Here is a 142,730-nt window from a genome sequence, read left to right as displayed (position 1 = left end):
GGGGTGCAAAACTGTATGGAGGGCCGGGTAGGGAAGGTTGTGCCTCCCCAAACAGCCTGGCCCCTGCCCCCAATCCGCCCCCTTCAACTTCCCACCCCCCTAAAAGCCCCTGACCCATCCAACCCCCCTGCTCCTTGTCCCCTGACCGCCCCCTTCCAGGACCCCTGCCCCTAACAACCCCCCGGGACCCCACCTCCATCTACCCCCCCTGTTCCCCGTCCCCTGACTGCCCCCCCCCAACCTCTGCCCTATCCAACAGCCCCCTGCTCCCCATCCCCTGACCGCCCCCCCCGAACCTCCACCCCAACCCCTGACTGCCCCCCGGGACTCCCTGCCCCTTATCCAACCCCCCGGCCCTGGCCCCCTTACCATGCCACTCAGAGCAGCATGTCTGGCCACCGCACCGCCCGGCTGGAGCCAGACACTCTGCCCTGCATGAGTGCACAGCCCCGCCACCCAGAGTGCTGCCCGCACGCCGGCGTGACTACGGGGGAGGGGGGACAGCAGGGGAAGGGGCCGGGGGCTAGCCTCCTGGGCCAGGAGCTCAGGCATGACGGTCCCGTGGGCCGCATGTGGCCTGTGGGCCGTAGTTTGTCCACCTCTGGGTTAGGTGCATATTAATAAGGCTGTGAGTCTGTCACAGAAGTCACAGATTCTGTGACTTTCCAGGACCTCCCTGACTTCTGCAGCGGCCAGCGCAGTAGACCCCAGGGCCGCAGGACCCCCCTCTGCCCCCCCCCCACAGAGCACCTAAGTTTTAGTCAGGGATATTTCTATAGTACAAAATTGCCTGTGACCTGTCCATGACGTTTACTAAAAATTGGCATGACTAAATCCTAGCCTTACATATTATATACAGAACTGACCACCATACGCCTGTACCCTATCTACAGGCACAGAGTCACATAGTGAGAGAGAGAGATGCTGAGCAAGGGAAATACAGGTACAATGTGAGTTGTTTGATCCTTTATAAGTAGCAAAAACTGTCAGTTTCAGCTTCCTTTCCATACAGAGAAACCAAAACATTTTCACCAGTGACACAGTAAAAAAATAAGTCAAAGCTCCTACCTGTCTCAGATCAGCGACACTGTATTTATGGGGTGATTCCAAGAGATAGTCCCGATAACCCAGTCTTCAAACAAACACAAAACAAGAAGTGTCAGACATGTTTTACCAGGGCCGTAACAGACTTCGAGACGGACATGAAACAGATGACGTCGACTCTGAAGAAAACTACTGCAAATCTGCCTTCACTAGTATTGATCACAGATTTTGTTCCCATTACCTCTACATTAAAAACGGTTTGAGAGATGGTCAGAGAGTACTTTTATTATATAATTTTACCGAGCTATTTCCTCTCAGGAGATTGCTTTGGTTCAGGATGGTATTTTCTTATCATGATTTCCTTCCCCACATCTCTTAACACATGGGCCCAGAAACTGATGTATAACAACTCTTAACAGCAGATGGAAACAGAAAAACCACAAAGCCCTTCCAGCACCACTCTACCACAGAGCAAGCTGGCTCAGAGAGCTCTGCTCAAAACTTGCTGAGTCACAAGAACAAAAGCTACAAGAACTTCCCATTAAATTCCAAAAGGAGAAGTCAGAGGACAACAGTCCCAAGGACCCCAGCACAAACCAGGGGGATTTCTGGGTGAGTGGGAATTGGAGAAACTCAGTTAACCGGTGAGAAATGACCATTCTCGGATATCCAACAGCCTGGGACCTCCCGACCTGCCATAGCTGTGATCAGGAGCGGCCTTGCTCTTGACGCCGCTAGGCAGAACTGGGAGGAGGGCTATTGGCATAGCACTCAGTGAGGGTCCCTTTCCTTTGGAGCAGTCTGCTCCCAGTGAGTCAGCATGGCTCCCATCTATTGTCCTTTGGGATCACTGGAAAGCCCATCGCTTTGGGTTGGCATTGGCAAAGGCTTGAGGGAGTGTTGCAAGTCACAACCATCCAAAAGTCATGGTTCAGGCTGCTTAAAATCATCAGCTTGGTTTAAAAATCAGGAGATTAAAAAAAAATAATTTGGGATCTTTTTAATTTGCCTTCTAGTTCAAGTGTTTCAGGGTCACGTTTTCCAGCTTTTCTCCTCCACCAAGTGGGCTAGAAACTTTAAACAATAAAGCTGAGATACTCATGTAATCTCAGGATTCCAAGGGCCGGGGCTTTAAGGAAAATGCCAACTCTGATGAGATGTGATCAGATTGCCAGAGGTGACAAACACCAAGGGTGGGTCTGCTGTCTAGCAGGAAAGTGCACAGAGGGCTTCTAAGCTGCACTGGTCTCAGGACTGGGGAACAGATGGGGTGTGTGGAGGGGAGGGGAGGGGAGGGAAGGTGCCGCTCTGTTTCATTTTTACTTTGCATCTCCTGCCAAGTAGCTTCAGCTGTTCTCTGCTTCTACAGATTCAACTCGTCCTCTCCACGTGAGCATAAAGGTTTTTGTTCACCCATTTCAGACTGAGTAAGGGTTGATTGCGGATTTGATTCAGGCATTTTTTAAATGTACGGTCAAGGGTGCCCAGAGCTTTGGATGGGGGCTGAGTTTGCATACGACACAAACCCTATATGGCAGGCCCCATCTCCAGGACAGCCACAGGGGGAGTACGAAGAAGCAAAAGCTGGTAGAGAACAATGCACAGGGCCCTATCTAATGTAGGCAGGAGCACCGGGTAAGCCAAGGTGTTAAAGGTATGTATGGACCCACAGCTTTCTGTCTCATTCAGTTCAAGAAGGGAGGTGATTTCTGGCACACTGTTTTGATGAAATGGGCCTGGCTGGGAGGCGGAGAGTGGCTAGCAGGACAATGGCTAGCATTTACCAGCACTTCATGCTTTTCAAGGACTATAAAGGCATTAGAAAATCCTCCTGAACTCCCATGATGTGGGTAAATATCATCTCCATTTTATAAGGGAATAAGGGAGAGGATAAGTGACTTGCTCAAATCACACAGTCAGGCAGGTGGTAGAGTCAGGATTAAAACCCAGCAGGTTCTAGCTCCCATGAGTTCCTTTAGTTCAGTCTCCTCCAGAGAGTTACTGAGCTCCAGAACTAGAAAGACCCTCTCCTTGGACCCAGGGCTGGATCGTTAGGTGCTATGGACTATCTAACACCTCATGTCCTTTGCAGATCAACCTGAAGATCTGCACTGAAGGTGCTGGCAATTTGGGGTTCAGGATTGATCGCTGCCTTGCCATAAGGTTAGGATGCTGGGGAATTCTTAGAGAGGGTCCTCACCGTTTGCTCAGCTCCTTCAGGGCCCCACTGCGACACATTATAAGGTAATCACCAAGTAGTTTCAGCTGTTCTCTGCTTCTACAGATTCGACTCATCCTCTCCACGTGAGCATAAAGGCTTTCATTCACCAATTTCAGATTGATTAAAGGTTGAATGCGGATTTGATTCAGAAATTTTAAAGCTTGTCGAGAAACCTAAAATATAGAAAAAACAAGCATTGATAGGGGCTCAATTCAAAGCACACTGAAATCTACGAAAGGGTTCCCAGTTACTCCAGTGAGTGTCAGATTACTGCCTATCTGCAAAGGAGGTTTAAAAGGAAAACATAGAGGAGGAAGAAACAGTCAGTGACTGGGCACCAAAAGTGCTGATTCATAGATTTTAAGGCCAGAAGGGACCATAAGATTGTTGCACCTTCCACATAACACAGGCCAGAGAATTTCATCATGACTCAAGTACATCTTGCAGAAAGTCATCCAGTCTTGATCTGAAGACTCCAAAAGATGGAGAATCCACCACTCCTGTAGCAGCTTGTTCCAAAGGTTAATCACCCTCCCTGTTAAAAAATGTGTCTTATTTCTAATTTGAATTTATCTGTCTTGAATTTCCCGCCATTGGTTCTTGTTCTGCCTTTCCATGCTACACTGAAGAGCCTTTCAGTGCTTGGTATTTTCTCCCTGTGAAGATACTTTACACAGTGTAATAAATTCATCTCTGATCTTTTTGAAAATTAAACAGACGGAGCTCCCCAAGTGTTGTACTGTGAGGCATTTTGTCCAGCCCTCAAATTATTTTTGCAGTTTTTTTCTGCACCCTCTTCAATTTTTCAACATCCTTTTTCAAGCATGGATGCCAAAACTGCACACAATATTCCAGTACTGGTCTCACCAATGCCACCTTTTGCTTCTACTCACTACTGCCCCGTTTTTACCTCCCAGGATTATATCAGCCTTTCTGCGGAGCAGGGGGATGTTTAAAGAATTGGGTATCCCCTGCCTGGACCATCCATAGACTTACTGCTCTTTTAGTCAAGTCCCAGTTGTGGATAAGGCGCGATGGAATCACAGACTCGTCGTCCTGATGGCAGCTGTCACAGTAATAGAGGCCAGAGAATGCACAAAGTTTGGGTTTCACAAAACTGAGTCCGATCTGTCTGGAGCAACCTGAAAAGAAGAGAGATTGAACAGCGAGAGAGTAACAAACACTCATTCCCCCATTCACTTCTGAAGATGGGTCCAAACAGCACAGACCCTGGGAAGTTTGGCTGTGTATGGAACCACACGTTGCAGAGCACATCTCTAATTATTACAGGGCAGCACAGTGGTTCAGGGCTAAAGAAAGATCAGGAGAAAATGAGAAGATGAAACCAGAAAAAGTAACAAAGGAAAATCCCGCAGAGGGAGATTTAAAGAGGGAGCATCCAGAAATAGTGACAATTGATTTGCGAAAGGAAGAGTGCACTTCCCAGTGGATGAGATTTTTTTCTGCTCTATAGTGGGGCAGTTCACACAGTGGGTTATGTATATCCTGTCCAGAAGATGGAGAGAGGAAATCGAAGTTCTATGAGGTTCTCCCCAAAGTTTTCCAGCTGACCAAAGCAGTTACAGAAAAAACAAAAATGTGGAAAACTAAACTAAATAAAAACAAATAGTGAGCAGCAAGACCATGAGGAAAATGACTGACTCCAGCTACTGAGGCATGCACATGTAATAAGACTACAACTGGAAAGAGAGAGAGGGGGCAGAGTCTCAGGCTATGTCTACAGAGAGCATCTCCTACCAGCAAAGCACTCTCCACACCAGCACTTTTTGTCAGTAAAACTTTTGTCGGTCAGGGGTGTCTTTTTTCACACCCTTGACCAACAAAAGTTTTACTGATGAAAGTGCAGTATACACATAGCCTTAGTCTGGCATGACCAGCTAGGGACAAAGTAAAATCTGCTTAGAGAGAAAACTGTTCTCTGGGAAGCTCTGGGGGAAAGCAGACAGGCCACGAGCTCCCAAGGACCTCTCTACTTGAGGTGTGGGCCCCCAATTCGTACTGTTTGCCTTTGCAGCCAGCTCTTCAGCCAGCAGGGGATGGTGTGGGAGAGAGAGGCCCACCAGTCAGGTGTCTCCAGTGTCATCTCTTCCCCCTCCCACACCTTCTCGATACAGGCCTAAGAAGCAATCTAACAGGAGTGCCCTGGCATTGTCTTCGCAGGAATCAATGGAGGCTGACATATTAAACAGAATCCATTCAATTTGTATCCAACCAAGTAGCTGCCTGCCGCTGGGCTGGAACATTCTGATGGAGAATGAACCAGATCAGGTGAGGGTGAAACAGTATTAAGGGTCTTGCATCCGATGCAGTGAGCTGTAGCTCACGAAAGCTCATGCTCAAATAAATTGGTTAGTCTCTAAGGTGCCACAAGTATGCTTTTTCTTTTTACTGTTGAAAATGTGACTTATTTCCATGGACGTGACCAGCTAGTAAAGCGGACACACAGTCTCCTCTGTGGCTAGATAAAAAAAATGTCCAGGCTCAGCCAGGGATGTAGAAACACTTAAAAGGAGCAGATGGAAACCAAATAAACTGGATTCTTGGACCTCGCTTTCCCCTGTGGGTTCATTCTGGTGAGACCTTTGGCAATGATTTCTTCTTGCTAGTCACATCCCACTGTAAGTGGCTTGTGTGTCAAATGGGGAACAGCTCACTCTCACTAGGGTCAGTGAACATGGGAGCAGAACCTGACTGAGCAGGCTGCTGTGTACAGCTCTCAGCAGGTGGAGAGAAGAGTGTATTGCAAGAAGAGCAAGAGCCATGGACTGTATGTGCAGAGTCTCATGCTACAGTTGGCTGGGAGCCAGGGTCTCTCTCTAAACTCCTATCCTTCTCTTCCCACCTGTGGTAGTACAAATGGGCTACAAGCTGCTCCTGACAGAGAGAAAGTGGCATACAGAAAAGAGAAGCCCCGATGGAAAATCTAGATTCCAAATCAGGCCAGTTTAAAGGGTTATAAAATGAGTGAAGAGAGAGGAAAGCAAAGCTCAGACAGAGGCTGATCTACCTGTCAGGGACAGGAAGTTGGGCTGGCATTGCAAAAGACACAGTCTGCGGCTTCCATCTATCAGGAGCAGAATACCCATTATTAGGACAGAAGGAACCGAAGTTTCAGAAATGAGTAGACACACCCGAGACAGTTAGAGACTGAGTGGGAAAGATATAAAACGGGAGTTAAAAGAAAGTTCTGAAAAACATGTAGGGCACAGGAAACATTATAGGAGTGACAGAGAAGTCTGAAGGGGATTTTTCAAGTTTAATCAACTTACCATATTAAAGAAAGAGCAAATGCAGCTTTATGTAGAAATCAATGATCGTTATCCTATTAAATCAAAATGACCTTGTATATTAGAAGGTATTTGTTGTTTGTGGTTAAATGAATATTTTACTTAAGAAGGTTGTCACACTTGTAATATAAAACTGTTAAAGTGAAATTATTTGTCACTGGAATATTGATCTTTTAGAACATGCACTTATTCCTCATGATTTGCCCATGTTTATCCCACAGGTTGTAGCCATGACTTTCAGCTGTGATGCCCCATTAACACAGTCCTCGCCTTTCCGGCAGAGGCTGAAGCAAGTGAGCAAATCAGAGCCAACATGTACCTACCTGCACATATGAAGCTCTGGGAGTCCAGTCCTTTCTCCATGGGGATGGCCACCAGATATTGTAAGAAAAAGCCATTTTCCTTTACAGTGTTTTTCAAGATTGCCTGAGAATTCCCATCCAAATTGCCACCAAGTGTCAGGGCTTCCTCTGCAGTTTCAAGATATGAGGTTAATACTCTACGAACAAGCCCCCTCCATGCTGCGGCGGCATCAGCACTCTCAGCTTGCAGCTTCAAGATGGCTTTAGAGGTTATCACCTTGAAAAACGCAGGCCCACCAAGACTCGTGTCGGGAAGAATGTCTTGGATTGTCTCTATTCCATAGCTGTTGCTTAATGTTTTTTCATCGTTCTTTACTTTAAAGCATTTTAAAGCTTCTAATGACAAGGAAAAAATAAAAGGAGCCCAAGCTTTATCTACATCCATATAAAGAACCGATTCTTTAATGGCATCTAATTCTGGTGCAAGAGAAGACGTCCAATCACAGGCATTTCCAGCTCTGTTGTACTGGAGCAAAGCAGCTGAGTCACCGAGCAACACTCCAATTGTGTGTCCTTCAAGGTCGTCTTCTGGACAGTCAAGCGTCTCCCATTCCTCCTCTTGCTGAGGCCGACACTTGCATCGAGCCTCGTGTATCCTGTCTAGCCAGTCCTCAGCTTCATCTCGGGAAGGCGCTCGTAAGCACAGTTTCTTACCAGAGAACACCAGCTCAAACCGGCCGTCACTGTGAACCAGCCCCTGCGACTCGCATCGCAGCAGAGAGTAATTCTCACTGTAAATCCGCTCTTCGTGGTCCAGGAAGAGGCGGAACTCCAGCGGGGATAACTCACAGAAGAACTCTTTCCAGAGGCCCATTGCTCCCCTCCTCTCCAGATTGCCCAGCTTCAGGAGGCCTCGGAATGGATTGGAAAGACCTTTGAGAGGACAAGGCATTTCCATGAAACCCAGAAGAATATGACAGACAAAGCAGAGAAAAGCTAATAAACAATTCACAGCAGCATGCAAATAAACCGCATAAAAAATATTGAATAGACACAGCTGAATCGGTTTGATAATGGCCTGATTTTCCATTGCCGTGCGCCTTGCATTGACACCAGTGCAAAACGAGTGTGTACAAACTCTCCAATGAGAATTGTAACTCTGTCTGCACTTTGCATTGGTGTCAGTGAATACACACCTGAGCCATGGAGGAGAAAGGCATCCTTAGGGCTTTTCTACACTAGAGAAATTTTCTAAATATTTCCCATCACTGTTAATGTGGGCTCAGCAACACTGGGAGCCTAAACATAGCTGCCACTACTGGCCCCGTTGTTATTAACAGTGTCACCTAAACCTGCTCAGAATTGGTCTGATCAGAATAACGTTGTGTAAACCACTTCTTTCACAATGAGGATTTGCCAGGTAGTTTCTAGAAAGAACAAACTGACTTCCAGCTCTCCACAGTGTATAGGCACCTACAGCAGAAAGGGAGGCTAAAAAAGGGCATCAACTCTTCATTGGGATGACTTTTCATCCCATTTCCCAACTGATCCATTCTTGGTTGGAATGCACATACCGATCTGCCTGCGATGAACAACATGGAAGCCCTTTTGTTCTTGGTCAGGGGATGGCTTGGGCTTCCCAGTCTTTGAAGAGGATAAGAGGGGTCGCTCCAAACCGAGTGCACTGATCAGTTCTGCGGACTGGCCTTCTCTGGCCCCCTCAAGAGAGGACCCATAAGAATCAGTTAGGCCTTTACTGCTCCCTTCTGGAGAAGGCCTGTAGAAATCGTCTTCTGATATCCAGCTCCTTCTTTTCTATTTAAAAAAAGAACTGAAATATTATTGAACTTAGGCCAGGATCCTGTAAACATATCCACGCTTAACTTGACACAGGAGCGGAACCATTAACTGCAGTGGGTCTGCTCACATCTATAAAATGAAGCAGGTACATAAATGCATAAAGGTCAGGGTTTAACTGCCTACAAAATCAAGAATATTTACCTTTTAATGAGTTACAAATGTTTGTAAGCTGCACTAACAGCTCTCTGTATCTAATTACTGGTCAGTTAGTCAGTCCTACCCCAGTGCACGGCCATGACAAGTTCTCTCTCTCTCCTTGGTCAATACAGTTAACTGAACAAGATTCGTCACCAGGAGGTCAGAGTAGGAAGTTTTCGGCACCCTCCGAAACACCCCAAGGGATCCACCATTTAGCCCACCATGATCAAAGAAACCTAATTTTGTAGCTGCCATTTCCACCATCACAAAGCACTTAATGAGACACCATCTACAGCTGGCCATTGCTGCTTCTAAATGAGCAACACTAGGCAACCTTTCCCCCCACCCCATTCCCTGAGTGCTGCGCTGCAGAGCTCTTAGAAGAGGTGTTTGCATTAAGTTTGCATCCAAGCTGAGCTGCTTCTACATACTTGCTCCTCAGTTGAGCTACTTTTCTCGTCTTGTACTTTAGCTTAATCACGTTGACCATTTCTAGTTGACCTTGTCTTCTCACAACTGCAAGACCAAATACTGCCCTCAGTTAAACCCACGCAGCACAAGTGGCTTTTTGAAGTACAAAAAAATTACACAGATTCCTAGATTCCAAGGCCAAAAGGGACCACTGGATCCTCTAATCTGACCTCCTGCATAACACAGGCTGTAGGATTCCCCAACATAATTTCTGTTTGAACTAGACCAGATCTTTAAAAAAAAGAGATAAGAACATAAGAAGAACAGAAGAACAGCCCCACCGAGTCAGACCAATAGTCCATCTAGCCCAGTGTCCTGTCTTCTGACAGTGGCCAATGCCAGGTGCTCCATAGGGAATGAACAGAATAGGGAATCATCAAGTGATCTATCCCCTGTCGCCCATTCCCAGCTCCCGGCAAAGAGAGGCTAGGGACACCATCCCTGCCCATCCTGGCTAACAGCCATTGATGGACCTATCCTCCATGAACTTATTTAGTTCTTTTTTGAACCCTGTTATAGTCTTGGCCTTCAGAACATCCTCTGGGAAGGAGTTCCACAGGTTGACTGTGCGTTGTTTGAAAAAATAATTCCTACATGCAATCTTGATATAAAAATTCCCAGTGAGGGAGAATCCACCATAACCTTTGGTAAATTCTTCCAATGATTAACCCACCCTGTTCAACATTTACATCTTATTTCCAGTCTGAATTTGTCCAGTTCTCCTTTATCTTCTATTTTGTGGATGCCCTCAAACTGTAGTAGATTAGAGAAGGACAATTTTCATTAACAGAAGCCATGTTTGTTTGTCCCTGTCCTATCATGTTAATCTAGGCATTTGAAAATTCTATTTGTAATCACTGAAAAGCCCAGGATCACTGTTAGCACGTTTTTTAAAGAGGCAGGTAGTTTATTTGCTGCCTTCCAGTATTGTAGGTAAATCTGAGATGCACATTTTGGTCAGCAGCTCTGCTCGCAAGTTCCTTCAGAACTCAAGACTCTACTATGTGGTCCTAGTAATGTGCTGCTCTTTAATTGACTAATTTGTTCCAGCACCTCCTATTGTAATGCCTCTGGCAAAGAGGACTTTTGTTACTGTTAAAAGTGCATGAGAAGGAAAAGGACTCAGCCAAAAAGGGAACGAAAGAGCATGCCCTGCTAGTCTGATGTCTGGTCTTCTGAATCTTTATATGAAGTAATAAAACAATATTTTGGGGGGAAAAAGATATACATATTGTTTTCTCATTAACTTTGAACCCATCCTGAAGCAAATTTCTATCAGTATTGTGAAGTGACACCTACCTCTCTTGGAGTTCTGCAAGTAGGTACAGGCACCCTAGAACAATAACCCCAGACACCTGATCCAGACTAGTTTAAGCCTATTCCCTTAGATTAGGCACTTCTCCATTTCATACACAGACTCTTCAGTTCATGATAAGAAATACTGATTATCTCTGAGTTGTTCAACTGGGTGATATCTTCCACCAATTCCTTAGTCACACTTTAACAGCTGTTCTAATGTAATGAGCACTGCTAAATTGTTCCATCTAATTTTCAAGTATTCTTATAATTTGACCATGAGCTAAATCTTACTCACTTATTTCTTTGGGAAAAAAAACTGTCCCTTCTGTTTGGTAAAGGGACAAACCCCAAACACAAGGCAGCCAGCCCCAAGATACACAATGAACAGGAAGATTATGTTTACTCTAGAATCAGGAATGACTCATGCAGGACAGTAACAGGTATTTAAGCATGATGGACTTTCCTGTTGATATCCAGAAGTTACGAATAGATCAATCAAACTACAGCCAAGAGGCGGGATAGGTAATATGGTCACTGGGCATTTTAAGGAGTAGATATCAACAAGAGAAATTGTTTAGGATGGTTTAAGGATATATGGTAAAAGCATTAAGATATAATGATGAGTCATAAGATGGAATTAAGCAAAGCACAATTTAGCCTGAATATCAGGTAACATTTCCAAGCAGTGAAATCTAGCTGATTATTCCAGTAAGCCAACAGAAGTAGTGGGACCCCTTCACTCGAGACATTTAAACTAGACTGAGCATGGGAGAGAACTATCCTGCACTGGCCTCGGTGACCAGATGTTTGATGTTGCATGTAGCAACACCAAGCAGATCGTTTCCACTGGAAAGCGGGGATCTATTTCTGCAGCCAATCGTTCCTTGGCTTTCTCCCTTAGGACCAAAAATCAAGAGAAACTCTCTTTCACTTACCATTGTGGAATGCCAATTCTCAGACTGTTCTTTCAAATTGGAAAGAGAGTCTAGGGCTAGATTTTCAGCAGGACTCAGCAGCTTCCATTGAGAAGAATAGGGAAGTCCATCCCCTTTCACCAAGAACAATGGAAGCTACTGTTTGAGGAGCCTTTTGGAAAATCCAGCCACCCTTTCATGTAGGTGCTTAATGCGTGCTGGGCTCTTACCTGGCTGCCTAGCTCTGACAGCTTTTGGTGATGCATTTGCCAGGTAATTTAATTCGTTCTGATTTCTCCAAAGCCCAGTGCAGCAGTGTGCCTTTCAGCTACAGCAAAGTACGTACGGAGCAAGGAATATTTTTCACTACAGCTCTGTAGTGAACCTGTGCATATGCACCATGTGGCAGTATTCTTGATTAGTACCAGAGTGACAAAGAGACCAAAACACACTGCGTGTCGGGCTTAACTTAAAACGAACAGCAACCTAGAAGTCTCTATTGCCTTCTACACAACATTCTCTTTACGCTTCCTAACCACTTCCCCGACTTGATTAGCGGCGAAGATCTAAGAACATGGAAAAACAATTGTTAACACCTACTGGACAAGCTGTTGCTGGTGAAAGAAAGAATTCTGTCACTGGGCTGAGATCCTCTTGGCTTTTCTTATCACCATTTATCTCACTGGTTCCATCTTTATCCTCTGGTTTAATAATGTAAAGCTGTTGGGACGAATCTTTGTCTGCTGCACCATTGTGTGTTATGATTGGCTGAGACAACAACTGGATTCCCGTAACATGTGAAGGAGGATCTGGTATCTTGCTGGCCTTAGCTAGATCTTCCGCATGGATGGACTGTGGGTTATCGGTGTCAGGAAGCGGTGCAGAACAAAGAGTGCTCTCCGCTGTTACGTTTAAATGCAGGTGAGAGGCTCTGGAGACGGCAGGAGGAAGTGCGGGCTGCAATGGGGCAGGTGCCAATAGATTAGGACGGAGCGGTTCTTCGGTAGGTTCAGAGACTTGCTGTGCTTGTCTGAATTCAGACAATACCCTTAAAACAAAGTTTAGGCAAATAAAAAATAAGTGAATAGACAGAACAAAGTCTGCTACAAGACATCATTGGTTCCCAGAGGTCATGTGATTATAAAAATAAGTCCCCTGAGGGTTTCAGCCCCTGAAGTACTGTAAGCCTGAAATGATCTATCCCATGCCATTTGTCTAGGTTCTAATAAATCCACTATACTTGTTTCATAGATTCTAAGGCCAGAAGGGACCATCGTGATCATCTACTTGGATCTCCTGCTCAGCACAGGCCCCAGGACTTCCCTTACCTTCTGTTTGAACTAGAGCATGTATTTTAGAAAAGCAACCAATCCGGATTTAAAAGTTGCTAGTGATGGATGACCAGAGCTCCTGGAAGGCTGAAGCAGAGCTACTAAATCACAGATCTGGGGACAGATATCAGCTACCAGACCACTGGGGTGGATGAAGTGGTGGAGCCAGGACATCAAATCTTCAAGCTGTCCATCCTCCACGACCTCAGAAACCTGGAGTCCCAAGCAGCAGCAGAAATGCTGCCATTGCACCAATCAAACTACGTTTCCCCCTAACATTACTTGACTTTCCTCTTTAGAAGGCTCTGTGCAACCCAACGGTGACACATCTCAGCATCTTGGCTGTCTACGTGTGCCAATTACGATAAACTGCTTGTGTATTAGCCCTGCACGTACATGTTAGAATTTACTGGAGATGAGGCATGATGTACCGCTTCTGTGTCAAGCTTGAGGACTGGAAAAAGGGGTTTTCTGTACAATCACGTAATGGCCGCTCCAAGTCAAAGTGAGAGAGCTCCTCATTCACTCACGGGCATCACCACATTTATAAGAAAAATAAATGCTCAGGTAAAAATAATCTGCTTTCTAGAACACAGTGTTCAAAGCCAGCCCAGCTAAAGAGCTGGGGTGCTTCCTTTGAACTATTCATATCCTGAATATACTTGGGAGTTTGTGTTTAAGCCACCCCGAGTCATGCTATTTATTGTAGGTCCCCCAGAAGAGAGCTTTGCACATGTATTAGGATTACATATTGCAATTTTGCATGACTACTTTGCTCATTAAACATGTGCCTAGCTATGGTTTGTGTGTCGAATTTCCAACAAAAGTAAGTATTCATAGCTGTAATAAGCAATTAGCAGCAGCACTCTGGTCAGTCAAGAGACTGTTTCATGCTCCTTTGTTCTCAATTTTGATCTCAATATAACCTCAAACCAAATATCTTTCCATCATTAACCTAATCAAATCAAAATGGGTTCTCATAATCTCAAGAAATGAAAAGTTTTTTTGGAATCTAAAATTGGGTGATGTTCAATGTTGTTAATGAGGGCGATACATGAGGCAGAATCGAATCAAACTATGGTCTGCTGTAGTTATGCTGGCTTTCTAGGGCTGATAGCAGTTAAAGGTTGCCTTTCCTCAGTAATCTAAACATAGCTGACAAGACAATAGCCACAGTGTGACTTTTCTGACCACAGCCCCATTTTAAAACCAAACTCAACAAGAGTGTGTTTGCCAAGACAAAAACAACATCCCAAAGCTTAGACTGCTTAGTTCTAGGTGAGAATGCCCTTTAAATTTTTTATGGTGATAGTGAAAACATTTGCGATCCAACTGTTTCTTATTTTGTCTCTGTCCTGACATGCAAGGGGTTCTACATAGCTAAATGAAAAGAAGGATTCAAACAAACAAACTGCTTACAGGCTGCAAACACTGCAGCTCCTCCACGTTATTGGAGAAATCAGAAATATGTTTTCCTCATAAAGCGTCAAAATAGCTGCATGAACATTTGGGAGATGTTACATCTCTGGACTCCTACTGGAGGAGACAAGGGTACCAGCCAGGAGTCAATCACCCAGCAGGAGTGTTCTGAAAGACAGTTAACTAGACCTCATGCCTAACCAGGCTGGCCTACATCCTCAAAAGTATTTAGGCAACTATCTTCCATAGATTTCAGTTGATATGGGCTGCAGTCACTTTACTTGGCAGGAAGACTCCAGCCAAGCCTTGTAACCATGCTTTCCTTTTGCCTTTCCACAACCCATGAGGGAAAAGATGGTTTGGGGAGAGGCATGTGAAAGGGAGAATGATAGATTTTCTGCTTCTGAGAGAGAGGATGAAATGCAGGGGTAAAGAGGAGGGTTAAGAAACCCTTAGCAAAGAGCATTCTCAGATACTTACTCTTGCAGAGATCTGTCTAAATCCTCTGCGTTTGCTGTCCCTAAATCAGAGTCACACGACAGGGGTTCCTCACACCTATCAGGACTTCTAGTGCAGCTGGCCTGCAGGAGGCCATCAGAGCCAAGGCTGGAGGACAGCTGGGATGAACCCATAGTGTTAAGGCTTAGCATGGAGCACGTACGTTTACTTTTGTCCTCATTTTTGCTGAGGGCCAATGTGCTGGGTTGAACTTCAATATCATCAGATCCCGAAGAACGTGAGACCAAACCCAGGGACTCCTTTCTCTGGGATTCAGAACTGGAGGATGTTAGATGCTCCAGAAGCTCCGAAACAGGACAAAGACCAGACAGGGACAAGGGAGTTACAGTCCATTCATTTAAAACTGCTGATTTATAGGATAATTCGAAGGTCAGGGAAGTTAACCCCTGCAAGAAGCTAAGCAGAAATTCACATTCCTCTGCATCCAGAAGCAGGGCTGATGTCTGATAATACTCAGGCAGCCTGGACTTCTCTTGAAGCAGTAACTTCAAATAACACTCCATGAGGCCATCGTTCAAGGCAAGCCTTAACCAGGCACGGCAGCGCCCCACGTCCGTGCTGATAAAACTTAACTGTTCCAGCTCTAAAATGATGTTTCTAGGGGGGGAAAGAACAAAACATGTTAACATGCACTGTGAGAGCAGTTTGGGGGGCAGGGTGGGGCAGATGCATTTCCCAAAGCACAGAGGGTCAGGAGATGCAGCACAGCAGGGAGGAGGGAGGCAGCCCCAGGATGGGGCAGAAGCTGAGATAGACATGCACGGAAGAGAACCTTAACTCTTGCATTTCCTAGTATTCCGTCATTTGACCTGCACAGTGAGACATCGCATTCCTAGCCATTGACTGCATCTCATGTCTCTTTCTAAAATGATAAAAAATAGAGCTTGTTGGAAGTTTTCAGTCAAAACTGTTTTTCTACGGAAAACAGGGGCTGCAATGATTTCTGGTTTTGCACAAAAAGCATCTGTTTTCTGTGGGAAAAACTGATTTGCATCAAAAGCCCAAACTCTTGAAAACCAAAATATTTTGATTTGGAAATGCTGTCACAGTACCTCTATGGCAGTGGTTCTCAACCAGGGGTCCGGGTAGGGCCGCCATCAGGATTTATGGGGCCCTATGCAGTATTATTAAACTGGTGCCCCCATGCCTGATGGCAGCCCGGGCTCGCATGTGTATTTTAGATAAAGGTGGTCTTTTGAAGGATTTATTTAAAAAACTATATGTCTGAAAATCCAAGCATTTAAGGCTAAAGTTGAATACTCAGACTGTGCATCTAGAAATCTGTGCAAGGATTTTTTAGAGATGTGATTTTATAATCTTCAGCAACACATTAATGACATATTTTTAAAGCAAATTTTAAACTAAGGTCCTGTAGACTAACATGTTCTGAGTAAATATTACAGTATTTCACAACTGTTTTTGTTAGGAAATTCAGAAACTGCAGTACTTGTGGCACCTTAGAGACTAACCAATTTATTTGAGCATAAGCTTTCGTGAGCTACAGCTCACTTCATCCAGGTTTTCTCACCCTCCACCCCCCCACACAAATTCACTCTCCTGCTGGTGATAGCCCATCCGGAGAGTGAATTTGTGTGGGGGGGTGGAGGGTGAGAAAACCTGGATTTGTGCTGGAAATGGCCCACCTGATGATCACTTTAGATAAGCTATTACCAGCAGGACAGTGGGGTGGGAGGAGGTATCTTTTCATATTCTCTGTGTATAAATAAAGTCTGCTGCAGTACTCCTTTTCTTTTTGCGAATACAGACTAACACGGCTGTTACTCTGAAACCTGTCAGAAACTGCAGTATATACCTGGGGGTTGGCAAATGCCAGTTAAATGGCTTCATTACCACTTGAATGGCTCTTTAACAGTTTCAGTGTTATGCTAATAGGTCTGGCAAGCTTGAAGGCTTTTTCACTTTTAAGTACTAGATCCCCTCCTGCCGAAGATTCACCAGGCTGCAGAACAGGGATAGGAAGAGGCAGAGGGGTGGACACTAAGACCCAGGGGTGCCCCAAATTTTCGGTTGCCCTATGCAGCCGCATATGCTGCATATGCCTAAGGACGGCCCTGGATACACGGCCCCCTGGGGGGCTGCGAGCAGATTTCAGGGGGTCCGCCAAGCACAGCTGGCATTAGACTCCTTACGGCCCAGGCAGATAGCCAAAATCCAGCTGCGCAGGACTGCAGCCCGGGGCCCCAAGTCCTACCACCTGGGGTTGAAGACAAAGCCTGATCAACTTAGCTTCGAGGGGCCCCCTAACGTGTGGGGTCCCGGGCAACTGCCCTCCTTGCTACCCCCTAACACCAGCCCTGGCTTTTATATGCAGAAAAACAGCTGTTGTGGGATAGCTGGGCCGTGGAATTTTTATAGCGGGTTGTGGGGGGGAGGAGGGAGAGCCCTCATAAAGAAAAAGATTGAGAACCCCTGCTCTATGGGATGGGTTCCCTGGCTGGACTACATCTTCCATAAGGCACTGCCACTCCTCTGCAAGAATGGGGGAGGAGCTCCCATCCTTGCTGCTCTTTTGTCTGGAGAGCATTTTCTGTTGTCCCGACTGGATATTCACAATGGCCAACAGGCAAACTTAATTATCTGACAGGAATTAAAAAGTAAAATTTGCAGAATACTGTGAAATGCAGCAAAACTTGCTGAGATACAAAACTAGCTGGCTCCACGACTGGTTCTTTTCCAAAGGTGAAGGCATTTCTTGGACTAGGTACAAGGTGTTTTCAATGACAAGCTCCTTCATGCACATTGTTCCACCAGCAACTCCTATGCATGCCCAGCGCCTTCTCTGGGCAGGGAAAGATACAGGGAAGCTGCAAAGTGGCAGAGCTGCTTTCCTCCCCTCACTGGTTAATCAAAACCAACAGATTTCAAATATTTCCCCCCAAAATCTAATGTTGACACTAGTGCTTGGTCCCAGCTCTCATTTCAGTTGGTGACACTGAAGCCATATTAAAAGTCATGGCAAAAGAGTTTGGGTCTTTTTGTTCATTTTTAAAAACAAAGGCAGAAATGCTCAAAGGCATAAAAATGTCTCCCAGAGCGTGTGAAAAGTGGATGTCTTTGACTCTTTCATAACTCACAAACAGCTAAGGGAATCTGGAGGAAACCTTCCAAAAACATATGCTTTTGGGCTAAGACACAGTATTGAAAGATTCTGTCCAGAAGGTAAATGTTTCAAAAAAACTCATTAGCATACGAAAATAGCAAATAAGAACAGCTAGCTCTTATCTAGTGCTTTTCATCAGGAGATCTCAAAGCACTTTATGGAGGAAAATCAGTACCATTATACCCATTTTACAGATGGGAAAACTGAGGCACAGAAAGGGGGATGCGCCCTGACCAAGGTTACCAAGCAGGGAATGGAATCCAGGCCTCCTGAGTCCCTTCCCAGGCCACAACAATTTTACAACCTTAACTACAGGGTTCACTACATTGCAATAAGAAAAGGAGTACTTGTGGCACCTTAGAGACTAACCAATTTATTTGAGCATAAGCTTTCGTGAGCTACAGCTCACTTCATCGGATGCATGCCGTGGAAACTGCAGCAGACTTTATTTATACACAGAGAATATGAAAAGATACCTCCTCCCACCCCACTGTCCTGCTGGTAATAGCTTATCTAAAGTGATCATCAGGTGGGCCATTTCCAGCACAAATCCAGGTTTTCTCACCCTCCACCCCCCCACACAAATTCACTCTCCTGCTGGTGATAGCCCATCCAAAGTGACAACTCTTTACACAATGTGCATGATAATTAAGTTGGGCCATTTCCTGCACAAATCCAGGTTCTCTCACCCCCTCACCCCCCTCCCAAAAACCACACACACAAACTCACTATCCTGCTGGTAATAGCTCATCCAAAGTGACCATTCTCCCTACAATGTGCATAATTAAGGTGGGCCATTTCCAGCACAAATCCAGGTTTTCTCACATCCCCCCCACCCCCATACACACACAAACTCACTCTCCTGCTGGTAATAGCTCATCCAAACTGACCACTCTCCAAGTTTAAATCCAAGTTAAACCAGAACATCTGGGGGGGGGGGTAGGAAAAAACAAGAGGAAATAGGCTACCTTGCATAATGACTTAGCCACTCCCAGTCTCTATTTAAGCCTAAATTAATAGTATCCAATTTGCAAATGAATTCCAATTCAGCAGTTTCTCGCTGGAGTCTGGATTTGAAGTTTTTTTGTTTTAAGATAGCGACCTTCATGTCTGTGATTGCGTGACCAGAGAGATTGAAGTGTTCTCCGACTGGTTTATGAATGTTATAATTCTTGACATCTGATTTGTGTCCATTTATTCTTTTACGTAGAGACTGTCCAGTTTGACCAATGTACATGGCAGAGGGGCATTGCTGGCACATGATGGCATATATCACATTGGTGGATGTGCAGGTATACGAGCCTCTGATAGTGTGGCTGATGTTATTAGGCCCTGTGATGGTGTCCCCTGAATAGACATGTGGAATGAATTATAACATTCATAAACCAGTCAGAGAACACTTCAATCTCTCTGGTCACGCAATCACAGACATGAAGGTCGCTATCTTAAAACAAAAAAACTTCAAATCCAGACTCCAGCGAGAAACTGCTGAATTGGAATTCATTTGCAAATTGGATACTATTAATTTAGGCTTAAATAGAGACTGGGAGTGGCTAAGTCATTATGCAAGGTAGCCTATTTCCTCTTGTTTTTTCCTACCCCCCCTCCCCCAGATGTTCTGGTTTAACTTGGATTTAAACTTGGAGAGTGGTCAGTTTGGATGAGCTATTACCAGCAGGAGAGTGAGTTTGTGTGTGTATGGGGGTGGGGGGGATGTGAGAAAACCTGGATTTGTGCTGGAAATGGCCCACCTTAATTATGCACATTGTAGGGAGAATGGTCACTTTGGATGAGCTATTACCAGCAGGATAGTGAGTTTGTGTGTGTGGTTTTTGGGAGGGGGGTGAGGGGGTGAGAGAACCTGGATTTGTGCAGGAAATGGCCCAACTTAATTATCATGCACATTGTGTAAAGAGTTGTCACTTTGGATGGGCTATCACCAGCAGGAGAGTGAGTTTGTGTGTGTGGTTTTTGGGAGGGGGGTGAGGGGGTGAGAGAACCTGGATTTGTGCAGGAAATGGCCCAACTTAATTATCATGCACATTGTGTAAAGAGTTGTCACTTTGGATGGGCTATCACCAGCAGGAGAGTGAATTTGTGTGGGGGGGTGGAGGGTGAGAAAACCTGGATTTGTGCTGGAAATGGCCCACCTGATGATCACTTTAGATAAGCTATTACCAGCAGGACAGTGGGGTGGGAGGAGGTATCTTTTCATATTCTCTGTGTATAAATAAAGTCTGCTGCAGTTTCCACGGCATGCATCCGATGAAGTGAGCTGTAGCTCACGAAAGCTTATGCTCAAATAAATTGGTTAGTCTCTAAGGTTCCACAAGTCCTCCTGTTCTTTTTGCGAATACAGACTAACACGGCTGTTACTCTGAAACCTTACATTGCAATAAACTCCCTAGAAATACAGTGGCCAACTTTCTCAGTAGACTGTCTTATATGCTTCCCACATGTGCTCGGAAACTGCAAGTAGCACACCCTGGCGCTTTCCCTATTTAGCGGTGCTTCTTGAATAGAGCAACAGAGGACAGTGGATCCTCATTTGGGTGCAATTTGAGATACTGATTTTGATCTATAAAGTCCCAGTAAACATGCTGGCTTCTAGTTATCTGCTGGCCCATCTACTCTACGACAACAATGGGGTCAAGGAGCCTGCTTACCATAGGATGTCCCTTGACCTGGTTACAACACAGTTCCAACTTGCAGTACTGTAGATGAAACCTTAACCAGGGCTAGCCTGAGGGAAAATGCCGCCCTAGGCGAACTTGTATCTCGGTGCCCTGCCCACATGGGTGTGGTGCCCCCCATTGCTCCTGGCCCCTGCACCTCCCTCCTGTGCCCATGTGGGGAAACTGACCTGGACGCACAGAGCAGCTGGCATTGCTGCTCACTCCCCACCCCCAAACGCTGCTCCTCCCTACCTCCTAAGGGGCTGTGAGGGGGGGGGGGAGCAAGAAGTGGTGTCAGGGGTCACTGCATCCAGGTCACTGGCAGAGGAACTTGGTCGGGGGGTGGCAGCGACCTCCTGCCAAGCGCTCCGTGCATCCAGGTCACTTTCCCCACCTGGACTGCGTAAGGGGAGGACAGGAGAGCAGAGCCCAGCTGGGGAAAGTGACCTGGATGCACGGAGCGCTTGGCAGGAGGTCGCCGCCACCCCCCGACCAAGTTCCTCTGCCAGTAGGAAGCAGGGAGAGATCTGGACCACCCCCTCTTCCCCCACGCAGTGCTCCCCTGCCAGCCAGGAGCAGTTTCTGACTCTCCACTAGCAGCATGCTCCTCTGTGCTGACTTGGGCTCAGATTTCAGGGCTATTAAATTAGAGTGCAGATGTTTGGGCTCAGGCTGGAGCCAGGACTTTGAGACCCCACGTGGGTGAGTTTCTCAGAGCCAGGGCTCCTGCCCGAATGTCCACACTGCAATTTTCAGCTCTGCAGCCCGAGTCAACTGACGTGGGCTTTGAGTCTTACGTTTTTTTATCGCAGTGTAGAGGTACCCTTAGGGGCCACTTGCTTCCCTATGACCCATCCCAACAACTGGGATGCGCTAAGTGATTAAGATCTGGGAGCTGAGGAAAGGGTATGGTCACAAGGGGTCCCTTTACTCTGGCACTTGCTTCCCTAATTGGTCCCACACAACCCAAATCTGCTGATCTTCCAGACCCCTTCCATGGTCTGTGTTCCCTCAAGCTCCTGGCAGAAGGGGTGAAGTATTCTGAGAGAAGGTGGGATGAGGAGGAGTTAGTTCTTCTGAGTTGGCCATGTTTCTATTGACTGCTCCATGAACTGTGTGGCTTTTAACCTATGTAAATGTACCAAGGAATGCAACAGGCTGTAAGTGACTGTAAGATGGAAGCTCCTCACCTGTGCGTGATGGTTTTCAGCAAGCCCCAGAAGACAGGCTGGGGAAGAGGTGCACGGCCACATGGTTTTTTCACTTTTCCTCCAGCGTCTGTTTTTATGTACTTCGCCTTCAGTCCATGCACAAACACAGCCTCTAGTGCACAGCACAGGGCATTAGCATCGTCAGTGTCACTGGTTACAACGGCATCAGAGGTCACATACTGTTTCTGCAGTCCCTTGATGGAACTCACCAACTGCTTTTTGATCAACTAAAGGACAAAGCATGCGGATTTGTGTTATAAGAACAGCTCGCTTTGAAAAGGATCCAACTAAATCATCCCAGCCAGGGCTTTGTCAAGCCGGGCCTTAAAAACCTCTAAGGAAGGAGATTCCACCACCTCCCTAGATAACCCATTCCAGTGCTTCACCACCCTCCTAGTGAAATACTGTTTCCTAATATCCAACCTAAACCTCCCCCACTGCAACTTGAGACCATTACTCCTTGTCCTGTCCTCTTCTACCACTGAGAACAGCCGAGCTCCATCCTGTTTGGAACCCCCCTTCAGGTAGCTGAAGGCTGCTGTCAAATCCCCCCTCACTCTTCTCTTCTGCAAACTAAATAAGCCCAGTTCCCTCAGCCTCGCCTCATAAGTCATGTGCCCCAGCCCCCTAATCATTTTTGTCACCCTCCGCTGGTCTCTTTCCAATTTGTCCACATCCTTCCTTTCTGTAGTGGGGGGCCCAAAACTGGAACAATACTCCAGATCCACCATGGCCTCTGCCATAAACATACAGCTAAGGGTAGCATAAAATCCCTCCTTTACCTGTAAAGGGTTAAGAAGCTCAGATAACCTGGGGGCACTTGACCAAAAGGACCAATAAGGGGAGAAGATACTTTCAAATATGTGGGGGGAAGGGTTTTGCTTTGGCTCTTTGTGTGTGTTCTCTCAGGAGACAAAGAGAGAGACCAAGCAAGTAATCTAGCTCCTACTGAATGATACATCTAAATTTACAGAAATAGTAAGTAATAGCAAGGAAATGCGTTAGAGTATCTTTTGTTTTAGCTTATGAGTTTTCCCTGTGCTAAAAGGGAGGTTTATCCCTGTTTTTTGTAACTTTAAAGTTTTGCCTAGAGGGGAATCCTCTGTGTTTTGAATCTGATTACCCTGTAAAGTTACCTTCCATCCTGATTTTACAGAGGTGCTTCTTTTATTTTGTTTTTATAATAAAACTGTTGTTAAGAACCTGATTGGCTTTTAGGGTCCTAAAAAAACCAGGGGTCTGGTTTGCGCTCACCTTGTTTACCTATCTGGTTGGTAGATTATTCTCAAGTCTCCCCAGGAAAGGGGGTGAAGGGCTTGGGGGGATATTTTAGGGAAACAGGAACTCCAAGTGGTCCTTCTCCTGAATCTTTGTCTAACTCACTTGGTGGTGACAGCAGTACCCATCCAAGGACAAGGAAGGATTTGTGCCTCGGGGAAGATTTTAACATAAGCTGGTAAAAATAAGCTTAGGGGGTCTTTCATGCGGGTCCCTACATCTGTACCCTAGAGTTCAGAGTGGGGAGGGAACCCTTGACAGCCTCATCAGTGCCAAATAGAGAGGAATAATTATTTCCCTCGATCTGCTGGCAATGCTCCTACTAATGCAGCCCAATATGCCGTTAGCCTTCTTGGCAACAAGGACACACTGTTGACTCATATCCAGCTTCTCATCCACTGTAATCCCCAGGTCCTTTTCTGCAGAACTGCTGCTTAGCCGCTCGGTCCCCAGCCTGTAGCGGTGCATGGGATTCTTTTGTCCTAAGTGCAGGACTCTGCACTTGTCCTTGTTGAACCTCATCAGATTTCTTTTGGCCCAATTCTCCAATTTGTCTAGGTCCCTCTGTCCATGATTACAGACAGATTTCAGACCAAATTTCAGGTGGAAGGTTTATTTTAGGAAAATACATGGGGTTCAAATAAGGCTTAAAATGGCTCCAACTGTTTAGAGCGGGCTGCCTGAGATTTGGTGATAGTTGGGAGAAGCAGTTCCTAATTTTCTTTATTTGTTCATCTGGTTTGTGGTGTTTTGCTCCTCAAGGTCTTTAGCCAGGATCTTCAGCAGTGATTAGTGATTCGGGTGCCTGATTTCTAAAAAGGGCAGAATATCCAGCCTCTGCAAATCTGACCCCTTCCTGGGGTCTCAAGTAGTGCACCTGAAAATTGAGGCATCCTAAAATCACTAGTCATTTTTGAAAGTCTTGACCTTAGTCTTTATGTTCGGGTGAATTATTTTTCCAAGACTTCCACAGCCCATTTTACTCCACTTACAGGGCCAAGATCCCAGATGTATTTATTTGGCGGTCAAAGTTTACTACAAGAATTCAGCCTAGCTAAAGACAGCGTTTCCTGAGGCATTTAGTGTGGGGTGATTTGGGGGACAATGGCCAGGCAGGTGGGGAGCTGAGACCTCTGCTTATTGTACTTGCTTCTTGTACTGTTACCTTGTCCAACCTCTTGCCCCACATGCCCCTCCCCGCATTTGCCTATCTCATCCTTCTGTCACATCTTGTAAGTACCTATCTCGTGAGCTCTTTGGGGTACGGACTGTCATTTCACTGCCTGCACAACCCCCAGAACAAGGAACCCTAGTCCTTGATTGGCACCTTGGGCGTTACTGTCATAAAATAATACATATTTTATACACACATTCTATATGTCTAATTCTGTTCTAGGACTAAATTAAGCACAAAACTGTAATCCTTAAGTTTGTAGCTAATTTACTGAAATGTTCTTTCTAAATATGTACAGATTCCAAAAGGATGTGTAAAGAAAAATACACCAGCTACTAACATTTCTGTAATAAAGTTCCTTGGGACCAATCTTAATACTTTACATCACATCTTCTCCGCACTGTATAGAGCCTTTCAATCTGAGAGCCTGACTGCATTAGAGCTTTCAGTTGTGATACAGCTCAAGTTAACCAATTGCCAATTCACTGGTGTTAACTGACATCCTTGGGCATGCTAGTTTAGATGCTCCATGACACAAATCTCTGTCATTGGGAACAATGTTTGTACACTGCTGAGAGGCTAGACTAGGGCAGCTATACATAGCAATGCCAGGATCCCCTCCTAGTGGAAACCGTTCATATCAGCAAAAAAACCAAACAAACAAACAAACCAAAAATGTCGCTGGTACAGTTTATACTGATTTGCTGAGCAACATAAGCTTTTTGTCTGTGTCTAGAGCAGGGCTTTTGCCTGTACTGAAACGTCATTAAAAAAAAGACTCTCACCGCTAATCTGCATTGTTGTACTGGCAAAAGTTTCTAGCGTGGAGCTGGCCTAGCTCTTACAGCCGTGTTACTAATCTCCAGTTACCTGTCAGTCAGTCAACGTGAGTTACATCATAATCAAAAACTCTCATCAGACGGGCCCTGAGAGAATCAGCTGGACTCACTCACCTGTATAACTACCTTGGGGTCAGGTCCATTTTCAGTTGTGTGACTGGAATGCATTTCAACTCCTGCTGCCACCTAACTCTGATCACATGACACCTGTAGGAAGACAAAGGGGGAAGATTTTAACTTATAAGTGAACATGCTGCCATGCAACACGGATTCAGCAGGATGTGCAGATCACATTCATAGTCTGTTTGAAAGTCTTCACAGCCAGATCACTGCTCCCAATCAGGTCAGGAATGACCTTGACATTGTTAGATTTACCAAATGCGCTCTGCACGCATTCACGCAATTTCAAACAGAATTTGGAACACGCTGACTGATGAGAGTCCCTATACTCTCCCCTGGGATGATGTAAATATTCCCCATGCACTTACCACCCAGGCACAAACCTGCAGTAGTAGATGGGCTGACGGTCGGGCTCAGGTTCTATCAGAACAGGGAAGCAGGCTGTAGAGCTAAGGACCTGCCATGTCTCAAAGGGGCAAATCTAGGAATTTACTTTACAGTCTCCTGCTCCTTTGTGTTCTTTTCTTGTAGTGCCTTGCACAACGAGAGCCACAGCCATGGACAAGGACTCTAGGCATTACTGCAACACAGATCATTAATAGCAATGTTAATAAAAGAGCCCCAACTAGTCTATTCTGCTCTGAGGGTGCAGGCAGAAGGAAGTAGGAGAAGTTTTATATTCTGTGTAAAAGGAGCCCCAAGTACAGAAAGATACCCTCAGGGAGGCATAGACTTCTGCTTTGAGATCATCGGCCCTCATAGAATCATAGAATATCAGGGTTGGAAGGGACCCCAGAAGGTCATCTAGTCCAACCCCCTGCTCAAAGCAGGACCAATTCCCAGTCAAATCATCCCAGCCAGGGCTTTGTCAAGCCTGACCTTAAAAACCTCTAAGGAAGGAGATTCTACCACCTCCCTAGGTAACGCATTCCAGTGTTTCACCACCCTCTTAGTGAAAAAGTTTTTCCTAATATCCAATCTAAACCTCCCCCACTGCAACTTGAGACCATTACTCCTCGTTCTGTCATCTGCTACCATTGAGAACAGTCTAGAGCCATCCTCTTTGGAACCCCCTTTCAGGTAGTTGAAAGCAGCTATCAAATCCCCCCTCATTCTTCTCTTCTGCAGGCTAAACAATCCCAGCTCCCTCAGCCTCTCCTCATAACTCATGTGTTCCAGTCCCCTAATCATTTTTGTTGCCCTGATGGACCCAAAGCCTGAACACACACTTGAATCCTGGTAAAAGCAGCTCCAGGGAAAAGGCGGCTCTCCAAGAGCATGGAGTAGTCTGGGTTCACATCGAAGAACACTTCACACCCAGGTCTGCTACTGAAATTTCAACTTGCTGCACCTGAGTGCCACGCAAACCAGGAGACTGGCGGCCCAACTTGTTGCAGAGTGCACAGGGCCTCGGGTATACACAGCAGCAAACACAAGCAATAGCTGGTGATCCTGCCAACATATAAAGATGACAATCTCAGCCACTGCGGAGGTGAGGACTTGGCAGTGCCAACGTGTAAGCACCCCTGTCCCCCTGCGGATGTACTCGCTTGTGCAGCCCACGCTGAAGACCACTGCCTCATTTCTACTTTCAGTGATCTGACGAGGTTACAGCTAGCGTGCGTCTGCCTATCCACGCTGCAAATCACACTGCAGCCGCAGTGTAGATGGGTACGCTTTGAGTGAAACTGACCAAAGTTCAAACAGAGAGTTTGCACCATGCACCAGGACAACCTGCCACTACGGAGGCAGCCACTTCAGTTTGGATCTGCACAAGCCAACAGAAAACTCTGCACCAGGAAACTCTAGCCTGATTCCCAGCTGGTCAGAACTTCAGAAAAGAAAACTCGTGGTCTCCACTGAAGCCTTGTCACAAGGTTTCTTAAACTCTTTGCACTGCAATAAAAAATGCTGAGTGTGGTGACCACAAGTGGTGCTTTAACCTCTGCCCCATACGGTTAATTTGTTGGTTATTTCTGACCTGTGAGGAGAAGCACATGGAGACAAAGCCTAGAGGACAGTAACAATAGCAGAGGCCTGGAGATACCGGTCACTGTTATAGACACTGCGCTAGAGAAGATTCAATCAGGGTCTGAGCCCCGCAGTGCTAGGCCCTGCTCACTGACACTTTCCCTGTCCCAACATGTGAACATGCCACTGGGCCACCAGCTGCACAACGGTCTCCCCCCTTGCAGGGACTAATGCCACCAGCCACAAATTCAAAGTGAGAGAGGTGATGTAACCCTACCTTACAATCGTCAACCCCAAAATCCAGTGTATGGCCACTATGTGAGTGCAGACTGGAGGCAATCTGGAGTAATCCTAGGCTTTCATGGCACCCATAAACTCCTGGGTTAACCCAGAAGACCTATATCAACTGCATGGACCTTGAAGTCACCCATTACAATAAGCCTGGGCTATTTCCACACAAGCCAGATGGCACTTCTGCCAACACTGATGGAAATCAGAGATACAGTCAAGTGGCTTATACAGCACAATTATTTCCAGTTTAACCCCATCTCAAGGTTGCTACTTCCCATGACAGTATCATGATTCACACTGCTGTTTTTCTTAAGGTCTGGCTCCTGGAATCACATGAGAATCAACTTAAAAAACAAAACATTTCTCGTTCTTAAAGTAGCAGAGAAAAGTTGGAGACATGTACGCTAAAGGCACAAAAACAGAAGGCAAGTAAAAAGAACTCAAAATGTATTATTTTTGAATCTCATTGATTGGAAGGGCCAGACTCAGGATTTCTGAATGCTTGTGCTTGGCAATGCTTCTCCTGGACAAACTCAAGCGAATCAACTGTTGGAACAGAGCACCTCCTACATGCAAACAGCCCGACTAAGCCACTTACCAGACTTCCCTCGGGTCATGCTAAACCTGGTATCCATCTTGAAAAAGCTCTGCTAATACAGACCAAGCCAGCCAGGTCATTACACAGGCAAATACAGGGCCTTGCCCATGATTAAACCACTGAGAGTGTATGGAAGTGAAGGCAGCTATGAAAAAACCCACATCTATAAAATGGAAGTAAGGGGAAGTTAATATTAATGAAAGTATTTTTGAAGAATGATTAGCAGGGTCCGTCCCATGCAGGTCAGCGCCATCCAAGCAGAGAGGGAGAAAATTCACGTAGTCCCATTTGTGAGGCTTTAAAAAAGCTTAGAGCAACTCCACTGCAGCGTGAAACACCAGAGGCCAGATTCTGAACTGAGCCCAGTACTGAGCAGCTCCCATTGCTCTCAGTGGGAGCTGTTGGATGCTGAGCACTGGGAAAATCTGCTCACAAAGGCCTTTCAGCCTCCCAGAGCAGCCCCTGCCCCATTCCCCAGTATGGGACACTGATACCCACATCCTCAGAAGTATTCAGCCACCTAACGCCCATTGAAATCAATTGAGAGTTAGTTACCTACAGTAAATGTCTTTTATGGATCTGAGCCTCAGGGCTTAACTCTCCCCTCCCCCCAACCGAGGAGCTTCTCCATCCCATTCAGTTGAGAGTTACCCAGGGCCTCCCACCTTCTTTTGTTTTAATAACTGTCATTTGAATGGACTTTTCGAAACACTCAGATTGGCAAAGGTCTGAAATTTCTGACAGACAGCAGCTCCGTCAGTCTCACGAGTGCCAGGCTAATGCTGTATGTCAGCTCTTGGTAAGAAACAGCAGGGCCCCCCTGCCCATTCAGAGGGCATCTGGTTACAAAACTGAGTCATTCTTCAAAAATACAAACCCTCCCCTCACCATCTTCCCACACGGCGATACACTGAATAAGGGACACATCTATGGAAATTCTGCCAGGTTCATTTGCTGTTCAAGGTAAGTAGTTCAGAGGGGCTCTACGTTCTCATAATGAATTCAGGGAAGTCCTATGATCTGTCTTACTCAGACAAGTGGACAAGATGATCACAGCGGTCCCTTTTGGCCTTATCATCTATGAATAATGATGGACTCTGTAGACAAATCGGATCACCTCAATACTCCAAACCAAACTAGGCTGCTGCTACAGCTTTGTCCTCCCGACACAAACAACGGGACATGTGCCAGATCAGCAATGCAGATGCACAGGTTCATTCTGTAGAACTCCTCAAACAAACACAGAGAAACCATTTAAAAAAACACGGGCAACAGCCCTTTGCAAGGCAGTATGGAAAACAACTAAAACCATACAGAATTGATTCAGTTCATTCCCTGGAAATCCACAACTATGACTTTGGATCTGATTTAAAAGAATAAGATTCAAAAGGGGGGAGGGATAGCTCAGTGGTTTGAGCATTGGCCTGCTAAACCCAGAGTTGTGAGTTCAATCCTTGAGGGGGCCATATAGGGATCTGGGGCAAAAATTGGGGATTGGTCCTGCTTTGAGCAGGGGGTTGGACAAGATGACCTCCTGAGGTCCCTTCCAACCCTGAGATTCTATGAATGGACGAACTACAGGGGCACCCAAACTTAACAAATCTGTACAGGAAATTGGCACGTGGTTTCCTTGTTAACACACAAACACTGCTCAGGCAGAGCACAACAACTAGGAACACATAAGGAAAGTAGAATTAAGATCAGCCCGATGGAGTCATCTTACCTTAGGATGCGGAGATTGCTATTAAGGGAGACAAAGAAGCCACGTACACATTGATTAAGCAAGCCAAATGGGTTTCCAATTCTAAAGTATGGGCATATCTTACCACGTATATCCTTCAGAAATTAATTACTTGTTAAAAACAATAGTATCAAAAAGGAGGCCAGACTCTTCCCAGCAGATTTCCTTCCTGGAGACGGGCTCCTGGAAGCACTCACACGGACTGGCTTCCCTGTTTTAAACCTCACTGATGACAAGTAGCTGCTCACACGGTTCAGATGGAAATAACAGACAACAACAGCGTTACCTAGTGACTCAAAGCCTGGAAACAGAGCCAGTCATTTTCCAAGCATGAGCACCTTGGAAGTTATCCTCCACCCAGAGAAAATTAAGGAGCTCGCACACCAGCCAGACCAAACAGCTCTTTCCAGATGTCAATGCAGCCCTCTTCTCCGCCCACAGTACGACAAGGAATAAGCAGTTGTCAGTACCATCACCAGGAAAAGCTTTTCCATCAAAACCAGAATGACATCCACCTCCAAATCCTACCTCCAGCACAGATTTCTGTACCCCCAAAAGGTCAGAGATTCATGAAGCCCACTAGGGACTTGATATTGCCAACCTATTTCAGTGCTCAGGTACTGTACTACAAGGATGGGTGGTGGCATACAACGATCTGCTAAACAGCAGCACAGTGTTGGGAATCAACGTTCTGGGAGAGGGAGCACTGACTAATGGTTACAGCAGTAGTTACAGAGAGGACAGACAAGCATGTAGATACACGAGTGTGAATATTCTGGCCTATGCAGATGATCTGGTCCTGATTGCAGACAACCCCGAGAGTCTCCAACAAATGCTTGACATCACCAGCCAGGCTGCCAACTAGATGGGACTCCGCTTCAGTGCCAGGAAGTGTGCAACCTTGCATATCAATGGCAGTAGAAGGGATCTGGTCCAGGCTATGTCTTTTCAGATCCAGAGTGAACCCATGATCTTCCTCGAGGACAGGCAAGTGTACCAACATCTCGGCAAGCCGGTGGGTTTCTGCGTCCAACAGACACCTGAGGATACCATCATGGTGATCCTAAGAGAGGTGGCCAGGATCAACTCTTCCCTACTGACACTGTGGCAGAAGATCAACGCCTTGAACACCTTCCTGATCCCCTGTATCTCACTTGTCCTGAGGGGATCTGCCATGGCGAAGGTACCTCTGAACAAGGCAGACAACACCACTTTCAGCTGGTGAAGAAGTGGCTGTTTCTTCCCCAAACACCAGCAATGAACTGGTGTACATCTTGCACAGGCAAGGTGGTGCCAACATCCCTCAAATGGGTGATCTGTGCGACGTTGCCGTGATCATTCACGCCTTCCGACATGCCTGGTTGCTACGGTGAGGAACATCGTGGAGAGTGCTCTGCAGGATGCCATCAAGAAGTGAATCACCAGGACCCTCTCCAACCAAGATGTCACCACCTACCTGAGCAGCTCGCTGGAAGGTGAATTTGGAAGAGACAGAGGAGACTGCTTCTCTCTGAACTTGTCCCCGCAATGCTACATGACAACTGGAGAAGTGTATCGGCTGCCACTGGACATGGTACAAGGAATGCCAGGAGCTGGGAGTCCTGGTGCCCAGGTAAAGAATACAGATCACACTATCATCACTCCAACAGCTAGAACCATGCTAGAGAGGACCCTGAAGGATGCCATCCGCTGCCAATACATGGAAAACATGAAACGGAAACCGGATCAGGGCAAGGCATTCAAGGTGATGTGCAAGTGTGATGCCAGCAACCACTTCGTCCCTGAGGGCAGCTTCACCCGATTTGCTGACTGGAGGTTCATCCGCAGGGCCCAGCTCAACTGCGTCCTGCTGAATGGAGCCGTCTGCCACAGGAACTGGGACAAGCGATGCAGGAAGTGCGGCTATGCCAACGAGACGCTACCCCACATCCTGTGCAGCTGCAAGCCTCATGCGAGAGTCTGGCAGCTGCGACACAACACCATCCAAGATCTCCTGGCCAGAGCCATTCCGCCACCCATGGGGAAGGTTGCCGTGAAGTCCGCCGCACCCGGAACCGACAGCCAGCTGCGACTGGACATCATCCCCAAGGAGGACCGGAAGAAGATCATCATGATGGACATCACAGTGCTGTTTGAGAACAGGACCCCAGCCTTCCACAATGCCCGAGCTCAAAAGGTTGAGAAATATGCCCATCTGGCCAAAACCTTGAGAGCTAAGGGTTCCAGGTCCAGACACATGCACTGATCGTCGGGGCCTTAGGCACATGGGACCCCAGTAACGAGTGAGTGCTGAGAAAATGTGGAATTGGTCAATGCTACACTTGGCTGATGCAGTAACTCATGGTGTCAGACGCAATCAGGTGGTCGAGGGACATCTACATAGAACACATCACTGTACATCAGCAATACCAGGAGGGATGAGCTGGAGGCCAATGAGAAGCGCAGTCAGGAAAGCAACTGAAATACTTTCCTCATGGATTGTATTTTCTAAATGGACGACCTACCTAATTCTCAATTACTAGGGACAATCTCCTCTCAATCAAATCTCTGTACAACTTTTCATGAGTGATGTACCCGAGTACTCGGATTCTAAGATCTAAACTGTATAGTTAAATCTATTCACCTAAATTTGGGTTATTGCTGATTATGTACTCTGTGTACCATATGACAGGTTTCAGAGTAGCAGCTGTGTTAGTCTGTATCTGCAAAAAGAAAAGGATGTATCATATGACTTTTAAAAACAAACTCTGTGGCTAATCTAAGCACTATACCCAGATGTACAGACACTCTGTCCCCAACCTATGTATTATATATATTTTTTAACATTAGCTTTAATAAAATGTTTAAATTTGTTCTTATCAGTACCTGTGGCTTATCAGTTGAGACTTGGGTCTGCCACAATTGGCAGACCTGAGCTCTATTCCCAGCTGTGCCAGAAGTGCAAACCCACTTCTAAGGCCCGGTCTACACTACGAGGTTAGGTTGAATTTAGCCGCGTTAGGTTGATTTTATAAGGAATGTGTCTACACAACCAACCCTGCTCCGACGACCTAAAGGGCTCTTAAAATCGATGGCTATACTCCTCCCCGATGAGGGGGGATTCCACTAAAATTGACCTTCCTGGGTCAAATTTGGGGTACTGTAGACGCAGCGCTGTGCAATTCGATGGTGTTGGTCTCCGGGAGCTATCCCAGAGTGCTCCAATGTGACCGCTCTGGACAGCACTTTCAACTCCGATGCACTAGCCAGGTACACAGGAAAAGCCCCGGGAACTTCTGAATTTCATTTAATAGAATCATAGAATATCAGGGTTGGAAGGGACCTCAGGAGGTCATCTAGTCCAACCCCCTGCTCAAAGCAGGACCAATCCCCAATTAAATCATCCCAGCCAGGGCTTTGTCAAGCCTGACCTTAAAAACTTCTAAGGAAGGAGATTCCACCACCTCCCTAGGTAACGCATTCCCGTGTTTCACCTGTTTGGTCAGCGTGGTGAGCTCAGCAGAACACCATGCAGTCCCAGAATCGCACATGAGCTCCAGCGTAGAGCGAACGGGAGACACTGGATCTGACTGCTGTATGGGGAGAAGAATCTCTGCAGGCAGATCTCTGATCCCGCAGAAGAAATGCTGATATATATATGCCAAAATCGCACAGGGCATGGTGGACAGAGGCTATACCAGGGACACAAAGCAGTGCCGTGTGAAAATTAAGGCGCTCAGGCAAGCCTACCAAAAGACAAAGGAGGCAAACAGTCGCTCTGAGTCAGAGCCCCAGACATACCGCTTCTATGATCAGCTTCTATGATCACCTGCATGCCATTCTAGGGGGGGACCCTACCACTACCCCACCACTGTCTGTGGACACCTGCAAGGTGGCAGCCTCAGGCAACACGGAGGAAGATTTTGTGGATGAGGAAGAGGAGGAGAATGCGCAGCAGGCAAGCGGAGAATCTGTTCTCCCTGGCTGCCAGGACCTTTTCATCATTCTGGAGCCAATACCCTCCCAGGGCATATTGTTCCCAGACCCTGAAGGCGGAGAAGGCACCTCTGGTGAGTGCACATTTGTAACTACACTACAGAGGTTAAAAGCAATTGTGTTTAATGTTTGATTTGCCCTGAACAATTGGGATGCATTCGCGGCCAGTACCACTACTGGAAAAGTCGGTTAACACGTCTGGGGATGGAGCGGGAATCCTCCAGGGACATCTCCATGAAGCTCTCCTGGAGGTACTCTGAAAGCCTTTGCAGAAGATTTCTGGGGAGGGCTGCTTTATTTCATCCTCCACGGTAGGACACTTTATCACGCTAAGTCAGTAGCAAGTAGTCTGGAATCACTGCAGCACAAAGCATGGCAGCGAATGGTCCTGGGTTATGGTCACATTCATGCAACATTCGGTCTTTATCTTTCTGTGTCAGCCTCAGGAGAGTGATCTCATTCATCACCTGGTTGAAATAGGGGAATTTTTGTAAGGGAACAGTAATTCCCTCTGTTTGGTGATCCCCAGTGCATTATTAGACCCCGGTCATGCTGGGCTCTTTGCGCTTGGCTAACAGGGATCACCCTGGAGAATAGCCATACGGGGAGCGGGGGCGGGGTGCCCTGCACATCCACTCCAAAACCGCAGCCCCTCCTTTTAAACGGCAAACCCAGCTGGCATTGGTTGCTATGGGAAAGGAGAACACTGCAGTATGAAACCATTCCCACATGTTATGAACGCGGAAAAAGCCAACCTCGTGTACCCTTTGGCTTACCACGGCTGCCTGAAAATCGAATTCTGTTGCCCAGCCATGTGCGATGCAAAGCCAAAATGAGACCTTGTACCTAAAACACATGTGCTGTCTGCTGTGAATTGCTTAATTCACTGTGAAAGAGTCTCCCTTTTGTTCTCAGAAATGTATCTTCTTAAATTCTACTCTCCCCTTTCCCCCCCTGCAGCTGCAAATGTTTCTATGCTCCCCCTATCAACTCCATCCCTGAGGTTATCGCAGATTAGAAGGAGAAAAAAAAGTACTCATGATGACATGTTTTCAGAGCTCATGCAGTCCTCCCACACTGATCCCAGCTGAACGCATGGAGGCATTTGGTGGCAGAGGCCAGGGAGGCATACAGTGAGCATGATTGGAACATGCAGGAGGAGATGCTGAGGCTAATGGGGGAGCAAATGGACATGATGAGGCATCTGGTGGAGCTTCAGGAAAGGCAACTAGAGTTCAGACCCCCACTGCATCCATTGTGTAACCGCCTGCCCTCCTCGCCAAGTTCCATATCCCCCTCACCCAGACGCCCAAGAATGAGGGGGGGGAGGCTCGAGTTACCCAGCCACTCCACTCCAAGGGATGGCCCAAGCAACAGAAGGTTGTCATTTAAACAGCTTTGATTTGTAGTGTGGCTACAATAAGCACTGTGGCCTTGTCCTTCCCTCCTCTCCCACTCCACCCAGGCTACCTTTTACTAGTCAGCATTGTCAGTGATCTGAAGTTCTTTTTAATAAACAAAGAATGAATGGATTCAGAACAATAGGGACTTTATTTTCCGTGCCAGCTGTGGTCGAAGTGCGGGAGGGGGATTGGCTTACTGGGAAGTACATTCACCAAAGGGGGCAGCTTTGTATCAACACACAACTGTCACACCGTAGCCTGGTCAGTCATAAAATTGTTTTTCAAAGCCTCTCTGATGTGCAGCACGCCTCTGTGTGCTCTTTTAATTGCCCTGGTGTCTGGCTGTTCAAAATTGGCTGCCAGGTGATTTGCCTCAACCTCCCACCCCACCATAAATGTCTCCCCCTTACTCTCACAGATATTCTGGAGCACACAGCAAGCAGCAATAACAATGGTCTAACCTACTCAGCAAATAGCGCCAGCGCCCCTTTAAATGCCCAAAGGCACATTCTACCACCATTCTGCACTTGCTCAGCCTATAGTTGAACTGCTCCTTACTGCTGTCCAGGCTGCCTGTGTATGGTTTTATGAGCCATGGGAGCAAGGGGTAGGCTGGATCCACAAGGATAACTACTGGCATTTCAACATCCCCAACGGTAATTTTCTGGTCTGGGAAGAAAGTGCCTTCTTGCAGCTTTTCGAACAGCCCAGAGTTCCGAAAGATGTGAGTGTCATGCACCTTTCCCGACCATCCCATGTTGGTGTCAGTGAAACAGCCTTTGTGATACACCAATACTTGCAACACCATTGAGATGTATCCCTTGCGGTTTAGGGTTAGGGTTTATGTACTGTTTGGCAAGGTGATCCGGTGCCAAGATAGGACTGTGCAATCCATCTATCGCCCCACCACAGTTAGGGAACCCCATTGTAGCAAAGCCATCCACTATGACCTGCACATTTCCAAGAGTCACTACCCTTGTTAGCAGAAGGTTATTGATTGCCTTTGCTACTTGGACCACAGCAGCCCCCATGGAAGATTTACCCACTCCGAATTGATTCCTGACTGACCGGTAGCAGTCAGGCGTTGAAAGCTTCCACAGGGCTATCGCCACTTGCTTCTCAACGGTCAGGGCAGGTCTCATCTTGGTATTCCTGCACTTCAGGGCAGGGGGAAACCAACTCACAAAGTTCCATGAAAGTGGCCTTACGCATGCGAAAGTTTCGCAGCCACTGGGAATCATCCCATATCGGCAACACTATGAGGTCCCACCAGTCTGTGCTTGTTTGCTGGGCCCAGAATTGGTGTTCCACTGTATCAACATGCTCCAGCGCCACCACGATATCCCAATTGCCACATCCCGTGCTTTCAGGAACATCTGTGTCCTTGTCCCCCTCACAATCTTCCTCGTGCTGGCAGCTCCTAGCCAGGCTCTGTATATACTGCAGGATAATGTGCAAGGTGTTTACAACGCTCATAAAAATAGCACGCAGCTGAGCGGGCTCCATGCTTGCCGTGCTATGGCATCTGCACGGATAACCCAGGAAACAAGGCGTGAAATGATTGTTTGCCGTTGCTTTCAAGGGGGGAGGGTGGGGAGACCGACAACATGTACCCAAAACCACCCGCGACAATGTTTTTGCCCCATCAGGCATTGAGAGCTTAACCCAGAATTCCAATGGGCAGTGGGGACTGTAGGATACCTACCCACAGTGCACCACTCCGTGAGTCGATGCTAGCCCCGGTATTGAGGACGCACTCTACCGACCTAATGCGCTTAATGGGGACACACACGATTGACTGTATAAAACTGGTTGCTAAAGATTGACTTCTACAAAATCGACCTAATTTCATAGTGTAAACATGCCCTAACTTATTTATAGAATTTGTAAGTGACACTTGCCTGCCTCCTATAGCTGGGAGTACAAGACTTCCCTCAATAGCAGAGGTTTTGAAGTGCACAGAAATATCAACACTGGTCAGAGAAAGAAGCAAAACTCTAACTCATGGCCTCCTGGCTCCCAGCATAGCCTTGGCTAAAAGGTATTGTGAGGGAAGTCTCTCTCTCCCGCCCCCGCCCCCCCCATCTCTCTGAGCAATCCTGAGGTACAACACTGAGGGTTACAGGACAGTCCTTTCAATTCACAGGCTGACCCACCAAAAATGGAAGGGGGGGAAAGCCATAGCATGAGAAAGCACACCCTGGGACAGCTCCGAAGTTAGTGACTGAACATGAGCTGAGTGACCGATGCTTGCACCATACCTCTGAGGTCAATTTGACCACCACAGGCCAGAAAACACAGACTGCACTTGACCGACAAGCATGGTGGTGAACGAAGAATCTCTTCCAGCTGCTAATGAAACCAGCATTTTCAGCTTAAAATGCTGCAGTCACAGCTGCACCCCAAGTCAGGGAGCCCACCTACTTGCACAAATGCTCAATGCACTCCATACGCTCCTCATTCAGGACAGCACAGTGAAGCACACAAAAGGCAGGACATGCAGAGTTGACGATGAATGCTCAACAGTGCCTTTAATTATGTGATCACATAACCATATCTCTCAAATGCAGCAAAAGGAGAGTTTTCACCTGCATACACACGTAACAGGTAATTAGCAAGTGCTGGAGATAAGGGGAAGTTCTGTGGCCTGTATTATACAGGAGCTCAGACTAGACAATGACGGTGGTTCCTTCTGACCTTGGAACTTACGCACCTATGAACTCAGAGCTCCTGTGTTCTTAGGCCTTGTCTACACTGGCAAGTTTCTGCACAGTAAAGCAGCTTTCTGGGGTGTAACTCCTGAGGTGTGAAGAAACTCCTCAGCTGCAAAAAACCCACCTGCGCTGCATTGCCAGGGTAAACACATCAATTGCTTTCAGCGCTGTAATTGGCCTCCGGAAGCGTCCCATAATCCCGCAAGTGGCCGCTCTGCTCATTGTTTTGAACTCGGCTGTCCTGGAGACATGCGCCTCTCCCCTTTCAAAGCTCCCTTTCTGACAGCCCTTGCACGCTGTGCCGGTCTGCTCTGGGACACAAAGCAAACCATTATTGTGGAATGATCCTGCCGGTGAACACAGCGGCAGGTGTGTGTGTGTGTTACAAGACAGCATGCTGACACACTCTCTGTTCCCCAAAACACAGTGTCTCTCCCCCCACATACACACACACACTCCCTGTCACACACTCTCGCCCCTCCTCTTCAGTTGAAAAGCGGCTGGCAAGGCACTGGAATGCCCATGGAACAATGGGACTGGGAAACCTGCATCATGTGATGCTGTGCCTGCCCCATGAGGCATTGCAACCCCTTCCCAAAGCACCCTGTGGCCACTTGCACCGTGGGGTAGCTACCCCAGTGCGCTGCTCTCTGGGCCATTGCAAGAGCTGCTAATCTGGATGCGCTCTGCCATCACAAGGAGCAGAGTGTGCACACACAACAGCGCTTTAATAAAAGTGGTGTAACTTGTTGCACAAAAAATTTGCAGTGTAGACATACCCTTACTGTGACACTGTGGAGCCAACACAAGAATTTGATATGAAGAGATCAGATAAAGTTGGAAAATTCCATAGTGTTTCAATGAAGTTTTGCTCTGTCTGGAGAGTGAGGTGGAGTTGTAGACAAAAATACATTGTGCAACCCACAGCTATTGGGATGGGGATTTTCTTCTATGATGTGACATGTTATCTAACATCCTAGAGAAGTTCAAACTGGATTATCTGACACTACTAAGTGATCACAGAATTTAAGAGTGCGCTGTAAAGCACACAGCACAAGGAGACAGTTAGGGTTGATAGTTTAATCCTATCTCTGCATTTCCTGGCTTGCATATGAAATTACTCAGCTTTGCCATGGCAAACACTATTTTAAGCACGGAATTTTCTCGTTTAAAAAATTAGCAGTACAGATAAACAAAGGAAGTTACAAAAATATTGAGTGTATGTGTATGTTGGGTCCATGTCTGGGGCATGGTGGAGTGCATGGAGAATGTTTGACTGAGACGCTCTGTAGTGCATGTACGCACCCGCGTCTGGTCCATATCTAGGATTTGGCCTCTGAAGTTGGTGTAACGTGCCTCGGAGGGAGGGTCTAGCTGAGATGTCACTAGAGTACGTACAGGTTTGCCTGTGTGTGCAGTCTGTACCCTCTGCCTCTTGCACATTACCCAATCTCTCCGAGCCTGCATACTGCAGTGACAAGGACTTACGAGAGATGGAGAAACAAAGCGTAACTCAGAAAATGGAGCCCACATTAGGTACATTCAATCCCACCTCTGCTCTCTGTCTCTGCACATCATTACTGTATGAGCTAAGTCTTCACAAGAAATTCACAGAGCCTAAATCACTGAGCCAGCTTCACCCTCTCCAAATAAAACACACCCATTCCAAGGTGCCTGAGTGAAACAGGAAGCCTGCCAGCAAGCACCGTCTACATACTTGTGCCAGCTCTCCTCGAGCTAGTGTGCTAAAACAGTAGCGTAGCTGGAGTCGCACAGACAGCGCCCAGGAGGCTCAGGCAGGTGTGGACTCAGCACGCTGCTACCCACTATTTTTAGCACACTAGCTCGATGAGAGCTGGGAATCACACCCCTAGCTCCAAGTTCTGACTCAGCCTCAGAGTGAACTCAGACAAGGTGAAACTTTACCTGTGCGGAAATGGAATGACTCGTCCAATCTGCTGGGATCCATTTCAGTGACACTGCACCCTGCTCCCGTCACTTCCAGGTACTAATCCCCTTGGAATGCAGTAGTGTCACCTGGCAGGTGAGCATTCCTGCGTTCCAAGGGGATGATCTCCTTTTCCTCTTCCTCTGTCCAGCCACAACAAAAGAATGGGAGCAAGGGCCATGACTGAAATCTGATGTTGCAGCCTGACCCATGGAAAACGGGTGGCCTGGATCTCTCTGCCAGCCTGGGGAAGTGAAGTGTGTACGTGAAGGGAATGCCACTGCGGCTTCTTAACCAGAGAGTAAAGAGTGCAGTCTGCTCCACCAGACCAGGGGCACTCATCTTCACTCCCTGGGGACTTCCAGAACAGCAGCAATCCCACCGTGATTCTCCTGCTGACCCAAGTTCCCTGGAGAATGCAGAAGCAACCTCAGAGTCTCCCTGCAGCACTCAGTGGGTTGGGAGGGGGCAGGATTAAAGACCAGGACCACCAAAAAGGTTGGAGGATCCAGTTACTGGCACACTCCACTTAAAGGGCCCTCACATTCATGAGCACTTATGCAGGCAACTACCCCACTGAAGCACTAATCCAGGTGAGCAGGGGTCTCAGTGAGGCCCACAATTCACTATAATCCAATTCTTCTGCAGGAAGAGAATTTCATGAACCCCACCTCTGTGCCCCTTCAGGTCCACCCTAGAAAGATTCCCCTTCAAGACTGTTCCCTGGGAGCGGCAGCATCTCTGAGCCAGTGAGCAATATGATTTGCAGTCAGAACAGAGCTGTGTAGGGACACGGAGAACTACAGGCTACTCAATCATGTGCTATGTTCTTTGGGGAGCATGCACCCTGCACCTTAAACTGTGATGCAGAAGCTCCAGCTGAAAGATGGGTGAAGCAGAAAATAGAGCACAAGGTGTGGTCACTTTTGAAACAATCTGTGATCTCATGTCAAAGGAGCAGCAAGAAACACCATATGAAGGTGGCAGGCCACACTCCACTGAATGCACCAATAGCAAAGAGTGAAGAAAAAGTCCAATTAGCTGTGCCAGACTCCTGCTCTTGGGAGGGTTGGGGAGAGCGCAGAGTCAAACCTAATGCAGCTGCCAAGTGGGGTAGGAAGCAACTCCTGGCAGAGAACCTGACTCTTCTCCTGCTCCACCCACTCACACGGCAGGGTGCTGCATGGCCTACTGACATCCCCTAGCTACCTCAGCTCCAACTGGCGACGGCACCCCACGCAAAACACCACTGTACAGATTTTCAGAATGGTGCTGCCCCACTGAAGCCCTAGGGAAATCTGTCACCTCCCTGCAAAGGAAATTTACTCCTCTCCTGAGATGCTGCCTGACCTGCTCAGCACTTCTCTTAGCATCAGCTTTCAAACCCAAAGGGACAGCTGCAGCTGGGGATGGAAGACCCCCAATACTATCTTCAATCAAACACCATTTCAAAGTCCTGTTATAGCGACAAGAGAGGACTTACTATGGCTTGGGGTGGTGCGGAGGGAGCAGGGTAAGGGGAGAGGAATCAGCAGCCTAGAGGAGAAGTCAACACCAAGAGAAGCTGACCCTATCACTCAGACTTTCATCTCGTGGCTTTGTCCTGAGGACAAAGTTCACGGTTAGCACAAGGTTTGTAACTTGATAACTCCAGTTTGTTAATAAGATGCTACTTGTGAAAAGAAAATACTGCATTCTCATTCAGCCATTGGGAGATGCTGCAAAGTACTCCATAAAAGAGGTGGAGATGTGATTCCAATACCAAGAGTCTATGATCTGGAATAAAATATAAAATCCCTTGATAATGAAGTTTGCGCACAACAAAAAGATTGGTCAGGTGGTGAACAACAACACAGACAAGTTACAGACAGAGCAATCTGCATCACTGGGCAAGCCAGATGCAATCAAACAACATGTGTTTTAATATGGCCAAATGCAAGGTCATACACTTAGGAACAAAAAGTGTAACTTACAGGATGGGGGCTGGATCTTGGAAGGCAGTGACTCTGTAAAGGAATTAGAGATCATTGTATTTAACAAAGAACACGAGGTCCAAATGCAATGCTGTGCCAAAAAGGGCGAACAGTGTATAAACAGAGGATTACTGAGCATGAGGAGGGTGGTGATTTTACATCTGTATACAGCACTGCTGAGACCACTACAGAAATATTGCACCCTATTCTGATTTTTAAAAGGATGCTGAAAAAATGAAGACACTTCAGAGAAGCTTTTAGACACAACAAATCGTGTATCTTAGCAGGGGGTTAGATGGCCCTTGAGGACCCTTCTAACCCTATGGTTCTAGGATTTTAAGAACCACAAGAACGATTTGAGGTTTGGAAAACTTTAAAAACAACAACAACGAGAGACTCGGGATGCTCAGAGCTCGTCTACACTTAGCCTGGTCTACACTACACAGTTAGGTGCACGTAAGGCAGCTTACATTGATCTACCACTGTAAGCATTTACACTAAACTGCAGCTCCCACCAATGTAACTTGCCCACGACACTGATTTAACTCCACCTCTGCGAGAGGCGTAGTGCTCAAGTCAATGTAGTTAGGTCACCGCAGTGTAGAAACTGCATGGCTTACATTAAGAAAGGAGGACTTGTGGCACCTTAGAGACTAACCAATTTATTTGAGCATGAGCTTTCGTGAGCTACAGCTCACTTCATCGGATGCATTCAGTGGAAAATTCAAAAGATGTTTTTATACACACAGAACATGAAAAAATGGGTGTTTATCACTTCAAAAGGTTTTCTCTCCCCCCACCCCACTCTCCTGCTGGTAATAGGTTTATTACTATAAAGAAAACCTTTTGAAGTGATAAACACCCATTTTTTCATGGTCTGTGTGTATAAAAAATCCTCACTGCATTTTCCACTGAATGCATCCGATGAAGTGAGCTGTAGCTCACAAAAGCTTATGCTCAAATAAATTGGTTAGTCTCTAAGGTGCCACAAGTCCTCCTGTTCTTTTTGCGAATACAGACTAACACGGCTGCTCCTCTGAAACCTGGCTTACATTGACTGCCTTTCAGACGCCCTCCCACAATGCCCAACACCGACACTTAAAGCGGTGCAAGCGCTCCTGGTGAGGACACGCACCACTGCTACAAGGACCGTGGCGCCAACCTGCAAAAGCAGTTTAATTACGGCAGCGGCTGTACACTGACGTAACTTAGCTCAACTACGTTTTGTAGCGTAGACTTGCCTTACAGCACTTCGGCTACGTCTATGCTGCACACCTTACAGCAGCACCCCCAAGAAGGGGCCGTAGCTTTGTCAGCAGGAGAGCGTCTTCCTACCGACAATGCACTGTCCACACCGATGCTTTTCGTCAGCAAAACTTCTGATGGTCGGGGTGTGTTTTTTCGTACCCGACCGAGAAAAGTTTTACCGATGAAAGTGCAGTGTAGACAAAGCCTTAGTGAAGACGCTGCCGGCACCTCCTATCAGTGTAGGTACCCCACCCCCCGCCCCCCAAGGTGGTAGCTATGTGGACACAGCACTGTCTATGCCAGGGTTAGATTGGCATAACCACGTCACTCCCGAGTGTGGCTATACCGACATAAGTTTGTCATGCAGACAAGGGCTAAGTCTATTTAGCTGATTGAAGAGAAGGTGAAGAGGTGACTTGATCACAGCTATAAGTACCACATGGGGAGCTTTCTGATGCCGGTAGGTTCTCTAACAAAGTCACAAGCTCTAGTGGTCAGTAGTTAAGAGATAGAAAAACATTTTTTAACAGTGAGGGTAACTAACCATTTGAACAGATTACTGAGATATGAGGCAGATTCTCCATCACTTGGAGTCATTAAATCAAGGTTGGGTGTTTTTCTAAAAGATATGCTCTAGTAATCAGGTTTGAAGCAGCGGATGAATTTCTAAGACCTGGATCACGCATCTGCAAACCACACAGGGAGAGAAGGGACATGGAGCGGAATTCAGGGACAAGAGAGGAGAGGAGCGAGGAGAGAGCGGAGAGCCAACAGTAGTTGGAGGAAAGGAGCTGGGGGAGGTTCGAAAGCTGATGTCAGTGGCACCCAGAGGACAAACCTGGGTATCGGTGGCATTCAGGACAGTTACTCTAATCAAGACCATCAACAAGCTTAAGCTGCTAGTTTTCAGGGCAGGGACGATGTTGCCTCTGTGTCTGGGCAGCACCTAGCTCAGCGGGACCGGGATGCTTAGCGGGACCACGGGGCATTACTGCAATAAAAGTAATGCACAACAGCAGGTGGGCCCAACTGACCAAGTTTACAGGAGGGAGATACCAGCTCCAGGCAAACCAAACACAACAAAGGAATCCGCCTGGCGCTCTCTGCCAGCTGCGCCCGGAAAGCCCTGGGACTGGACACAAGGGCACTAGGTGGCCGGTGGGGTTGGGGTTCAGAGGGATTGGCGGGTGCGCTCTTAAGCAGCGATTCTCCCTTCCCGCAGCGGGACCCCCACACCCGCCACCCTCTCACTGAGAGCCAGGCAGCGCCGCCTCTCGTGGGGCACGCCGGGAAGTTCTTGAGGCTTCTTGCCCCCCGGGCAGCGCAAAGTGTCCTTCCAAAACGGAGCAGCTGAGACGGAGTTAATGCGGAAGCAAAGACGAACCCAGGGTTCCCAGGCAGCCCCGCTCCCCGCAGCACGGGGGGGGGGCGGGGGGGCCGAGCCCGGCTCCCCGCAGCACGGAGGGGCGTGGGGGGGTCCGAGCCCGGCTCCCCGCAGCACGGGGGGGCGTGGGGGGGTCCGAGCCCGGCTCCCCGCAGCACGGGGGGGCGTGGGGGGTCCGAGCCCGGCTCCCCGCAGCACGGGGGGGCGTGGGGGGGTCCGAAACCCCGCTCCCCGCAGCACGGGGGGGGGCGTGGGGGGGTCCGAGCCCCGCTCCCCGCAGCACGGGGGGGGGCGTGGGGGGGTCCGAGCCCCGCTCCCCGCAGCACGGGGGGGGGGCGTGGGGGGGTCCGAGCCCCGCTCCCCGCAGCACGGGGGGGGCGTGGGGGGGTCCGAGCCCCGCTCCCCGCAGCACGGGGGGGGCGTGGGGGGGTCCGAGCCCCGCTCCCCGCAGCACGGGGGGGGCGTGGGGGGGTCCGAGCCCCGCTCCCCGCAGCACGGGGGGGGCGTGGGGGGGTCCGAGCCCCGCACCCGCAGCACGGGGGGGGCGTGGGGGGGTCCGAGCCCCGCACCCGCAGCACGGGGGGGGGCGTGGGGGGGTCCGAGCCCCGCACCCGCAGCACGGGGGGGAGTGGGGGGGTCCGAGCCCCGCACCCTCAGCACGGGGGGGGCCGTGGGGGGGTCCGAGCCCCGCTCCCCGCAGCACGGGGGGGGAGTGGGGGGGTCCGAGCCCCGCTCCCCGCAGCACGGGGGGGGAGTGGGGGGGTCCGAGCCCCGCTCCCCGCAGCACGGGGGGGAAGTGGGGGGGTCCGAGCCCCGCTCCCCGCAGCACGGGGGGGGGTATGGGGGGTCCGAGCCCCGCACCCTCAGCACGGGGGGGGCCGTGGGGGGTCCGAGCCCCGCACCCGCAGCACGGGGGGGGCCGTGGGGGGTCCGAGCCCCGCACCCGCAGCACGGGGGGGGCGTGGGGGGGTCCGAGCCCCGCTCCCCGCAGCACGGGGGGGGCCGTGGGGGGTCCGAGCCCCGCACCCGCAGCACGGGGGGGGGAGTGGGGGTGTCCGAGCCCCGCACCCGCAGCACGGGGGGGGCGCGGGGGGGTCCGAGCCCCGCTCCCCGCAGCACGGGGGGGGGAGTGGGGGGGTCCGAGCCCCGCACCCGCAGCACGGGGGGGCGTGGGGGGGTCCGAGCCCCGCACCCGCAGCACGGGGGGGGCGTGGGGGGGTCCGAGCCCCGCACCCGCAGCACGGGGGGGGAGTGGGGGGGTCCGAGCCCCGCACCCGCAGCACGGGGGGGGCGCGGGGGGGTCCAGCCCTGCCTCCCGCGGGCGGCCCCAGGAGACCCGGCGGGGGCCGGGCCGGGGGGCGGCGGGGGCGGGGCACGCGGGGCGGGGGGCGGGGCCAGCCGGGGGCGGCGGGGGGCGGCGAGGGAGGGGGCGCGCGGGGGCTCTGGGGCGGGGCGGGCGCGCGCTCACCTGCTCCGCGGCCCCGAGGCTCCGGCTGGGAACCCGGAAGCGCAGGCGCCGCCGAGCGCGCGCCCCCCCCGCCCGCGTGACCCGCGACGACCGAGGGGCGGGGCCAGGGGCGGGGGAGACACGCCCCGGGGGGCGGAGTCGGAGTCGGAGTCTCGCTTCTGCAGCCGGGAAACGGGCGGAGGACGCCGGGGGGGGGCGGGTCGGTGGAAATTGGTGCTGCCCCCCCCGCCCCTCCCCCTCAGGCTCGGGGCTGGGGGGGGGTTGGGGTGCAGGAGGAGGTGAGGGGGGCGGGCTCCGGGAGGGAGTTTGGGTGCGGGGGGCCGGCTGGGGGGGGTTGGGGTACAGGAGGAGGTGAGGGGGGCCGGCTGGGGGGGGTTGGGGTACAGGAGGAGGTGAGGGGGGCGGGCTGGGGGGGGTTGGGGTACAGGAGGAGGTGAGGGGGGCCGGCTGGGGGGGTTGGGGTACAGGAGGAGGTGAGTGGGGGGGGTTGGGGTACAGGAGGCGGTGAGGGGGGCGGGCTCCGGGAGGGAGTTTGGGTGCGGGGGGCGGGCTCGGGGCTGGGGGGGGGTTGGGGTGCAGGAGGAGGTGAGGGGGCGGGCTCAGGGCTGGGGGGGGTTGGGGTGCAGGAGGAGGTGAGGGGGTGGGCTCGGGGCTGGGGGGGGTTGGGGTGCAGGAGGAGGTGAGGGGGTGGGCTCGGGGCTGGGGGGGGTTGGGGTGCAGGAGGAGGTGAGGGGGGCAGGCTCGGGGCTGGGGGGGGTTGGGGTACAGGAGGAGGTGAGGGGGCGGGCTCGGGGCTGGGGGGGTTGGGGTACAGGAGGAGGTGAGGGGGCGGGCTCGGGGCTGGGGGGGGGTTGGGGTGCAGGAGGAGGTGAGGGGGTGGGCTCGGGGCTGGGGGGGGGTTGGGGTGCAGGAGGAGGTGAGGGGGGCGGGCTCGGGGCTGGGGGGGGGTTGGGGTGCAGGAGGAGGTGAGGGGTGTGGCACGTACCTCGAGCGGCTCCCGAAAGCGACCCGCATGCCCCTCTGGCAGTGTGTGTGAGGCGGGATCTCCGCACGCCACTGCCCACAGAGACCGGCCAGGCTGCTCCCCTTGGCCGCCGTTCCCGTGCCAGAGTTGGCATTCGGGGCAGGGGCAGTGCGCGGAGGCGGGATAGGGGGGTGGCACCGAGTGGAGTGAGGGCGGGTGGAGTGAGGGCCAGCGGTGGTGGCAGGGCCAGGGATGCTCTGGGGGAGGCAAGTGGGCGCAGAAGGTGGGGCTGGGGGAGAGACCCAGCCCCGAGCATTGGCCTCTGACATAGAAAGGACGACACAAAATGTTAAATTACTTTGAAAAATCAGAGGAGGTGACTTAAGTGGGAATTCCAGTCCTGGAGGCACTCAAAACTAGTGGCACTAACAATGGGGTGGTGATCAAATGGGGCTTTTCCATCTATATTATTATGTAGTAAATTGCCATTTTGCAGTCCCCTTTATTGTGGTGGTTCAAACAGTGGACAGACCCAGTGTCACTGCTCGTCCCTGAAGCTATTCGTATGTGTGACGTCGACATGCCCAGGCAGGTATGGTCCTGTGCGTGACCAGCCATCTGCTCAGTATTTCACCAAAGGGGGCCACCGTAGCTCTGTCAAAAACAAAGAACCAACGGATTGTCGTGGTTATTGGGAAAGGTTTTGATGGTAAATAGTTTAAGAAATATGTAAAATATAGAATATTAGGTTTCAAAACTGTTTAAGTGAGAACTTATCACCAAAGACCAGGTGCGGTCTTGGCTAACTCAGTCAACGCTGAGAAGAATGGACATCCATGGAGCCAGCCATGTTTGTTGTCTGAACCAGGTGTAGGCTTGAGGATTTACAAAGACAAAAGAACCCCAAGAAAAGTCTCCGAAACGGGGACCTCTGGCTGGGTAAGAGACAGTGGTCTGTAATTGTATAAGAGATGAAGAAAGAACGCAGATTATTATCTGTTACTGAGGAGAAACTCTGCCAGTGGCAGTCTCTCACGAAAGGTAGATGCCAGCATTTAGACTGAACTAGGACTGACCATTGGGTGAGAGACCTTATAAGACAGGAAAGTAACTTTTTAATAATTATAGGCTATAGATTGTGTGTTATGTTCTGCTTTCACCTGTAACTGTGTGTTTCCACACCCTTACATTTGCTTTTATTTGAATCTCAACCCCAGACTGTAAAATAAACTTCAGGTTTTTTCTGTAGATGTGTCTACGGGCTTTGTGCTAAGGAGTGTTAAAGTGAGGTGAAACCAGTGAGCTGGGGTGCACTGCTTCCACGGAGCCAGTGGATGGGTGAACATTGTGGGTATCCAGTAGCTAAGGGACTGGGCAATCGAGTGTAGCAAAATGGTATGTGTAGCCAGGATTGGGAGAGGGTGGGGCTTGCGTTTCCAGCAGCCGGTAGTTGGGGAGGGTCTCCCCTCGGGAGTAGGGACCAGGCTTACTCCTGCTGTGAGCTGCTGGTGGTGATACACCCTGGACACCTCGGGTAACCCCCAAAAGTGTCACCGTATAGTTTTGTGGTATGCAATAAAACCTAGAGATGGCACCTGTCGGTCACTCACCTTGTTTCCCCCCCCCCCCCCCGGCTGATTGCTCCATTCGCCTTGAATGTTACAGGGTTGGGACTCCATTCAGCCCTGGTCACGGTGCATCCCAGAACATCTGCCTGGAACATCTCCATGCAGTGACACATGGTGCCCATAAACCCTGCTTCATGGGCAGGCCTCGGAGTTAGCCAATGCAGTGCCCAAAGGGCATGAGCCTGGCCAGGGAGCCAGCGTGGCCAGGATGTGATTTAGCATATCCCCTGCGAGAGCTACTTTAAAGCTGCCCTTCCAAGGTTGAGCCCCTGCAAACTATGATCAGGGGACTGGAACACATGACTTATGAGGAGCGGCTGAGGGAGCTGGGATTGTTTAGTCTGCAGAAGAGAAGAGTGAGGGGGGATTTGATAGCTGCTTTCAACTACCTGAAAGGGGGTTCCAAAGAATCATAGACTATCAGGGTTGGAAGGGACCTCAGGAGGTCATCTAGTCCAACCCCCTGCTCAAAGCAGGACCAATCCTCAACTAAAACATCCCACCCAAGCCTTTGTCAAGCCTGACCTTAAAAACCTCTAAGGAAGGAGATTCTACCACCTCCCTAGGTAACGCATTTCAGTGTTTCACTACCCTCCTAGTGAAAAAGTTTTTCCTAATATCCAACCTAAACCTCCCCCACTGCAACTTGAGACCATTGCTCCTTGTTCTGTCATCTGCCACCACTGAGAACAGCCAAGCTCCATCCTCTTTGGAACCCCCCTTCAGGTAGTTGAAGGTTACAATCAAATCTCCCCTCACTCTTCTCTTCTGCAGACTAAAGAAGCCCAGTTCCCTCAGCCTGTCCTCATAAGTCATGTGCCCCAGACTCCTAATCATTTTTGTTGCCCTTCGCTGGACTCTCCAATTTATCCACATCCTTCTTGTAGTGTGGGGCCCAAAATTGGACACAGTACTCCAAATGAGGCCTCACCAATGTCGAATAGAGGGGAACGATCACAGGACGATCACGTCCCTCGATCTGCTAGAGGATTGATCTAGGCTGCTCTCAGTGGTAGCAGATGACAGAACAAGGAGTAATGGTCTCAAGTTGCAGTGGGGGAGGTTTAGATTGGATATTAGGAAAAACTTTTTCACTAGGAGGGTGGTGAAGCACTGGAATGCGTTACCTAGGGAGGTGGTGGAATCTCCTTCCTTTGAGGTTTTTAAGGTCAGGCTTGACAAAGCCCTGGCTGGGATGATTTAGTTGGGGATTGGCCCTGCTTTGAGCAGGGGGTTGGACTAGATTCCCAACTTTATCACAGGCTCCTTGTGTTACGTTGGGGAAATCATTTAATGTCTTGAGCCCTAGCTCTCCCTCTGTACCAAGGATGAGAAATTTCAGAGTAGCAGCCGTTAGTCTGTATTCGCAAAAAGAAAAGGAGGACTTGTGGTACCTTAGAGACTAACCAATTTATTTGAGCATGAGCTTTCGTGAGCTACAGCATCCGATGAAGTGAGCTGTAGCTCACGAAAGCTTATCCTCAAATAAATTGGTGAGTCTCTAAAGTGCCACAAGTCCTCCTTTTCTTTTTAAGGATGAGAAAGTTACCTTTCCGCCCTTGGGACAAGCAATCCATTAATGCTTGTGAGGCACTCTGGCACTATAGTGCTACTATGCATCAGTAGAGAGCCAACAGCCAGGCTCAGGGAGTTTTATAGGATCATAGAAAGAAAAGGAGGACCTAAGGTGCCACAAGTCCTCCTTTTTCTTTTTGCGAATACAGACTAACACGGCTGCTACTCTGAAACCTGTTATAGGATCATAGTTTCTAAATTACCCTTTGTGTTTCCTCAAAACACCTATTTTGACCAGGCCTCCAACAATCTCTGCTTGGCTAGACCTCTCTTCTTGTGAATGACTGATTTCAAGCCAGTGCAGCCTCTCAAACCTTTCAGTCATCACTCATGGATTAATGGACCTGCTCTCTCTCTAGCTGGCTAAGGGAATCAAGGCCGGTGCTCAACTTGATGGCATTTCTCTGTCTGTTTGGACATAATACAGTCAGGTTTGAACAGAGCATAGGATCAACTCCAATATTTCACGGTATCAGTGGGCAGAACCCTATTCCTTTTGGTGACCATTAGAGAACAGCAGAGGGAAAGGAGGGACACTTGGGGCCCCTGGCAGCGGGTTAGCAGACCCATTGCCTTTAGCCAGGGCTGTAATTGACTACAGATCAAAGAACTGGTTGATGACAGCCATTAACACCTTCCAGCATAACCGAGCCCCCCATGTCAGTTCTGCCCGTTGTCTCAGTAGGGTTAAAAGTGGTGACACCTTAAATAATGTATCTCCCAGGCAGGAAGAAAAGAAATAATAATCGTGAGGGAGAAGTGGGGAATGGAAAGGCCTGGCATTGGGTGGTGGGGGAGGGGAGAAAGGGAGACCCTGGTAGGGAGAATGGGGGAGCACACAAAGTCTTTGGCATGGGGGAGAGAAGGGGTGACCCTGGTAGGGGGGCACACAGAACCCCTGGCATAGGGGGAATGGGGCAGTACACAGAGCTCTGGCATGGAGGAAGAGAATGCCGGACGTGGTATGGGGAAAAGTGGGGAATGGGGGACACATAGGTTATGTCTACACAGGGAAGAAAAATCTGCGGCTGGCCCATGTCAGCCGACTCGGGCTCACGGGGCTGCTTCATTGCTGTGTATACTTTGCTCAGGTTGGAGCCCAAGCTCTGGGACCCTCCCAGCTCGCAGGGTTAGCACTAAGTCCACACTTGTTCTGTGAAAAAGTATGCATTTTAATCATCAGTTCTGAAGGCGACAGAGAGGATGGCTTCCCGTTTTATCTATGTCACACAGAGCAACATTATAACTTTATACAGTACTCTTGATATACAGTAGTATTCACAAAAATACAAGTTAGTAGCTTTCTTTGCTGGACGACCACTCATATTGTCTTCTAAATAGAAAAAGACAAACATGGAAAGATTTAAAAAGTTTCTGTCTAGCTACAGGAAAAGCTGGATTTTCATTTAATGCACAGCAATATTTTCTTCCTTCTGTTACCTAAGTATCAGAGTAAGATGCAGGGCTGCCACTACGGGAGACTAGAAACTGTTCAGCTCCCCTCTTCCAGTGCTGCCACTTCATCAGTACGTGCTACTGATGCAAAATGCAGCACTGCTCCTGCCCCTGAGCTCAGCTTGAGGAGCTCTCTCTACGCAGGATAAAAGCTCTGGAAGGGTCTGATTCAAAGTCCAATGAGCTTTGGACCAGGACCTAAGGCCTTGATCCAGCAAAGTTGTGGGCTAAGGCCCAGATCCTCAAGGTATTAGGCACCTGACTCTCCTGGGAGTTAGGCTTGTTGGGAACACTGGGGCATGGCCACTAGGTAACTCGAGGGGATGGAAGACCACAAGTGTCGATGAAGCCCCCTCGCACTAGGCCCCAGTGTCCTTGCCCCCCCCCCCCCTCCTGCCTGGAGGCACTCGCAGCAGCTCTGTGTGCTAGGCCCAAGTGTCCTTGGCCCCCCCGCCTGGAGGCACACACAGCAGTTATGCTGAGAATCTGCAACAGTATGTTGCAGAGTCAGACTGCCTGAAACTAAGCAAGGCCAAACAGGGGAGATATGGAAGAACAATGCTGAATAAAGCAGCTTTATGTATAGCTTAACAAATGATACAGATAATCAGGGAACTAGCTGGGAACTGGATTGGCTGGCTATATGGATACTTGGGGCAGCTTGCTATTGGATAAGTATGCTGGGAAAAAGGATGTATAAAAGCCTGTGTAACTTCCTGCTCTGTTGTGCAGGATTTGAGATTTTATTCTCCCTGTACCTTTTTGCAGCTGCAAATAAACTTTTCTGCTTCTCCACCCCGTTGTGATTATTGGGTGTAGCACACCGGGTAACGAACCACTCAAGCTGTTGTTCAGCCTCTCGGCACTGGGTGCCGGCAACAGGCTCCTAAATATCTTTGAGGGCTTGGGCCTTAGTCTCACTGACTTCAGCAACTGTGTAAGGGCTTTGCTGGATCAGAGCTACAGCTCAAGTTGTGTACCCCACTGAGAGTAAAAGAGAGATCTTGCAGGCCTCGGCCCTAGCCAGCCGAAAGCAGGCGTAACTGAACAACTGCTCATATGCATCTAGCATCTCGGTGGCTTGTTCTCATTCTTCTAGAGGACCCTAGACAGTCCCACGAAAACCCTTATCTGATTACTAAGATGTGGAGATGGAAGCTGAGCACCATGGCAACAAGCCAGTTGTAATGACAACCTTTAGATGAAAATGGGTTGTCCTCTGAAAGGGACTAAAGCCCCTGTGCTCTGCCCCCACTCACATGAGCAGAGGGGAGGAGCAGCAGCAGCTCAGCATCATGCTCTTCCCTTCTCTCTGATCTCAGGGATGCCTCTGGTCCCAGCACGTGGGGCTGGTGAGGAGCGTGAAGGGTCGGCCCGAGGAGATAGCAGTTCTCTGTCGTGTTCTCTCTTCAAGCCCATGGGGGCTCTGGATCACATGTGGAGAGGGGCACTGCAATATGGCTTTGAGGATGGGCAAAGGCAACTGTCCTATGGAGCTGTCCCAAGATGGCCACTCTCCCAGTGCATCATGGGACATCTTCAGGGATGATCTGATGGCAAGTGAGCAAAGGGGAAGTCCCAGAGCCTCCTAGTCCCTGCATGGGTGGGGGATGGTGTGGCTCCAAAGCAGGAGCTCAAGGGGAAATGCAGTGATAACTCTAGGCATTGCTAATATTCCCTGATTTACCTTACATCAGCCCTGTTGAAAATTTCTTCTTCATCCGAAGAGTCTCTGTCATATAATTTCTGGGCCATGGATTTTTTACGTATAGAATCCAGTGGGAGATACATGTCTCTAAGCCAAAGCGGTTTCTCCATACTTGAAGTCTCTGATACACCAGGGACCTGGAAGACAGCAGAGACATTTATACTGTGCTGTAGTGTCAATTACTGGCACATTTGGTAAGTACAATTATCTGGCACATTGAAACTTCTGTCTGTGCTTACCTGATGGATCGCTTCAGAAGAGATTTTGCTCTTTCTTTCTTGGGAGAGTTTCTGAAACGACCTTTTAAAAAAAGAACATCACGTAAAGCAAGTTAGTGACTCCTCCTAAATCTCGCTCCCCATGCGCTGCTACCCTGCTCCAGCTGACATGGCACAGTGAGCAGTGGGTTTGGAAGCCAGCCAATAGCCACTCAAACTGTTGTGACGCTTTTGGACTTAACGGATTGGAAATAAAGGGGCTGCAAGGGAGATGGAAAGCCTCCAAGCATTTTTGTCCCTGAAGAATTCCCTCTTTTTAGTACTTTTACAAACAAGGTTCACCATGGTGCAGCTACAGATGGCCTCAGGTAGCCCTTTCCTGCCAGTACGAAAACATCCACTCTCTTACTGGTAACATTTCATCCTGAATCTACAAGATAAACAACCAAAGCACAGCACAAAGACAGGCCACAACAGCAACCCGCCTCGTGCCCACGCAGGGGAGCAAGGTGGCATGGGGCACCCCCGTACGCTGTGTGGGCCTCCATCGTGCAGGAGGAGAGACAGCCTTGTCAGGCAATGCTTTCTCCCCTGTGTAAGTGGGACTGATGTCACTGGCATTACTGGGGCAATGCAGCAGAGAAGCAAGGCTCAGCTTGTCCGAGAAGGCCCTTGCGCATGCAAGTGAGCCCCTTGTGCAGTGACCTGCTAACGTGGGACTCCCGGGCCGTCAGCTTTGGATGTGACCCAGTGTCTGTTCCCATGGCAGTGTGTAGCCGCCTCATACGGTATTTAGTAATTGTGAGTATTATCGCAGTGCCTGGGACCCCAGCTGTGACCAGGGCTTGTGATAAATGAAGGGGTGGGAGATAGCTCCCTTTTATGGACACCCAGCCAGCCAGTTAGCTCTAAAATCCCTGTTAGTAGCTATTTTCTACTTGCTTTACTTGTAAAGGGTTAAAAAAGCAGCTAGGAAGGGACTGGGCACCTGACCAAAAGAGCCAATGGGAGGGCTAGAACTTTTTAAAATTGGGAAAAAGCTTTCCTTTTGTCTGTTGTTCTCCGGAGAGAGGAGACACAGAACAGCAATGCTGTAAGAAGCTTTAAACCAGGTATGAAAAATCATCAGATCATACCTAGGAATTACTTACCTGAATCCTAGATATGTAAGTAGATCAGGGAAGATCTAGGAAGATGCGATTAGGTTTATCTCTTTTATTTCTTTATGGCTTGTGGACTCCTCTGTGCTAACCCCCAAATGCTTTTGTTTTGCTTGTAACCATTAAGCTGAATCTCAAGAAAACCATTCTTGATGCTTAATTATTATATTTGCTCTTTTAAAATCTAGCACTAGCCTAAGTTCCAAATGTATTTTCTTTCTTTTTGTTTTTAATAAAATTTACCTTTTTTAAGAGCAGGATTGGGTTTTTGTGTCCTGAGAGGTTTGTGCATGTTGTTTAATTAGCTGGTGACAACAGCTGATTTCCTTTGTTTTCTTTCTCTGCTCTTCCCCGCAGAGGGTGGTGGTGAAAGGACTTGAGGGTACCCCACAGAGAGGAATTCCCAAGTGCGCCTTCCTGGGTCCTAAGGGTTTTTTTTTTTTTTTTGCACTTGGGTGGTGGCAGCATCAACCCATCCAAGCTCAGAGAGAAGCTGTAACCTTGGGAGTTTAATACAAGCCTGGAGTGGCCAGTATTAATTGTTAGAATCCTTGCAGACCCTCTCCTTCTGCACTCGAAGTGCTAGTGGGGGAATCAGCCCTGACAGGACCCCGCTGCACTGGGCTCTGCACACACACAGCGTAAGAGACGGCCCAGCACAGAAGAGCCAGCCATTGGAACAGGCACATGCCACGAGCTGGGGAGAAGGCTAGATGCCAAGCAGTGCGACCAGTGGCATGAGTGGCAAATGGCAAGGTAGGGCCACCAGTAACTTTAAATAAAGGTTTGGGTTGGTTGTGCGGGGAGGGGATGAGCTCACAGAGAGACGAAGGGCAGGGAGAAGGCAGGGAGGATGAAGATGATGTGAGGGAGGGGGGTGGCAATAGGACTTCTTGCAGTTCCCTGCAGAGGGCGATTCACCACGAGGAAGATCAGCAGCCCCGAGCCCCTTTTCCCCCCTTGTAGTGAAATGGTTACCCCTTTGTTGGGGTTGGGAGGCAGGTGAAAAGGAGGGCAGAGAAATGGAGGGAAACTGAGGTGGGGAAAAAAGTGGGAGTAAGAAGGTGGGGGCAGATAGAAAGGTCAGGGGAAGTAGAAATGGCGGGGCCAAGAATGGGTGGCAGGGAGCAGGAGGGCAGAAATGGGGAGCACAGAGTTGGAGGGGGAGATGGGGAAACTTGAAGATGGTTCAGCTCTCGGGGTGAGAGACAGAGATCAGATGCCTTGGCGTCGGGAGTTGGGGCACGTAGGAGGGAGAGAGCGAGAAGATGGGTCCCCGTGCCACTCCTGGGGAAGCAGGCCTGCCATCTAGCCCGCAGGCCACAGAATGGAAAACGCATGGTCCCGCCCCCGGGGCAGTGCAAAGCAGCAGATGAGTCCACGCCTGTGTGCTTTTCATAGGGCTCAGCTAGGCAGCTCTGACTTGTGAACATGGGACACAAGGCTCAGAACCCTCAGCCAGGGCCGGCTCTAGGTTTTTTGCCACCCCAAGCTCCGAGAGTGCAACTGTTCAAGCAAAAAAAAAAAAGGATGGCTGGAATTGTGCCGTCCCAAGCACGTGCTTGCTTTGTTGGTGCCTAGAGTCGGTCCTGCCCTCAGCTTGCCCGCAGTGCCCCAGACAGAAGCATTGCTAGGATTGAGTGGATGCAATGGGCAAGAGTAGAATCCTCCACGGATGCCTGAGGAAGAGAGTCAGAGGTGCTACAGGCCTGCTGTGCCCGTGTGACCCCAGTTATGTCCAACACAGGGCACAAGCAGCAAGCAGACAGGCTCAGAAAATCCCTTCTTCGAAGCCCCCTAGATTTCAGTGCTGCACAGCAAACGGGAGCAACGTCTCCTAGAGCCCCTGCAATGAATGACGCTGAAACAATCAAGTCGATCAACCCAACCTTCCTTTCATGCTGCTCTGGAGGAGGAGCGTGAGTGGATGACTTCAGCTAGTACACTGCAGCAGGGGAAGCCTGGGGCTCTGAGCACTGATGCGCTGGTAAGGGGCATCCACAAATATCCTGTCTTCTCCCCAGTGGCAAACCCTGAGCCCTAGGAGTGTGTGCAAGGGGAGGGGCAAGGAAATCTGCTCATTTATTTAAATTAAAACGCTCCCATGACTTGATATGGAGGTGGTACCACTGGGCATCATATCATGAGGGCATTTGCAGGAAAGACTTATTTTTTTCTGAATAAATATGGTAAATACTAACTGCACAGAGCTAATGAATCACAATATGCATGTGAGCAACACTGGGGTCCCGGGCAAACTGCTGCATTAGTATTGGCTAGTAGGGCCTGGGAAGAGACAGTGGTGATACATTGTTACAGCAAATAGCATAGCTGTCACATGCGATTAATAATTACTGTGGAGAAGAGCAGCTTGCAAGCTGCTGGTGAGAGGTTTGCAGATGTCTAAGTTTATTAGTCAGCAGCTGGGATCTCTCTCTCTTTGGAGTGTCTTCTCTGTGTTTGCTAAAAGTGAAGCATTGTTTTTTAAATATCCAAGTGGGTGCCTTGTGATTCTCCAACATGCAATATTTGAAAGGTTTGGAACAGTCTAAGATTAGGCATTGTCTAAACGAGAGAAAACAGCTGTCTGTGTTACACAACACTGGCAGGGGAAAAGAGAACAATTACCATATTGACTGTGGTTTGTTATCATGTGTTGATTGAGAAGATGCTGCGGATCTTTGGGAACAAATCTGCTTAAGAAGAAAAAAAAATGACTCTTAAACAACAGCTGCCAGGCATTTTCTCCCTGTATGCTGCATACAAGAAACACCAAGATACTGGTTATTAAATAGGAGCTAAACAAAAATTTTCTATCTAAACGATTTTTCACTGGGAAATTGTTCTTCGACTAAACAAAATGTTTCACTAAAAGTGTTTGCTGCAGAAAAGTTAGATTTTTTCATTGAAAAACCCAAAACTGAAATATTTTTATTTGAAAATGCTGCCACACTTCCTTGTGATAGTTTTAGTTAGGTTGCCTCATGTCCCTATTCTTCTCAATGGACTGGTCTCCCTAGCTGAACTACATGTCCCATGATGCACCACGGCCAGCAACTCACATGATGCACCATGTCCTCATTCCAAGAGGAGAGATCAGAGTGCATCATGGGAAATATAGTCCAACCAGGAGTCGAGTCTATAGAGGAGAATGAAAACAAGAGGGAGGAGCCACTACCATCTAGAGCTGGTCACTTTGGTGAAATATTCTTTCATTAAAGCTGAAACCTATCGTTTCCATGAAATATCTGCCTGAAAATTTTTTGGCTTGAGCGAGACAGACAAGTCCTTTCTCAACCTGATTTGAAGTAAGAACAGAATTTGAACCCCTGTCTAGACCAGTTCTCTAGCCACCAGGAAAGAGAGAGAGAGACAGACGCTCTTGGCTTTGTTCTATCACCGGACACTTTACTGATATATCTAAGCAACAATGTGATGACATCAGGACACTGCTTGTGATCCTGTGCCCGGATCCTGCAGTCTTCACACAGGTAAAGCTGCCATTGACTTCAATGGACAGTTATTCCTGCCATTTTCTTGGAGGGACCCGCCTGTCCCAATGATGGGTGCAATGCTACTGTTGCTGTAATTTGCACTCTGGTAGTGCCTAGCTGCCCCGCAGCCCTGTTGTGCTGGGCACTGTCCAAACAGTAGATACCAGCAAGACAGTCTCGGGCCCAAATGAAAGTGTCAAGAGGTGATGGTTGGACACAACACATGGAAGGGCGGATGTGAGATAATGAATGGTGGGAGTTCTGCCTGAGTAGGGACTGCAGGGTTGAGCCCCCTTTGCAACCATTACCACGGTGCCCTCTTTCAGCTCCTCCCTGAGCACTCCTGAACTAAGACCCTGCGTGTGGGTAGTGTGGAAGAAGTGGGTGGGCTTATTAAATATTTCCCTCCCAAGGGAGGAGTAGGCTATAGCTGTGCTCTTTATGCAACAAAAATAATGCGCGAAACCACACCGGCATGGCTGGTCTAGTCCCAGATACCCCAGTGACCGAGGACCCAAAGCGCACGCTGCATGTGGGAGGTGCGTTTGCAGCACGTGCAGATATACCTGAGCTAGCGATGATTTAGTGAGATCAACGTGATCTGGCTGGATCAAAGCTCGCTTGAGTAACAAGAGCTGTACAGCCATGGCAGCATGAGCCCTCAAAACATCCCAGCTAGATCTAAGCCAGCTGGGGTGTCTGCCAGGGCTGCAGCCAGAGGTGCTAACTCCGTGAGTGCTCCAGGGCTCAAGCACCCCTGGAAGAAAAATAGGGGTGCTCAGCACCCACCAGCCACCGCTGTTCAGCGGGGCTGTGGATCAGCTGTTCAGTGGGACCATTGACCAGCTCTTCAGCCCCACCAATCAGCTGTTAGGTGGCTGGCAGGAGGTGTTTGGGGGGAGGGCGGGGGCAGGAAGAGATGGAGTGGGGACAGGGCCTCGGGGAAGGAGCAGAGCCGGGGCAGGAAGAGGCAGAGTGAGGGCAGGGCCTCGGGGAGGGGGCAGGAAGAGACGGAGTGAGGGCAGGGCCTCGGGGAGGGGGCAGAGCGGGGGCAGGAAGAGGCAGAGTGCGGGCAGGGCCTCGGGGAGGGGGCAGGGCGGGGGCAGGAAGAGGCAGAGTGCGGGCAGGGCCTTGGGGAGGGGGCAGAGTTCGGGTCAGCGCCTGTGGCTGCAGCCACATCTCCTGACTGCTGCACAGAGAGACCCGAGCAGGTAAGGCATAAGTACCGACATATGGCTGCTCTGGCTGGTTCTGGGCAGTTTCTAAACCACGGAGGGCTCATACAGTGTTCGAAGGGATACTGCCAATCTCCTACACAGTGCTGCAAGGACGACTGGAACAATGGCTATGCAAAAAATTGATTTTTTTTTGGCTTACCTCGATGAGACAAATCACTGCAATGATAATCATTATGACCACTGTCACCGAAATCGCCAGCAGCAGCTTGTTGCCGTAGCTGTACTGGGGAGGCTCTGGGGATAACTATGTAACAGAAAGACATTCAAACAGAATGGGAATGATAGTTACTTCTGAGTTTTCTATTGCTCATTTCCAGTGTATCGTGTGATGCTTACCTCCTCTGAATCTTTCTTGCTGGCTTTCCTCTGGTGGGCGCTTTTGTTGGGCACGTTCCCGTTTTCCCAGAGGTACGTTCGCCACAAAGAGGAGGTTTCTTTGATATCTTCTCTCTCACTGAATAGTTTCATGAGCAGGCCTGTCTTAGAGATGAGCTTCGCACAGGCCAGCTGCACCCTGGGCTCAGTGCAGTCCATTTTCAGGGTTCGGATCACATGGGAGATGAGGTTTCTCACAGCTTGGTTTGGGATGAGGGAGTGCAATCGATTATTCAGCTCAGCTTCAAACAGGTCTCCTTGAACAGAGTAATTATCTGGGGATGATGAACCACTAAGTGCATATGGAAAACCAGAGCTCTCTTTTTGATGCTTCCAGTGTGTTTCATTGACTTGGTGTATGCTGGGTAAGATACCATCCAGTGAAGAGTCTTTGTTTTCTGATGGCTTCTCCAAGACAGCATCAGTCAAAGCAGCACTCTTTCTGTGTGATAATCTATTGATTACACCTTTACTATTCATCCTGTGCTTTTGTTTTCTTTCCACTAGCATGTGGCTTACAGCTGAATTCACTCGATGAAATGCCTTCTGGAAAAGATGATTATTTCTACTGAAATGCGGGCTCCCTTTCTGGCCGTGTTTTCTGAAAATAAGAACTTTTTTAGGTTCTCTAAGGGGTGCATGCTTTGCCTTTAGAGCGTCCAGATCTTTCTTCCTACCAGTTTTATTGTCATGTTCCAAGAAAATAATGATTTTACCTGTTAAGTCCTCAGAATTGTTTTCAACCTTAAATGAGACAGTCAAGTGAGAGGCCTGTGTGGGCAAGTGTGGAAGGGAATGTCTCTGGGAGGAGGGAATGGATATTTTGTGATGTCTGAAGACAGAAACTGTGCTAGAGGGATTTAAACTCCTAGCCACTTTCTTCCTGCTTTGTGCTACACGGTGCAAATCTAAGTCACTTTGCTTTTGCATCTGACTCTTAAATGCCTTCTTAGTTTCTCTTCTTTTTCTGCTAAAACAGCAAACTGTTCCTTTGCTTCTCTCTTCTTTAGCTTGCAGGGTCTCTCTTTTCATCTTCTTTGATTGTTTTTCCTTCCCTTCCATTGTACATTTCATCATATAATCCACACATTCCTTTGTTCTCTCTGGAGTTTTCTTCCTTCCATGTGTGTTTCTGGATAAAACCTTGTCGCATTGTTCTGCAAGTTCCCTACACATCCCTCTGGTTTTCAAATGTTCTCTCAGACGCCCGGGCATTGCTGGAGTTTGCTGCTCAGTTCCGTGTGCTTGGCTTTTGTGCATGGCAGGAGTCTTCAGGAATGACTTGAGCACAGATTTGATCTTGTTTGCACCATTGCCATTTTCAGCATTATATAATTTTTCTTGGAGCTCTGTTGCTAGCAAGTTCGCCAAAATATAGAGTTTCCTCAATTCACTTTCATTGGCCCAGTCCACGTGCTGAAAGTCAGTCAATGCCAACATACTGGACTGAGCTGTAGGAAGTTTGAAAGGGCCTGGGGTAACTTTTCCTTTGTGTAAATTAAAATTGAACAGTTTAAAATATGGCAGGACTGTCAGTCCTACATCCTTTATTTCTCCCTTCTTGGTCAGGTGTTTAAAGAAAAGGTAATTTACTCCAGGAAGAAGCTCTCCTGACTTATTAAGATTAATATCAATCTTAGGTTGATACTGGCTATCTGTGAGCATTGTGATTTTATTATCGCTGTTGGTGAGTAAAGGTTCCTCAGGCTCAAGATTTAACACAATGCTGGCATTCAGTTTCCTGGACTGTAACACTTTCATTAATTCCTCTTGCATCTTTTCTAAAGGTTCTTCGTGAACTGTTCAAAACACAAGAGAGCAAATTTGTATCTCTCTATGTCAAGAAGAGATTGCTTCAAAAATATGGGGTCACAGGGTTACCCTAACCCAGAGACACAGTGTAACAACTCAGTGGAAATGTGTGCTAAAGAGAAACCCGTTTTGAAATGTATAGTAGATAAGTTAGGGGGAAAGACTTGTTAGATCAACCGGTCCCTCTTTTGGAGCCAGAGGATATATAAAGGGCTCTGCCCACATTCATTTTAAGTGTCCCATGTGACCAAGCTTTCCTTGGGAGAGTTTTCCACACCCTAAGACCTCTCACTCTCTGGTTGTTTCTCTTCCAAAGCTATATCTCATTGCCCTTAGCTAAGTGTAAATGTATTTTTTCACTCTTGCCAAACTCAGAATCAGCTGAATAAAATTAACTCAAATTGAAAACCAACCAAAAAACCCAAATCCTGGAAAGCGAGACAAAGCATGGAACCAGACCAGCTGAATGAGGATGAAATATTGGTCACCACTTGCAGTTACTACTAATAGAGCATTCCATACGGAAAACGACAGACTAGATTATCCAGTGCAAAGTGGCCTGAAAGCAGACACCAGGCCAGCTGAGAACTCCCCAGTGCAAGCAGACTCTCTGCTGGTGTTCAGCTATCAGAGGCAGATCTGTGGCCCCCACGCCCAGTAGAAGTGGAAGGAGTGGGCCTGAGCATATCAGGCAGCCCCTGGGCCAGCTGCACTGGCCACTGCTGGGGCAGTTTAGGTTTGGGAGGGGGCTCAGGGTTGGGGCAGTGGGTTGAGGTTCAGGGTGGTGCTTACCTCGGGGAGGGGGGCGGCTCCTTGGAAGCAGCTGGCGTGTTCCTTCAGCTCCTAGGCGGCGGGGCCAAGGGGCTCTGTGCACTGCCCCCACCCACAGGCGCTGCCCCCGCAGCTCCCATTGGCTGCAGTTCCCAGCCAATGGGAGCTGCGGAGCCAGAGCTTGTGGCAGTGGAAGCACACGGAGCCCCCTGGCCACCCCTCCCCCTAGGAGCCGCAGGGACACGCAGAGCTGGGTAGGGAGCCTGCCAGCCCCGCCAATCCTCCCCCCCAGCACCAGCGGGGGTCCCGGGCCACGTGCTGCCACCTGGCCCCCCTTCTCTGCACCAGTGGGAGTCCCAGGCCACCCCCTCAGAGCACCCATGGCCTCCCCCCCGACCAAGTTTTAGTTAGGGGTATATTACAAGTAAGTCATGGACAGGTCACGGGCCATGATTTTTTTGTTTACTGCCTGTGATCTGGCCATGACTTTTACTAAAAATACCCGGAACTAAAATGTAGTCTTACTTATTAATAATCCCTAGCTCTTTATAGTACTTTTCATCAGCAGATCTCAATGTGCTTTACAAAGGTCAACATCGTTATCCCCATTTTACAGGTAGGGAAACTGAGGCACAGAGCAGGGAAGTGTCTTTTCCAAGGTCATCCACCAGGTCAGCGGCAGAGCTGGGAATATGACCCGGGTCTCCCAAGTCCCAGTGCAGTGCTGTACCTAGTAGGCAACACTGTTCATGAGGTACATCAAACCAAAGTGGTGCATGCAGTGGCCTGGTGCTGCATGTCGCACTGTGCGAGACAGGGGCACTCTGAGAGCAGCCTGTGACCATGTAACAGAGACCGATCAGGCTGTGGAACGGCTTCTCTGTTTGTTCAGGACATTTAAACCTGTAGACTAGATGCAACTGTAGCACTAGTGCAGTCCAGAGAGGGAGAGAAAAGGCCTCAATGGCGCAACTGATATTTCCTTGCTCCCCTCTGTGATTTCGGGTCACAGGTAAGAGTGGGAGTGTGAACAGCCTGACTACGAGTACAAGAATTCATGGCATCTCTTGTCAGTTCTGAGGCTCATATTTTACAAGGGAGGTGCACGACTGAGGCTGTGGTATGCAACTCAGCACGTGCAATTGAATCGCATTGGCGTGCAGATACCAGTGCTAAAGGAAACACCATGTTGGATGGAACCAACCATAGACAATTAACCAAACAAGCCAGTTTTCCCAAGATGATATTTGACACCAACTAAAGTTTTAATTCCAAAACACTCTTCAGCCTTCATTGCCTCAAACCCACTTTCTAGTCAGAAAAGCTCCACATTTCTCCGTGCCCTGTGTGTGTGTGGTGGTGGGGGAGAGGGCTGTTAGTTAAATGTCTTCTTGGGTGCCAGCTGCTGGTGTCTGTTGGGGCTGTTTGCTCAGCAGACTTTCAGGGAGTTTAAATGGCTCACACTGACAGGGCTCTAAACCAGTCACTCCTGAGGCTGCCTTGGTCTCACCCCAGCAGGGATGCCCCTGGAATTGGCACAGAGGTAGAACAGTGTCCACATGTGGAGTTAATAAGGAATAGCTCTTGAATAATTCCATGTGTAGACAAGCCCTAACCTAATAGTTAGAGATCAGCTTAAGCACCTTGCACGAGGTTTAATATCCCTTCCCAAATGTTTATCAGTAAGTATTCTAACTCTGAATATTCTGGTATCCATAGACATGTCCAGTTCCTTTTTGAATCTTGCTACCTTCTTGGCCTCAACTTCATGAGGCAGTGAGTTCCATAGTCTAACCATGTATTGTGTGAAAAAGTATTTCTTTTTTTCCATTTTGCATTTGCCTCTTTTTACCTCACTGAATGCCCCTTGTTCTTGTGTTATGACACAGGGAAAACAGAAGCTCCTGATCTCCCTTCTCTAGACCAGTCATTATGTTATAGACTCTTATCATGTCCGCTCTTATCATCTCCTTTCTAAGATAAGAAATCTTCATCTTTTCAGTCTTCGTGAAAGAGTTTTCACAGGCCATTGATCATTCTCATCACCCTTTCTGAACCCCCTCGAATTCCGCAATATCATTTGTGAGATGGAGTGACCAGGGCTGCACACAGTCTTGTGAAGTGCTGAGTGCTGGGAGTGGAGGACCAACTGAGCCTTTCCTGTACAGAATCTTTCACAGCTAATGGAGTAATGGTCACACTTAAGGCGTCTATGTTCAAAATGATATATGTTAACTGCAAACCTACCGCACAGGGAGGAGTTGGTGGCACACAAATGTTCACAGTGTAACTTGATTGTCTTACACAGAATTTCAATATTCTCTTTCATCTGGCAGAGGCAGCAAGCCATGTTGTTGGGCAGTATGCTGCAGACAAAAACATGATTGAACAAAATCCCAGTATTTCATTCCTTCCCTTGTATTACATATTGAGCAATACCCAGCCACCCCAGCCATACATTTGTGTGTGTGTTTATTCTAGAGCTGCATGGGAAGCTATTTCCCCTCCCACTAAAATTTCAGCTGAAATTTTTTTGTTCAAAATTTTCCATTTGAAATTTTTTTTTAAAATGGTGTGACATTCTGAAGGGAAGCATTAATTTTCAGTTTGAATCAAAGTTTTCATTTTGATTTTTCAAAAACTGAACTGAAAAATGCAATTGGAAACAAAAAAATGTTTTCATTTCCTTTAGAAATTTCTCATTGAAAAATGTAGTCAGAAACAACATTTCTGACAAAACTCCACGCATTCAGCAGGTAGCTTTTCTTACTATTATTTGATTATAATATTTCTATTATTTATTAGTTGCATTGCAGCAGTGCATAGAAGCCATAGTGATGAACAAACTCAGAACAAAAAGAAGAACCTAACTGATCTAAATATGTGTTGTCTTTAACAGGGACTTGCAAAAGGAAATATTTGGGGGGAGGGATAACTCAGTGGTTTGAGCATTGGTCTAAACCCAGGGTTGTGAGTTCAATCTTTGAGGGGGCCATTTAGGGATCTGGGGCAAAAATTGGAGATTGGTCCTGCTTTGAGCAGGGGGTTGGACTAGATGACCTCCTGAGGTCCCTTCCAACCCTGATATTCTATGATATTGGGCTGGTTGCCTTTTTCTTTTTTATGATGTATAATGAAGGTCCAAGAGGGTTTTGTAAACACAGTACAGAAAAGTTACTAACTGAAATAACTTTTGTTTTCTGAATGCATTGCCTCGATCCCATACAGCTCTCAGTTATTGCTGAGTTATTAGATACAAAGCTAATGATCTCCACAGGCAAACCTTATCAGCATAGATAATGAAATTAGAGTGTTTACAGAAAAACAGCTAAAATTAGTGTAGGGGCAAACCAGCATGTTTAGCATCAGAGGACTAGGTACAGGAAACAAACCGAAAAACCAGAATTCCTTAGTGTACGTTTCTGTATACATCCCCAGGCTTCGACTTTCTTAAGTTAGCTGAACAGGTGAGTGTGTGGTTTTCACTTGTTTTTTCAGACTAAATACCTGCTTCCTGTGCTTGGTAGCATGTCAGTGGGAAAGGACCTATGGAAAAGCTGACACATACCAGCAGCTCCGACATAGTATAGCAGGGTCTTTGGGAAGGGGCATGTCTGCAGGCCAGACAGGGTATAGCAGGATCTTTGGGAAGGGGAATGCCCACAGGCCAGACAAGGTATAGCAGGGTCATTGGGAAGGGGCATGTCTGCAGCTCAGACAGAGTATAGCAGGGTCATTGGGAAGGGGCATGTCTGCAGCTCAGACAGGGTATAGCAGGGTCTTTGGGAAGGGGCATGTCTGCAGGCCAGATAGGGTATAGCAGAGTGTTTGGGAAGTGGCATGCCCGCAGGCCAGACAGGGTATAGACGGGTCTTTGGGAAGGGGCATGCCCGCAGGCCAGACAGGGTATACATTCAGAGCTATTAAGGGATAGGTAGGCATAGTCTCCCCACTTATGCCACCTAAGTAATGAGACCCATGGATTCTAGGTGTGTGGAACCCTCTGTCCAGCCGTGTGCCTGGAGTTTGTGTCCCTTTGCACTCACCATTCAGGGAGTTACTTGGCAATGTCACCCTTTCACCAAAAGGTTGTTTTTAGTTAACTTGTTTTCCGTGTGGTGACTGTGTCAGGCCCCCATGCCATTCTCTCCTTCCCTCACACAAAGGGCCAGATCCCCAGCACCTGCTTCACCCTTTGCACAGCTCCTGTGATGCAAAGGGGCCAGAAAACTGACTGAACAGGGAGCTGGGAAATTCCCAGGTGTAGGGAATCCCTGGCAGGTGGACAGCTGGCATAACTGGCTCTACCTCACCCTATCCTGAGTTCCCTGATCCCAGCACAGAAGGTGTGTCAGGGACAAGAGAGACCCCTGTGATCAGGAGAGACTTTAAGACACCTTTGTCACTTTGCCCTCATCCTTCCCCAGTCAGCCAGACTGAAGGATCTGACTCCTGTGCAAAACTGGGTCTGCTCTTGAGTTTGGTTTGATTGTTGCTTCAGACCCTTAACCCTTGTATCAAATGCCTGACAGGACTGTACTCCTGCTTTTCCATAGCTTATTGCCCAAACTTTCTCTTGGTTGCTTTGTTTGATCCCACATCTTTTCCCTCTAGCTCTCTTACCTCAAAGAGCCACTCCACCTTAGAGAGGCCTGAGATGGCCCTATAGAGCTCCCGCTGACCTCATTACCAGAGTGAGGCAAGTGAACAACGCGGCAAGTCTCCAGGCCTGCATCATGCTGCAGGTGCTTAAAAGCCCTTCAGCATGGCGCCAGCTGTCGAGTCCAGCTATTTCATTAGGAATGGTTAGAGTTTTGGATGCTATTTTATTTTCATTATTCTGTCTTTATCTCAACGAAGAATAAAAGCTAATGTGTTATTGTCCATATGTCACGGAATGTTCTTTATTAAAGGGTTTATTTTAATGCTACAGCATGTTACAAAACAGGTCTTTGGCTTCAGTGTGATTTTTATAGCTTGCCTCGTCGGTTGCATTCTGCAGTGCTGCTAGGCACAATTAACAAGCCCTAGGTGTTCCTCTGGGCCAGGGACCATCTTTTTGTTCTGGGCTTATGCAGAGCCTAGCACAATAGGGTCCTGGCCCATGATGGGGCTCCTGGATGCTACAGGAATAAGTAAGAATACAAATAATAACAATAACAACGAGGAGTCCTTGTGGCACCTTAGAGACTAACAAATTTATTTGGGCATAAGCTTTTGTGGCTATAACCCACTTCATCAGATTCATGGAGTGAAAAATACAGTAGGCAAGTATAAATATACATCACATGGAAAGATGGGACTTGCCTTACCAAGTGGGGGGGGGGTCAGTGCTAACGAGGCCAATTCAATCAGGGTGGATGTGGCCCATTCCCAACAGTTGACAACAAGGTGTGAATATCAACAGAGGGAAAATTAATAGAGGGAAAATTACTTTTTGTATTGACCCAGCCACTCCCAGTCTTTAGTCAGGCCTAATTTGATGGTGTCAAGTTTGCAAATTAATTCCAGTTCTGCAGTTTCTCATTGAAGTATGTTTTTGAAGTTTTTTTGGTTAAAGAATGGCCATTTTTTTAAAGTCTGTTATTGAGTGTCCAGGGAGATTGAAGTGCTCTCCTACTGGTTTTTGAATGTTACAATTCTTGATGTCTGATTTGTGTCCATTTATTCTTTTGCATAGAGACTGTCCGGTTTGGCCAATGTACATGTCAGAGGGGCATTGCTGGCATGTGATGGCACATATCACATTGGTAGATGTGCAGGTGAACAAACCCCTGATGGTGTTTTAGTTGGGGGCTGTAGGTGATTGTAGTGGCATTCTGTTACTTTCTTTGTTTGGCCTGTCCTGTAGTAGGTGACTTTTGGGTACCCTTCTGGCTCTGACAATCTGATTTTTCACTTCCCCAGGTGGGTATTGTAGTTTTAAGAACGCTTGGTAGAGATCCTGTAGGTGTTTGTCTCTGTCTGAGGGATCGGAGCAAATGCAGTTGTATCTTAGGGCTTGGCTGTAGACAATGGATCATGTGGTATGGTCTGGATGAAAGCTGGAGGCATGTAGGTAGGAATAGCGGTCAGTAGGTTTCCGGTATAGGGTGGTGTTTATGTGACGATCACTTATTTGCACTGTAGTGTCCAGGAAGTGGATCTCTTGTGTGGACTGGTCCCGGCTGAGGTTGATGGTGGGTCCAGATGATGAAGATGTCATCAATGTAGTGCACCTACAGCCACAAACTAAAACTTCTCCAGCGCATCATCAAGGATCTACAACCTATCCTGGACGACGATCCCACACTCTCATAGACCTTGGGAGACAGGCCAGTCCTCGCCTACAGACAGCCCCCCAACCTGAAGCAAATACTCACCAGCAACTACACACCACACAACAGAAACACTAACCCAGCAGCCGATCCCTGCAACAAACCCTGTTGCCAACTCTGTCCGCATATCTATTCAAGGGACACCATCATGGGATCTAACCAAATCAGCCACACCATCAGAGACTCGTTCACCTGCACATCTACAATGTGATATACGCCATCATGTGCCAGCAATGCCCTTCTGCCATGTACATTGACCAAACCGGACAGTCGTTACACAAAAGAATAAATGGACACAAATCAGGCATCAAGAATTGTAACATTCAAAAACCAGTAGGAGAGCACTTCAATCTCCCTGGACACTCAATAACAGACTTTAAAAAAATGGCCATTCTTTAACCAAAAAAACTTCAAAAACATACTTCAATGAGAAACTGCAGAACTGGAATTAATTTGCAAACTTGACACCACCAAATTAGGCCTGACTAAAGACTGGGAGTGGCTGGGTCAATACAAAAAGTAATTTTCCCTCTACTAATTTTCCCTCTGTTGATATTCACACCTTGTTGTCAACTGTTGGGAATGGGCCACATCCACCCTGATTGAATTGGCCTCATTAGCACTGACCCTCCCCACTTGGTAACGCAACTCCCATCTTTCCATGTGATGTATATTTATACTTGCCTACTGTATTTTTCACTCCATGAATCTGATGAAGTGGGTTATAGCCACGAAAGCTTATGCCCAAATAAATTTGTTAGTCTCTAAGGCGCCACAAAAACTCCTCATTGTTTTTGCTAATACAGACTAACATGGCTACCCCTCTGAAAATAATAACAAAAATAATAAGAATGGAAACCTTACAGTTTTTCCAGGCTCCAGATGAAGGGCATCTGACATTGACTTTTTAATAGAATAATATCATCAGGCATTCTAATGATTCCTAGCTCTCACAGGGTGCTTTTCCCCAGTAGATCTCAAAGCACTTCTCAGTGTTTAATTATTTATCTTCATAGCAGCCCTGTGAGGCAGAGCCCTGCTACTATCCCCACAGTGCAGATGGGGAGCTGTGGCTGCATGGAGAGGCCAAGTGACTTATCCAAGGCACATAGGAAGTCTGTGGCAGAGCACAGCCTTGCACCCAGGCCTAGGTTAGTGCTCCGCCCACTTCCTTAACCTACAAATGGCTTTTTAAAATAGTTAAACAAATTCTCCTGCAGAAATGGCTCATTACTGCTGATGGCAGCCTGGTTTTCAGTTTGCCTCTGTGATTAAAAGGTGACAGACCAAAAGGTAATGTTCGCACATGGCTGTTCTTTAAGACACGTTTAAAGGGGATGTACTCTTAGGGGGTGGCTTTGGTTGAGGTTATGTCCACACTACAGCTGCTACAGGGGCACAGCTGCAGGGCTGCAGCTATGCCGCTGTAGCATAGATGTGTCTAAATTGACAGGAGAGGTTTTTCCATCAATGTAGTTAATTCACCTTTTAGAAGGGTTAGCAAGTGGGACAGAAGAATTATACTGTTGACGTAGCTGCATTTACACTGGGGGTTAGGTCCTCTTAACTACGGCACTCATTTTTCACAACATTTTTCACTGCCTTGAGTGATGTAGCTAGGTCAATCTAACTTTTAAGTGCAAACCAGGCCCTAGTTTACCGGCAGGTAATAGTGGTAGAAAGCACACTTCATCTGTGCAGACGCTGTATGTTGGAACAAACTCTCCCCAAGGCCCTGTGGGAATGTTTTAGTTATGATATACTGGAGCTAGTGTCAGTATTTCTCCAGGGGAACTGACATCTGTAAGCCTTTGATTACTGCAGAAAAATCAACAACTCTAGCAGTCAGAAGTTGGGGTTTAAAGGCACCATTTTTACTTTGCACTTTTGTTTGTTTTTGGTTTTTTTGCTTTTCAGGCAAGTAATTTTTCTAGCAACTGCAATCTGCAATGAATAGAAACAAAATCCAGAGAGTACTTACAGTGTTTCTAGCCGAAGCGATGTCATGAGAAGAGTCTGAAATGTCTTTTGAGTCACTTGTGTGGCACCTAGGTCCCTGAAAAAGATTTAAAAAAAAAACAAAACTAAAAGTGCAGCCCTGGTTATTGGAATTCTGCCCCGAGGACAATTACAAACATCTGCTCTTAACATCATTTACATTTAGACCTACCTCTGCATAGTGAACTGCACCAATATATTTCAAAACCTTTATGGTCCAGCCTATTAGATCTGTTTAAAATCATCAGGCCTGGAAGAGGAGGAGAGAATCCTGCTGATATAGGGGAGGTAGGTGAGACAGGGGTAGGCTCCACTCTCTTTTTCATCTTCATCCCTGAATCCAAGAGGTCATCATCCAAGTGGACTGAAGGAGGACATTTCTCGTGGAGGAGATGAAGCTACTCTCTCCTTGGGGCAGCCAGAAGAAGGGAAATAGGACTCAGAGTGAAACCTTTGTGTCAATGGGAGTTTCGCCAGTTATTTCACACTCCATGTTTAAATACTCTTCCCGAAGGACCACACCCCAGCTGAGGTCTTGTCCACACACAGATGTACACTGGTTTAACCAGAGCTGTGTTCTTAACTGATGTGGTTAAAGGGGCACTGGGTAAGGAGCAGACGCTCTTAGTTTGGTTTGAGTGCCTTATATTGTGGTTTATTATAATCCATTTTTAGAGGAATAATCTCTATTTAGCTGCTTTTAATCCACAATCAGAGCATCAAATTTTCTCTGGTTTAATGGGTTTACAAACACACCTTCAGTTAAACCAGTGCCCGTATGTGTGTAGACAAGGCATGATTCAAGAAAACGGTTTCTTTCCTCATAGGCCACTCCAGCCAAGGAGCAAAAGACTCATAAGGTGTCTTGAGAAGGCCTCAGATTCAATTCCCAGGAGGAGGGGAAGTCTGAGGAGGAGGAGGAAGAGTAGCTATTTGATCTACGTGAAGACTAACAGCCACCACAGCACCTGAGTGCTTCCTCTGTGCCACTGAATAAACCCACCCAACTCCCTGGAGAAGTATCAGATCTATTAGCAGATGGGGAACTGAGGCACAGAGAGAGGAAGTGACTTGTGTAGCCTCCCACAGGGAGTCTGTGGCACAGCTGAGAACAGAAGCGATGTCTCCTACAGCCCACCCAGTGCAGGGCCTTACTGCCAGGATCCCCCTTCCTCTCTTGGAGGGCTCTCTCACGGCTAAGCAAAGGAGAAGTAAATGATTTTCTCAAATCCTTTCTCACAAGACGAATGGCCAACCCCAACCACTAAAATCCATAAGAAATGTAAGAACAGCCTGTATTTTATCCCAGAGAGAGTTGAAAAGATCACGGAGCATTGTCTCGTAATTCAGAGTCTGGTAAAAAGAATGTTCATGGAAGATATCCTGGAAGAAAAAGAAACAGTCACAGGTTGGAAAGAAAACGGTGACCGAGATGCTGAAGACAGTGTGTGGCAAGCACGACTCTGTTACTGCGACTAGGGGCAGCAGGACAGAGCCACAGCTGGAGCACAGTAGGGAGGCTAGGGAGGGAGTGGGGCAGCGGCCGCTCCCCAACCGGGCAGAAGTGGCGTCTTTTTAATTCTTTGGCGTCTTTTACACTTTTACTCACCCGGTGGCGCGCCGGGTCTTGGGCAGCGGGTCAGGCGGAGCTGCGGGTCTTCGGCGGCGGGGCCTTCGCTCGGCGGCACTGCGGTGGCGGAGTGAAGGGCCCGACGCCGAAGTGGCGGGTGGCGCCTTTTTTTATCTCTGCTCCCCCTGGTTTCTCCGCCAGGCTACGCCACTGCTGCAGTAGCAGGCTTAGTTCCACAGATTTCGCAGACTTCAAGGCCAGAAGGGACCATTGTGATCATCGAGTCCGACCTCCTGCATAACCCAGGCCATAGAACATCTCCAAAATAATCCCTAGAGCAGGTCTGTTAGAAAAGCGTCCAATCTAGATTTAAAAATTGTCAGGTTGTAGAATCCCCCGCCACTCTTGGTAAATTGTTCCAATGGTTAATTATTCTCACTGTCAAAAATGTACACCTTATTTCCAGTCTGAATTTGTCTATCTTCAAGTTCCAGCCATTGGCTCATGTTAGCCTTTCTCTGCTTCTGTGGAGCTATGCCCATTTAGAGCAGCTTAGAATCTGTCACACTAATGTTACTAGACCTATGATACACAGCCAAAAGCCTGCCTTGGAATCAGCAGAATGGAGTGAGAAATGAAGGCATGTGACTTGTATTGCACAGGACACTATGTTCCGTCTGAATGCAGAAACTCCCCAAAATCACAAGGTACAAATCTTTTCCACTCAACCCTGAAGATCCCTCTCCGCTAGCTATAAGTGTGGAGTCCATAGATAAGGGGCTGGGCACATTACACATGGGAATGAAATAAAAGATATGCAGTAAAATGACACTGACTCACATGCATGGAGCAAAACAAAAAATATGGGACAAGGTGAAGGAAAACCCATTGCTTCAAGTTTCCTACACATCCTAGATGAATGAACAAAGTTTCTGAAAATAGTAAAGGAAGATGATGAATCTGTTTCTATTCCAGGGTACTGCATGCTGACGACTGAGAAAGGAATAAGAAATGCTATTGTGACAGAAAGAACAGGAGGACTTGTGGCACCTTAGAGACTAACCAATTTATTTGAGCATGAGCTTTCGTGAGCAAACTGGTTAGTCTCTAAGGTGCCACAAGTACTCCTTTTCTTTTATTGTGACAGAGCCTTGCCTATGGGAAGAAGGATGGTTCATTGGTTAGGATGCCAGCCAGGAGACCTAGATTCCGTTCCTTGCTTTCCAGTGACTCCGTACATGACAGTGGCAGTCATTTATTCTCTCTCTGCCTCCTCTGTACAATGAGGAGAACAGCGCTGTCCTACCTTCTCGCGGTGTGCCGATCAATATGTGAGAGCATGAGGGGAGCAGGCATCACGGTCATGGGAGCCATTTAAGTATCTTAGATAGACAGAGGCTGCCAAGAAATTCAGAGCTGTGCACGTGCGATTATGGTTTTTACTAACCCCTTTGTATAAATTATAAACAATAACCTTTTCCCAAGAGCCCCATGTACTGTCTGAATCAAGTTCCATGCAGTGAGATCAAACTGGTATGATGCCATCTCTCAACAGCCACAGCAAAATGATATCAGTTAAGAGGAGAAATGCACAGAATGGAAACCCATGATCTGTTCGTGCAGTGGAAGTAGATATCCCAGAGATAAAAGAACCTCTGCAAATAGAATGCCTGAACCCCTGGCCTGCGGGATTGTGGGAGCTGAAAATGTTCAGTATAATCATCAACCGAGGACAACAGAAAGGTAGTTGTCGCCTTGTACCCCTTCAGTGCTTTGGGTCTGTGATATGGGGAGAGCATGATCACCAGAGCTCCTGGCATAAAATGCACTGACACAAGGGGGCGCCAATACAAAAACAGTAGCCAACCAAGAACAGTGGTATGAAAACAAAACTAAAGGCAAAACTAATTAGCCATCCCCCCCCCCCAAACACACACAGAGCAGCATGTACTTCCCTTCATATTAACCCTCTGGAATCGTCAAGAGTACCCAGACTCCCATCTTTCAATCAGCCCAAGTAGAAAAACGAGCATTCCCTTCGCAGAGGCCTCCTGTCCAGTACAGTACTGACCTCCTAGTCTCCAAGACCTGCTGTGAAGTACCATCTTCAGCTGCAAGATATCTGATCTCTTTGGGCTAGCCTTATTCATTTACAGCATGGCCTGTGTGGGGATGGAGTGGAATGACTTTGCCCCTACCTCTCTCTGCTCCCTTCAGAGTTATTTGTGCCAGTCCGTGTGCTCTGAGGACTGTAGGGGCGGATAGGGGGCCTGTCCTATGCATGGGAGTGGAGAAAAAGAGCCAAAGATCTGCTTTATAAATGAGGGTAACATTGAGTCAAGTCAATACTTACAGATACTTCAGTGAGGGCAATTCAAAAAATGATGTGTCAGCAATGATTGACAACGGATTATGGCTTAGGACCCTGAAAAATCAACGAAACAGCACGAGAGCTGAGTGAGCTAGGAAAGCAAGTGTGTTGGCTAACAACATTCATACACATCACTCAGGCCTTTTCCTCTGTTACTTATTTGTTTCTTCTGTACATTTGCCTGAAAATGAACGTATCACTGGGTCTGGGGCAGCGGGGGGCACTCAGCACTTGGGGAAATCAGCCCACTTGTTTAGGTGCCTAATTATGGATCCTGGAACTTAATGCTAGCCACCTACTTCAAAACATCTGGCCTTTTTTGGCTGCCGGGGGGGGGGGGGTTAGGGCCCTTTGACTTTTGCTCCGATTGCTTTTATGGCTGAATTCCTTGAGGGGTAGTAAGAAACAACCTTGAATCCAGCCAGAGTAAAAACTGGCGTCTTTGCAGAACTTCTTCTGTGCTTAGGGATGGAGAGGCAATACCCTGATCCAGGAGAAGGCAGGATAGCCTTGGTCTCCTTTGTCTTGTGCAGCTGGCCTCTCCCTGCTCCCCTAACAAATTCTGTCCAGAATAATGCAGGGCTGAGGCAAGAGCTTCTGCCAAACCTTAGAGCAAAGGTCAGCGGCCTGCACCCATGTGCATCTGCAGCATTCTACTCAGAGGCAGTAACTCTCCACACCAAATCCCCTACATCAAAGGCCAGGTGGATCTGATGCCAGGGCAGGTGGATGCCCTCTTGTGTGATGTTCTGTATCACCTGCAAGCATCTTGGGGAAAACATTCTGCCAGAGTCTGAGCCTTCCTCCATAGTACTACCTGCCTGTTGGCCAAGAAGGCCGGAGAGCTCGGCGCCCTCAGCATGTTCACGCTGCACAGATAAACCCCAGGGCTGAAGCTGAGAGCGTGGTGGGAGCATGGTGCATATGGGCTGGCAGGTATAGTGTGTGTGGAGCATGTGTACATGTGCTTTGTGCCTGCCTAGCTTATGTATGGGTGCCTACAGATGGCATGTGTTTGTGTCATAGGGAGAAGCCTGCATGCTGTGCGTGTGTATGGTATGGTTTGTGATGAAGACTGCATCTATGTGCGCCCCTTCTCCCCCCGATACACAAATCCGCATGCCTGGAAACAAAAAATCCACTCAGGTCCCATGAGATGTGCCATGGCCACTGTAAAAGTAGGAGATAGAAAAAGCTCAGTGTAGGACAAAGGCAATGGTGCTTTTCAAACCCTATAACTCACCCAAATCACAGTGCATTTCTACTGAACCACTGAGAGGCGCATCTGGGACCCGGGACTTCCTCCCTGCCAGAGGGCAAATTTCTAACCTTTGAAATTAGAGCTTCCAAAAACCGTTGTACACGTAGGATCTGATTCTGATGTAGATTAAGGCCCTATGTAAATGCTCCTTTATGCTGCCAGCGCAATGTAAAGAAGTCAATGAGAACAAGGCCTATATGTATGAATGGTAGAAGTGGGGTTTTTTTCATGGTTTTTTATATTAAAAAATGGCTGCATGGTTTTTGCTCAGATTTCCCATAAGAATTCACTCTCAAACTGAGAACCAATCTGGAAATTTTAGCCTGAAAGATAAAAGTTTGTCTAAGTTCTAAGCATCTGAGGAAGGCTTTCGGATGAAAGTTTAAAAGCTGGAACTCAATTCTGCAGTGAGGCATGACTTCAGAAGGGAATTCACAGATGCAGAATCAGGAAAGACACAAGGCCCTAGGCTAAGTTCCCAGTTGCATGGCCCTGCAGGAGGCCACTAAGGGCTGCGCACAATCCCAGGGCTGAGGTGCCGGGAGGAGACACGCCTCTCCCTCCCAGCCCCAGGGCTGTGGTGGGGAGAGAGGAGGACTCCCCAGCCCCAGAGCTGCTTTAGTGGGGAGAGTTGCCTCTCTCCCAGCCCCAACCCCGAAGCTGCTGTGGCGGGGAGCAATGTTCCCTCTAATGTGCAGAATGAATTTGATTATGTGCACTGATATGGAGGTGATGTGTGGTGAGGGTGGGGCCAAGGGGTTCAGAGTGTGGGAGGGGGCTCAGGGCTGGGGCAGAGAGTTGGAGTCTGGGGGGGTGAGTGCTCTGGCTGGGGGTGACGGCTCCGGGATAGGGCCAGGGATGAGGGGTTCAGGATGTGGGAGGGGGCTCAAGGGCTTGGGCAGAGTGTTGGGGTGTGTGTGGGGGGTGAGGGCTCCACCTGGGGGTACAGGCTCTGGGGTGGGGCCGGGGATGAGGGGTTTGGGGTGCAGGCTGCCCTGGGGCTGGGGCCAGAGGACTTCCTCCCAGCCCTCTCCCCGCCAGCAGCAGCAAGCTCTGGGGGAGGGGCCACCCTCTCCCCACGGGCAGCACAGAGCTCCGGGGCCAGGGGAGAGGTCTGCGGCAGCCCTGCATGCCCCAGCATGCTCCCCTCCCCAGTGCCCGCCAACCCCCGACCTCTCTCCTCTCCAGGCTTCTGTGGCTGCACAGCCCTTTATAGCCTGCTGCATGGCCGCACAGCTTAGAGTGAACATAGGCGGGGAGAGGCACCTCTCCCCCGGCTCCAGCCCAGGTGCTGCTGTGGGGAGAGAGGGCTGGGGGGAGTCCTCTCTCCCCGGCCCCTCCCCAAACCCCTCATCTCCGGCCACACCCCAGAGCCTGTACCCCCAGGTGGAGCCCTCACCCCCCGCACCTCACCCCTCTTCCCCAGCCCTGAGCCCCCTCCCACACTCCGAACCTCTCAGCCCTACCCCCACCACACATCACCTCCAAATTGGTGCACATAGCAAAATTCATTCCACACATGGATGGGAAAAATTAGAGGGAACATTGGCCCTGGGTATATTCAGCTAAAGAACTAAAAAACAGAATGCTTCTCTTGGAAAATACACATTCTTCTACTTTCCTCCTCAGCTCATTTGTTTCCATCGTCCATGTCTTTGATGTCATCTTTGACTCTGAACTCTCTGCCTTCCCCCATTTCATAGAATCATAGAATATCAGGGTTGGAAGGGACCTCAGGAGGTCATCTAGTCTAACCCCCTGCTCAAAGCAGGACCAATCCCCAATTAAATCATCCCAGCCAGGGCTTTGTCAAGCCTGACCTTAAAAACTTCTAAGGAAGGAGATTCTATCACCTCCCTAGGTAACGCATTCCAGTGTTTCACCACCCTCCTAGTGAAAAAGTTTTTCCTAATATCCAACCTAAACCTCCCCCACTGCAACTTGAGACCATTACTCCTTGTCCTGTCCTCTTCCACCACTGAGAATAATCTAGAACCATCCTCTCTGGAACCACCTCTCAGGTAGTTGAAAGCAGCTATCAAATCCCCCCTCATTCTTCTCTTCTGCAGACTAAACAATCCCAGTTCCCTCAGCCTCTCCTCATAAGTCATGTTTTCCAGACCCCTAATCATTTTTGTTGCCCTTCGCTGGACTCTGTCCAATTTATCCACATCCTTCTTGAAGTGTGGGGCCCAAAACTGGACACAGTACTCCAGATGAGGCCTCACCAATGTCGAATAGAGGGGGACGATCACGTCCCTCGATCTGCTCGCTATGCCCCTACTTATACATCCCAAACTGCCATTGGCCTTCTTGGCAACAAGGGCACACTGCTGACTCATATCCAGCTTCTCGTCCACTGTCACCCCTAGGTCCTTTTCCGCAGAACTGCTGCCTAGCCATTCGGTCCCTAGTCTGTAGCTGTGCATTGGGTTCTTCTGTCCTAAATGCAGGACCCTGCACGTATCCTTATTGAACCTCATCAGATTTCTTTTGGCTCAATCCTCCAATTTGTCTAGGTCCCTCTGTATCCTATCCCTGCCCTCCAGCGTATCTACCACTCCTCCCAGTTTAGTATCATCCGCAAATTTGCTGAGAGTGCAATCCACACCATCCTCCAGATCATTTATGAAGATATTGAACAAAACCGGCCAGAGGACCGACCCTTGGGGCACTACTCCACTTGACACCGGCTGCCAACTAGACATGGAGCCATTTCCCCAGTTTGCAAACCTGCCTGTCCCCCAAGTATGCCATACCTCTGCTAGAATTGTCCTCCATACCTTCATCTGCTATTTATTGCAACAATTCACATTCCGGCTTTGCAGTCTCCAGTGCAAGCAGAAAGCTGTCGCCTACCCCCTTGTACATATCAGTCTTGGCCACATCATGCTCAGTCTTCAAAGTCCAATGACTCTCTGCATATTTCAGGGTGCAGTCTAAAACTGCCATCTTTGCTTTTAAAAATGCTGCTTTATAGAGCTGGTTGGAAAATTGGAGGCGGGTTTTCCACAAAAAATTTCAGTGAAAACATAAATATTTGTTTTCATTGATGTTTTCTGTGGAAAAAATGGACATTTTGTTGAAAATCTGAAGACCACAAAAATGAAAAGTTTTGGCCCAAAGCTGTTGAAAATAGGTTTTTGTTTTGGCCACATATTTTTGGTTTTCTGATGAAATACTGGCATTTTGAGGAAAGCAGACACCTTTCTTGAAAATTTCTTTCAGTCAAAAACCCAATTTCCTGTTGAAAAAACATTTTGATGGAACATTTGCAAGCCACCCTACACCTTCAGCTTCCCTCAGCCTCTGGCCTGTCTCCACTCCCTCCTTAGTGCTTCCCCCACTTAGCCAGTTGGGCCCTCTATCACTTCGCAGGGCTGTTGGGGTGGCCAGCTGCCCTGCAGCTTCTGACATCTGGGTCACATCCCCCATCTCTCCCCACTGACTCTCCTCATTCTTCCTTGGCCACCTCCGAGCTTCTCTCGCTCTCTGCTGTTGTGTGGAGGTTGGGGCTACAGTCAGCCCTTGACCCTTGTTACAAGGGAGCTGCGCACCCTGTGGAAGCCACCACAGAGTATAAAGTCACTCTGCACTGCATGGATGCTCCTTTCTGAGAATGAGCTGAAACCTGAGACTGAAGCCTTAAACACGGGCCTGCCCCCAGGTGCTGAGGGCTATGAAATAAATGCTTCTGCTGTAGGCAAGGGCTGAAGGCCCTGAGACTGGTGGTCCTTCTGCAACTACTCTCCTAGGGAGAGGCTGTTGCTTTCTCCTAGTTTTCAAGAGGGAGGGGATTTTTTCTGTATCCCTCCATCCTCCCTATCTTCTTGTGAGCACCCTTTTCCTTTTTCCACTCTCCCACCTGGCACAGGCACAACCCTAGGCAGTGCCCATTCCCGCAGCAGATTTGCTAGGAGCTCCCTGTGCTGTCTCACATGAGTCCGGCAGCGTGCTGAGCCATGTGAGGAATGCCATTGGAGAACCAAAGATCTTGTAAAAAGAGCCCACCCTCAAATAATCTCAATCTTATGCCCTGATATATTTGTCAATTTTGTTACACTTACAACTTTTGCAAAAACTGCATCCCATGCCAGGCCTGGAATGTCCCATAATGAAGCTCTGTAATGAGATTACCGCCAAGGTTTCTGGGAAAAGAAACAATTGTAGAAATAAATCCAGCCTGTTGGATAGGAATTTAGTAGTGAACAATTTTGGTTGGTAGGGAATATGCAAATCCCAAGTGGATTAGTGAGGAAATTCTGTTACTTTTTGCATTTGTTTAACTCATCAAATAGAGGAAGTGAAATGCACATGCAGTTAATATCTTTCTATTCCAGGATATAGTAAACCTTTAAGAAACAACCTCAGCTAAATCTGTATATGGACAACCATTTATAGGTGTCTCTCTAGCTAAATATCAGTCTGTATTCCAGTAGTATAACTTTAGTCATACTTATAAAGCTAATTGGGACAAAGTTTTACCGCTAGAATTGATTCTACCACTAGACAGGTTACATAGATGTAGACAGACTTCAGTAAACATGGCTTACTATGCAGTACACCGGGGTGGCCAACCTGAGCCTGAGAAGGAGCCAGAATTTACCAATGTACGTTGCCAAAGAGCCACAGTAACACGTCAGCAGCCCCCCATCTGCTCCCCTGCTCCAGCCCCCAGTACCTCCCCCACCCCACCATGCCTTCCGCCTGCCGTGATCAGCTGTTTTTCATGTGCAGGAGGCTCGGGGCAGGGGGCGGTGTAGAGGGGAGGAGGAGGGGGCGGGGCGGGGGCGTTGGGGGAAGGGGTGGAGTGGGGGCAGGGCCTGGGGCAGAGCAGGGGGTTGAGCAGCGAGCGCCCCCCGGCACACTGGAAAGTTGGTGTCTGTAGCTCCAGGCTCGGAGTCAGTGCCTCGACAAGGAGCCGCATAGTAACTTCAGGCTGCCCACCCCTGCAGTACACGATAAAGCAGGGGCGGGCAAACTTTTTGGCCTGAGGGCCACATCGGGGTTCCGAAACTGTATGGAGGGCCGGGTAGGGAAGGCTGCCTGGCCCCCACCCCGTATCTGCCCCCTCCCACTTCCTGCCTCCCTCAGAACCCCCGACCCATCCAACCCGCCCTGCTCCTTGTCCCCTAAGTACCCCCCCTGGACCCCACCCCCTATCCAACCCCCTCCGCTCCCTGTCCCCTGTCTGCCCGGCCCCTATCCACACCCTCACCCCCTGACAAGCCCCCTGGGACTCCCATGCCTATTCAACCCCCGCTGTTCCCCGTCCCCTGACCGCCCCCCCAACCTCCACCACATCCAACAGCCCCCTGATCCCTGTCCCCTGACTGCCCCCCAGGACCTCCTGCCCCTTATCCAAACCCCCTCTCCCTGCCCCCTTTCCATGCCACTCAAAGCACCAGGACTGGCAGCCGCTCCACTTGGCTGGAACCAGCCACGCCACCGCACAGTCTAGCGGACCGGGGCAGGCCGGCAGCTGACAGTGAGCTGAGGTTGCGGGGAGAGAGGACAGCAGGGAGGGGACAGGGGCTAGGCTCCCCGGCCGGGAGCTCAAGGGCCGGGCAGGAGGTTCCCACGGGCCGGATGTGGCCCGTGGGCCGCAGTTTGCCCCCCTCTGCTATAAAGTCATTTTTATAACTTACATATACTGCAGAAAAGGTAGAGGCTCAAATGCCTGTTTCTCAATAAACAGGATTTTGTTGCAGGATAAATCCCTGTTAAAATAACACAGTGAGATTATGGAAATCGCACTTGAACAACATTTACTTTCATTCACCTTGACGCAAATGGCAAAGATTACAGGTAGGTATGATTTCATTGGGTATTTCTATTCAATATCAGCTTGCATGAATGCATAACTGCTGATAACCCATGTGACTTAAAGCAAACAGGTCTTCAAGGGCTAGACCTGAGTGAAAGTTTTTATCTGAAACTTTTTTCTGCTGAAAAATGCAAATTTGGGCTGACTGAAACATTTTTTCTGGTTCGAAATGACTTTTTGTTTGAATTGTACCTCAATTTTATTTTTAAAAAGGCTAATCTCAAAAACAAAACAAAATATTTTGTTTTAGTGTGAACAAAATTTGTTCAGTTTGCTGAACATTTTGAAAAAAATTATTTTCAGGCCAACCTGAAGTGATTCTCCTGCCCCTCCCCCCATTTTTCAGTTTGGCCACAAGATAGAAACATCTGGTATTTGGACAGCTCTGTTAAGGACCTTATTCGTCACTCTTTCAGTTTAATTATTTCTATTTTGCTCTGATCTCAGTGACCTCCTTGGCTTCCAATACACAAATGATTTCAGGTCTGACCTTCCTCCATGGGAATAGATTGTGCCTTTAAAGGGGCATAGGCTGTCACTTCTTAATCATCACACCAATGAGTGGCAAGTGACTCTTGGCAATTATGTGGACAGGAGTTACATGAAGGGACTCCAGTCACAAAAGGTCCCCTCCTCTTTCTTTGCCTGCTTGTTGAAGCCAGGCATAATATGATGAACATCACCTCCTCTCTTAGGCTTAGTGGACTCATCTTTGGAGTTGCTATTGTTGCAAGTGATAAAGATTATATTTTCTCTTTTAAAAACCTCTTTATTATATACCATATTATATACCATAAGTTATGTTAAAAGCATGGCCGGAGTGGGGAGCCAGAGGCAGCCAGTCTCTAGCTGCCTGGTTTTCTTGTCAATTTCACAGCTCCAGCATGGAGTCCTGAAATTGACAAGACAGCCAACAGCCCATGTAAGTAACACAGTGTCTACACAGACACTGCCTCACCCTAACTACACCAGCATAAGCCTTATGCCTCTCATGAAGGTGGAGTTATGATGTCAGTGTAGTATGGTACTTAATTAAGTGGTAGCAACACTGTAGTGTGTACGCTGCCTTACATTGACCTAACTGTGTAGTGGAGACCAGACCTGAGTTGTCCCCAAGGTCCCAGCTTTAAAACCATTAATTGCTTTAAAATAACCCAAAGGAGCACTGCCGACAGCAGCAAGGGATTCAGGAACAAATAGCAGTCTGTCTATTACTCTGTAAATGAAGGTACTACTGGAAATAAACACATACAGGTGCTTTAGCGACAGCAAGCCCTCCAGTGAATCTTTCTGCAGTTTGCTTAAGTCATTGTCCTTGAGAACTCTGAAAACACAGACAAAATGGTATTTTACTTGCTATACCAACAATAATCAAGAGAGAAACAAATCTCTTCAAAAGAAAACTATGTTAAAATAATGACAGGTTTCAGAGTAGCAGCCGTGTTAGTCTGTATCTGCAAAAAGAAAAGGAGGACTTGTGGCACCTTAGAGACTAACAAATTTGTTAGTCTCTAAGGTGCCACAAGTCCTCCTTTTCTTTTTATGTTAAAATAGCATCTCTCAAAGGCTCTCTTTGTTTGCCTGGTGGTTGCCCTGAGTTGGTGCACAAGCAATCTTGTTCCAATGTTTAATTACTCAGTCTACCTTCAACTTACAGCCATTGGATCGTGTTATACCTTTGTCTGTGAATAGACTGAATAGCCCGTGTGATAAATGAAGGGGGGCGGGGAAGGGAGCTCCCTTTTATGGACACCCAGCCAGCCAGTTAGCTATAAAATCCCTATTAATAGCTATTCTCTACTCGCTTTACCTGTAAAGGGTTAAAAATGTCCATAAATAAAAGGAAGGGAGTGGACTGCTGACCAAAAGAGCCAATGGGAAGACTTGAACTTTTTAAAATTGGGAAAAAACTTCCCTTTTGTCTGTCTGTTGTTGTTCTCTGGAGAGATGGGCAGAGCAGAGACAGGGCTGGGACTATGCTGTAAAAAGCTTTGGGCCAGGTATGGAAAATCATCAGATCATACCTAGAAATTACTCATTTGAAACCCCAGATATGTGAGTAGATCAGGAAATGTCTAGGGAGACGTGATGAGTTTTCTCTCTTTTATTTCTTTTTGGCTTGTGGACTCCTATGTGTTAATCCCAGGTGCTTTTGTTTTGCTTGTAACCTTTAAGCTGGACCTCAAGAAGCTTTCTTGGTGCTTAATCCTTGTAATTGTTTTTTTTTAAAACCTAGCAAAAAGCCTAAATTCCAGGTGTATTTTCTTTCTTTTTGTTTTTAATAAAATTTACCCTTTTTAAGAACAGGATTGAATTTTTGTGTCCCTAAGAGATTTGTGCACATGTTGTGTAATTAGCTGGTGGCAACAGCTGATTTCCTTTGTTTTCTTTCTCAGCTCTTCCCCGGAGTGGGGGTGCTTGAGGGTACCCCACAGGAAGGAATTCCCAAGTGCGCATTCCTGGGTTCTAAAAGAGGTTTTTGCACTTGGGTGGTGGCAGCATCTACCCGTCCAAGGTCAGAGAAAACCTGTAACCTTGGGAGTTTAATACAAGCCTGGAGTGGTCAGTATTAATTTTTAAAATCATTGCGGGCCCCCACCTTCTGCACTCAAAGTGCCAAAGTGGGGAATCAGCCTGTTATCAAATATTTGTTCTCCATGTCGGTATTTATAGACTTATAGACTGATGGAGTCACCCCTTAATCTTTTCTTTGTTAAGATAAATAGATTGAGCTCTTTGAGTCTATCACTATGGGTATGTCTGACTTGGGCTCACGGGGTTTGGGCTCTGGGGCTGTTTTATTGCTGTGTAGACTTTTGGGCTTGTTCTGGAGTCCAGGTTCTAGGACCCTGTGAGGTGGGAGGGTCCCAGAGCCCAGGCTCCAGCCCAAGCCTGGACATCTACACTGCAATGAAATAGACCCGCACTGTGAGCCCAAGTCAGCTGGCATGGGCCAGCCCTGGGTGTCCAACTGCAGTGTAGACACACCCTATATGGCATGTTTTCCCATCCTTTAATCATGCTTATGGCTCTTCAACATCCTTCTTGAATTGTGGAGAACTAGCAGAATCTGATCCTCTGCTTGTATTTTTTCCCCTTTCATCTTTAGATCTATCACATCGCTACATTTAATGAGTTCTGAATTAATACCTTGATAGTCTGGGTACGTCACTCCTGTCCAGGACTGCATGTCTCAAAAGGTCAGGGGTGATTTTATATTTTCTCTCTTAGTTAGTCCATAAAAGAGATCAGGTCCATAACTGCTGACTAGTATTAGTTCACAAGATAGACAGGACTTCCTGCTCCTCAGACTGAAGCAAGAGAGAGAAGAGCTAGGAGGGAGAAAGTTTCCAGTCTGTCCCTGTACCTGGCAGTCCTGGTTGTGACTCCATAGATAAGATGGTAAGACCCATTCTAAACTCTTGGATGTTGACCTGGTGCTAAATTCCTCCCCCTATTCCTTTCAGCCTGTAATTTCAAGGCAGAAGTTATTTTTTTAAGTTTGAAGGAAATCAGACAGTGGAAGAAATGAGATGTGTGTGTATGTGTGTGTCTCACGTTTGCGGGGGGACTGATACTTCAAATAGGATTTGCTTTTACAGGAGCAAACGTCTCCTGTCCCCTGTGAGAATGAGAGAATGGACATTATCATCCACCATGGAGACCAGTTTTCAGCCCTAACTGAGGCGTAACTGAACCCTAAGGTTTCAGAGTAGCAGCAGTGTTAGTCTGTATCCGCAAAAAGAAAAGGAGTACTTGTGGCACCTTAGAGATTAACAAATTTATTTGAACATAAGCTTTTGTGAGCTACAGCTCACTTCATCGGATGCATCACCCGAAGGAATTCAGAAAGTAATAAAGGAAAATGACTTGTAACTGGAGTTCTCTGGTTGGCTCTGCAGAGCCACACTCTTGGAGCAGTGAGTCCTCAAGCTATTTACAAGCAGTAACTGTTGGGGCTGTGTGCATGGAACTGAACATGCAAGGTGAATCTACCGTTCTAAACCTCCCCCTTCCTTATCACACCCTGCAGCCCCATGAAAGCCTCCCAAGAAATTACAAGAATGGCTGTGGGGAAAGTATACTCTGAAAAATCCAGATATGGTCCACTAAGCATATTGTTCCCAGACATCTTATCCTGGAAAGAAGCACGCTGCTTGCAGCTTGAGATGTCTAACTGGGCCAGTCATTTCTGTCCAATTTAACCACATAATGGTGAGAACACAGCTGCAAAATCACATTCAATCTCTTTATAAAAGAACTGTAACAATTAACAACTTCTATAAAACAGTAAACTGAGCTCATGAGCACAAACAAAATGAGAAAATATATTAAAAGTCAATGTATGGTGGCTTGGGAGAGAAGGAATAACCCAAAGTCCTTCTGTAACCTTTACTCTAACATTCAGTTCCACGAGGGGTGTGTGTGCCTGGTCCCAGGGACCGATGCCAGCATGCTTCCAAGACTCAGCATGTTTAAGTATGTCTATTCAGATATGTCTGTGCCCCACTGCTCATGGAAAGTTAATTACATGCTAAATTTGAGAAGCTGCTTTTTTAGTTAGTAAGAGAGAAAATCAAACTATGCTACAATAATGTATATGAAAGTGCTTTTCTTTTCATAAACTTATCTCTAGTAAATGACACACAAATATATATAACAAGCATATGGCTTATTCACAATGGGCAATCACTTGGGTAAGTTTTTTAAAAGACATCACTAAGAAATAAAATTTAAGCAAACCTCCCTCCCCCACATGTACTTCCCTTGTTCATACTAGATTTTCTTCACTATTAAGGTGAACGCCTCTTTAAGGGCACAGCTGAGCCAATTTCAGTTTTGGATACCAACTACCTAACCCTCCAGATGCCTCTGTCTTCATAAACAATGGCATCAGAGTTGGGGGCCAATAAAGATAGCAGGGCTTCCAGATTTCACTGTGTGAAAAGATGAACGTTAGATCAGAGAACTGATTATCACCCATTCTAACATCCTCACCCATTTCTTTATCACCACTCACTCAGAACTGGGATGGAAGTATGTGTGTGTGTTGTTTATTTCCTTACAGTTTCTGGCTCAAAGACTGAACTAAATTAAATACCTGGAAAATACCTTTAGCCCTCAATATATAACATGCTAGAAAATACTCACAAATACTCAGCCCAAGGGTATCCCTTCCATACTCTTTTTTCAATGGAAGAAATAGAGTTCCCACTGAAGTCTCTGTGAAGAAATAAATGCCATTTCACTATTATATTTAGCAAATTAATTTAAAAAAACATCAATGGGAGCAGAATCTGGCCTACAGTTTATGATCATTGATGAGCTGAAAGCCCGTGTGGTTGTACATGTGTAATTCATAAAGGGTAAAAATGCCAAAAGTGGCTGAGAACTTAAAAACTGTACAGTAACAGACCACGAATTCCACTGAGGATTAGACCTGGTGATATTCCAGACAAAGAGAGCTCTCAACTGTCGCTTCACACTGACTCAGCAGACATTCTAGGCTGCACAGTGACACACAAGTATCAGGGGGTAGCTGTGTTAGTCTGTATCCACAAAAACAACAAGGATTCCGGTGGCACCTTAAAGACTAACAGATTTATTTGGGCATAAGCTTTCATGGGTAAAAAACCCACTTCTTCAGTGACACACAGAAAGGGGACGATCCTGGAATCTTATGGTGTGGATTATTTGTGTTGTGTAGTGGCCAGGGGCCCCAGGATTGGGGCCAGTACCCCCAGGGTGCTAGGTGCTGTACAAACAAACAACAAAAAGATCCCTATCTCAAGGTTCTTACAATCTGAGGCAAAAGGCTGCAGGTGGAACAGATAGATAGGGGAGCATATAATGCTGGTCAGCATGGCAGGCAGTGGTCTCAGCACAACAGTTTATAGTACTCCACGTGGGATCAGCCCCAAAATGTTCTGCAAGCCCTTTGAGAGCCAAGGCAAAAGAGTCATCAGCCCCTGCTGTAGAAATCACCTCTGATTCCCCTCGGGACAAGCCCACAAACCTCCTCTTAGATGCCAGCCATCCGTTAACAGCTCATAACTCCATCTCCCAGCTTCAGAAATCCTCTTGGGGTCCCCCAGTTAACAAGCCAACAGCATTCCTTTTCTTCCCCCTGCTAAATGAGACTACAGTACCATGTCTTTCTTGACATCTCTTCTCCAGCAACAATGCCTAGATGGAATCCTTCCTAGCTCCCTGAAGGCCCTGGAAATCACAGGGGGAAACTCCACCCAAATCTCATCTGGGAGTTTGAAAATCTCCACTGGATTTCACTGAGGGTGGCTGGGGGTGGAGGGAGTTTTGTCTGTTTGTTAGGTTACTTTGTTTCTGCCCCTTGCATCCATTCCTTCTTCTGACTGAAGGCTGTTTTCAGGCCATATGTCACCTTTCAACCCCCAGCCACTGTGGTTGTAGAGCTGTTCAGACAACGGGGAAATCCGGGAAAGATTTTGTCTTTTTTAATGGAGAGTGTATTCTTTTTTTCAATCACCTCATTCTCAAAACTGACAGCACTGTTTCTGATCAGAATTTAAAATAAAAATCACCTGTGGGCAGAGATCAGACCTGGAAACTTTCAGCTCAAGAGCTAAAAGTTTCAGAAAGTTGTGAGTGACTGAAAACAGGCAGTTAAGATGGCAAGTGATGGTCACAGCCACTCCCACAAGCATGGCTAATGGGGAGGAAATAATGGAACTACAAATTTTGCCAGGGTGTTAATGCAAAGAATGGAGATGCATCATTCAGCATGTTCCATGGGGTATAACAAGGGGAATGGAAGGAGAAAACTGAAGCTGAAAATCGGAGAAAACATCACACCCGTGAGCTGTATTAGGTGGTTTAATAGTATCCTGGGAAGCTCCATTGTTTGGAACTTTAAAAACGAGACTAGATGAAGCTCTTGGAGATGTCCCATAGGCAGTAATCTTGCAGTAGCAGCAGGACAAACGCAACGTGACCTGAGGAGGTCTCATTTCAAAATGCTGCTACAGAGATCATTCTACTGGCTCTTGGCTTCAACCACCCCATCCCCCTCTTTGCAGGCCTCCGCTCGCTCCCCCCTCTCCACTGCATCAAAATTAATCATCAGCTACTTGTTTTCAGAGTTAAGGCTCTTCACAGCCTGTCCCTGCCCTACCTACCATCTCTTCTGTGGTATGGAGACATTAACCCCCACTTTTGTTCTGGAAATGAAGCCTGTTTGGACTGACCATTTGTCAGATTTTCCAACAAGCATCACCACCACGCTCTCTCCCCTACACCAACCCCAGTGCTTGGGGGATGCTCCCTGTAAAAATCAAAAAGCCCAGTGTCCTCCTTCAGATCTCTTCTTAAAACTCCGCTCTGCTGCGATGCCTACAGAATACTGGACAGTGGTCAGGTAGTTAATGTGCTGTGCCTGCCCTTTATCACAGTGATCAGAACCATTTCATTGTTAAATTATGCTCCCTCAGCTGTTTTCCATAGACTCATAGATTTTAAGGCCAGAAGAGACCATTAGGAGATAGCCAAGAAAAGAGTGTGGGTCTGCACAAAGGCTACAGCTGTACCAGGTGGTGCGGTAGATTGGATAATGTGAGTTCTGTAACTTCAGTTTCTGATTTGCTTTTGGGTACATCTGTGGATGACTGGTTATCTGCTTTGGGGAAGCGTACTGTCATGTGACTGTGGTAAAGCATCACAGAATGAGTCAATTTGTACTAACACTGAACAAACAACTTTACTAGAATGGGGAATCATAAAATCATAGAATATCAGGGTTGGAAGGGACCTCAGGAGGTCATCTAGTCCAACCCCCTGCTCAAAGCAGGACCAATCCCCAATTAAATCATCCCAGCCAGGGCTTTGTCAAGCCTGACCTTAAAAACTTCTAAGGAAGGAGATTCTACCACCTCCCTAGGTAACGCATTCCAGTGTTTCACCACCCTCCTAGTGAAAAAGTTTTTCCTAATATCCAACCTAAACCTCCCCCACTGCAACTTGAGACCATTTCTCCTTGTCCTGATCCTCTTCTACCACTGAGAATAGTCTAGAACCATCCTCTCTGGAACCACCTCTCAGGTAGTTGAAAGCAGCTATCAAATCCCCCCTCATTCTTCTCTTCTGCAGACTAAACAATCCCATTTCCCTCAGCCTCTCCTCATAAATCATGTGTTCCAGTCCCCTAATCATTTTTGTTGCCCTCCGCTGGACTCTCTCCAATTTATCCACATCCTTCTTGAAGTGTGGGGCCCAAAACTGGACACAGTACTCCAGATGAGGCCACGCCAATGTCAAATAGAGGGGAACGATCACGTCCCTCGATCTGCTGGCAATGCCCCTACTTATACATCCCAAAATGCCATTGGCCTTCTTGGCAACAAGGGCACACTGTTGACTCATATCCAGCTTCTCGTCCACTGTCACCCCTAGGTCCTTTTCCGCAGAACTGCTGCCTAGCCATTCGGTCCCTAGTCTGTAGCAGTGCATTGGATTCTTCTGTCCTAAGTGCAGGACTCTGCACTTGTCCTTGTTGAACCTCATCAGATTTCTTTTGGCCCAATCCTCTAATTTGTCTAGGTCCCTCTGTATCCTATGCCTACCCTCCAGTGTATCTACCTCTCCTCCCGGTTTAGTGTCATCTGCAAACTTGCTGAGGGTGCATTCAACACCAGCCCCCAGATCATTTATGAAGATATTGAACAAAACCGGCCAGAGGACCGACCCTTGGGGCACTACTCCACTTGATACCGGCTGCTAACTAGACATGGAGCCATTGATCACTACCTGTTGAGCCCGACAATCTAGCCAACTTTCTATCCACCTTATAGTCCATTCATCCAGCCCATACTTCTTTAACTTGTTGGCAAGAATACTGTGGGAGACCGTGTCAAAAGCTTTGCTAAAGTCAAGGAACAACACGTCCACTGCTTTCCCCTCATCCACAGAGCCAGTTATCTCGTCATAGAAGGCAATTAGATTAGTCAGGCATGACTTGCCCTTGGTGAATCCACGCTGACTGTTCCTGATCACTTTCCTCTCCTCTAAGTGCTTCAGAATTGATTCCTTGAGGACCTGTTCCATGATTTTTCCAGGGACTGAGGTGAGGCTGACTGGCCTGTAGTTCTAGGATCCTCCTTCTTCCCTTTTTTAAAAATTGGCATTACATTAGCCTTTTTTCAGTTGTCCGGGACTTCCCCAGATCACCATGAGTTTTCCAAGATAATGGCCAATGGCTCTGCAATCACATCTGCCAACTCCTTTAGCACTCTCGGATGCAGCACATCCGGCCCCGTGGACTTGTGCTTGTCCAGCTTTTCTAAATAGTCCTGAACCACTTCTTCCTTCACAGAGGGCTGGTCATCTCCTCCCCATGCTGTGCTGCCCAGTGCAGCAGTCTGGGAGCTGACCTTGTTCGTGAAGACAGAGGCAAAAAAAGCATTGAGTACATTAGCTTTTTCCACATCCTCTGTCACTAGTTTACCTCCCTCATTCAGTAAGGGGCCCACACTTTTCTTGACTTTCTTCTTGTTGCTAACATACCTGAAGAAACCCTTCTTGTTACTCTTAACATCTCTTGCTAGCTGCAACTCCAGGTGTGATTTGGCCTTCCTGATTTCACTCCTGCATGCCCGAGCAATATTTTTATACTCTCCCTGGTCATTTGTCCAATCTTCCACTTCTTGTAAGCTTCTTTTTTGTGTTTAATATCAGCAAGGATTTCACTGTTAAGCCAAGCTGGTTGCCTGCCATATTTACTATTCTTTCTACACATCGGGATGATTTGTCCCTGTAACCTTGATAAGGATTCTTTAAAATACAGCCAGTATTTGGGAAACAGTATTATCCCAAATACTGCCATGCTCTCTCCCTGTTTGGTGCTTCTGCCTCAAACTTTCCCAGGCCATCTCCTGCCTAGTTTTCTGCTACAGCTTTGGAGATAGTTTTCACATCCTCACAGGAAAGGCAGGAGCTTCCTCCGCCTCGCTATTTGCTACTGTGTACTTTGCTCAATTACATTTAACTTAAGGATGGTAAATGTCCCACTTTCTAGAGTGCATGTGCAATGGGGGACAGAGAGCAAAAGTAGCCCCTTGGGCCAGTTCCATCTTTTCGTTCTCTATTTGTCTAGCACAGTAGGGTCTTACTCCATTACTAGGGCTCCTAGGTGCTGCGGTAATACATGTAAATAATAACAATAATAATAGCTTTAAGCTCCCTCATTCCCCAGAGCTGCCAAGGGGCTGGCATGGCCCTCGTGTGAGCAATGACAACTCCCAAGAGATTCTTGGTGTCCTTGGGGACCACAGCCATTACTGGCGGGCTCAGCCAAATCTTCTTTGGGGTTGGGATGCGGGGGAGAAAGGGCTTATCTACACAGGCAGATGGTAAAGGTAAGGTGTGGCTATATACTGCTATAGTTATACCCTGTCTAATTCCCTGTGTGGACACTCTTAATCCAGAAGAGCCTTTTTCCAGGTTAGCTCATCTCCTGTTCAAACGCACAGCTACGCTGGTAAATTTCCCCATGTACACAAGCCTAAGTGTGGGAGGACAAGGCAGGGGCAGATTCTCTCCTTCCCCTGAGCCTGTACCCAGGCCCGTGACCCTGACCCTGGTAATAACAAGCGAAAGAAGAGCAGATGGTTGTGGGAGGGGGAGCTTGGACACATCAGCTAGACCAACATTTTCAAACCCGAGTGTCTGAAGTTAGGCACTGAAAGTCAAGTTTAGGGAACTAAATCAGACAGGCCTGCCTTCTATTGACCTCAACAAGAGCTGCAGGCCCTTCAACCATCAGCCCCAAATGTAGATTTAGGGACCTAGGGGATTTAGGACCACAAGCCCCACTGAAAGCCAATCAGATTTATGCTCCCAATTCCCTCAGCTGCCTAACTTTAGACTCCCAAATTTGGCAATTTTGGCCTGACGCTTTCTGGGCCTCATCTGTAAATGAAGACAGTAGCAATATTCCCCTGCCTCCCACAGGGTTGGGAGGGGGAACCCGTGAGCGTGAGACGCTCGGATACTGCCATGAGCCTCCACAGCGTCTGTGCTGGAAGGATGCCTGCTGGGGCAGGCGCGATCCGGGTGCTGGTTTCTGTCCCCACCGAGCGGACCGGGAGCGGGGTGTCTGGGTCCGGCTGGGGTCTCCCCTCCGGGGGCGGGGGCTGCCGCGGGGGTCTCTCGCTCGGCGCGCCGTCCCGGTACTCACAGGAAGAAGAAGGGCTGGTTGCGGGCAGCGGGCCCAGGCGGCAGTAGCCGGTGGAGCCCGGCGGGAAGGCGCCTGGCGGGCAGGGCAGCCCTGCTGCAGTTGAGCAGCCCCCGGGGGCACAGGCACGGGGCCGGGCAGGCATTGCCGTGCCGCCCAGCGAGGGAGGTGGCGGCAGCCACCAGCGGCAGGAGGAGGAGCAGAGGCGGCCGGGGGCCCACCTCACCCATCGGGGCTCAGCGGATGTTGGGAGAACGGCGGCTGCTCCCCGTGGTTACCAAGCAACCACACCCTCGCGCTCGTCGCGCACGAGGCACCGCATGGCCCCCGTGGGCTGCCCCTGCCGCCGATGTGACCTCTGGACCCACTAGCCTCTGACCCCATCAACAGCCATGGCCTGCCGGTGACCCCCCCCCGGCAGTGAGGTCGCCACTATTCCAGAGCAGCCCCTGAGCTCAGCAGAGCCCCCCAGGTCTCCCCACTCCAGAGACTGGGAGACCTGCACAAGCCTCCCCCAGTGGAGAAGGGCCACAGTGCAAGCAAGGGGAGGGGACCCAGCCCCATACCCCTGCCCCGAGGGCACCAAGGAAGTAGATCCCTCCAGGTAGCCAGCCGCCTCCTGGGCCGTGGTGGGTGGGGCTGGGGTGGGATTCCTCTGCCCCACTGCAAGGATGGAGACGCACATGGAAAAGGGGGAAGGAAGCCTCAGGTACTGGTGGACAAGGGCCATGTGTGGAGCATCCATAGGGATGGCTCCTGTCCCTCCCCCTTTCCAGTCAGGGTAAGCAATGGCAGAGACCCACTGGACAGAGTGGGATGTTGCCAGCCATGCGAGGGGTTTGTGCACCTGCCCAGAAAAGGGGGAGCTGGGCAGCAGGGTGGGTGCGGGTAGGTGGCCCTCAGAGCCTTTGCAATATTTCACATTTTTGTTTTCTCTTTGTTGATGGGCTGGTGCTCCCTGCCTCTTGTGGGCATTGGGAAAGTGGAGTGCAGGGCTGGGGCAGATTAATGAGAGGGAATGAACAGATTGCTGTGTGGGAGGCAGAATGGATACCAAACATAACCAAAAGAAATGGCATTAACTAAATGTTTGCCTAGCAGCACCTTGATTATTTGTCTGACCAGGCCTCACTCTCCCCAGCCTTCTCAGTGAGTTGTCTTGTTACACTGTCTGCTCCTCCAGGAAAGGGCTGTATCATTCCCAGGTTCACATGCAGTGCTTTGCACACTTTGGGGCACTACATGAACAAACAGGAATGACTAAAATACCGAAGCAAAAGCATCCAGTTGTGTAACTGCCCTCTCACCTGAGCTCATCAAAGCAGGGGGGGGCAACCCATCTAACTCCCATTTTCCCTGAGGGTACCAAATAGGGGAAGCCCCATGCTGCAGATACTGTTCTCACCTGAGCCTGCCAAATCAGGGACAGCCCTGGGGATGGTGGAAGTACTAGCATCAACAGTGAGACACCTGGGAGCAGGGCATCAAGGTTTCTCAGCAATGGCCCACCATTGTGGATCTGTCCTAGAGGAACCATGGATCTCACTGTATGCAAAGAGAGAAGTAAGACTCGTCTCTTTTCAGTTGCTTTCTCACAATAATGGTTCAAGGAGAGCTCAGACCCCCATCAATGGGAGTTAGGTGCCTAAATACTTGGGCCTCAGTTTCTAAACCCTGAAGATAAATGAAGAAAAGAGAAGGGAGTAGAAGGTAATGGATCCAAGCACCCCCAATGTTAAGCACAAGGAGAGGGAGAATACAGTCACTATGACTACATATCTGCTCAGGTAACACTGACAGATTGATCCCAAAACCACCCTCACCCAAAGGCACTCAGAAGGGAAGAATGCCATGTGACAATCTGATAATCCCTGGCCTCCTCAAACCAGGAGGGTCTGCAAGATGAACAGGGAGTTGAGGGTTGCAGCATGAGGCACAGCATTGCCAACTCCCAGAGTTAAAAAATTATGTCAGCCCCCACCGCCCACATCATGAGATTTTAAAACATAATAAATGGGGAAGGGGACTCTTGATTTGCCTTCCAGTTTCTGAGTCTTTAGGGGTCACTCAGGTAATGTTTTCAAACTTTTCTATGCAACCTTGAGGCCAAAAATGTCCTTAAGCGGAGTTCCACACATGACAAAATGGTTACTCACCTTCTTGTAACTGTTGTTCTCCGAGATGTGTTGTTCACGTCCATTCCAGTCTGGAGTTTTTATTCTCTCACCCACTACCTGCTCCCCGGTGGTCTCGGCGGTGAATGAAAAAGAGCGCCAGGGGCAACAGGCACCGGCTCCCAAGGCTACGGAGGCCAAACGTATGGACCTCTTTGGCAGGAAAGTGTATACTGCTGGGGGCCTACAGCTCAGGACAGCCAACCAGCAGGCTATCCTCAGCAGGTATAACTTTAACTCTTGGGACGCTACGTCCAAATACAAAGAGATGCTCAATTCATCATGAATCACGACTGCATCCGTACTTGCTACAACCTCGCCAAGGTTCCAGCTCCCCCCTATTATGGCACACTCAACGTGGGCTCAAGCCACATCCACCATTTTCCTGGCCCAGGTGCCCATCCAGGAGATCTGCAGGGTGGTGACCTAGTCATCTGTGGACACGTTTACTACTCACTATGCCATCACACAGCATGCCAGAGAGGATGCAGCTTTTGGCAGGGCAGTTCTCCAATCAGTGGTTCCTTAACTCTGACTCCACCTCCAGGGGAGAGCTTGGGAGTCCCCTGATTTGAATCGACGTGAACAAGCACTCGAAAAAGAAAAAACAGTTACTCATCTTCCTGTAACTGTTGTTCTTCAAGATGTGTTGTTCATGTCCATTCCAATACCCACCCTCCTTCCCCTCTGTCGGAGTAGCCCCAAGAAGGAACTGGGTCATATATTGAGCGCCATGAAGGTGCCACTCCAGGGGGCTCCCTAGCCAACCCAACGGGAGCTGCTAAGGGAAAAGTTTCCAACGACCATGCATGCAGAGCACACACACCTAATTAAAATTGATGTGAATAAGCACTCGAAGAAGAATCTGGCTTTAATAAAACCACCAAATAAGTGCTGGCAACAATGGAGGTAGTTGATAAAAGCTCAAGTCCTAAAGAGGCTGAAGAATGTCCAGCTGCTCTGAAAATGATTTTATTAGATTAGTTTCACTGATCAAACTGTGACTGCACGGCTAACAGGGCATGAGAGACCCTCACAGGTGTAAATGCCAGTAAAGAAAGTGGAAGCTAACTACCAGATGCCCAGTGCAATAGACTACAATCTGTCATAGAAGGAGACTGAAGTTGGTAGATCCCCAGTTGCTTCAGTGGAGGCTACCAGCTTCTTGTGTTACAGGCCGTGGTTATTTAAGCAGGCCATAAACTGCATAGGAAATGGGGAGAAGAGGAGCTTTAGTTTAACTCCAGTAATCCAGCACACATTTCAACATGGGGAATAGGAATGCAAACGTTCATAAACTTGACGTTGAACTACAGCTTCTCTTTCAGAAAAATTCCTTGTCATGAAGAACTTACCACAGCTGGGGGGAGTCTGTTCCAGTAGTTAATTATCCCGTTTAAAAAAGCTGCATCTTATTTCCAATTTTAATTTTTCTAACTTCAGCTTCCATCTTGTGATGCCTCTGCCTTCTAAAGAGACCCCTACTTGTTAAGTGCTTTCTCTTCACCCCTCCCCAGGTTCTGTCATGTAGACAGAAAGCAGAACACCAGAAGTCCGAAGTGCAGGCAATGCAATGTTTATTGGGTTAGCTTTGTCAAAGTCAGATTCAAGACTCACTGAATTTGTCAGACCACTCTGTTTATTAGCAAAGCGCTTTGCCAATGCACCCAGATATATGTGAGCCTCTCTCTGAGGCTCATGCTAACTTATTTATACAATTAAGCCAAAGCCAATTTAACATAAGAGACAAAAGGAAGCAGAAACTGACAAATATACATACATATCTTATTTGCATACTAACGTTTACCAATCTCCTAGCTCAGTAGGAGCTCTAAGGGTATGTCTACACTACGAGATTAGGTCGAATTTATAGAATTTGTTTTTTTAGAAATCGGTTTTATATATTCGAGTGTGTGTGTCCCCACAGAAAATGCTCTAAGTGCATTAACTCGGCGGAGGGCTTCCACAGTACCGAAGCAAGCGTCGACTTCCGGAGTGTTGCACTGTGGGTAGCTATCCCACCGTTCCCGCAGTCTCCGCTGCCCATTGGAATTCTGGGTTGAGATCTCAATGCCTGATGGGGCTAAAACATTGTCGCAGGTGGTTCTGGGTACATATCGTCAGGCCCCCGTTCCCTCCCTCCCTCCATGAAAGCAGCAGCAGACAATCGTTTTGCACCTTTTTTCTTGAGTTACCTGTGCAGACGCCATACCACAGCAAGCATGGAACCCGCTCAGGTAACCATCACCGTATGTCTCCTGGGTGCTGGCAGACGTGGTACTGTATTGCTACACAGCAGCAGCAACCCCTTGCCTTGTGGCAGCAGACGGTACAATAGGACTGGTAGCCGTCATCGTCATGTCCGAGGTGCTCCTGGCCACACATGGGTGCAGGGACTACATTAGAAGTGACTTGACCAGGTCAGTCTCTTCAGTCCTCCAGTCAGTCCTATTGAACCATCTTATGGTGAGCAGGCAAGCGATACGGATTGCTAGCAGTCCTATTGTACCATCTTCTGCCAGGCAGGCAAGAGATGAGGATGGCTAGCAGTCCTATTGTACCATCTTCTGCCAGGCAGGCAAGAGATGAGAATGGCTAGCAGTCCTATTGTACCATCTTCTGCCAGGCAGGCAAGAGATGAGGATGGCTAGCAGTCCTATTGTACCATCTTCTGCCAGGCAGGCAAGAGATGAGGATGGCTAGCAGTCCTATTGTACCATCTTCTGCCGAGCAGCCATGAGATGTGGATGGCATGCCATCCTTCTGCACCTTCTGCTGCCAGCCAAAGATGTAAAAGATAGATGGAGTGGATCAAAACAAGAAATAGACCAGATTTGTTTTGTACTCATTTGCTTCCCCCACCCCCCTCCCGTCTGGGGGACTCATTCCTCTAGGTCACACTGCAGTCACTCACAGAGAAGGTGCAGCGAGGTAAATCTAGCCATGTATCAATCAGAGGCCAGACCAACCTGCTTGTTCCAATAAGAACAGTTACTTAGGTGCACCATTTCTTATTGGAACCCTCCGTGAAGTCCTGCCTGAAATACTCATTGATGTAAAGCCACCCCCTTTGTTGATTTTAATTCCCTGTAAGCCAACCCTGTAAGCCATTTCGTCAGTCGCCCCTCCCTCCGTCAGAGCAATGGCAGACAATCGTTCCGCGCCTTTTTTCTGTGCGGACGCTATACCAAGGCAAGCATGGAGGCCGCTCAGCTCACTTTGGCAATTAGGAGCACATTAAACACCACACGCATTATCCAGCAGTATATGCAGCACCAGAACATGGCAGAGCGATGCCGGGCGAGGAGGCGACGTCAGCGCGGTCACGTGAGTGATCAGGACATGGACACAGATTTCTCTGAAAGCATGGGCCCTGCCAATGCATGCACCATGGTGCTAGTTCATGCTGTGGAACGCCGATTCTGGGCTTGGGAAACAAGCACAGACTGGTGGGACCACATAGTGTTGCAGGTCTGGGATGATTCCCAGTGGCTGCGAAACTTTTGCATGCGTAAGGGCACTTCCATGGAACTTTGTGACTTGCTTTCCCCTGCCCTGAGGCACAAGAATACCAAGATGAGAGCAGCCCTCACAGTTGAGAAGTGAGTGACGATAGCCCTGTGGAAGCTTGCAATGCCAGACAGCTAGCAGTCAGTCGGGAATCAATTTGGAGTGGGCAAATCTACTGTTGGGGCTGCTGTGATGCAAGTAGCCCACTCAATCAAAGATCTGCTGATATCAAGGGTAGTGACGCTGGGAAATGTGCAGGTCATAGTGGATGTCTTTGCTGCAATGGGATTCCCTAACTGTGGTGGGGCCATAGACGGAACCCATATCCCTATCTTGGCACCGGAGCACGAAGCCAGCGAGTACATAAACCGCAAGGGTACTTTTCAATAGTGCTGCAAGCTCTGGTGGATCACAAGGGACATTTCACCAACATCAAGGTGGGATGGCCGGGAAAGGTACATGACACTCACATCTTCAGGAACTCTGGTCTGTTTCAAAAGCTGCAGGAAGGGACTTTATTCCCAGACCAGAAAATAACTGTTGGGGATGTTGAAATGCCTATAGTTATCCTTGGGGACCCAGCCTACCCCATAATGCCATGGCTCATGAAGCCGTACACAGGCAGCCTGGACAGTAGTCAGGAGCTGTCCAACTACAGGCTGAGCAAGTGCACAATGGTGGTAGAATGTGCATTTGGACGTTTAAAAGCGCGCTGGCGCAGTTTACTGACTTGCTTAGACCTCAGCAAAACCAATATTCCCACTGTTATTACTGCTTGCTGTGTGCTCCACCATCTCTGTGAGAGTAAGGGGGAGATGTTTATGGCAGGGTGGGAGGTTGAGGCAAATCGCCTGGCTGATGGTTACACGCAGCCCGACACCAGGGCGGTTAGAAGAGCACAGGAGGGCGCGGTACGCATCAGAGAAGCTTTGAAAACCAGTTTCATGACTGGCCAGGCTACGGTATGAAAGTTCTGTTTGTTTTTCCTTGATGAAACCCCCCGACCCTTGGTTCACTCTACTTCCCTGTAAGCTAACCACCCTCCCCTCCTCCCTCCCCGCTTGCAGAGGCAATAAAGTCATTGTTGCTTCACATTCATGCATTCTTTATTCATTCATCACACAAATAGGGGAACGACTACCAAGGTAGCCCAGGAGGGGTGGTGGAGGAGGGAAGGAAAATGCCACACAGCACTTTAAAAGTTTACAACTTTAAAATTTATTGAATGCCAGCCTTCTGTTTTTTGGGCAATCCTCTGTGGTGGAGTGGTTGGTTGGCCAGAAGCCCCCCCACCGCGTTCTTGGGTGTCTGGGTGAGGAGGCTATGGAACTTGAGGAGGAGGGTGGTTGGTTACACAGGGGCTGTAGTGGCAGTCTGTGCTCTAGCTGCCTTTGCTGCAGCTCAACCATACACTGGAGCATACTGGTTTGGTCCTCCAGCATCCTCAGCACTGAATCCTGCCTCCTCTCATCACGCTGCCGCCACATTTGAGCTTCAGCCCTGTCTTCAGCCCGCCACTTACTCTCTTCAGCCCGCCACCTCTCCTCCCAGTCATTTTGTGCTTTCCTGCACTCTGACATTATTTGCCTCCACGCATTCGTCTGTGCTCTGTCAGTGTGGGAGGACAGCATGATCTCAGAGAACATTTCATCACGAGTGCATTTTTTTTTCTTTCTAATCTTCACTAGCCTCTGGGAAGGAGAAGATCCTGTGATCATTGAAACATGTGCAGCTGGTGGAGAAAAAAATGGGACAGCGGTATTTAAAAAGACACATTTTATAAAACAGTGGCTACACTCTTTCAGGGTAAACCTTGCTGTTAACATTACATACATAGCACATGTGCTTTCGTTACAAGGTTGCATTTTGCCTCCCCCCACCGTGTGGCTACCCCCTCAACTCTCCCCCCTCCCTGTGGCTAACAGCGGGGAACATTTCTGTTCAGCCACAGGCAAACAGCCCAGCAGGAACAGCCACCTCTGAGTGTCCCCTGAAGAAAAGCACCCTATTTCAACCAGGTGGCCATGAATGATATCTCACTCTCCTGAGGATAACTCAGAGAGGTAAAGAACGGATGTTGTTTGAACGTCAGCAAACATACACTGCAATGCTTTGTTGTACAATGATTCCCGAGTACATGTTACTGGCCTGGAGTGGTAAAGTGTCCTACCATGGAGGACGCAATAAGGCTGCCCTCCCCAGAAACCTTTTGCAAAGGCTTTAGGAGTACATCCAGGAGAGCCGCGAATTCCAGGGCAAATTAATCCTTTCACATGCTTACTTTTAAACCATGTATAGTATTTTAAAAGGTACACTCACCGGAGGTCCCTTCTCCGCCTGCCAGGTCCAGGAGGCAGCCTTGGGTGGGTTCGGGGGATACTGGCTCCAGGTCCAGGGTGAGAAACAGTTCCTGGCTGTTGGGAAAACCGGTTTCTCCGCTTGCTTGCTGTGAGCTATCTACAACCTCCTCCTCATCATCATCTTCTTTGTCCCCAAAACCTGCTTCCGTGTTGCCTCCATCTCCATTGAAGGAGTCAAACAACTGGGGTAGTGGTGGCTGAACCCCCTAAAATGGCATGCAGCTCATCATAGAAGCAGCATGTTTGGGGCTCTGACCCGGAGCGGCCCTTCGCCTCTCTGGTTTTCTGGTAGGCTTGCCTCAGCTCCTTAAGTTTCACGCGGCACTGCTTCGGGTCCCTGTTATGGCCTCTGTCCTTCATGCCCTGGGAGATTTTGACAAAGGTTTTGGCATTTCGAAAACTGGAACGGAGTTCTGATAGCACGGATTCCTGTTCCCATACAGCGATCAGATCCCGTACCTCCCGTTCGGTCCATGCTGGAGCTCTTTTGCGATTCTGGGACTCCATCATGGTCACCTCTGCCGATGAGCTCTGCATGGTCCCCTCTGCTGATGAGCTCTGCATGGTCACCTGCAGCTTGCCACGCTGGCCAAACAGGAAATGAGATTCTAAAGTTCGCGGTTCTTTTCCTGTCTACCTGGCCAGTGCCTCTGAGTTGAGAGTGCTGTCCAGAGTGGTCACAATGGAGCACTCTGGGATAGCTCCCGGAGGCCAATACCGTCGAATTGTGTCCACAGTACCCCAAATTCAACCTGGCAAGGCCGATTGAAGCGCTAATCCACTTGTCAGGGGTGGAGTAAGGAAATCAATTTTAAGAGCCCTTTAAGTCGAAATAAAGGACTTCATCGTGTGGACGGGTGCAGGTTTACATCGATTTAATGCTGCTAAATTCGACCTAAAGTCCTAGTGTAGACCAGGGCTAAGTTAATTAGTTTGAGGACCCATTGTCTCACACTCCTTAATGTTTTTCTTCCTGACAACTATATTTTAACAAACCCTTCAAGTAGCATTTCTTTAATGAGTTATAATTTCAGTATAATTCATTCTACTTTCACAGCTTCAAGCAAACATGTCCATAGCTCTGAAGCCACAGAGCCTTTATCCGTGTCCCATTCCCACCTCCTCTTTCTTAGCAGGCCCAAATATACTGCAGTGCACGCCCCTGCCCCCACCCCTTATAATTTATGGTCATGTTCTGTTCTGGGGGGTTGTGAGTCTGTGGGCTTGGTACCACCTCTTTTATATCCGATGGGAGGGGTGAGGAGTTAGGTTGTGCTTCGGTCAGGGATCGGCTTTTCTTTGGATTTTAGTTTTCCTTATGACTCCCCCTCATCTCCTCTTACCCCTCCCAAATGGTTGCTTGACCTTGGCTTGAGAGAGGAGCCAGCCTGACCAATCAGCTCTGTGTTTTTAGGGAACCAGGGCGCAGTATCTAGCCTGTCTGACTCATGAAAGACACCCCAAACTGTACCAAACTGATCAGAGAAAAGGCTTGCAGAGAGCAGTGAAGGGCATTGGGAGACACACCTAGACCCCTCCTGACAAGGGTGACAAGATTAAGATATCTCTATTAGCATACAGAGACAACTCCCCTAGCCTCATCTGCATTAAAGATGGGACAGGGAGACATCTCCATTTGCATTCAGAATGGAGAACAGAGAACCGCACTGAACTCTGGGACGAGAAAAGCAGGGAAGCACTGCATTATGGGGGACCTCTGTTCCAGATGTTAATCAACCTACACCTGCACACACCCAGCTCAGCAGTTATCAGACCAATTCTAGTAATGAATCCTTGATTGATATCCAAAATACGGAAGCAGCCTCATTGCCTTGTGAGCTTCCTGGAAGAAAACACCACCCATAGCCAGGAGTGATCAGCTCCTACTGTCTAGCCTAAAGAAAACCCTTGAGTAATCAGTTTACCTATAAACAAATCTAGTGTTCTCCCTTGAACCATTGTTGTTTCTCTACAAAAAGCCCTACCTATGTTCAAGTAAGGGTTCTGATGCATGGACCCAAACTCAGCATCAATTCTACTGGGACTCTGTTGGGATAGGTAAGGGTTAAAGCAGAAAACTGGGAAACTGCTGGTGAACAGAGATGGCACTGGGGAGTAAAAGGCACAGGCAAGCACCGCTTCTGTGCTTGATAAAGTGCAGCGTCTTTCTGTGTTTAATAGATTTAGGGCTACCTCTCTTCCCTCCCTTCTCCTGGTTAAGGGTTTGATAAGGTTACAGCTGCCTAAGGAAGGTGGGGATCAAAAGGAGGCCTTCTTGGGTAACGTAGTGTTATCTCCCGCTCCCTTTGTTTCTCAGCTGCACAGGTGAGTTTGGGGTCATGGCCCCTTTCCCCCTTCCCTGCAAACTGCTGATCCAAGGAATCCATGACTGCAAATATAGCAAAGAAGTGTCTCTTCAAAGTAAAACTTATGAGTAGAATATGCTAAGGAGGTAAATAGTAATTGGGGCGGGGATGATTATATTCAGTATACGGTTATCAATATTCATTGTATGGGCGTTCATATTACTCCATAAGGGTTTTGGGGGTTGTCAGGGTTTCCTCCCCACTCTGAACTCTGGGGTATAGATGTGGGGACCCGCATGAAAGACCCCCTAAGCTTATTTCTACCAGCTTAGGTTAAAAACTTCCCTAAGGCACAAATCCTTTCCTTGTCCTTGGACAGTATTGCTGCTATCACCAAGTGAGTTAGACAAAGATTCAGGAAAAGGACCACTTGGAGTTCCTATTTCCCCAAAATATCTCCCCCAAGCCCCTTCACCCCCTTTCCTGGGGAGGCTTGAGAATAATATACCAACCAATAGGTTAACCAAGTGAGCACAGACCAAACCCTTGGGTTTTTAGGACACTAAAAGCCAATCAGGTTCTTAAAGGAAGAATTTTATTATTAAAAAAAAAGTAAAAGAAGCACCTCTGTAAAATCAGGATGGAAGGTAATTTTACAGGATAATAAGATTTAAAACACACAGGATTCCCCTCTAGGCTCAACTTCAAAGTTACAGAAACAGGAAAAAACCTACCTCTTAGCATAGGGAAAATTCACAAGCTAAAACAAAAAATAATCTAACACATTTCCTTGCTTTCCTTACAATTTTTGTAATCTTACATGCTTATTTCAGGTAGGGTTTTAGGAGATGTTTTTTTCTGCCCTGGTCCCTCTCTGTCTGAGAGAGAACAACAAAGAGAAGCACAAACAAAACCTCCCACCACAGATTTGAAAGGATCTTCTTCCCTTATTGGTCCTTTTGGTCAGGTGCCAACCAGGTTATTTGAGCTTCTTAACCCCTTACAGGTAAAGGAGGGATTTTATGTTACCCTTAGCTGTATGTTTATGACAGGGGTGTTGTAATAAATGTAGGAATTTACATACTAATATAGATAAAAAGAGTATGATGCAACTAATCCAGGGCTTACTGGACAATTGGGTCCAGGGGAACAAGTATCGCAATAAAGAAGCCCATCTACTCAAATCCGCCTCTGAGTCAGCCTGTTCTTCTTCCAACAGACTCCATCTCCTGACTGATCGTGCTGGGGGCTCTGCCTGTCTCCTGCCCTCAGGACCCTGAGCTACCACCATCACCTGGGAACCCCAACCAGTTCGAGCTCCATGGAGTGGGTGAGATCCCTCTCTCTTCTCTCTCTCTGTTTTCTTTTCTACCTCGGGTATTAACCTTTAATAATGTAACTGTTATGTTGGTTTAGGCTCTCCTTGGGTAGTTATCACTATTATTCAATAAATAACTTTTATGGTTAAGCTGGTTGCTTCTCTCTCTGAACTTTACTCTTTTGTGTTTTTAGCTTCCCCCATTTACTCTGCAGCAACGCTTCTCTTACCTAAGCTAAAGATCCCTGCAGCGCCCAAAATACCGTGGGGTTTGCTCATCCAGTGGGTTACGACCCGTACAATTGTGATGTGAAAGTGGGGACAGGGACGTGTTAAACCTGTGGCATATAAGGGGGCCAGCTTCAGAGTGCTGATTGGCCCGGTCCGCTCAGACTTGCTCTGTTAGTGTGTGTGTGTGTGTGCGCGTGTTCATCTGGCTCTAGAGCTGGAGGGACCCAGCCCTGGGGCACCGAGGTCCGGCAGGACAGCTCCATTGGGAGGGGACTTGCAGAAGGAAGGAGGAGAGCTCCATATGAACACACAAGTGACATAAGCAGTACATGAATAGAATACCGAACCCCCCCCCCGAAGAGTAACCCTAATAAATGAGCATACCCCAAAGTAACAGGCAAATCTGGTAACACTGTGTTCCAGCGTATGGTCGTATATTAAACTCCTGCTACACCCACAAACTAAGTTCCCTCTAAGCTGTGCAGCAGGCTATAAAGGGCCGCACAGCCACAGGGGCTTGGAGAGGAGAGAGGTAGGGGGTGGGCGGCGACTGGGGAGGGAGCAAGTTAGGGCATGCAGGGCTGTTGTGGGCCTCCCCACCCCCTGGAGAGCTGTGCTGCCAGCGGGAAGAGAGCTGGGGGAGTCCTCTAGCCCCAGCCCCGGGGCAGCCCTCACCCCAAACTCTTCATCCCTGGCCCCACCCCCAAGCCCGCATCCCCAGCTGGAGCCCTCACCCCTCCCACTCCAATGCTCTGCCCCAGCCCATGAGCCCTGTCCCGCACCCTGAACCTCTCATCCCCAGCCCCATCCCAGAGCCCTCAGCCCCACACCCCAACCCTCTGCCCCAGCCCTGAGCCCCCTCCCACAACCCAAACCTCTCTTCCTGGCCCACCTCAGAGCCCACACCCCCAGCCAGAGCCCTCACCCCCTGACTTTGCCAAATAGGGAGTAGCTGGTTGAGAATTTGAAAGTGGAAGGCAGCTTGGGTGAAAGTGATCAGAGTTCATGATGCTAAGGAATGGTAGAAGGGAAAACAGCAGATTAAAGATAATGGATTTCAAGAAGGCAGACTTTCACAAACTCAGGGAGTTAGTAGGTAAGATCCCATGGGAAGTAAGTCTAAGGGACAAAACAGTTCAAGAGAGTTGGCAGTTTTTCAAAGAGACCTTTTTAAGGGCACAAGAGCAAACTATCTCACTGTGTAGAAGAGATAGGAAGTTTGGCAAGAGACCACCCTGGCTTAATACAGAGCTCTTCAATGATCTGAAAAAACAAACAAACAAGAGTCCTACAAAAAGTGGAAACTAGGTCAAATTACAAAGGATGAATATAAAAAATCAACACAAGCATGTATGGACAAAATCAGAAAGGCCAAGGCACACAAGGAGATTAAAAAATAAAAGGAGGACTTGTGGCACTTTAGAGAATAACAAATTTATTTGAGCATAAACGTTCGTGAGCTACAGCTATGCATCCGATGAAGTGAGCTGTAGCTCACGAAAGCTCATGCTCAAATAAATTGGTTAGTCTCTAAGGTGCCACAAGTCCTCCTGTTCTTTTTGCAAATACAGACTAACACGGCTGCTACTCTGAAAGGAGATTAAACTAGCTTGAGACATAAAGGGTAACAAGAAAACATTCAAATAAATAGAAGCAAGAGGAAGACCAAGGACATGGCAGGCCCATCGCTCCGTGAGGGAGGAAAGGCAATAACAGAAAATATGGAAATGGCAAAAAGTGCTAAATGCCATTTTTGTTTCAGTTTTCACCAAAAAGGTTAGTAGTGATTGGACATCTAACACAGTGACCACCAGTGAAAATGAGGTAGGACGTGAGGCTAAAATAGGGAAAGAACAAGTTAAAAATTAATTAGGGCAAGTCTACATGTAACAGTCGGGGATTGGACTAGGTGGCCTCCTGAGGTCCCTTCCAACCCCGATATTCTAGGATTCTATGAAAATGCTGCATTGGCGAGCTGTGCCTCTGCAGTGCTTTAATGAAGATGCTCTAAGGCAATGGAAGAGAGCTTTCCCATCGGCAGAGTTAATCCACCTCCCTGAGAGGTGGTAACTATGTCAGCGGGAGAAGCTCTCCTGTCGTCATAGCACTATCTACATGGGGGGTTAGGTCAGTATAACTAGGTCGCTCAGGGAGGGGGATTTTTAACACCCCTCAGTGACGTAGTTATATCGATAAAGGTCTGTCAGGCAGACCAGACCTTAGACAAGTTAGATGTCTTCTAGTTGGCAGGGCCTGATGAAATACATCCTAGAACTGTGCCGGCAGTGCAGTGAGCTGAGGCTGCGGGGGCAGAGGGAACAGCAGGGGAGGGGCCGGGGGCGAGCCTCCCAGGCTAGGAGCTCAGGGACCGGGCAGGAGGGTCCTGCAGGCTGGATGTGGCCCGCAGGCCATAGTTTGTCCACCTCTGAGCTAGATGGAGCTGCTAGAAGGTGGGTGCATAACTGGTTGGAAAACTATTCCTAGAAAGTAGTTATCAATGGTTCACAGTCAAGCTGGAAGAGCATATTGAGTGGGGTCCCGCAGGGATCAGTCCTGGGTCTGGTTCTACTCAATATCTTCATCAATAATTTGGATAATGGCATAGAGAGTACATTTATAAAGTTTGTGGACGATACCAAACTGGGAGGGGTTGCAAGTGCTTTGGAGGATAGGATTAAAATTCAAAATGATCTGGACAAACTGGAGAAATGGTCTGAAGTAAATAGGATGAAATTCAATACAGACAAATACAAAGGACTCCACTTAGGAAGGAACCATCAGTTGCACACATACAAAATGGGAAATGACTGCCTAGGAAGGCGTGCTGTGCAGAAACGGATCTGGAAGTCATAGTGGATCACAAGCTAACTGAGTCAACAGTGTACCTCTGGTGCATAAAAAGTAAACATCACTCTGGGATGCATCAGCAGGCATGCTGTAAGCAAGACATGAAAAGTAATTCTTCTGCTTTACTCTGCACTGACAAGGCCTCAACAATTTCAGGAAAGATGTGGACACACTGGAGAATATCTGGTGGAGAGCACCATGAATGATTAAAGGTCTAGAAAACATGACCTAGGAGGAAAGGGTTTGTTTAGTCGGAGAAGAGAAGACTGAGAGGGGACATAACAGTTTTCAAGTACCTAAAAAGTTGTAACAAGGAGAGGAGAGTGAAAAATTGCTCTCCTTAACTTCTGAGGCTAGGACAAGAAGCAATGGGCTTAAATTGCAGCAAAGGAGTTTAGGTTGGACATTAGGAAAAACTTCCTGTCAGGGTGGTTAAGCGCTGGAATAAATGGCCTAGGGAGGTTGTGGAATCTCCATCATGGGAGACTTTTAAGAGCAGGTTAGGAGCAGGTTAGACAAACACCTGCCAGGATGGTCTAGATCAGGGGTCGGCAACCTTTCAGAAGTGGTGTGCTGAGTCTTCATTTATTCACTTTCATTTAAGGTTTCACGTGCCAGTCATACATTGTAACGTTTTTTAGAAGGTCTCTCTCTATAAGTCTATATATTATAACACTAAACTATTGTTGTTTGTAAAGTAAACAAGGTTTTCAAAATGTTTAAGAAGCTTCATTTAAAATTAAATTAAAATGCTGATCTTATGCCGCCGGCCCGCTCAGCCCGCTGCCAGCCTGGGGTTCCGTTCACCTAGGCCGGCAACAGGCTGAGCGAGGCCTGCGGCCGGGACCCCGGCTGGCAAGGGGCTGGCAGCCAGAACCCCAGACCGGCAGTGGGCTGAGCGGGGCCAGTGGCCGGGACCCCAGACCGGCAGTGGGCTGAGCGGTTCTGTCCACCGGCTCCTGCCAGCCAGGGTCCTGGCTGCCGGTCCCGCTCAGCCTGCTGCCAGTCTGGGATCCCGGCCCTACCCACACAGAGTGGGGACCTACCTTCTCCCTGGTTCTAGCCTATTCTCTTCCTCTCTCTCTGCACTGAGCTGAGGGTGGGAATGCACTGAGCACAGGCCGGGGGGTGAAGGAGCAGGCTGGGGGTTGGGGTGCAGGGTCTGGCCAGGAGCTAGAATGAGGGAGGGGGCTCGGGGTTGGGGCAGGAGGTTTGGGTGTGGAGTGCTTACCTGGGCAGCTCCCATTTGGTGCGAGGGTGCACGTGGGAATGTGGGGAGGGAGGGGGGTGCAGGAGCTCCCGTTTGGTGCTCAGGGTGGGGGTGGGAATGTGGGGGGTGCAAGAGTCAGGGCAGAGGGCTGGGGGCATGTGAGGGGGGTGCTGGAGTCAGGGCTGGGGTCATGGGAGGATGCAGGGGTCAGGACAGGAGGCTGGGGTGTGTGTGGGGGGGTGCGGGGATTAGGGCAGAGGGCTGGGGGTATGTGAAGGGGGTGCAGAGGTCAGGGCAGAGGGCTGGGGGGGTGGTCTGGGGTAGTGGGGGTGCTCCCAGCCCCCTGCCCAGAATTGCTCACGGCAGGGGCCTGGAGGGGATATGCCCTGATTCCATCCCCCTTCCCCAAGACCCCATCCCCACCTTGTCTCCACCTCCTCCCTGGAGCAGCTAGTGGGCTGCAGCCCCGCTTCTCCCCCTCCCTGGCAAGGGCCATCAGCTAATCAGCGGCAGGGAGGGAGAGGAGGAGGGGCAGGACCCCAGCATGCTGGGGGAAGAGATGGGGGAGGTGGGAGCTCGCCTGCCCTGCAGCAGCAGCCAGCAGGACCAAGCTTCTTCACCCTGCCCCCACACGGAGGGGTGGGGGTGGAAAGGAGCGGGCCGGGGCGGGCAGGATTTTTAATGGCACGCTGCTGCCTGCCAGGGTCCCAGCCGCCGGCCTCGCTCAGCCCGTTGCTGGCCTGGGATCGGCAGCGGGCTGAGCGGGTCCAGCGGCTAGGACCCAGCAGACAGCAGCATTCCATTAAAAAAAAAAATCGGCTTGCGTGCCATCTTTGGCATGTGTGCCATAGGTTGCGGACCCCTGGTCTAGATAATACTTAGTCCTGCCATGAGTGCAGGGTCCTGGACGAGATGACCTCTTGAGGTCCCTTCCAGTCTTACACTTCTATGATTTAGGGAATCTGTTAAAACAAGAAGCCTCATGCTGCAGTTTAATGTCAATGTAATGCAAAATTTGCACTTTCTAAGCAAAAAAGGGCCTTTGTTTGGCACTATGGCAGGTTAATACGAAGAAGGAAAGGGCACATAGAAAAACCGCTTTTATCTCGCAACTGACTGGCTTGGTAGGTTACATGAGAGTTAAAGAAATGTTTCTTAGGTGAGCAAACAGGTGTCTGTGTGTGTAAATTCTGCAGCTACTTAAGGTCTCCTGTGGCAGGGCATTCACCTGTTGCTGCTCTCTCAGAGACTACACCTGGCCAATTGTACACCGAGAGGAAAAATATCTTCCTGACCCCCACAGGTTGACCTGCTGAAACCCTGCAGCATGAAATTTGATTATAATCTATCTTAATGCAGAGCTGCAAGTGTTATGCCCAAGCTGAAGGCAACGCAGGCAATCCTGGTGTTCTCAGGGCCCATGAAGGAAGGAATGAACTGGGCGATCCTTAGCTATGTTTGTCTACCTTTATTTTAGTAAAAATAGATTAATCATTTATTTCCATCACTTTATAATCCAAAGAAATAAAGCATCTAAAACACTTAGCATGCGCAATGTCAAAACTTTATGCTTTCATTCCTGAGCAACAATTTGAAATAAAACTCCCAGAATACTTTAAACCACACTAATTAGATTGTCTCCCCTCCAGCAGGTGCTCTTCATCAAAACTGAAATCAGACAAAAATTCTTCTTCTTCTTCAAGGTTCAGCTGCTCCAAGGACAAGTCATTGACCTGGAAAGAGAAATTAAGAGTGTATTTTCTACTCAGCACCATAGTTCAACCTTCTTTACCATTTCCTGGAAATGCAGAATGAACCATTGTATTTTAATCACATTTTAGGAAAACACTTCCCTGTCTTGAATCATGTCAGTGCAAAAACATTGGACTGGGAACCTGTCAACTATCGGCTCTCCCATTCTGGGTAGCTAGCATCTCTGCTAATTTCTCTGACTTACCAGCGCCACAAGCCAATGAAACAAAAGGAATCTCTCTCCTCCCAAGCTGCCCCTTTCAAGTTTATCATGAGTAGCTGGCTCACTGGTCTCAGTGGTTTGTGTGTTGAGAGTGAGGGCTTGTCTTCTCTATGGGGGAATTGATGCAGCCGGGTGTCGATTTAATGGGTCTAGTGAAGTCCCACTAAATTGACTGCAGAGCGCTCTCTGGTGGACCCCGGTATTCCACCTCCAAGAAGGGTAAAGGAAGACGAACAGAGAGTGGCTCCCATTGACACAGCGCAGTTAAGACACCAGGGTAAATTGACTTAAGCTATGTCGAATTCAGCTACGTTATTCACATAGAATCATAGAATATCAGGATTGGAAGGGACCTCAGGAGGTCATCTAGTCCAACTCCCTGCTCAAAGCAGGACCAATCCCCAATTAAATCATCCCAGCCAGGGCTTTGTCAAGCCTGACCTTAAAAACCTCTAAGGAAAGAGATTCCACCACCTCTCGAGGTAACCCATTTCAGTGCTTTACGACCCTCCTAGTAAAAACGGTTTTCCTAATATCCAACCTAAAGCTCCCCCACTGCAACTTGAGACCATTACTCCTTTCCTGTCATCTGCTACCATTGAGAACAGTCTAGAGCCATCCTCTTTGGAACCCCCTTTCAGGTAGTTGAAAGCAGCTATCAAATCCCCTCTCATTCTTCTCTTCTGAAGACTAAATAATCCCAGTTCCCTCAGCCTCTCCTCATAAGTCATGTGTTCCAGTCCCCTAATCAATTTTGTTGCCCTTCGCTGGATGCTTTCCAATTTTTTCACATCCTTCTTGTAGTGTGGGGCCCAAAACTGGACACAGTACTCCAGATGAGGCCTCACCAATGTCGAATAGAGGGGAACTATCACGTCCCTCGATCTGCTGGCAATGCCCCTACTTATACATCCCAAAATGCCATTGGCCTTCTTGGCAACAAGGGCACACTGTTGACTCATATCCAGCTTCTTGTCCACTGTAACCCCTAGGTCCTTTTCTGCAGAACAGCTGCCGAGCCATTCGGTCCCTAGTCTGTAGCAGTGCATGGGATTCTTCCGTCCTAAGTGCAGGACTCTGCACTTGTCCTTGTTGAACCTCATCAGATTTCTTTGGGCCCAATCCTCTAATTTGTCTAGGGCCCTCTGTATCCTATCCCTACCCTCCAGCGTATCTACCTCTCCTCCCAGTTTAGTGTCATTTGCAGACTTGCTGAGGGTGCAATCCACACCATCCTCCAGATCATTAACGAAGATATTGAACAAAACTGGCCCGAGGACCGACCCTTGGGGCACTCCGCTTGATACCGGCTGCCAACTTGACATGGAGCCATTGATCGCTACCCGTTGAGCCCAACAATCTAGCCAGCTTTCTATCCACCTTACAGTCCATTCATCCAGCCCATACTACTTTAACTTGCTGGCAAGAATACCGTGGGAAACCGTGTCAAAAGCTTTGCTAAAGTCAAGGAACAACACGTCCACTGCTTTCCCCTCATCCACAGAGCCAGTTATCTTGTCATAGAAGGCAATTAGATGAGTCAGGTATGACTTGCCCTTGGTGAATCCATGCTGACTGTTCCTGATCACTTTCCTCTCCTCTAAGTGCTCCAGAGTAGCTGGAGTAGTGTAACTTAGGTCGACTTACCCCGGTAGTGAAGACAAGCCCTGAGAGATGTTATTAGTTCAAATTCCACAAGCCACCAAGGGAGGAAGACAATTTTGTGGTTAAAGCACAGGACAGATCAGATTTAGGTTTTGTTTCTTTGCTTTACCACAAACTTCCCATTGACTATGAGTACACCAATTACTCTGGGTGCTTTGAAGCCCTTTGATATACTCAGACGGAAGGGGCAATGGAAAGGAAGATTTAAATGGAGAACAAAATAGCTCTACATAGCAGAAGATCCATATCTTTCTTTAACAAAAAGGATAAAAAATAACCTAAGGCAATTCCACAGCACTTCGCACTGTAAATATATTAGATCCAGAACTAAAACAAACCATGTTTGAATGTTGTAATTATGAAAACACTGCTTTGCCTACGTGCACCTTAAGAGGACTAATGCATCAGGAGGTTCACTGAGACATTTCCTCTACCCACACTGCTGGGGTGCTGCACAATGCCCAGATGTGCTGTGGGATGACTGTGTTGTCACAGATCCGGTGAATATCCCCAGCAAGTCCCACTGCTTTCAGATTAAGCAAGGCGACTATTCCTTATTCAAGCCTACATGTAAAGTTTGAATTTAAAAGTTCAGCTCTTTTTAAGTCCAGCATAAGAATTATGATTTTTTTTACATTGAAAAGATTTCCTTTTTATGATAACATAACTCACAATTAACAGCTTTCAACCCTCTACAAGTAATCACCTTTGAGCTTAGAGAACATAAGAACAGCCAGACTGCCTCAGACCAATGGTCCATCTAGCCTAGTATACGGTCTTCTGACAGTGGCTTGTGCCAGATGCTTCAGAGGGAATGAACAGAATGGGACAATTTTCCAGTGATCCATCCCCAGTGGTCCAGTCCCAGATTTGGCAGTTGGTGGTTTAGGGACACCCAGCACACAGGGTCGCATCCTTAACCATCTTGGCCAGTAGCCATTGAGGAACCTGAACTTACTTAATTCTTTTTTCAACCTAGTTATGCTTTTGGCTTTCACACATTCCCTGGCAATAAGTTCTACAGGTTGATGGTACGTTGCGTGAAGAAGAACTTCCTTATGTTTGTATTAAACTGGAAGCCTTCTAATTTCACAAGGTGACCACTAGGTCTTGCATTATGTGAAGGGGTAAATAACACGCCCCTAGTCACGTTCTTCACACCAGTCACGAATTTGTGCGCCTCTGTCTTATCCTCCCCCTCGTCACCTTTTCTCAACTGAACAGTCCCAGCCTTAATGTCTCGGGGTGCAGAAGCTGTTCCACCCCCTTAATCATGTTGTCGCCCTTGTGTGCACCGTTTCCAATATCTTTTGAGATGGGGTGACCAGAACTGCAAGCAGGACTCAAGTTTTAGGTGCACCATGGATTTATCTAGTTGTATGATGATATTTTCTATTATCGATCCCTTTCCTAATGGCTCCTAACATTGTTCGCTTTTCTGACAGCTGCTGCACATTGAGCAGATATTTCAGAGAACCATCCACAGGAGGCCAAGATCTATCCTGAGCTAACTTAGACCGCATCGTTCTCTAGGTGTAGTTAGAATTATTTTTTCTAATGTGCATCACTTTGCACTTAATCACTTTCATGTTGTCGCCCATTCACCCAGTTTACTGAGATCCCTTTGTTAACTCTTTGCTGTCAGCTTCAGAGCAAGTAGATGAAGTGCAACCCAAAGGAGAGGTTTATTTTAAAACCGCTCTAAAGACTCATTTGGAAGTGAAGTGCCTTTTCAACCTTAATGAGAGTGTTGCTCCCACACAATGCTACAGGAAGCGTGGGCCTTGGCTTTGTCATGAGTTATACTGCTGGGGCCATTACAGTGTGGCTGAGAACATGGTCTCTACACAGCATCCCTAGTGTCTCCTATGCTATTTAAAAAATACATAATTTTGCGTAATAATATCAAGAAAATAAAGTTTTAAAATCTCAGTATACTGAATAATTTCAGGAATTGAGCACTGCAACCATACTGTAGGACATGGTATGAAGAAATGCATTTTGAGGATCTACTAGATACATGATAAAGGGACTTGTAATGATTGCCGCTCATATCTGAGTATGACTAAAACTGGAAATCAGTTCCCACATGCCGGGTTTAGGAGACGTGCCCGGGCAAGTTGGTGTCTATGTTCCCTCCTAGTGTTGGCTGAGGTGGCACGACGCTATTCTCTTGCTCGTTCTGCTTCCTTCGTCGTGGAGTGCCGAGCTCGCCTGTCGTGGACCAGTGCAAGGCAAAACAGCCTCTATTTACCTGAATAAGTCCCTTCAGCTCCTCATCTGTTAGGGAGTCAATGGGATCCTCTTGGGCAGAGTTGTACTCAACAGCCACCTTACCATTCTCTGAAACAAGCATGCAACATGAGAATTAAGGAGGTGTTTTCTTACCACTCGATTTAGTGACCACAAAATGGTTCCATACTGTCTCAAGACTGAACTGAGCTTTATAACTGCCTGGAGAGCCAGGAGCATCAATCCCATGGGGACAGGCAGTTTAAAAAGTTCAGAGATGGAGCAGGTACTAATTTTATCTTCCCATTGTTGGCATGGGTTAGGCATGGGGGTTATAGCTCATTCGTTCCTTTAAGGAATGCAAATGCCTTTACTGTGCAAGATAAAACTGACCACAGTGATGCAAATAAAACCTAGTAACTGCCACATTGCATGCAGGGTAAGAGGAAGAGTCTGTGGGTGCTGCTCTGACATATGGATTGAGGATTAAGGACCCAATCTTGCTTCCATTAACATCAGTGGAAAGACTCCAGCTGACTTCAGTGGGAGCAGGATTAGGTTTTAAGGGATTAGACTTTTGTGGGGAGTCGGAGATATGGGAGATCTGAGAGCACTGCTAAGAAGAGAATCCAATGATTTATGAAGCTACTTCTCACGCCCCCCATTTGAGAACACACTTTGCACAACCTAGTCTGACAATGCCAGGCTGTGAAATTACTTTGTACACTCCGTACCCCATTCCTTCCGCTGGTCTAGAGCATCTGCTTTCCAGATCAGGCAGAAAAACAAAAGGCACTTAACTAGGCCAAGCAGAGACTGGAAAAGCAGAGGAGCCAGAATCTGTGGAAAGCAGGGTACAAACAAACAAGAAGATGCTATTTACCTGCCTCTGCACAAGTGTCAGGTCTGACAGCAGGAAATCCACCAGATATTTACACTTCAGACCTGGTCTATGAGTACAGCGGCTAGGAGTGTGAAAAAAGTCACTCCACAAAACCAACCATAACTATGTTGACAAAACCCTCAGTGTAGATGCAGTTATGTCAACAGAAGAGTGCTTCTGTCAGCTTAGCTAACATCGCTCGGGGAAGTGGTGTCACCGTGGCAGCAGAACTCCCTGTGTCAGCATACACTGCGTCTACACTAGGGAGCTATGCCGGCACAAGTTTTGTAGGATAGACATGGCCTAAATGACATTTTAAAAGTCTAAGCCAGTCGTGGGAATTTAGGCTCTGATTCAGCACAGCACTTAAGCACATATTTAAATTTCACTGATTTCATGGAACTTAAGCCCACGTTTAAGTGCTTTGCTTTATCAGGGCCCGAGAGTGGGAATCAATGTTTGCTGGAAAGATTGCTGCGTATTCCTCTGCTCATGAAAAATACTAAACACCAAATCTGCTCCATCAAAATCATCAGACTGGAAACCGACTTTGTTGCTTAAATGCAAAAAATAATAATTGATATTTAATGCAAGTTTTAGAGTTATTCATTTAAACAAAGTATTGACGGATCAGCACCTATGAGGCACCTATGTTCAGATGGTGGGCGTGTGTCCAGTTCAATAGTTAATCAAAAGTCAGGTCCAAATGCCCTTCCACAAACCCTCTTCCCTTCCATGCAACTTGTGACAGGCATAAGTTAAATGCTCATGGACAAAAGCACTCATCTTCAGGAATGTCCATGGAGGAGCTCCCAACACAGAGAGGGCCCTGCTCTGGCCCTAATGACAAACCTGGGAAGGAGGAGAGCACAGGCCACCTGAGTGATCTCAAAAGCCTCGCCACAGGTCACGCCAGGCTTTCTGTATCAGCACACAGACACTGGGCTGTCTCTCTGGGTTCCCTGTAGACGGTGCAGTTATTGTATGTGTTAAGAAAGGCCCAGGGTTAGGGAGCCTGGGACTCAGGAAACCTGGGTTGGATTCCCCGCTCTGCCACAGAGTACCTGCAACCTTGGGCAAGGCCCTTTGAGTAAAATTCTAAAGAGGGCCCAAGTGACTCAGCAGCCCAAGTCTGTCTGAAAATTTCACCCTTCAGCTACGTCTAGACTGTGAGCTAGGGGCGTGAGTCCCAGCTTGTGTAGACATACTGGGGCTAGCTCTCATCAAGCTGGCACAAGCATAAATAGCAGCGCAGCTCCGGTAGCACGTGCAACAGAAACACAGCGAGCATAAATCCGCCTGGAACTGCTGGGTGTACGTATTCACATGCTGCCGCGACCACTACCATGGCTACATTGCTAGTTATACTTGATGAGACCTACCATATGTTTACCTGAGCTCAGAATATCAGCCCTAGCTCTGAGTGTAGACCCAGGTACTATGATAATGGTAGCCATATAAGTATAATAGATAGCTAAGCTAAAACACATAGAATCATAGAATATTAGGGTTGGAAGAGACCTTAGGAGGTCATCTAGTCCAACCCCCTGCTCAAAGCAGGACCAACACCCACTAAATCACCCCAGCCAGGGCTTTGTCAAGCCGGGCCTTAAAAACCTCAAAGGATGGAGATTCCACCACCGCCCTAGGGAACCCATTCCCGTGCTTCACCACCCTCCTAGTGGGATAGTTTTTCCTAATATCCAACCTAGACCTCCCCCACTGCAATTTGAGACCGTTGCTCCTTGTTCTGTCATCTGCCACCAGTGAGAACAGCCTAGCTTCATCCTCTTTGGAACCCCCCTTCAGGTACATAAGAATGGCAATATTGTGTCAGACCAAAGGTTCATCCAGCCCAGTATCCTGTCTGCCAACAGTGGCCAATGCCAGGTTCACTCCCTCTGGGGCACCTAACAGGTAATGATCCAGTGATCTCTCTCCTGCCATCCAACTCCACCCTCTGACAAACAGAGGCTAGGGACACCATTCCTTACCCATCCTGGCTAATAGCCATGAATGGACTTAACCTCCATGAATTTATCCAGTTCTCTTTTAAACCCTGTTATAGTCCTAGCCTTCACAACCTCCTCAGGCAAGGAGTTCCACAGGTTGACTGTGCGCTGAGTGAAGAAGAATGTCCTTTTATTTGTTTTAAACCTGCTGCCCATTAATTTCATTTGGTGGCCCCTAGTTCTTATATTATGGGAACAAGTAAATAACTTTTCCTTATTCACTTTCTCCACACCACTCATGAGTTTATATACCTCTATCTTATCTCCCCTTAGTCTCCTCTTTTCCAAACTGAAAAGTCCTAGCCTCTTTAATCTCTCCTCATATGGGATCCGTTCCAAACCCCTAATCATTTTAGTTGCCCTTCTCTGAACCTTTTCTAATGCCAGTACATCTGTTTTGAGATGAGGAGACCACATCTGTATGCAGTATTCAAGATGTGAGTGTACCATGGATTTATAGGAGGGCAATAAGATATTCTCAGTCTTATTCTCTATCCCTTTTTTAATGATTCCTAACACCCTGTTCGCTTTTCTGACTGTTGCTGCATACTGTGTGGATGTCTTCGGAGAACTATCCACGATGACTCCAAGATCTCTTTCCTGATTAGTTGTAGCTAAATTAGCCCCCATCATATTGTACGTATAGTTGGGGTTATTTTTTCCAATGTGCATTACTTTACATTTATCCACATTACATTTCATTTGCCATTTTGTTGCCCAATCACTTAGTTTTGTGAGATCTTTTTTTATATAGAGGTAGTTGAAGGCTGCTATCAAATCCTCCTTCACTCTTCTCTTTGCAGACTAAATAAGCCCAGTTCCCTCAGCCTCTCCTCATACGTCATGTGCCCCACCCCTAATCATTTTCGTCATCCTCTGCTGGACTCTCTCCAATTTGTCCATATTCTTTCTGTAGTGGGGGCCCCAACACTGGATGCAATACTCCAGATGTGGCCTCAGCAGTGCCAAATAGAGGGGAATAATCACTTCCCTAGATCTGCTGGCAATGCTCCTACTAATGCAGCCCAGTATGCCGTTAGCCTTCTTGGCAACAAGGGCACACTGCTGACTCATATCCAGCTTCTCGTCCACTGTAATCCCCAGGTCCTTTTCTGCAGAACTGCCGCTTAGTCAGTCGGTCCCTAGCCTGTAGTGGTGCATGGGATTCTTCCATCCTAAGTGCAGGACTGTGCACTTGTCCTTGTTGAACCTCATCAGATTTCTTTTGGCCCAATCCTCCAATTTGTCTAGGTCCCTCTGAATCCTATCCCTACCTTCAGCATATCCACCTCTTCCCACAGATTAGTGTCACCCGTGAACTTGCTGAGGGTGCAATCCATCCCATCATCCAGATCATTAATGAAGATGTTGAACAAAACTGGCCCCAGGACCGACCCCTGGGGAACTCCGCTTGATACCGGCTGCCAACTAGACACCGAGCTGTTGATCACTATCCACTGAGCCCGTTGATCTAGCCAACTTTCTATCCATCTTATAGTCCATTCATCCAGCCCATACTACTTTAACTTGCTGGCAAGAATACTGTGGGAGACCGTATGAAAAGCTTTGCTAAAGTCAAGGTATATCACGTCCACCGCTTTCCCCATATCCACAGAGCCAGTGGATATAGAAGGCAATTAGATTAGTCAGGCATGACTTGCCCTTGGTGAAACCATGTTGACTGTTCCTGATCACCTTCCTCTCCTCCAAGTGCTTCAAAATGGATTCCTTGAGGACCTGTTCCATGATTTTTCTGGGGACTGAGGTGAGGCTGTAGTAGGGCTGACGATTAATTGCAGTTAACTCATGTGATTAACTCAAAAAAATTAATCGCCTTTTAAAAAGTTAATCTTCATTAATCGCCGTTTTAATCGCACTGTTAAACAATAGAATACCAACTGAAATTTATTAAAAATTTTTGGATTTTTTCTACATTTTAAAATATATTGATTTCAATTACAACACAAATAATAATGTAAAGTGAGCATTGTACACTTTGTATTTTTTTTATTACAAATATTTGCACTGTAAAATGATAAAGAAATATTTATTTGAGCATAAGCTTTCTTGAGCTACAGCTCACTTCATTGGATGCATTCAGTGGAAAATACAGTGGGGAGATTTATATACACAGAGAACATGAAACAATGGGTGTTATCATACACACGGTAAGGAGAGTGATCACTTAAGATGAGCTAGTACCAGCGGGGGGGGGAGGGGAACCTTTTGCAGTGATAATCAAGGTGGGCCATTTCCAGTAGTTGACAAGAACGTCTGAGGAATGGTGGGGGGAATATAAGTACTGTAGTGTGATCTCTTTACCTTGAAAGTCCAACTTACAAATGTAGATTTTTTTTTGTGTTACATAACCGCACTCAAAAACAAAACAATGTAAAACTTTAGAGCCTCCAAGCCTCCATTCAGCTCTACTTCTTGTTCAGTCACACTAAGAGAAACATGTTTGTTTACATTTACAGGAGATAATGTTGCCCACTTCTTATTTACAATGTCACCTGAAAGTGAGAACAGGCATTCCCATGGTATTTTTGTAGCCGGCATTGCAAGGTATTCCAGAGGACATGCTTCTATGCTGATGATGTTAGGTAAAAAAAAAAAAAAAAAAGTGTTAATTAAATTAGTTGCTGAACTCTTTGGGAGAGAATTTTATGTCCCCTACTCTGTTTTACCCGCATGCTGCCATATATTTCGTCTTATAGCAGTCTCGGATGATGACCTAGCACGTTGTTCGTTTTAAGAACACTTTCACTGCAGATTTGACACAGCATAAAGAAGATACCAATGTGAGATTTCAAAAGATAGCTACAGCACTTGACCCAAGGTTAAGAATCTGAAGTGCCTTCCAAAATCTGAGAGGGAGAAGATGTGGAGCATGCTTTCAGAAGTCTTAAAAGAGCAGCACTCTGATGTAGAAACTACAGAACCCGAACCACCAAAAAAGAAAACCAACGTTTTACTGGTGGCATCTGACTCAGATAATGAAAATGAACGTGTCAGTCCTCTCTGCTTTGGATTGTTATTGAGCAGAACCGGTCATCAGCATGAATGCCCCTTGGAATGATGATTTAAGCATCAAGGGACATATAAATCTTCAGCACATCTGGCACGTAAATAACTTGCGACGCCGGCTACAACAGTGCCGTGCGAACACCTGTTCTCGCTTTCAGGTGACACTGTAAACAAGAAATGGGCAGCATTATGTCCTGCACGTGTAAACAAACTTGTTTGTCTGAGTGATTGGCTGACACGAAGTAGGACTGAGCGGACTTATAGGCTCTAAAGTTTTACATTGTTTTGTTTTTGAATGCAGTTGTTTTTTGTACATAATTCTGTTTGTAAGTTCAACTTTCATGATAAAGAGATTGCACTACAATACTTGTATTAGGTGAATTGAAAAATGGTATTTCTTTTGTTTTTAACAGTGCAAATATTTGTAATCAAAAATATCTACAAAGTGAGTACTGTACACTTTGTATTCTGTGCTGTAATTGAAATCAATATATTTGAAAATGTAGAAAACACGCAAAATATTTAAATAAATGGTATTCTATTATTGTTTAAATCGCGCGATCAATATTTTTAAATAGCGCGATTAATCTTTTTAATTGCTTGACAGTCCTAGTCTGTACTTCCCCGGATTCTCCTTCTTCCCTTTCTTAAAGATGGGCACTACATTAGCCTTTTTCCAATTGTCCGGGACCGCCCCCGATTACCATGAGTTTTCAAAGATAATGGCCAATGGCTCTGCAATCACATCCACCAACTCCCTCAGCACTCTTGGATGCAAAGCATCTGGCCCCATGGATTGTGCATGTCTAGTTTTTCTAAATAGTCCTTAACCTCTTCTTTCACCACTGAAGGTTGCTCACCTCCTCCCCATACTGTGCTGCCCAGTGCAGCAGTCTGGGAGCTGACCTTGCCTATGAAGGCCAAGACAAAAAAAGCACTGAGTACTTCAGCTTTTTCCATCTGTCACTAGGTTGCCCCTCCCACCTCCCCCCACCCCCAGCATTCAGTAAGGGGCCCACACTTTCCCTGATCATCTTCTTGTTGCTAACATACCTGTAGAATCCTTTCTTGTTACCCCTCACATCCCTTGCTAGCTGCAACTCCAATTGCGCTTTGGTCTTCCTGATTACACCCCTGCATGCTCGAGCAATATTTTTATACTCCTCCCTAGACATCTGTCCAAGTTTCCACTGCTTGTAAGCTTCCTTTTTCTGTTTAAGCTCACCGAAGATTTCTCTGTTAAGCCAAGCTGGTTGCCTGCCACATTTGCTATTCTTTCTGCACATCGAGATGGTTTGTTCCTGTGCCCTCAATAAGGCTTCTTTAAAATACAGCCAGCTCTCCTGGACTCCTTTCCCCCTCATATTAGCCTCCCAGGACATCCTGCCCATCAGTTCCCTGGGGGAGTCAAAGTCTGCTTTTCTGAAGTCCAGGGTCTGTATTCTGCTGCTCTCCTTTCTTCCCTGTGTCAGGATCCTGAACTCGACCATCTCATGGTCACTGCTGCCCAGGTTGCCACCCACTTCTACTTCCCCTACCAATTTTTCCCTGTTCGTGAGCAGCCGGTCAAGAAGAGAGAAGGTGTCCACAATTCCTATGTAGGCTAGGAGCCAGGTTCTGTAACTACAACTCTAAAGCTCAAGGGGGAGAGAGCGCCCCAGTTAACAGGTACAACACCGAGCAAAACAGTTACAAAACACACAACTCACCACACTGCAGGCCAGAGATGGCAGAAGGCTAGCCAGTAGTCAAAAATCATGTGTATCGGTGTGGCTGGGTTACCGTTGCTTTTGGAGCCTTAGCTTCTTCAACTCTTGGATTTTTGTTCCAATTACAACCTTAATATAGTATTAATGCAGGGTTTGCACTTGAAAGTTTCCAGGTTTTCAGACATTTGGGGGTTTCAGCTATCTATAGACCAAAAATATCTAATTTTTCCTTTACAATATGCCAAGTATATTTTCCTTCCACTCAGCGAACTCAAATGGCTGACTTATTTGTTGCAAACTTTGCACACACACACAAATTTAACTTTGAGCCAAGACCAAACAAGGAAAATTTCAACCCTAAGCAACACTTTTGAGAAAATATATTTATAATAGTTCATATTCACTATCATGAAACCTACAACACAGCTATTCTCAGACCAAACCCCCAGATATTTATAATCAATGTATAAAAATGCCTTACCTAAAACTATGAGAAGTATCTTCTGAAATGCAGCCGACAGAGCTTTCTCAACTGCAAGTTTCTGAACATTTCCTGTTTTCATGACAAACTCAAGGGGATCTAAACCCAAAAAGGTGTTATTTTCAAAGATTACATTTGAAAGCATGATGGTCATACAGTACTAGCAAGAGCTTATTGCACAGTTAAATCCCTTCTGATAAGCAGACGCTCACCCAGTAACTCATATTACTCTGGTAGGAAGACTGTTTATTGCAGCACTTTTAAAATTATTTATAACATGGTAGTGCCGTGAAACCTCAATCCTGATCAGGGCCCTATGGCATTAGGCACCGTACAGACATATAGTGGCACACCATTCCTTCCCCAAAGAGTTTACATCTAACGCCCATAGCAGCCAACCTGACAGCGTGGAGTCCTGCTGCCAGCTAGCATGTGTGATGCAGACACTCTGTCCACTAAGAACTGGATGAGTATCAAACCCATTTCACATAATTAAGGCTACGATTATGTAGAGAAATCTCTGCATTAAGCATCTTCACATACATTTCATATGACTTTGTATTATGCCTCTATTTTCACACAACTTTGTATAAGATCCTTATATAGAAAACTTTGTATTGAGCCTTGGAATAATGTTAAAAAAAAAATGTTCTTTTTGCTAGGAGTAGAATAAGATTTCCTCCCCCTCCGCCCTTTTAATCAATTGTCCTGTTGAATGAACAAGGTGTGAATGAGTAAGGCGTGGAAGGCAAGCACCTCCAGAGGAGAGCAGATGGAAGCCAGACCCAAGAACAATAAAACTCGTCAAGTGTTTTCACTAAAGAAGAGCAGACATACAGACCTTGGGGGTTAGAAGCAATCACCTTCTTTTGAAAACACCCTCTTTGAACAGCATTGGGACACAACCCAGAAGGTAGCAGCACAAAGGACCAACTGACACAGACACAGAGATTTGCATGAGAGGGAAGTTGCTATAAATCGGAGGAGTCTTGCAGAGGACCCTGGGTCTTGTCTTGTCAACATGGGAACATCAATCCGGATCGGCAGAAGCCCGGCTCCACCCCTCCCCCATCTAACTCACCTGGCCAGTGAAATTAAGGGGAGCAACCAGTTGGTAACAACAAGACGGCGTGTGCGTGCGTGCGTGCGAGAGTGCAGGAGTGTAATATATGATACAGTGTTGATTGATACACGGACTACCAATGAATGTGGCGCTTTGCCTTATTCCTCCTGAAAAGACCCTTTGCAGTACTTTAAGTACAACAATTATGTCACGGAGGTCACAGAATCCGTGACTTCCATTGACCTCTGTGACATTTTCTGCCCCAGGGCCGGAGTTCCCAGCCAGCCCCGCCTTTGCAGCTCCCAGCTCCCACGCCGGTCGAGGGGACCCCCCCACAGCTGCCCAGCCCCGGTGGGTGGACTCCAAGCAGCCAGCCCCGAAAGCCGGGGGACCCCAGAGTTCCCTGCACTGCAGTGGTGGGGGACCCAGGAGCCCCAGCAGCAGTGGGTGCTGAACCTGTCTACCCCTTTTGTCAGGGATATTCGTAGTGAAAGTCAGGGACAGGTCACGGATTCTGTGAATTTCTATTGCCCATGACCTGCCCCTGACTTTCACTAAAAGTATCCGTGACAAAAACTTAGCCTTACACATAATGCATCCGAGAAAAGTGCCTGTGATGGAGCGCAAATGAGCACTAAAGAAAGATGTGAAAGGAAAGGAGACGAGAGAGAGAGAGAGAGAGAGAGAGATACACAAAACGGAGGAGAGGAAAGGAGAGAACAGTGGTGGTCCTGTAGCTTTGGTACTCCACAACGTTTGTTACCAACACCTCGCTGAACAAGCTGGTAGTCCACAGGCCCCCCCTGCAGAAAGTCCAACAGCAGTGAACATTCTCGTGCCTTTGAGCGTCCAGCAGCATGGAAGCGATCAACACTAACAATCACAAAGTTACCAACGTACCTCGGCCATTTTCTACACATGCCTCAGCAACGCCAAGTCCTCTGGTGTAGATCCCATGGTGGGGCAGCGTTACTTCCACAACGCACAGGTATTTCAGGCACCTCCTCTCTGGCAAGCCTCCCAGCTCCTCATTCTCCAGGTCAAACCCAGAAATATTCTGCAGCTGTTGGGATTTGCATTTTCAAACCATCACAGAAGGATTTTGACATAGCTTTTACTGTGCATTTCTCAATACTTAGACAATAAATGTTGGCACTGACTAGGAGATCGGCAACAGGAACCTTTGTGGCTGAGAAAAGATACTTCAGATACATGGAAGGGAGCTGCTGCATGTGGGGCTCAAGAGTGGTTTCCTTTGGAAGTGGTGCTAAAACCGGTGTTTTAGTATCCACGTGACAGTGCAACTGGTTGAAGAGTTGGAGATAGCAGTGAGAGAGGGGAGCCAGAGAGATGGCATGGGGTCCATTCAGGGAGCTAGTTTTATCTGTGTACGAGAGGATGTCTGTTAGGTGAGACCTGGTGAGGGCAGGGATGGTAGGAAAAAGAGATGAATAGATTTTTATGACCAGAAGGGATGGCTGCGATATAAACACTGAGCCCAATAACTATGGTGAAGCCATAGCAGGAGTGTCCAATCTTTCTACCCCGAGGGCCATGCATTTTATTTCAAGAAGCTCCAGCAGCCACCACCCTCTCTGATAATCAGGCTTGCAATTCTCCAAGTTGTCTTTGACCGCTTGTGTCACACGCAGGGTATTGCCAAATCTTGGCTCTTCTCTCTTCCCCACAGTTTGAAGATCTGGTACTTCCATGTCTGGCCCCAGCGCTAGGATAAGCTTCTGTGCTCATTACCTCGCTCAGTACAGCAACTCCTTCTGGCCAGTCTACCCAATAGCCAGGTAATTCTCTGACATTTTGTCCAAAACACAGCTGCTAAGGCTCTCTTCACTGCCCGATCAGACCAAATCACTCCCCCATTTCAAATCCCTCCATCAGCTCCCCAGATCAGGAATAAGGGACCAGGAGGGAACAAAAGAATACAAGAAGGGCTTCTTACCATAATGATACGGTTTGACCAGCCATTGAAGCCAAGGTAGTAATTGGCTAATTCCTTACACTTGTAACTCCTCAGAGCAAGGACTTGCTGCTTAAAGGTCTTCTGTCTGGTGCAAATGCAAACCTGCCCAGAGGAGAAAAGCCCTACATGGATTAGGTGAGACTGGCTTTGCAGGCAGGGAGCTGTAAGTATTCCCTAGCACTGCTCTCCCTGTTCCATATGACCAGGCCCTTAGTGCTCCAGGGTCCCACTGAGGAACCAGCATTGATAGCTCTGGGAGGACAAGGGTGATGGTACCCCACTCCCCGTCCTCCTCAGAGGCAGCAGTGGTTCTGGGAGGTGGCAAATGCAGTCTTGCCACCCCTGGTTGTGAGACATGATGCCCCACCCCATGGAAGCAGTGGTTAGAGGAGGGAGCGGTCGGATGTTAGTGTAACAGACGCCCCTGAGCATTCCAGCAGCTACCCCTCGAGAGAGCGGAAATAAAGGGAATGATTTACTGCTGGATCTGTGTGGGGGTCCAGCAAGACCCTAACGTGCCATTGAGATTCAGGGCTTCACGGACTGGGAGCCCCACCCTCAAATGGAGAAGACTCGACAGCTACTTGTGTTTCCCTACGCCAGCACCACCCTAGGCTCTAAGGCAGACATCTCAGGTCCCCAGCCTAGGTCCCTTCCCCGTTCTTCCCGACAGAGACCGTACTAACCACGTGAAGGAGTCCTGACTTGGAATTAGGTAACAGTCTGTTGTGTGTTCTGCTCTTTATACATATGAAGGAACCACATGGCCATCGCGGGGGGCCAAAGAACCATGTTTACTAACTATACACAACATGCAACACCTAGTTACATATACACACTACTGCTCTGTGTGGTGTCTAAACTACAGAACATACTGAGTGCCACTAGAGGGTTCAAAACTATTTAAAGGGATACCCTGCAGTTGCCAGTTTTGGTTGGACATCTGCCTGGAGGTTCCATTACATGACATAATCTCTAATTAAAGATTAATCCAGGATACCACCCTATTCCTAGACACCTCTCTGCCAATAACTGGAAGTTACACCTTGTTTTAATTCACTTACCTTTAAGGGAGATTTCTGAAATAATCTTTGCCTGTGGCATGCGCGCTGGGCTCTGCTGGCATCTCTAGCTGAATAGAACTTGACCAGAGCATAATACCCAGGCCCCGCAACTGCAGCATTTCTGTGAACTCGAACTGAATACAGCAACCCAAACTCAGAAAATGCTGAAAACAGGGAATGCTGAGGAAAAAAGAGGAAAACGAAGATCAGTGCTAAGGAGATAGAGCAGCAGCCAAGAAGCACTGTGAACAGGGACTATGCACAACCTTGATTATTAATTAGGGAGTATTTTTCCGACAATCAGTTTCTTCCTCTAACAATAATAAACTGCTTGAGTAATTAACATGGGTAAAATATAACTTGAGTGTTTGGTTTGGACAGATATTGTCTCTGACTCTTTACACAGGACTACAGGAACTGCCAGGCTGGATCAGACCCAACATCCATCCAGTGCAGGAGTGGTCAACAAATTTTTGGTGGCCTCAGAGTGCAGCCACCAATTCTTGCTGGTGGCCGCTCTGACAATTTTTCATAAAATACTAAATTAACTTTAGGAAAAACCAATAAATATGCACAGCTGCATGTCCAGATCCTTGTATTTTTTTTTTGCAGACTCAATAATACAAATTATGTGCAGTTGTTTCTATTCTTTTCTGGACCTAAACAGACTAGAAACACAAGTAAGGTGCTTTGCATGTTCTTGTCTTTTTTGTTGTTTTTTCTTTCGCTTTTTTTGCCCCCCTCCCCCCCGTCTTTTTTTTCCTTTTTCTTTTTTTTAAGACTTGCTGGCTGGTAAGTTGCTGCTGGGAAAAGTGATACTTGTATGCTAATATCACTTTTCCCAGCCACCCAGCTAGCTACTAGGGCTACGGCTACGCTACAGATCGTACAGCGGCAGAGCTGTACGGCTGAAGCTGCACTGCTGTAAGGTCTCCCGGTGGCATAATTAAACCACCCCCAATGAGCGGCGGTAGCTACGTTGGCAGGAGCTGAAGCCACCGCTGTGCGGCTCGGGGACAAAGCCAGAAGCCCTGAGCCCGGAGACAGACCCCAGAACCTGGAGATGGAGGCTGAAGCCCTGTGGCTGGAGCCTGACCCCCACCACCCCTAGGAAGATGGGGAAACTCACTGGCTACTTGCTCCTCCAGTGTTTGTCTCCTCAGAGGGGACAAGGCTCAACCCCTGCTGGAGACTGTGGCCACAAGAGATCCCCATTTATTCATCCAAGGATCACATTAGCACTGGGAGTTGGTGTTCAGTTGATTATCCACCATGGCCCCCAGATCTGTATCACAGTCCCTGCTTCCCAGGTTAGAGCCCCCCATCCTGTAAGCATGGCCTACAGGCTTTGTTTCTATAGGTATATATTTACATTGTGCCCAGCTTACCAAGTGATCCAGATCACTCTGTATCAGTGACCTGTTCTTGTCATTATTTACCTCTCCCCCGATTTTTGTGTCATCTGCAAACTTTTATCAATGAGGATTTTGTTTCTTCTTCTTGATAATAATGTTAAATAGCTGAGAACTATTCCCTGCAGGACTCCACTATAAACATACCTGATCAATGATGATTCCCCATTTATAATTACATTGAGACTTATCAGTTAGACAGTTTTTAATCTATTTGGAGTGTTGTGACATTCTATACCTTGGGGGAGCATCCTGTAACCCCCATATTCCTCATTTTTATATAATCGTTATCTTACATATAAAGCATACCTTGTAAGGTATCAGGGAAAGGTTATGACCTGCTGAAAGTCTCTTCTCTATCCACACATGCATATCATTAATGCATATGAAGTCATGAGAAATGTGTTGTATGGTCGTCACTAAAACATGATATAAGTTGGGGAATCAGCCAGATATTATCTCCCCAGAGGCAACAGCAAGGAAAATAACCAACATCTGGGCGGGGCTTCAAACAACCCATCAACAACCATTGCACAGCAAGGGAGCTACAAGTCAGCGACTCAGCTGCACAAGGCCACACCAGGGGAATTACTCAACACTGCCTGGAGACCGAGGGCTAGTCTACACTGGCAGCGCTTTAACATGCCTTGTGTGGTCGCGGCGCAGCAGTGGGAGAGAGTTCTAAAAAACCACCTCCAAGAGGGGCATAGCTCCCAGCGCCGCGAGTGCAGCTCCCAGTGCTGGTGCACTGTCTTCACAGCGCTGAAACTTGCTGCGCTCAGGGGGAGTGTTTTTTCACACCCCTGAGAGAGACAGCTGCAGCGCTGTAAATTGGCAGTACAGACAAGCCTTGAGCAATGCCCCCAGACATGCCTGGACTTGTGTTTTCCAAGCACGTGGACCGAGGGTATAAAACAGATAGAGTGGACACATACTGGAGAGTTCTCCTGCCCCCACCTACACTGCAAGCAACTGAGGCCTTGTCTACACTGCCACTTTCTAGCTGGGAGTGGGGCTCCACATGCGGTTGTGCTGAGTGATCACAGCACCTGAAGGGGTTTGCCGCTGGTCACTAGCAAGGCATTGTGAGAGACAGCCCAGGCTGGAGAGAGTTAAGGGGGCACAGCAGTCCCACAGTTCCAGGCTGCACCCTGGGGATCCTGTCACAAGTGTTTTATGTTAAAAAATAGAATGATATAAAATTATCAGGTTTCAGAGTAGCAGCCGTGTTAATCTGTATTCGCAAAAAGAACAGGAGGACTTGTGGCACCTTAGAGACTAACCAATTTATTTGAGCATAAGCTTTCGTGAGCTACAGCTCACTTCATCGGGGCCAGGGATGAGGGGTTTGGGGTGTAGGAGGGAGCTCTAGGCTGCATCCGATGAAGTGAGCTGTAAGTCACGAAAGCTTACGCTCAAATAAATTGGTTAGTTCTAAGGTGCCACAAGTCCTCCTGTTCTTTTTATAAAATTATCAAAATGCACTATGCCTCCAAGTCAAATGCCTTCAACCAAATTTTGTCAACCAAACTTGTAATCTCATTTAAAAAAAAAAAAGTGTTATCAAGTTTAGTATGACAGTATCTATTTTCCAGAAACCCACGTTGATTGGTATTAATCCTATTACCCTCCATTAATTCTTTATTAATCAAATCCCATATCAGCCTCTCCATTATCTTGCCCGGGATCAGTTTCAGATTGACAAGCCTATAATTATCCAGGTCTTCCCATTTAACCGTTACAAATATTAGTGCAACATTAGCTTTCTTCCAGTCTTCTGGAATTTCCCCAGTGTCTCAAGACTATTGAAAATCAACATTAACTGTCCATCAGGTCATCAGCCAGATTTAAAAAAGGCAAAACCAACACACTCTTGGAACAAGTTATATGGACTTATTTAAAAATGTCGAACTTTAGTGGCTGCTGTTTAATACCCTCCTGAGATACAAGTAGAATGGGAAGAGTATTATCATATGACATGACGCCATCATCTGTTCCCCCCCGCACATAGAACAGAACTATTTATCTAATATTTCTGCTTTTTCTGTATTACTATTGAGAATTCTACTATTGCCATCTAGTCATGGCCTAATACCATTATTAAGATTCTTTTTGTTTCTAATATACTTAAAAATATTCCTCCTTAGTGTCCTGAACTCTGCTGGTTGTAGATTTCTCGTTCTGTCCCCTTTGCTCCCCTACTAATTTTCTACAACTCCTGGTATATCATAGAATCATAGAATATCAGGGTTGGAAGGGACCCCAGAAGGTCATCTAGTCCAACCCCCTGCTCGAAGCAGGACCAATTCCCAGTTAAATCATCCCAGCCAGGGCTTTGTCAAGCCTGACCTTAAAAACCTCTAAGGAAGGAGATTCTACCACCTCCCTAGGTAACGCATTCCAGTGTTTCACCACCCTCTTAGTGAAAAAGTTTTTCCTAATATCCAACCTAAACCTCCCCCACTGCAACTTGAGACCATTACTCCTCGTTCTGTCATCTGCTACCATTGAGAACAGTCTAGAACCATCCTCTTTGGAACCCCCTTTCAGGTCGTTGAAAGCAGCTATCAAATCCCCCCTCATTCTTCTCTTCTGCAGGCTAAACAATCCCAGCTCCCTCAGCCTCTCCTCATAACTCATGTGTTCTAGACCCCTAATCATTTTTGTTGCCCTTCGCTGGACTCTCTCCAATTTATCCACATCCTTCTTGTATGATGATTCATATTCATTACTATCAACCTCCCTTTTCTTCCATTTATATATAATAGCTGCCTTTACTTCCCCTCTAAACCAAAACCAATTATGTCCTACTTCCTTGATTGTGGCTTTTAGGGCAGGTAGTAAAGCATTCTTAAAGAATTCAATTCCCAATTATCATTCACATTTTTCTGATTAAATTCTTCCTCCCAGATGATCTGGCTCATAACTGTTTTCAGCTTTGTGAAAATGGCCCATTTAAAGCGCCTTATCTGGCCTTCATTCTGTTTGCACAATACAAATGTGGTCAAGTCACATTTGATCACTTGTACCTAAGTTACTATTAATTTTTAGTTCTGTGATTAATTCCTGTGTGTCATGACGAGGTCTAATGTATTCTCTTGCATCACGTACAACAACACTTTTTGATTTAGGAAATTGTCACCTATAACATTGAGAGACCAGTGTAAAACTAGGGTTGCCACGTGTTCGATTTTCAACCGGAATGCCTAGTCGAGAAGGGAATCTGGTGGCTCTGGCCAGCACTGCTGACCAGGCTGTTAAAAGTCTGGTCGGAGGCTTAGCAGGGCTAAGGCAGGCTCCCTGCCTGCCATAGCTCCCATAAGCAGCAGCAGCAGGTGCCCCCTCCAACTCCTAGGCGTAGGGGCAGCCAAGGGGCTCCACACGATGCCCGCACCCCAAGCGCCAGCTCCGCGGATCCCACTGGCCAGGAACCGTGGCCAATGAGAGCTGTGGGGGTGGCACCTGAGGACAGGGCAGTGCACAGAACCACCTGGCCATGCCTCCATGTAGGAGCTGGAGGGGGAACATGCCACTGCTTCTGGGAGTTGCCTGAGATAAGCACCTCCCGAAGCCTGCACTCCCCCTCCCAACCCCTCAGTCCCAGCCCAGAGCATTCTCCTATGCCCCAAACCCCTAATACCCAGCCCCACCCCAGGGCCTGCACCCCCAGTCAGAGCCCTCACCCCCACCATCCCAACCCCCTGCCCCAGCCTTGATACCCCCCCACCCCCCCTGTACCCCTCATTTCTGGCCCGCCCCCAGAATCTGCACTCCCAGCTGGAGCCCTCGTTCCTCCCCCTGCATCCCAACCTCCTGCCCAAGCCCAGAGACCCCCCCCACCCTGAACCCCTCATTTCTGCAACCACTAGCCCAGAGCCCATACCCCCCCTCACACATCCTCAACCCCCTGCCCCAGCCCTGATCCCCCTCCTACCCCCTGAACCCCTCCTCCCTGGCCCACCCCAGAGCTCGGACCCCAGCCAGAGCCCTCACCCCCACCCTACCCCCCTGCCTCAGCCAGAGCCCGCAACAGCCCCCCCACAACCCAACCCCCTGCCCCAGCCCTGATCCCCCTCCTACCCCCCAAACCCCACCTAGAGCCCCCTCCTACCCCCCGAACCCCTCATCCCTGGCTCCCCACCAGAGCTCGGACCCCAGCCAGAGCCCTCACCCCCTCCCTACCCCCCTGCCTCAGCCAGAGCCCGCAACAGCCCCCCCACAACCCAACCCCCTGCCCCAGCCCTGATCCCCCTCCTACCCCCCGAACCCCACCTAGAGCCCCCTCCTACCCCCCGAACCCCTCATCCCTGGCTCCCCACCAGAGCTCGGACCCCAGCCAGAGCCCTCACCCCCTCCCTACCCCCCTGCCTCAGCCAGAGCCCGCAACAGCCCCCCCACAACCCAACCCCCTGCCCCAGCCCTGATCCCCCTCCTACCCCCCGAACCCCACCTAGAGCCCCCTCCTACCCCCCGAACCCCTCATCCCCGGCCCACCCCAGAGCTCGCACCCCCACCCCTGCCCCAGCCCCGATCCCCCCTGGCCTTAGCGACTCCAGCAGTGACCGGGGGGGGGCCCACGGCCAGTCGGGCGCACGGAGCGGGATTCCCCTGGGTCCAGCGGGCCGGGCCGGGCCGGGCCTCACCTCCGCCCCCTCCTCCAGCCCCCAGACCAGCAGGGCCTGGCCGCTCTCCGCAGGCACCCGGAAGCCCAGCACCTCGGGGCCGCCCGCCAGCGCCATGCGGGCCGCCAGCAGCACCCGCGGCGCGGCCCGGCCCGCCCCGCCCCCGCCCGGCCTAAGCCCCGCCCCACCCTCGACCCCGCCTGGCCCCGCCCCGCCCCGCCCTCGACCCCGCTTGGCCCCGCCCCCTCCCGGCCTAAGCCCCGCCCCACCCTCGACCCCGCCTGGCCCCGCCCCCGCCCGGCCTAAGCCCCGCCCCCAACCCCACCTGGCCCCCGCCCCACCCTCGACCCCGCCTGGCCCCGCCCCCTCCCGGCCTAAGCCCCGCCCCACCCTCGACCCCGCCTGGCCCCGCCCCCGCCCGGCCTAAGCCCCGCCCCACCCTCGACCCCGCCTGGCCCCGCCCCGCCCCGCCCTCGACCCCGCTTGGCCCCGCCCCCTCCCGGCCTAAGCCCCGCCCCACCCTCGACCCCGCCTGGCCCCGCCCCCGCCCGGCCTAAGCCCCGCCCCCAACCCCACCTGGCCCCGCCCCACCCTCGACCCCGCCTGGCCCCGCCCCCTCCCGGCCTAAGCCCCGCCCCACCCTCGACCCCGCCTGGCCCCGCCCCCGCCCGGCCTAAGCCCCGCCCCCAACCCCACCTGGCCCTGCCCGGCCCGGGCTAAGCCCCGCCTCCTGCCCCCCGACCCCAACCCCACCTGGCCCCGCCCCCCCACCCCATCCCACCCTCGACCCCCCCCCCTGGCCCCGCCCAGCCTAAGCCCCGCCTCCTGCCCCACCTCCGCCTGCCCGACCCCTCCAACCCCCACCTGGCCCCGCTCAGCCTCCTCCCCAGCCTGGTCCTGCCTTGGCTGCCTCTTGCCTCCCAGGCCCGGGAAGCTGCGAGCCCCCTTCCTCGCCCCCCGGCAGGGCCAGTGCACCCCAGGCGCGGCGCACCCCTCGGAGGGCCGTGGCGTTTCACGCTGGGGGCGGGAGGGCGCCGGGGGGAACAGGGCCCTGAGCGCAAGAGCTGTAACTGGCAGAAAGGGGTGGATGCGAGGGGCCTCTCGATGGCCTGTCTCAGGAACGGCCCCGGGCTGCCCTGGCCTCCGCCCGCCCTCCGCTGCCCTCCACATGCCCAGGCCCGTGGTCCTCACTGCCCTCGGCCCAGCTTGGTGGAGAACGGGCTGCCAGGCCCCTCCATCAATGGCAACGTGAGCGTGGTGGTGGTGGGAGAACCAACTCGTGGGAGCGGGGTCCTGGCTGCCGTCCCGCGGGCTGTGGTTCCTCAGACATCCCCTCTGCAAGAAGCCAGAGGACAAGCGCACCGAGCAATGAGACGCTGCGGCACAACGCGGGGCTTCTAGCTCGTTTATTCTCTGTAGGCAAAAAGGGGTTTCTTTACAAAGGGGGAGGAGCATCATTATGCAGCCCCTCCAAAACACCACAGCTAGTGGGAGAGTATGTTCACGCACAGACACATCAGCCTCTGAGGTTCTCTTCACAAAGGGGGTCACACAGGCAGGAGCATGCTAACCTCGTCTTGTGTTAGTGCTCGGGGATAACAGAACTGTGTTTCTGCCATCAAATGGTGCAGTTGCTCTCTCCGAACCGCCGGCACTTCATCAGTTTCAGATAGGTCTCCACCTTGTGCAGGTCTTTCTTGAAGCAGGACAACAGGCCGTAGTTTTTTAACAAGGCGTCTTCGTTCCGGAGATTGATGTCAAATTTGTCATAAGTGGGTCTGAGGACTTGAAATCCCCGGAGGCTTCCATCTTCCAGCTCCTGTGGGGACATGGCAGCTTAGGTGGGAGGGAATGGCTCTTGGGCTGGCACATCAGAGCCCAAAGGCCTGGGACCATGGAAACAAATGGCAAGGCACCTGCACAGCTGAGTGCCTCCCAGTCTCAGCACTCCTGAAGAAGGGGCTTTCACAGGCACAGAAAGCCGGAGACAGGATTCAGGCAGGTGGTGTGGAGCTGGCTTAGCACACTTGCATGGGTGCTTTTGGGAGTTAGCCTGCAAGAGGGAGTATGCTGGGGAGAGGAGCTACTGTCAAACCCAGCACACCCCCTCTCATAGGTGAGCTCATCACCTACCCAAGACAGGCAACTGGGAGGATGGGGGAGAGATGGGGTCTGGAAAGGAGGGGCAGAAGGGAGTAGGTGATGTGGATCGCCCTCTATGAATGTTACCAAAGGGTGTGCAGGATGAAAGCTCCTCTTTTGGATTCCTGTCAACCTTGGGATGGTCCCTTACCTGCTGCTTCCCTCCCCACTTCCGTTTTCTTCTTGTAGACTACAAGCACATATGTTTAAAATCCATGGTTCTCAACCCAGCGCCCCATGTTACACCAGAAGATAGTTTCCCATCTAGCCATAAAGGAGCTGGGTACTGGGTTGCTGTTCAGAGCTCATGTTCCACTTGTGCACATTCTTTCACATACACATTTTCACAAGAAGAACAATTATACATGTACGATTGTGGACATATTAAACTATAGTCTGCATGAAGAAAGCTGGACAGGCCCCGGACAAGACACAGCGGTGATGGGAGGGATGTGTGAAACAGGTTGGAGACTGTCTAGGTGTCTCAGTAACACAGCTGGCCAAAGTGCTGGCTTAGGGGAACTGGTACACTTGTGAAATAAATCTCTTTTCTCTTTAACACTTTACAGTCCCAGTGGAGAAATCTTTAGCTGATGTTACCAGGTTCCTGCTGCTTCTGACTGAAAAGCTTTGTGCACCAGCTGGAGCTTTTTTGGCCAGGTAAGCACTGCTTGAAATGGAAACCTGTTTATTTGACTGGCTTCTCAGCATCACTCTGCCCAGGAATTGAGTACAAGTGTAAGTGAAAACAGGGTGGGGGGGGGGGTTGCACAAGTGTATGTGAAGTGCTGTTGATGTGTGAGAAGGAAAGAACCCAGCTTGACTCTCAGGGCCAGACTTTCAAAGGCATTTAGTTGCCTAAAGATGCAGCTGGATATGTAGGTGCCTAACTCCCACAGGACTCCCAAGACACTTCTGAAAATCCCACTCAGCTGCTGTCTGTATCTTTGGGCACCTAAGTATTCTTACAGATCTGGGCCTCAGAGCCCAGGCTGAGTTTGCGGTAGATCTGCCTACGCTACATTGATGACATCTTCATCATCTGGACCCATGGGAAGGAAACCCTGGAAGAATTCCACCACAATTTCAACAGATGCCACCCACCATCAGCCTCAGCCTGGACACCATCAGCTCAGGATTAAACAAAGACTGTGGCTGGCTCGCCAACTACAAAAGCCGTTTCTCCTCCCTTGGTGTTCACACCTCAACTGCTAGAAGAGGGCCTCATCCTCCCTGATTGAACTAACCTCGTTAGCCCTAGCCTGATTCTTGCTTGCATATTTATACCTGCCTGTGGAAATTTCCGCTGCATGCATCCGACCAAGTGGGTATTCACCCACGAAAGCTTATGCTCCAATATGCCTGTTAGTCTATAAGCTGCCACAGGACTCTTTGCCCTAGTTAACAGTGTTGCTAATTTAGTCATTTTCCAACCCCCCGTGTAAAGTCAAACACTGCCTCTATACTTTTATTTCTTGGGGAAAACACTGGTCTACACGTATATTTATGTTAGAGAAGGAAGGTCAAAGAAATGCACCTCGCATTTGGAGCGGGAAGTGGGGAGGTTTGGGATGGTCCCTAGTCCCTGGGCGAGTTCATTCCATAGTCTTGAGCCAGCCCCCAAGAAAGCTCTGTCTGCTGGAGTCCAGGAGAGCAATATGATTCTGTAACCATGTCACATGCTGCTGCTTACCCTCATCAGAGCCTGGATACCTTCTTCTAAGTCCCTCAGTTTTTCGTAGACTCTGTCTGAGGTGCCAAACACAAGGCTATTGGTGAACACCCTGCTTAGGAACTGCACGGGGTTTAACCAGGACTGAATGAGAATCAGTGAAAACCGAAGCAGCTCCATGTCCTGAAATGAAAATAAATTGGGGTCAGAGCTCTGCAGGAAAGGTGTCTTCTAAGCAACAGGCATGTGCTTTCCACTCTAAAACAGAATGTGACTGAAAGGAACTCTGGAGCACTGATGTGCTTAAAGCCTGTCCTCTCCCTATGCAGTACCCTCCAGGGTCACGCATGGTGAAAAGGGTGATGCAAAGAGCAGCGTCTCTCATAAAGCACCTTTCATCCCAGAGCATTTTACGCACCTTACATATGCCGGAATTGCTTTACCCCCAAAGGAAGTGGAATGTGGCTAAGAGCTATGCTACGTGACAGCTTGGGAAAGGAAGTGAGGAATCCTGATGATTCTACAAGGGGAGTTTAAAGAGACAGACTGGAATTCTCCAAACTAGAATTTGGCCAGGACACCTGGAACAACTCCTGCTCAGAAAAATGCCACAGGCTGGTTAATGAGCACAAGTGGCTAAGCGCCTCTTGCTTTTATCTCCCATTGGGAAGTTAGCAACCTCCCCCGAGTACCATGCTTGGTCACTGCATTTAGTATTGTCTTTGATGGAATGTGCAGCTGACTACTTCATTCAGTAACCTGAACTTGATCCTCAGAGGTCTCCTCTTCAGGTACTGTCCAGGCCCAGCCCTCTTTAGCTTAGCACATCATGCTTAGCTGTAGTTTTACTGGGCAGGCACTAAGGAGCTACCTCAGACAATATAGAGTCCCGTTGGAAACCCTCTTTTCAGAAGCGGCTCTGCTGTCAGAATGTATTTGCCAGGTGAAGAGAACTTACTGATTTCTGCTGGGCATCATCTTTTCCTGTGGGAGCCGGAATGGTTTCTGAATAACAAAATGCTGATTGGGAAATTTTATTGGAATGCCTCTGCTCCTCTGGAATATAGGTCCGTTCCTGTGAAAACATCCCAAACATACTGAGAACTGCTCTTTCTAGTGCCCTGGGAAGGGGCTTGGGACCCTTCTCCCCAGGCTGAACCGTACTGTTAACAAGGTGGGAAAATGAAAGAAAAGGTGACAGATGCTGTGAAGGGCTGGCAGGTGGGAAATGGCATGCAATTCCATTGATGAGCCAGCATATTGGCCAAGTAGTTACTGAGGCTAAAGATCAGCCTCTGACTAGGTCTGTGCTATGGAATAACACATGCAGTATTCAGTTTAGCTTCTCAAAGGAAGGACATGGACATGTAATCCCATTTGTATTTCTGCAAGCTAAGGTAGCAGAAAACCAGACAATTTTGGAAAGCCCACGGTCTGCCAGCTCCATAAGTAAATTATACACTCCTTGGACACAGTAAGTCTTGTAAAGATGTGTCATCTCCCATGGCTTCCAGGGGCATTGACGCCAGGTTCCCCTCAGTGAAGGTGTCTGAGCCACTCTGGGCTTTGGAAACTGACTGTAATGCCGGTCACCATGAGGGGACAAGCAAATGTGGCAGATGAGAAAGAGAAATGGGGGAAGGGCAGGGGAATGTGAGGAAGAGGGGGAACTGGGGTGCAGGAAGGAGACTAATGGTTGTTGCTGGGAAAGGTGGGGAGAAGGTGGGGGACATGAGAGATGCACGGGAATATGGAGATTGGGACATAAATGAGTTCAGAACCCCTGCCCAGGATTGGAGAGAACTCCACAAACTGAACATGTCTGCGTCTGTGGGGAAAGATTATCCCATTTTCAAATAACATGGGAGTCCAATGTCACAACCCTGTGATACTTACAAACTCTTTGTATGTGTCAGCAGCCAGCAGGTGGAGGTGCTGGGCCCTCAGCACGGCATTGGCAAACAGACTGGAGAGGGGCATGGCAGGGAACGCTGCTGCCCCCCGGGGCCACTGCAGCCCCAGGATGATTGCAGCAAAGAGCAGAGGAGAAAAATATGACCCTGCAAAAGAAAGGGGAGGTGTCAGTGATTCTGGGGGCAGTGTCCTAATTACTGTTGGGGTGGGGGGTGGAAGGCTACAATGAAGCCCCTTTCATCCTCTTTGTTCTTTCTAGGGCTGGCACATAGGGTAAGCTGATGGTGTCTTGGGGTTCAAAGAGGCGGCTGGTGACTGCTTCATACATTTAAGACCATTCTGATCATCTTGTTTCAACTCCTGCGTAGCACAGGCCAAACAACCTCAACCAGGGATTCCTGCATCACGCCCAGAACTTCTGGTTGAGCTCAAGAGTATCTCTCCAAAAGACATCCAGTCCTGACTGACTGACAGCAAGTGACGGAGAATCCCCCACCTCCCTGGATAAGCTGTTCCCATGATTAATTACCCTTGCCATTACAAATGTGCGCCTTATTTCTAGTCTGAATTTATCCAGCTTCAGCTTCCATCCATTGGCTCTTGTTCTGCCTTGTCTGTTGGATTAAAGAGCCCTCTACGACCAGAAATCTTCACCTCCTGGAGATCTTTACAGATCAGGATCAAGTCACCTTTTAGCCTTTTCTTGGACAAACTAAACAGACTGAATCTTTCACTGAGAGGCCGGTCTTCCAGACCTCGAATCATTCTTGTAGCTCTTTTCTGAACCCTGGCCTTTGCACTCATTGTACTTACCCATTCGTATTACCATGAGGTTATTTCTGCATAAAATAAACCAGATTAGACACCAATATGCAAGTACAATGCCAAGAGACAGACCTTTTCTTGTATTTTTAAGATTCTCTCATGCTCATCCCCCACCCCCACTCTCTCCCTCTGGCCTGTTCTGTGGTGACTGTGGAAATTCTGTTCCAGAGTTGCTGAGCCAGCATGCCCTCCTCCTTACCCAGGGCTCGCCTGGTGCTTTACAAAGGGGCAGAGAATCCTTGCCTCCATTTTACAGATGGGGAAACAGCCTTTGAGAGATGAAAGCCAAAACTTTCAAACATGGGCGCCTAAATACGAGTGGGCTGGCTCCGAAGGGCCGAGCCCCCACAGCTTCCCCTGCAATCAGTGGCAGCACCCAGCATGCCTGAAATTCAGGGCGCTTCTTTAGGAGCCTCAATATGGATTTACAATGCCTGACTTTAGACAGCCAGATTTAAACGTCTTGGTCCTAATCTCTGTGTCCTAGTTCCCCCTTGCCAGCTGGGTTACCGATACACATCTTCCTGGGGGACTGGGGAAGGTTTGGTTAATATTGGGGCAGTGCTTTGAAAATGTAAGACATTCTGTAATTGTTATTGGAGCACACACTGGTTCGAGGGGTGGAGTGGATTGCACATTACGATCACAGGCTTCAGTGGACACATACTCCCCAGCATTGCAGCCAGAAAAACACCCACCTCCTCTTCTTCCCCCCCAAGGGCAGAAATAAAGCCAGTCTCTTTCACCCGTGCCTGTCCAGGGCAAGCAGAAACAGCTCTAATGAGGTTCTTGGGTGCTGGGGCAGGTGTGTGGGTGTGTGTGTGGGGGGTGTAAGGCTGGCGAGTGGTGCCAGGTGCAAAGTCTAATGCCAATGGATGGTGCTGAAGGTCATGGGTTCCGAGGTGAGGTGGGTGATGCCAGTAGGTGGTGCTGGAAGTTCTGGGTACAGGTGGGAGCTGGGTGACACTAAGGCATTATGGATGCAAAGGGGAGTTGGTGTTGCCAGTGGGTGGTACTGGGGCTTTGGGATAAACTATGTTTCTGTCTGATCAATGATCTAAAGACTACTGCTTAGAAATGTTTATTGATCCTGACATCATGTGTACAGGTTCCAGGGGAGTGCATCTCGGCCCTGGCAAATCCTAGAGCACCAGACCTGGAAGCCCGGCTGTCATCTCACTGGCTACATTCCTCTTCTCAATATTTTTGTTTTATTGGATGTTAACTGTGTTCAAAAGTTCCTCAAAACACACTGAAAATCTCTTCGCCCCTCTCCCACCAAAGCCCTTTGAGTCTTACGCAGCTGACATTGTTTCTGTAAGCCGCTGTTCTTTCCCAGCTGAGGAGGAGCCGTCATGGCCCTATGAAACCTAAGGGGTTTCATCATCCCTCCCGCACTGTGTCCAATATTTTCTCCATCAGGCCTTGTCTGCACTCAGAAGAAGGGTGTATAGCTAACAGCTGGCGACTAATATGAGGTAAACTCCTAGTGAGGACGAGCCAGTTGTAGGATTAACAGATGTTAATCCTGTTTCTCTCAACCTGCTAATGCATGTGAAAACTATACACAGCAATGGTTTCACTGTGATTTTACCTTGTGTTAGCTAACACCAGAGAAGAACACACCTTTCTCCTAGTGTGTACCTGAGTGTGGATTTCCTCATAAAAAAGAGGAAATTCTCATCCCTCGACACCATGAGTCTCAAATGGCTTCTTTGGGCAAGGGAACAGTAAGTGAGGGACAAATACAAGCATTTTCGGGTTAGTGAAATTACCGAGCAATCTTGCATTGTTAATATTCGGTAATAATGAGCACAGTCCTTACAATAACAAATGAGACAAGAGCCAGGCTTCATAAACTGGTCATTCGGAGGACTGGCTTCAGTTCCAGCTACTTTGTAGCAGGTAAAGATTTCATGAGTTCCCTGAGTCAGGGATTAATGCGCACATGTACAGGTTGGTCTTCACCTAGCTGCCATTTTTTCAGGTGCAAATATTTTGGGGCACAATTTTGACCCCACAATTTGTGTCACTTAGACACCCAAGCCATTGATTATTCCACGTATTGTGGCCACAGACGTCTGGGTGATCTAAATCGTGTGAGAATACCTGCAGGAGCAAAATAGCAGGCAGTTATTTGTAGCCTTCGTTTCCATCCCCAAAACCTGTCCATGCTGCTTTGTACCCTGGGATTCTAGTCTGCCAGGTTGCATGAGGCATTGCTTTTAGCCCTGAGGTCTTGAGAGAGGGGCCTTGAGAAGCAGCTCGGAACTGAAGTGGAGTGATAAAGGTGTAGTCAGAATAATGGGATGCCTGAGGTCTGATGTCTTGTGAGCCAGCATAGAGCACCTGCTCTACTGCTACGGCTCAGCTTCCTCATGTGGGATCACATTCGTGTCTGTCAGTCACGCCTTTGAAACTGTCACAGGCTCTTCAAACCGGACAAAACCCCAGATCATCACAAACCATTTCCCAGAGAGGCATCCCAGCATCCCAGCAGACTGAACTACTCTGCTGGGCAGAGTAATGCAGTGCCATGGAAAGCCGGCAACTCTCCCTGTATCTGAGATCAGCCGGCGTCTGAACCTGGAGGGCCCCAGCCCAGCAGATCCAGCCCAGACAAAGTGTATATGGCTTGAGAAAGGAGATAAAACTTGAAGAGTGGGGCTGAGGCAGGGCAGAGCTAAGGGTATATCCCGAACCATAGTGAACATGAGGTATCACTGAGCCCAGAACAAAGGATGTTCCCAGACAAAACACCTGGAATCGGAGTAAATACGTGTTGCTAATGAAAGGGGGAAAACACCCACTCGAGCGTTGTCTTCTAAGACTGCCAGATTGGCTCTCTTGGCACATATGGAGCAGGGTTTAACCCTTAGGAGCCTGAAGATGAGTTTAAGGTGAGGGATAGGAGTGGAGCAAATGAGTCTTATTAGTCTCCTGCAGTTTCCCTCCTCCTTCCCCTTTCATGCCTCTTCCTTGAATGAGAGCCCCTTCCCGCACAGGAGCTGACGAAGGGGAGAGAGCCTCCTGCACCCCACCTGCCAGACCTACCCCATCAGCCATCTTGGTCAGCATGGAGCCCGGCAGTATTCATCCCAGATGCTGCTGACCTCCCACAGCTGCAGGGCTGGGGATCAGCAAGGGGTGGAGCAAGGCTTCTCTGCAGCAGGGGTGTGGATGTGATAGATGGGG

General features: G+C 48.3%; 3 protein-coding genes and 2 long non-coding RNA genes across 13 annotated transcripts in view; 1 reads left to right on the top strand and 4 right to left on the bottom strand.

The window, feature by feature from the left end:
• Positions 1–46,026, bottom strand: part of PLEKHM1 (pleckstrin homology and RUN domain containing M1) — a 54,548-nt gene extending 8,522 nt beyond the window's left edge. For 2 of the 7 annotated variants that reach the window (XM_084615730.1, XM_084615735.1), the window contains exons 1-10: positions 45,959–46,026; positions 25,239–25,331; positions 21,813–22,060; positions 14,788–15,423; positions 12,158–12,605; positions 8,450–8,690; positions 6,897–7,808; positions 4,262–4,407; positions 3,245–3,438; positions 1,069–1,132 (exon numbers count right to left, since the gene is read on the bottom strand). In XM_084615730.1, coding sequence (XP_084471856.1) covers positions 1,069–1,132; positions 3,245–3,438; positions 4,262–4,407; positions 6,897–7,808; positions 8,450–8,690; positions 12,158–12,605; positions 14,788–15,423; positions 21,813–22,060; positions 25,239–25,292 — 2,943 coding nt within the window. In that variant the 5' untranslated portion in view covers positions 25,293–25,331; positions 45,959–46,026. Of the gene's footprint in view, positions 1–1,068; positions 1,133–3,244; positions 3,439–4,261; positions 4,408–6,896; positions 7,809–8,449; positions 8,691–12,157; positions 12,606–14,787; positions 15,424–21,812; positions 22,061–25,238; positions 25,332–25,627; positions 25,764–38,061; positions 38,493–41,858; positions 41,892–45,958 lie in introns of those variants that run through there. The other 5 variants (XM_084615732.1, XM_084615731.1, XM_084615733.1 and 2 more) reach the window with 5 other exon arrangements.
• A 7,247-nt stretch (positions 46,027–53,273) lies between these two features.
• Positions 53,274–54,384, bottom strand: LOC311513866. The gene is made up of 3 exons (XR_014709791.1): positions 54,212–54,384; positions 53,528–53,588; positions 53,274–53,425 (listed from the first exon to the last, which is right to left on the bottom strand). It is a non-coding gene; the product is annotated as an uncharacterized lncRNA (long non-coding RNA).
• Positions 54,385–54,546: 162 nt separating this feature from the next.
• LOC311513592 lies at positions 54,547–127,464 on the top strand. Of its 3 annotated transcripts, XR_014709753.1 has the most exons (5): positions 54,547–54,618; positions 55,024–55,422; positions 104,473–104,583; positions 125,597–125,705; positions 127,355–127,464. It is a non-coding gene; the product is annotated as an uncharacterized lncRNA (long non-coding RNA). The 3 variants fall into 3 exon arrangements; XR_014709754.1 differs by lacking the exons at positions 125,597–125,705; positions 127,355–127,464 and adding an exon at positions 123,568–124,799; XR_014709755.1 differs by lacking the exons at positions 125,597–125,705; positions 127,355–127,464 and having other exon boundaries at positions 104,473–105,326.
• Positions 110,406–133,138, bottom strand: RDM1 (RAD52 motif containing 1). Its single transcript, XM_084615514.1, has 7 exons — positions 133,004–133,138; positions 126,949–127,128; positions 125,864–125,986; positions 124,807–124,969; positions 122,844–122,942; positions 114,754–114,842; positions 110,406–110,592 (listed from the first exon to the last, which is right to left on the bottom strand). Exons 1-7 carry the CDS (start codon positions 133,097–133,099, stop codon positions 110,485–110,487), a joined length of 858 nt encoding a protein of 285 aa, XP_084471640.1. The 5' UTR covers positions 133,100–133,138; the 3' UTR covers positions 110,406–110,484.
• Positions 133,139–134,380: 1,242 nt separating this feature from the next.
• On the bottom strand, positions 134,381–139,527 carry LOC311513566 (somatotropin; the record flags this gene model as incomplete). The annotated part of the gene is made up of 5 exons (XM_084615487.1): positions 134,381–134,801; positions 136,818–136,979; positions 137,755–137,871; positions 138,693–138,856; positions 139,524–139,527. The coding sequence occupies 5 exons, from the start codon at positions 139,525–139,527 to the stop codon at positions 134,601–134,603; spliced, it is 648 nt and encodes a 215-aa protein (XP_084471613.1). The 3' UTR covers positions 134,381–134,600.
• Between the last annotated feature and the right edge of the window lie 3,203 nt (positions 139,528–142,730).

Source organism: Lepidochelys olivacea, assembly GCF_965140295.1.
Source record: "Lepidochelys olivacea isolate rLepOli2 genome assembly, chromosome: 27".
Lineage (NCBI taxonomy): Eukaryota > Metazoa > Chordata > Testudines > Cheloniidae > Lepidochelys > Lepidochelys olivacea.
This window is presented reverse-complemented; position numbering and strand designations above follow the sequence as displayed.

What these genes read in the sequence shown, in the direction of transcription:
- RDM1 (XM_084615514.1), bottom strand. Translation starts at nt 133,099, where the DNA reads ATGGCGCTGGCGGGCGGCCCCGAGGTGCTGGGCTTCCGGGTGCCTGCG. An exon ending in GGCTGGAGGAGGGGGCGGAG is followed by an intron (nt 127,129 to 133,003) that starts GTGAGGCCCGGC and finishes TTTTTTCCTCAG; the next exon opens with CATTCCCTGTTTTCAGCATT. An exon ending in GATACTTCTCATAGTTTTAG is followed by an intron (nt 114,843 to 122,843) that starts GTAAGGCATTTT and finishes TGCTTGTTTCAG; the next exon opens with AGAATGGTAAGGTGGCTGTT.